The sequence below is a fragment of the Paramisgurnus dabryanus genome, chromosome 5 (assembly GCF_030506205.2).
Source record: "Paramisgurnus dabryanus chromosome 5, PD_genome_1.1, whole genome shotgun sequence".
NCBI classification, from domain to species: domain Eukaryota; kingdom Metazoa; phylum Chordata; class Actinopteri; order Cypriniformes; family Cobitidae; genus Paramisgurnus; species Paramisgurnus dabryanus.
Genome location: NC_133341.1, coordinates 10,767,385 through 10,911,563, shown reverse-complemented (window position 1 = coordinate 10,911,563; position 144,179 = coordinate 10,767,385). Strand labels below are relative to the sequence as shown.

The 144,179-nt window shown below is 38.0% G+C and overlaps 10 protein-coding genes across 23 annotated transcripts in view; 7 read left to right on the top strand and 3 right to left on the bottom strand.

Annotated features, from left to right (window-relative positions):
• Positions 1 to 1,717, top strand: part of pigl (phosphatidylinositol glycan anchor biosynthesis, class L) — a 48,790-nt gene extending 47,073 nt beyond the window's left edge. Inside the window, exon 7 of the mRNA XM_065267092.2 lies at positions 1,308 to 1,717. Coding sequence (XP_065123164.2) covers positions 1,308 to 1,436 — 129 coding nt within the window. The 3' untranslated portion in view covers positions 1,437 to 1,717. The remainder of the gene's footprint in view (positions 1 to 1,307) is intronic.
• A 140-nt stretch (positions 1,718 to 1,857) lies between these two features.
• On the bottom strand, positions 1,858 to 3,556 carry cenpv (centromere protein V). The gene is made up of 5 exons (XM_065267093.2): positions 3,396 to 3,556; positions 3,084 to 3,204; positions 2,802 to 2,871; positions 2,223 to 2,337; positions 1,858 to 2,092 (listed from the first exon to the last, which is right to left on the bottom strand). Exons 2-5 carry the CDS (start codon positions 3,182 to 3,184, stop codon positions 1,956 to 1,958), a joined length of 423 nt encoding a protein of 140 aa, XP_065123165.1. The 5' UTR covers positions 3,185 to 3,204; positions 3,396 to 3,556; the 3' UTR covers positions 1,858 to 1,955.
• A 2,081-nt stretch (positions 3,557 to 5,637) lies between these two features.
• Positions 5,638 to 9,193, top strand: LOC135748795 (polyubiquitin-C). Its single transcript, XM_065267087.2, has 2 exons — positions 5,638 to 5,796; positions 6,708 to 9,193. Exon 2 carries the CDS (start codon positions 6,708 to 6,710, stop codon positions 8,991 to 8,993), a length of 2,286 nt encoding a protein of 761 aa, XP_065123159.2. The 5' UTR covers positions 5,638 to 5,796; the 3' UTR covers positions 8,994 to 9,193.
• A 1,903-nt stretch (positions 9,194 to 11,096) lies between these two features.
• p2rx5 (purinergic receptor P2X, ligand-gated ion channel, 5) lies at positions 11,097 to 21,173 on the top strand. 2 transcript variants are annotated; one of them, XM_065267088.2, is made up of 12 exons: positions 11,097 to 11,296; positions 11,932 to 12,082; positions 12,440 to 12,511; positions 12,665 to 12,740; positions 12,884 to 12,968; positions 13,059 to 13,139; positions 18,405 to 18,546; positions 18,734 to 18,873; positions 19,336 to 19,429; positions 19,516 to 19,581; positions 19,694 to 19,779; positions 19,922 to 21,173. In XM_065267088.2, the coding sequence occupies exons 1-12, from the start codon at positions 11,163 to 11,165 to the stop codon at positions 20,211 to 20,213; spliced, it is 1,419 nt and encodes a 472-aa protein (XP_065123160.2). In that variant the 5' UTR covers positions 11,097 to 11,162; the 3' UTR covers positions 20,214 to 21,173. The 2 variants fall into 2 exon arrangements, with proteins under 2 accessions (XP_065123160.2, XP_073670728.1); XM_073814627.1 differs by lacking the exon at positions 11,097 to 11,296 and adding an exon at positions 11,329 to 11,550.
• A 1,205-nt stretch (positions 21,174 to 22,378) lies between these two features.
• emc6 (ER membrane protein complex subunit 6) lies at positions 22,379 to 24,306 on the bottom strand. Of its 2 annotated transcripts, none has more exons than XM_073814626.1 (2): positions 24,282 to 24,306; positions 22,379 to 23,182 (listed from the first exon to the last, which is right to left on the bottom strand). In XM_073814626.1, the coding sequence occupies exon 2, from the start codon at positions 23,161 to 23,163 to the stop codon at positions 22,831 to 22,833; it is 333 nt and encodes a 110-aa protein (XP_073670727.1). In that variant the 5' UTR covers positions 23,164 to 23,182; positions 24,282 to 24,306; the 3' UTR covers positions 22,379 to 22,830. The 2 variants fall into 2 exon arrangements, with proteins under 2 accessions (XP_073670727.1, XP_065123166.1); XM_065267094.2 differs by lacking the exon at positions 24,282 to 24,306 and adding an exon at positions 23,283 to 23,462.
• On the top strand, positions 23,642 to 29,960 carry shpk (sedoheptulokinase). Its single transcript, XM_065267090.2, has 7 exons — positions 23,642 to 23,991; positions 24,084 to 24,225; positions 24,438 to 24,621; positions 24,760 to 24,912; positions 26,262 to 26,437; positions 29,001 to 29,201; positions 29,386 to 29,960. Exons 1-7 carry the CDS (start codon positions 23,833 to 23,835, stop codon positions 29,778 to 29,780), a joined length of 1,410 nt encoding a protein of 469 aa, XP_065123162.2. The 5' UTR covers positions 23,642 to 23,832; the 3' UTR covers positions 29,781 to 29,960.
• A 4,274-nt stretch (positions 29,961 to 34,234) lies between these two features.
• On the top strand, positions 34,235 to 46,605 carry LOC135748794 (transient receptor potential cation channel subfamily V member 1-like). 2 transcript variants are annotated; one of them, XM_065267086.2, is made up of 16 exons: positions 34,235 to 34,462; positions 36,549 to 36,767; positions 37,018 to 37,172; positions 37,263 to 37,415; positions 37,526 to 37,663; positions 37,831 to 38,129; positions 40,057 to 40,227; positions 41,062 to 41,217; positions 41,733 to 41,825; positions 41,898 to 41,968; positions 42,058 to 42,223; positions 42,429 to 42,495; positions 42,611 to 42,903; positions 43,983 to 44,104; positions 44,927 to 45,033; positions 45,433 to 46,605. In XM_065267086.2, the coding sequence occupies exons 2-16, from the start codon at positions 36,592 to 36,594 to the stop codon at positions 45,555 to 45,557; spliced, it is 2,292 nt and encodes a 763-aa protein (XP_065123158.2). In that variant the 5' UTR covers positions 34,235 to 34,462; positions 36,549 to 36,591; the 3' UTR covers positions 45,558 to 46,605. The 2 variants fall into 2 exon arrangements, with proteins under 2 accessions (XP_065123158.2, XP_073670725.1); XM_073814624.1 differs by lacking the exon at positions 34,235 to 34,462 and adding an exon at positions 36,143 to 36,206.
• Positions 46,606 to 53,490: 6,885 nt separating this feature from the next.
• LOC135748648 (transient receptor potential cation channel subfamily V member 1-like) lies at positions 53,491 to 69,239 on the top strand. 3 transcript variants are annotated; one of them, XM_065266904.2, is made up of 16 exons: positions 53,491 to 53,635; positions 57,465 to 57,678; positions 57,968 to 58,122; positions 58,213 to 58,365; positions 58,445 to 58,582; positions 58,755 to 59,053; positions 62,190 to 62,360; positions 62,499 to 62,654; positions 63,742 to 63,837; positions 63,910 to 63,977; positions 64,074 to 64,239; positions 64,452 to 64,518; positions 64,633 to 64,952; positions 67,143 to 67,264; positions 68,343 to 68,449; positions 68,584 to 69,239. In XM_065266904.2, the coding sequence occupies exons 2-16, from the start codon at positions 57,503 to 57,505 to the stop codon at positions 68,697 to 68,699; spliced, it is 2,310 nt and encodes a 769-aa protein (XP_065122976.2). In that variant the 5' UTR covers positions 53,491 to 53,635; positions 57,465 to 57,502; the 3' UTR covers positions 68,700 to 69,239. The 3 variants fall into 3 exon arrangements, with proteins under 3 accessions (XP_065122976.2, XP_065122977.2, XP_065122975.2); XM_065266905.2 differs by lacking the exon at positions 63,910 to 63,977 and having other exon boundaries at positions 64,084 to 64,239; XM_065266903.2 differs by having other exon boundaries at positions 64,452 to 64,952.
• Positions 69,240 to 70,791: 1,552 nt separating this feature from the next.
• Positions 70,792 to 134,677, bottom strand: fam222ba (family with sequence similarity 222 member Ba). 9 transcript variants are annotated; one of them, XM_065266908.2, is made up of 5 exons: positions 127,477 to 127,632; positions 126,018 to 126,324; positions 111,889 to 111,982; positions 82,256 to 82,428; positions 70,792 to 74,631 (listed from the first exon to the last, which is right to left on the bottom strand). In XM_065266908.2, the coding sequence occupies exons 4-5, from the start codon at positions 82,335 to 82,337 to the stop codon at positions 72,890 to 72,892; spliced, it is 1,824 nt and encodes a 607-aa protein (XP_065122980.2). In that variant the 5' UTR covers positions 82,338 to 82,428; positions 111,889 to 111,982; positions 126,018 to 126,324; positions 127,477 to 127,632; the 3' UTR covers positions 70,792 to 72,889. The 9 variants fall into 9 exon arrangements, with proteins under 9 accessions (XP_065122980.2, XP_065122984.2, XP_065122978.2 ...); XM_065266912.2 differs by lacking the exons at positions 126,018 to 126,324; positions 127,477 to 127,632 and adding an exon at positions 134,538 to 134,617; XM_065266906.2 differs by lacking the exon at positions 111,889 to 111,982.
• eral1 (Era-like 12S mitochondrial rRNA chaperone 1) lies at positions 134,157 to 139,336 on the top strand. The gene is made up of 11 exons (XM_065266916.2): positions 134,157 to 134,400; positions 134,560 to 134,718; positions 134,870 to 134,997; positions 135,086 to 135,163; positions 135,253 to 135,299; positions 135,849 to 135,910; positions 136,003 to 136,115; positions 136,871 to 137,185; positions 137,545 to 137,694; positions 138,106 to 138,186; positions 138,566 to 139,336. The coding sequence occupies exons 1-11, from the start codon at positions 134,295 to 134,297 to the stop codon at positions 138,686 to 138,688; spliced, it is 1,362 nt and encodes a 453-aa protein (XP_065122988.2). The 5' UTR covers positions 134,157 to 134,294; the 3' UTR covers positions 138,689 to 139,336.
• The last annotated feature ends 4,843 nt before the right edge of the window (positions 139,337 to 144,179 follow it).

Sequence of the window (144,179 nt, the reverse complement as noted above, 5' to 3'; positions counted from 1 at the left end):
CATTTCAGCATTTATGGCTATTTTCATGGCGAGAACTGGTTAATCGACACACAAGTTAATCAACATATACACGTTGGGGAATGGACAATTTGACATTTCTAATTCACCTTGACCTAACCCTGAATGTTTTTTGGCCTGTGGGAGGAAGTAAACCCACGCTGACACAAGGGAAACATGCAAACTTGTTAGGCCTTTTAACAATTCTAAGTGTCTCGCGTTGCAAATAAGCTTCTATTCTTTCAGATATACAGTACTGCCCATACCAAAGACTTCAGTTTGGCAGACTATGACTACAGAACATTTCAAACAAAGTGCATTGTTTCTCAGGAACAGCGAAGTCTTATCACACAAATAAAAGGCTGTGCTTTCAGCCAACACAGTACTTTGAACCCTTAATACGCCTTGTAAACATTAACTAATCCTGCTGAAATGCCTGTAAATTACACATTCATTCTGACCAACCAAAGCCTAAACTGGCCCTGCCAGTGTGGCACGTGGACAAAATTGACATGCTGGCAGGTTGACCTCTGTTGTGTAAGGGATAATGTAGAGGCAGTGTGATCAGGACCCGACGCGAAGCGGAGGGTCTTGTATCACACTGAAGGGGCTTATTTCCCGATAACTACCGGCTGACTCTACATTATCCCGCTTATTACACGGCTACTTGTCACATAAGAAAAAAAACTGGACATGAATATGAATTTGAAACATTTTATTGGCATATTTGTTTTAAATTAACATTTTTATCCTTCCGCGAAACTTTGCACAGATGCATAAAATGATCGTAATACCTTATTAAGATCCTCTGCTTCATACTTGTCTGTCTCCATTTTTTTCTCTTTTAGCCAGTCTTTGAGAAGTTTTAATGCCCATTCTGTATTTTTTTGTGTGTTGGCTTCGTAGCTGTCATGCTCTATTTTGTCAAGTTCAGTCTCAGTAAGCTGTCTGTGTCTTGTCGTGGTTGTCCAGTGTTTGTCACAAGATGGCGCCAAACAAACAGTAATCTTTATTGGCGCGGAGCGATCTTACTCGTAAAAGTAGTACCGGCTATGCGTTATTATTTTGGAGCAGTTATTATTCGAAAAGAACGAACCTGCAAATGTCTCAACTGACCAATCAGAATCAAGCATTCCAGAGAGCCGTGTAATAAGGGTTTTTAATCCTTAGTCATATTTATCATAAGGTCAGGTATTTGTATGTTTACAATACAAAAAAGCCAAATATGATCAACTACCCACAGAAGTCACCTAAAAATTCAAGTTCTGGATCTGTGTTACATACTGTCTTTGTTTTTATTCTTTCATTAGAAAGCCATGCTGCGTCATCACTCTCAGCTGCTGTGGTTTCGCCGGCTCTACATACTGTTCTCACGCTACATGTTTATAAACACATTCCAGTCTGTCACTGTGGAAACAAAGAATGTTAACATGTATTAGCCTAAATTATTCTCTCTTTTTTTTGCACTGTTTCTGCTTACGTAGGATTAAACTCAGGCACTGTTATTTTGAAGTTTTAGTAAGTCTTAAACATGGCTAAACCTGTATGCACTTGTGCCTTGGAGTATAAAGGGGTGGGAGAGCAAAGTCTATAAATTGTTTACATTAGTCTTGTTGTTGGATTTATTAATAGAGACATTGTTAAAGCACTGTTCTAAACTGATCACTAAGCACTGTACCAAAACTAAATATGGTTTCAAACCTGACCACATGAATTTGTGACTGAGCCTTTTAATCTCCATGTTTATGCATATACAAACCAGAAAATGTGTAACAAATATTGTGTTCAAAATAAAAAAATATTATATAATGTAATTCAGTTTTACACATCCATGGTAAGAAACACAGATGACCATGAATGTTGTGTGATAGGTTCTCGTGTTTTATTTGATCAGAGTTTTCAGAGAAGTATTCTGAGGATAAATAGTGGGTTCCAAGTGCTCATCGGAGACATTTGAATTATACATCCCTTGTTGGTTTTGACATGCTTTTAATAGTCTGATGCTTCTTCATACTTTCCTCCCAGTTCTCTCCACAGAAATCCTCCACTGTTACACTTCTCACCGTTCCAGGGTCCAAACAATGGGGCGCAACACCTGTATCACAAAACACAGAGAATACACATACAGAGACACATTTGATCAAATAAAGCAAATGTGTTAGACCAACTAGGTAATGCTTCCAAATTTAGCATAAAAGCAAGCTGTCACTTTCCGTTTAACTTACCAAATCCATCAGGGTTAGATCGTGGAGTATAGAAACTTTGGACACCGCATGTTTTGCAGAATGTGTGCTTTGCCATGTGCGTGTTAAATGTGTACGTGGTTAGGTTGTCTGAACCCTGTGACACAAGACACAGTAATTATCTTATCACTGTATGATTTAGGCCTTGATATGAAACGTTCATTCGTATAATCAACATGATCTTATGGCAAGTCGTGTTATAGTCACGAAAAATGTGCTCAACTTATTTGTGTCCATGGCACGAAATTCAGCTTTATTTGTGTCTTTTTCGTGTCACCCAGCACGAATTTCTATAAATAATTGTTGGTGTTCGTGGTATGACTTTCTTTTTCGTGTCATTTTATCATGTATTGTCTCACTTTCCGTGAGATCAGTCTGGTATAATAAATGTAAGAAATAATTGACGACGGGCCATTGAATTATTCGAAAATATATATATATATATACACATACATACACACACACACAAACATGTATATTAGTCCTTTTATTGCTTTATCTTCAACTATAACGGCATTCAGAGCCAAACCAGGCCATGTGTATATGGTAGAAAGCACATACCTGCAGCAAGGTAAAATTGGATTGTGGCACAATGAAATGACGATTCTGTTTCTTTGTACAAATACTGCAACTAAGACACAAGATAAAAACCATCAGTGAAAACACTGAAGAAAGTTCAGAAAACCACACATTCATACTAAGAAATAAAGATGTACTGATTAAAGTTTTTGAAAGACATCCACATGAATAGACGTTTTCACTACAGAAGTGTTAGATCGCTTCAGACATACAGGAAATTGTGAAAGGTGCCAAAAATGCTGATGATGTGTTGATGGTCCTTACTTGCAATTGAACACATGTAAATCTGGGGCACTGTACACCTCAAAGCGCACCGCCCCGCAGTGACAACCCCCGGTGTGTTTCACAAGATCATCACGCTCCATTGGAAATGACTATTTATATCCTAAGAGCACAAAACATATGTCAACATAACCAATATACAGTCTATATGTAACATATGCTTTTAAAGTAGTAAGACTCTAAGTTTCTTCCAGGTGGGCAGTTATATACAGGTGTGTTTGATAAATATTTTCTTTAGATCAAGCTTGATCAACAAAAACTTAAACGTGATTAATGCGATGAAAGTGAGCCTACCTTTCTTCTTTAGTTAAAGTCACCATAAAACACCTTTTATAACATACTGAGCTATGGGCCTATGATTCAAATGTAACTCATTTAAGAAGTTAAGCCACACTTGCTGTGGAACATTCATGACTCTGATAATAATCACAAGCGGTTACAAAACATGCAAGCACTCTTGACTTGCTGGGTCACATGTTTCTGCCAAGTCATCGGGTTCCTCTCGTTCAGCTGTTGCAACAAGACAAGCCCAGACAAAGTCCAAGATCATGGCCGAAAGATAAATGTTCCTCCGAATATATTGAACTTAATATACAGTATATGTGGTTCGCAAAAGCCCAAAAACTTTGATAGATGTTAAACACCATTTTATTTATTTGTAATATAAACAACTTTTAATTGTCCAGTCTTAGTACAAGCTTATTAACAGTCTGTATTGTTTATATTGTATGTTGATGATAGGTTAGGTAACAGGAACATGTTGACAACAACCTCAAGTAATATGCGGTTGTTATGAAACTAGCACACGTTCAAGGTACATAAAAATATGATTCTGAACAAATACTATTGAGCTTGTGATGTGGCAGCTCATGGAATATGCCTTAGGCAATATAAAGACTATTTCCAGCAAACAAACACTAGGAAAAAGCTGTACATACTGTACAACATGTAGGACTGGGAAAAAAGGCTTACATTTATAACATGTGCCATGTGTTTAGGAAAGAAATTAAAACACTGCTGTCCTGTATTCACTTGACTAACCCCTGACACCTGTCTTACTTTGTTCAATATTCAACTCTCTTGTTTTTCACTTTTGGTTCTATAGATGATGAGCATTTTCAGTGGTTGACGTGTCAAATGCTAAGCAGTAGGATTTTAATACATCTAAAATTATCATATTTAAATCTTCTTGATCACCTGGATCACATTTTAAAGCTTCAGTGGATTTTTATTATTGTACTTGATGATACGGTATTGGCTGTCATGATACATGCTTTTGGATTTAAATGACTTGAAATGTAACAAAGACTGACTCAGATCTGTGATCGGGATAATCTTTTAGCAGCTGACAGAACATAACAGTGACCTAATCCTACAATGATAGGCCTACTAATCCACTAAGTGAAGGACTATCCAGACAAACAAATCTCAAAGATGGTTTCATAATTTAGATTTTTTTTCTAGAACAAGCCAGTAAATGTTCAGCTATCTCTAGTAACTATTTAATGGCATTTATCATGGGTGGTTACGCGAAAAACCTTAAGCACAATTTAAAACTGGTTCATCTTGTTTGAAGTTTCGCTGTGTTCATGACAGCTTGTTTATCCCCCATGGCAACACAAGATGATTACATTGACAAATCAAAGATTCCGCTTCAAATGTCCACTACTACAGGATACACAAACATACATATGAACTACATTTCATTTTAGCTCTTGAAACGAATAAATATTTGGACATCAGCACTAAATATCTATTTAGATAAGGCCAGTCTAAAATATAAATACTTTTATATGGGAACAGCTTTATAGACCTAGTACAATTTTTATGTAATAAGGAACTTGTTTTGGAAACACTCAATTTTGATGGGACACACTATGCTACGTCTAAACGTTTCTTATTTTAATTAGGTGAAAATAAATATAAAAATCCCAAATTATGGTTGTGTTGGAGGGCAAGAAAACTTTTTCCTCCAGGATGTTTGTTTTATGATCAATTACAAAACACTTACAAAACTGTACCATGTACTCATTTGTAACAAACAGGAATCAAAACTTTAAAAAACGGCCAGAGGGGAATTATAGAAGGTTAAATCTTTGTTTTCTGTGCCCATCAAAAACAAAACGTAAGAATTATAATCACCCAGAAATACTGACAAAAACACGGAAATTTGGGAAATTGTGGATAATATAATTGGGGATTTGTGGATAAAAAATAGCTAAAGAAAAAAAAGACCAACAATATACTGAAATAGATTTTGAATTATCACATGAAAACTAGTTGATATTATGAAACAGCACCATGCTGCCTCCTGACTGTCCCGCATTCCAAAGATAAACAAACAACTCAACCAGCCAATCACTACCGGAGAGGTGTATCCACAGTTCTCGCATATTCTAGAGACCTCGTCTATTTTAATTTTGTCAAATATTTTATATGTATATTTTACATTACAGATACAAAACAAACTATACCTACATATTGCCAGTGTATGGAATTTGTTTTATGTATTTTGTTAATGTTTTAGCAAATAAGGGTTGTAACTGCGGTTGGATCTTGTCATGTGACGTACCCTCTACGTCACGATCCTGCGTTTGTATAAATTCAACAGCACTCGCCTTTGCCCGCATTATTCCACGAAGAGGAAGACTCGTCTCTATTTGAAGAAACACACAGATAACAATCGTTTATAAAGGTAAGACTATTTGTCTGTTTGATTAAAAATGTTAAGCTTATAGTTTTTATGTATTTGTGAATAATCGGTTTAACGTTTGGGGTTTACCTTGCCGCGCTGGATAAGTAATGTTAACTTTAATCAAAATGCTTGTAAATACGAAATACACAAATATTACGTTATTTAAGTTTCTCTGCTGAAGTATTTGTTTTTTTGTAAAATTCTTAAATCCGTCTACTAACGCGCTAATTTGCCGTGTCATATTTTTTGCTGAATCACAGGACTCGGTGAACATCCGGGTTCTTTGTTAACGTACTGTAGACCGCCATGTTAGAGAAAGGATGTTTTATGTTGCGCAGTAGAATCTACATCTCGTTTTTTCGATTTTGTTTTCAGTTCAGTATGTTAAACGAATTACTTTAGACCACTAAAGATGAAGTATTTGAAACGATCATTTGAAAGTAGTAATTATTTGTAAAGAAATACAAAGTAATAGGAAATATGCTGATTGCTTGTAGTGAATAATTTTTGATATCATACCTCGCTTTTATCATAACTTTTTAAAATATTTTCACAAACTGTGAAAATACAAAGCGATTAATATAAAAATAAACCATTACTTAACCGAATTTATTATTATTTTAATTTCCTTACTGTAAGCAGTCTCTGCTAGTGGTCGCAAACGTAATTGCAACATTAAAATGGCGTTTGAAAACAGTAGTGTTTTTTGTTTTGTTTTTTAACTTCCCACTAGTCTTTCCCTATCGGGAGGTCTGGACATTGTTCATGTTTTCCCAAATTTTTTTTTACAGCATGTTTGGTGTTTTATGCTCATAAAAAGCTGTGACATAATATCGTTAGAAACCCATCATATGTGACAAGATGGGTGTGCATGCAAAGTTGCTAATTTGTTTTTCCTATTTTACTTACAGATGCAGATCTTTGTCAAAACCCTCACGGGCAAGACGATCACTCTTGAGGTTGAGCCAAGCGACACTATTGAGAATGTGAAAGCCAAGATCCAGGACAAAGAAGGCATTCCCCCTGACCAGCAGAGGTTGATCTTTGCTGGCAAGCAACTGGAAGATGGGCGCACCCTGTCAGACTACAATATCCAGAAAGAATCCACCCTTCATCTTGTGCTGCGTCTCAGGGGAGGCATGCAGATTTTCGTCAAGACCCTGACAGGCAAGACCATCACCCTTGAGGTTGAGCCAAGCGACACCATTGAGAACGTAAAAGCCAAGATCCAAGACAAAGAAGGCATTCCCCCTGACCAGCAGAGGTTGATCTTTGCTGGCAAACAACTGGAAGATGGGCGCACCCTGTCAGACTACAACATCCAAAAAGAATCCACCCTTCATCTTGTGCTGCGTCTCAGGGGAGGGATGCAGATCTTTGTCAAAACCCTGACAGGCAAGACCATCACCCTCGAGGTTGAGCCAAGCGACACAATTGAGAACGTAAAAGCCAAGATCCAGGACAAAGAAGGCATTCCCCCTGACCAGCAGAGATTGATCTTTGCTGGCAAACAGCTGGAAGATGGGCGCACCCTGTCCGACTACAACATCCAAAAAGAATCCACCCTTCATCTTGTGCTGCGTCTCAGGGGAGGCATGCAGATCTTCGTCAAAACCCTGACCGGCAAGACCATCACCCTCGAGGTTGAGCCAAGCGACACAATTGAGAACGTAAAAGCCAAGATCCAGGACAAAGAAGGCATTCCCCCTGACCAGCAGAGGTTGATCTTTGCTGGCAAACAGCTGGAAGATGGGCGCACCCTGTCCGACTACAACATCCAAAAAGAATCCACCCTTCATCTTGTGCTGCGTCTCAGGGGAGGCATGCAGATCTTCGTCAAAACCCTGACCGGCAAGACCATCACCCTCGAGGTTGAGCCAAGCGACACAATTGAGAACGTAAAAGCCAAGATCCAGGACAAAGAAGGCATTCCCCCTGACCAGCAGAGGTTGATCTTTGCTGGCAAACAGCTGGAAGATGGGCGCACCCTGTCCGACTACAACATCCAAAAAGAATCCACCCTTCATCTTGTGCTGCGTCTCAGGGGAGGCATGCAGATCTTCGTCAAAACCCTGACCGGCAAGACCATCACCCTCGAGGTTGAGCCAAGCGACACCATTGAGAACGTAAAAGCCAAGATCCAAGACAAAGAAGGCATTCCCCCTGACCAGCAGAGGTTGATCTTTGCTGGCAAACAGCTGGAAGATGGGCGCACCCTGTCCGACTACAACATCCAAAAAGAATCCACCCTTCATCTTGTGCTGCGTCTCAGGGGAGGCATGCAGATCTTCGTCAAAACCCTGACAGGCAAGACCATCACCCTCGAGGTTGAGCCAAGCGACACCATTGAGAATGTAAAGGCAAAGATTCAGGACAAAGAAGGCATTCCTCCTGACCAGCAGAGGTTGATCTTTGCTGGTAAACAGCTGGAAGATGGGCGCACACTGTCTGACTACAACATCCAGAAAGAATCCACATTGCACCTGGTGCTGCGTCTCAGGGGAGGCATGCAGATCTTCGTCAAAACCCTGACAGGCAAGACCATCACCCTCGAGGTTGAGCCAAGCGACACAATTGAGAACGTAAAAGCCAAGATCCAGGACAAAGAAGGCATTCCTCCTGACCAGCAGAGGTTGATCTTTGCTGGCAAACAGCTGGAAGATGGGCGCACACTGTCCGACTACAACATCCAGAAAGAATCCACATTGCACCTGGTGCTGCGTCTCAGGGGAGGCATGCAGATCTTCGTCAAAACCCTGACAGGCAAGACCATCACCCTCGAGGTTGAGCCAAGCGACACAATTGAGAACGTAAAAGCCAAGATCCAGGACAAAGAAGGCATTCCTCCTGACCAGCAGAGGTTGATCTTTGCTGGCAAACAGCTGGAAGATGGGCGCACACTGTCCGACTACAACATCCAGAAAGAATCCACATTGCACCTGGTGCTGCGTCTCAGGGGAGGCATGCAGATCTTCGTCAAAACCCTGACAGGCAAGACCATCACCCTCGAGGTTGAGCCAAGCGACACAATTGAGAACGTTAAAGCCAAGATCCAGGACAAAGAAGGCATTCCCCCTGACCAGCAGAGGTTGATCTTTGCTGGCAAACAGCTGGAAGATGGGCGCACCCTGTCCGACTACAACATCCAAAAAGAATCCACCCTTCATCTTGTGCTGCGCCTAAGAGGAGGTTTCTAATTATAAAATTGAAGTCAACTGTCCATCTGTAGCAAATTATATTTAATGTTTTTTCAGTCTCTGTTTACATGCACTTTCAGCTTCCATTTGTTTGTTTTTACCATAACACTTGCTTTTTTTTATTAAAAGTAAACCACATTACCTTTTTTCTTGCACCATTTATTCTCAAAACAATGGATAAATAAAAGCATTGAAATGTACGATTGCTTGTTTCCTTGTGTTTGTTCATGACTTGATATGAAGTATTCTTTTCACAAATTTAAGTAAATGGGAGTGCAACAATTTCTCAAGGACTTTGTAAATTGCAGAATGGATTACGAAGGCGGTTCATTTGAAAAGATTAAATGGTAAAAAAAAGTTTAAGTCCTATTAAAAATTAGGTATTGGGGTTGCACTTGAGTGATTAAAGACTAACTAGTGAGGATAAAGTTGGATTTGTTTAACACTGGTTCTTAACTACAGTCCCCGGGGCCCCCTCCCAGAATGTTTTGGATGTCTTGTTATATAAAACACCAGACTTCTGCCAGAATGTTTCTAATGCTAACAAGCTGAATCTGGCATTTTATATAGAGACATGTATATAAAACGTTCTGGGAGGGGTGGCCTAAGGACTTGAGTTGACAACCACTGTTTTAACTGCATATTCCTTAAATAATACTGAAATATATTCAACATGATTAATATTTAAAATGTCTTTATAATATGGTTAATATTAAACTCAATTGTCGTGTGTGTGTGTGTGTGTGAGAGAGAGAACCGCTTTTAATACACTTGCACCTGTGAGGTCTGTTAAACAGTTGTTGACCTGTAAATTCAAAGGAGGTGTCACCAAATGTCTTCTACAAAACAAGGTAGCAGTCAGCAAATCTGCACCCAGGATGTCAAATAATTTATCACTTTTAATTTTACTGTTTGTGTATCAGCGCCATAAAGTTTGAACAGGGGGGGTTACATGGTGGCAATGGGCGTTAAAGGGATCGTTCACTTTAAAATGAATATTCTGTAATCATTTACTCATCCTCATGTTGTTTTAAATCTGTATGAATTTCTTTTTTCTGATGAACACACAATAAGATATTTTGAGAAATGATGGTAAACACACAGCAGTAAGTGACCATAGACTTCCATAGTAGGAATAAAAAAATATGATGGAATTTAATGGGTACGGTCAACTGTGTGCTTACCATCATTTATCAAAATATTTTCTTAGTCATTTATCACAATACTTCCAAAATATTTTTTCCTACTATGGAAGTCTATGGTCACTTACTGCTGTGTGTTTACCATCATTTCTCAAAATATCTTATCGTGTTCATCAGAGAAAAAAAATCATACAGGTTTAGAACAAAATGAGGATGATGACAGAATTTTCATTTTAAAGTGAACTATCCCTTTAACGCAACATCCATAATATGTTTCCATTAAATGAAAATAATGTCCAAACATGGTTTTAAATGATATCTTCAATGGAAGTTAAGAACTGTATATAAACAAGGGGTGATATTTTTTTACAGTGGATATGAAGCGTCTTGTTTTGCTCTCGCATCACAGTATGTACAGTTTTCATAATATTGAACTACATAGATGGAGATGTCATCTATCAGTATGTACTCACCTTCGCCGTTCGCTCTGCTCTGTGCCTTGGCCGCGGAATGGACTTGAAAAGGCGCTAAAACGCAGATTTTAAAGACGGGGCGGAGCCTGCCGCTTGACGCCGAGTATACAGAATTTTAATGTGTTTATTTTTGTAAATAAAAAATAACAAAGACTAATAAATAATAGAACTTGAAATAGTTCAATTTAAAACATTCCTAAAATGCTTTCGTCTGGTTCTTAGTCCATAACCCCTTTATCACTTGGCTGCTTTATTGATTTTGATAAAAAAAAAAACTTATTCTGAAAGTGGAAATAAGCTTGCATAAATATAAATAGGCTACTCATTCATGAAACACAAGCAGAAGAAAAGTCTAACGTTAATTGACATATTCCGTTCAGGACAATTACCAAAAGAAATGCATTATTTACTACTTACACTCAGTGTTATACGTTTAAAGAATAAGTCAAATAGTTTTGACCAAATATTCGCAGTTAATAAGGGGGAAGAACCGGGTGCGCTAAAGTCAGAGGAGCGAGACAGCTGCACGGTGGCTGTCATTGACACGCAGGAGCATGGCTCAGACCTGGGGGAGCTTTCTCTTTTCGCTACTCGATTACAAAACAGAGAAATTTATCATCGCCAAAAACAAGAAGGTCGGAGTATTATTCAGACTCCTTCAACTGGGCGTGATTGGATATCTGATCGGGTATGTGCCTTATGTTTGGCTACATTAATACGTTGACTGCACGACTCTTTCAGTTTATAAGATCTTCAGTAGTAGAAATCTTCACAGCATTAAATTGTTTATTGTTTTGACGAATTGCGGTTAATACCGCCATTAGCAAGCAAACCGAGTGTAAGCTGTCATTAAAGTTCTTTCTTGATCGGATGTTATTTATGGCAAGATAACGACTGAATGCACGGTAATGTCCCGCACCTGGTTGTGTGGTCGATCGTTTTGTAAGTTGTGCTTTCTTTAAATACATTAGGATGGTAATTAACAATCAGTATTTATTTTGTAGATGTATTATAAACTGACAGAAGCGTCTTCTTTAGCCCCCTAATAGTTTTAACGTATGTTTGCGGTTGGGAAGATTAATCTGTAGGGTTCTTAAATGACACAGAAACTCTTGACCGTATAAGTTGAATGTAAGATGACCTGAATCAAATATAGCATGGGCCATTTACAAATGTTACACATTAAAACCAACTTAAATCTAAAGTGGGATCATTGTATACCCTTCATAATGGTTTGGCCATATATAGTACTCTCTCTCTCTCTCTCTCTCTCTCTCTCTCTCTCTCTTTCTCTGTGTGTGTCTGTAAACCTCTCCTCTTAAGGTGGGTGTTTATTTGGAAGAAAGGATATCAAGAGACTGAAGAAGCCATACAGAGTTCTGTTTTCACCAAACTTAAGGGTGTAGATCTTACCAACAGCAGCACACACGGTCTTCAGCTATGGGGTGCAGAGGATTATGTCATCCCTTCGCAAGTAAATGCACCACTCTTATGTATTTGCTGCTAACCTTGTGCCCTAGGTGGTTTTGAATGACCATCTCTATTCATGTATTTTCGACCCATATGCAAACTTCAATGCAAACTTCAAATAGATAACATCTAGGGGCTATGCTGGCACAGAAAAGACAATTGTAGAGTCAAGGATTACATGCATTCTCATGCAAATGGTTCTTTTAGGACCTTTTATAAACATTACCTTTTCTTATTTATAAAGGCTAGATACTGAATACAAAAGAATTCAGTAGATCCCACAACATGATCCAAAATATGAAGCTTTAATGTGCTATGGAGATTAATGTAAAAAATATACATAACATGTGTTGTTTTTAAGGGGGACAGGGTCTTCTTTATTGTGACAAATTACCTAGTGACACAAAACCAAAGATTGAGTTTCTGCCCCGAGGTAAGAGACGTTATTTATATTCTGCACAAAAATGTGATAAAAGTGTTTTATGTTATCAAAATTTGTGCTGATATAGTATGTGGAGTAATCTGTACATTATGAAATCACTGAGTTTATTTGCATTAGTTTAGTTCATTTCATTTTTTTTTTCAGAATCCAAAGGTGCCAGATGGTTTATGTAATTATCACAAAGACTGCGTGGAAGGGGAAAGTGTCATAGCAGGCCACGGTAAGCACAAAACCTACATTTATTAAACATAAAGTTGTATTAAGTAGAACAGTTGCTGATTTAGAAAACAGGAGGACAGGGTGACATTGCAGGTTTAACTTTACAAGCCTTAAGAGGATTGCATTTTATTGTTGTTAATTCAGGAGTGAAGACAGGACTCTGCATAAACCACACAAGGACATGTGAGATTCATGCCTGGTGCCCTGTTGAGCAAGGCCTTACACCACAGTAAGAGACGTCTTATAATAAAACGTAAATCAACTGTTAATAGAAAAGCAACATCAGCTTGTATGTGTAATGTGTCAAATGTTGCAACAGGGAGCCCATGTTGGCAAAGGCAGAGAACTTCACAGTCTATGTAAAGAACTTCATCAAGTTTCCAAAATTTGGCTTCTCCAAGTAAGTCAGAAGCACAGGCACCATCTTGTTGTTTGTTTTAAGCACGGGCTACACTGCACGATTTTTGGCTGTCAATTCAGATCAGATGAAAAAACATTAAAGCAGGACGGGAAAAATATTGAATAACGGCACATCAAAAATGGGTATAACGTAGGCCAGTCAACAACACGAAAATACTCAGCATAAAACCATCAACAATGTTGACTGCACATGTAACAGTCCCTTGCTCAACCGAATAGTGCCAAAGCACCATACTGTAGTCAATGATTACAATGAAATTCATTACATATGTAAAAGAAAACACACCATAAGCATACAACGCAACTAATGTGACCCTGGACCACAAAACCAGTCGTAAGTCGCATAGGCATCACTTGATTTTTCAGAACATTTTAACCAAATGCTTTCAAAAAGTGGTGGGGACAAAATCATCCATTTCAAAAAGTGATGGGGACATGTCCCCAGCGTCCCCAGTGTAAATGACACCTATGCTATCCAAGACAGCAATTTCTGTGATCATGGCTCTTAATGGCTTGGTAGCCTACGATAGTTTTCTGACAGTGTCTGAAATTCAGCATGATTAACCAGTGTTGGGGAAAGTTACTTTTAAAAGTAATGCATTACAATATTAAGTTATGAATTGCGTTACTTAGTTATTTTTTATAAAAAGTAATACTTACGTTACTTTTAAGTTACTTTGGCGTTACTTTTTCTTACTTGGCTGAGGCTTGATCTCTTTAAGGTCTTGCCGGTGTTTTTTATGACTGAGAAGTTCTGCATTCTGAAACTGCATATTTCCATCACAAAAATGTTAGGCTCTGGCCTGCCATCTCTGTTTGTGATTCAAACTGTTTCCGCTAATGCGCGCATGCATAAGAGTGCATAATTCTACGTGACTGTAGTGGAAGATTTTTTATTTTTATTTTAAATTATAGTTTATGAACTTATAATTGTTAAATGGAAAACCCTGTTCTTCTGTTCTAGTGAAAGATTTCTGTTCTTTCCATCTGTTCAGTAGTAAAATGTCCAAAGACTAGAACATTATGCAAAGTCCTACCAGATAAGATGAAAATGATGAACAAGTGGAAAAACTCAGTAAACGGTAGAGTTTCACTGAGAACAAAATAATTTCTTCTATTTGACCAGATGTGCTTCAACTGATATGTTTCTTAGTCATTGATAAATTGAAGGTTTATTTTCTAAGTGACGCTGGAACTATGATGAAATCTTTGGATCATGGGTGGAGATGGGATGACTGTGTTTTTCAGTATCTTACTATAAATATGTGCTCAACCTTGTAAACGGGGCTCTTAGGTTTTTAAACTTCTAGCACCACGGGGGTGAGAGCCTATTCTGCAGAATATAAAAATTCAGACAAAGAAAATTCTGTCGACAGTGTGTCTGTGTGATCCTTGACTTTGACTCTTAGTGAGTATTATTTGATGCGGCTAAAATTCCACGACAGTGACTACGTTCAATTTAATTCAGTAAAAAAATATATTTTTTAATCAAATTAATTAAACTGAAAAGGAACTTGCATTACATGTTTACAAAAGTAACTCAAATATTAATGTGTACATTTATAAAGTAATGTGTTACTTTACCCTTTTCGGCTTGACCCCGGTATTGCTGCTTGCAGCTAGATTTTATTATTCTTCCTTTCCCCTTGCAGTCTATGGCAGCCCATAGAACCGTACATAGGAAAGTTATGAAATTTGGCACACAGAGGACAGTCCAAATATTATCCACAGCAAATTTGGAGTCTCTATCTCAAATCTGCTAGCGCCACCAACAGTCAAAAGTTGCATTTACGTTTTTGCTTATAACTTCGGATCCGTATGTCCTAGAAACGAAATTCTTGCTTCCTCTGATTCCTTGGCTCAAGACGATTCGAAAGTAATATTATTACGGTATGCACGTTACTTGTAATGCGTTACCTCCAACACTGTGATTAACGCACAGTGGCCCTCATTTATCAAAAGTGCGTACACCAAATTTCCAGCGTACACCTGGCGTACACCCAAAACCACGGTGACTTTGAGATTTATCAATATGGACATTGGCGTACGGCACGCTCAAATCCTACGCCAGCTCAGGAGGTGGTGTACGCACATTTTGAGTTAGTGCAGAAATGCGCAAACACTTCCTAACACCACAACGCACTGACAAACTAAAATATATGATATATTATGACCCACTGTAGAAAAAAAAAAAAACTAAAACATAGTAATTATAAACGTCAGTGTTTATTTTTATGCAACATGAACTTCAATGTTGTGTGACTTTACCAAAGCATTTGATTTGTATGCATATGTATTCCTTATGTTGCGAGCCGTTTCAGGGCAGAGCACGTGAGCGGATCGGAGCGTTGAGCGGTGCGGTAATACCATCAGAGCGCCTTTTTCCGAAAATTCCGTTCGCTCAGGACCGCTCGTTTAATCCAGAACGCCCTTTGATAATTTGTTCGAGAATCTGTAGAAACGTCTAGCAATAAGTTATGGAATTCAAGCCTTATACATAAATGTAAAGTAAAATTCAAAGTTAAGATTGACAGGAAGAAAACATTGAAAGGGACTGCGGAGAGACTGTAAAAGTTTAGCAATCCTGGAATCTGAAGCGGCACATTGCAAGAAAGCACAAGGATCTGCTACGAAAACATGGTAATAATGCATCAAAACGTAAGCTAGTTACATACCATTCGATGATAAATAAATAGCTACACATTAATAGGAAAGGTAAAATGCTTGTGTTGAATGGAGCCATAAATCCGATCATATGATAGTATGCGGACAAAATCATGGCCACGAATTATCTTTTATGCTACATTATGGACACTTCCTTTTCTTATTTAGTCTAAAGTATGGCCATAAATATAAAATTAGTTCCCAATATTCAACAGTTTGTTCCTTGGAATTAATTATTATAATATTTTGTAATTACTATTACAATTATTATTACTTCAAATTATGAATTAGCCTAGTAAAACATGTGGATGTCGTGGCAACAAATTGTTAATTTGAATTATATCCGGAGCTCCGTATCAAACTGGATCTTAGCTAACAAACAACTGTATGTAAATACAGAAAAACACACTACAAAAGTTACTACATCATTTTAAAATATTATTTTTAAAAAACTTAACCGAACCATTAAGCAGACATATAATTTAGATGTAGGCAACAGTAAATAATAATGATAATAATAATAATAATAATAATAATAATAAATAATTATTCTTCTAAATATCATTTAAGCGTCATTAATAATAAAAATAATAATACAAATATTACAAAATGTCATGCAATTATTAATGTCTTTAATCCCGCTCTTTAAACTCCCAAATAAAATAATTTTGTTTCTTTCCACTTCCCCGGTTTGTCTTCTTTGCCGTCTTCCATGTGTCAATGTCGTAAAATGAGGGCGTGGGGGAGGCGGAGACTTGAATTTATATGGGCATGTTATTCTAATGACGATCGTTTTCAGCCGCGGCATTTATGAAGGGCAGATATTGCGTACACCTGAATATCATCGGTACGCACAGTTTCATAAATCAGGCGGTGAGAGGAGTGTAAGCATAATCTTACGCCAACATATACGCCCGTTTCTACGCAAGAATGATAAATGAGGGCCAGTGTGTTTGCTGCTACGACCTGCTTACCAGTATTTGTTTACCAGTAGCGTATGCTGAAGATGTTATGCTAAAGTGTGTGTCGCATAATTATATTATACATCTGTGTTTAACTTGTTATATTCCTTGAGATGTAGCTTATTTCAACCACACTTAAATGCTGGGTTATTTTTGATCGGGTTGGAATTTAAGCTATGCTGGGTTGTTTTAATCCATTGTGCTACATTATTTAAATCCATTTCTGGGTGAAATATAAACATTTGGGTTAGTTTAACCAAACGTCTGGGTTTGTCCCTTTTTGACCCAGCACTGGGTTTAAAGTAACCCAGCACTTCATAAAGTGTAAGTTTCTCCCAGCTAAATAATTTGCATGTTATTTACTTTGCAAACCACACTCAACTGCATAAAATCTCTTCTCTTACTGAATTCTGCTAAAACAATGCATTGTAGTCTTTTTAGACAATTACTTTTGTACAAGGAAATTTTAGCTAAATTCCTGTCTTGTTTGGCTTTTTCTGGCTAGACAGCAAAACCACTGGTGTTAAATGTACACTGCTGGTGTATATATGTGTGTCACCAGGTCTGGTGGTACTCATATAAACACCAGCAGTATACAGTTAACACTAGTGATTTTGCTGTGTACATTTCATGAGTAAATTAAGTCATTTGAGTTACCCAAAAATAAACCATTTAACAAAATAGTAGGGCATGGTAATGGCAATAGAATAAATAATTTAAAGGTAAAGGTTACACAGGTAAGAATGCACAATTCAGTTATTGTGTTTAAAATACAGCCTGTTCAACGTTTTTAGAATAAGCTAAATAATTGAGATAGAAACATGAACTAAACATTGCAGTATCGTTCCATCATGCAGTCATTACCAATGTACATACAGACAAAAAGTCCTAAAATGAATCTAGATTTATGCTTATGCAATATGCATGTGCTTTACATCATGTAGCTGTGTGAAAGAGCAGACTTTATTGGTCACAGTAATGGGTTATGTTTGGATAGTGATGGCACAGCACAAGCTGCTTTGAATATCTGGCTCTTGCTCATCTCTATTTATACCAACACAGTGTGGGGTGCATATGCTCAGAATGGCTGCCTTTATATCCTTTGCAATGACAACAACAAGCCCTGCACATTTCAAGTTAGGTGACAGGGTGACACTTGTTCCTCTGTTTTTGCACACACTGCACTGACATTTCCAGTTCTGTATAAAATGTTATTCATGCACTTGTGTACATGTACACTTACGCACTTTAAAAAGTCCCAAATAATGTGTACCGTTTAGGTAAAGATATGTATGCATTTAGTACCAATATGCACTGTTCTGAGATATAATATGCACCATAATATGTCAGCATTTAATAGTGAAAAAACAAATGTTTCATATTTAATGCCTAATTAACAAGCATAAAAAAACAATAACCAATTGCATTTGTTTAACTAACATGAACAAAGACTGATATGTTCTTTGATTCTTAGCTAAGGCATTAACTAATATTAATAGATGAGACCTTACTGTAAAGTGTTATACAGACAACTGTGACAACAAGAGCTTACTGCTATTATTAGAAACATTCATGCCGACTGACAATAATTTTTGTTCTGTTGTGTGTCTTAATTAAAGATCAAATGTCCTACTGTCCAGAAATAGCACATATCTGAAGACATGCACATATGATAGAAATGATCACCCCTATTGTCCTATCTTTCGTGTGGGAGACGTGATACAAAGGACTGGCTACAATTTTCAGGATTTAGCAAAAAAGGCAAGTGCTATAAATGGTACGATATATATATATATATATATATATATATATATATATATATATAATGTTGCTATTTTTTGATAAATCTGTTTCAGAGATGGAAACAAATAAAGCATCAAATATAGGTCTAAGCTGCAACAGGATATTCATATTTCATTTTTTCCTTCTCACTTCCTTGCATATACAGGGTGGAGCTATTGGAGTTGGAATTGAGTGGAATTGTAATTTGGATAAAGATGAATCACATTGTATCCCTGAATATAGCTTCACACGGTTGGATGCTTCTGAACATTCAGTCAACTCTTTCACTTCGGGTTATAACTTCAGGTATTGCTCTGATTGATTTAGCTCAACCACAAAGGTTCTCCGTTTTTTCTTTTTATTAAAGTCATGTCAACAAACCTGATACCAAAATAATTCATTTATAGTCTTCCAGCCTGCTAAATGGGTCACTGGCTTGACTCTTTATTGCAGTTAATATACACTATTTAAACAAATGTTGGGTTATATTCAACCGATTGTTTGGTCAAAATGGGACAAACCGAACTGTTGGGTTAAATTAACATGTTTATATTGGACCCAAGCATGGGTTGATATAACCTAGCATTTTTAAAAGCAGAGCTGTTCACAGAGACGGGTATAATTTATTTTTAGTGATGGCTATTGGAAATTTATTTGTGATATTTTAAACAACAGCTTAAACCACCTTTCATTTTTCTTTTAAAATATCTTGCTTCATTTAAAAAAGAATGATTACATTGGTTGATGTATTTTTCTCTCCTTATCAAGATTTGCTCGATATTTCAAAGATGCAGCAGGGGAGACCTATCGGAATCTATATAAAGTGTACGGCATTCGATTTGATATAATGGTGAATGGAAAGGTAAAAAAAATACTAAATCTAAATTGTATTATTGAAGTCATATATAAAGTGAAAATATGTACTTTATCAACCTGTATGTTTTCTAGGCTGGGAAATTCAGCATTATTCCTACAATGATCAATATAGGCTCTGGACTTGCACTAATGGGCGCTGTAAGTATATGAACCAGACACAAATTTAAACTTCCAATATTTTTTGACTTTTGTCTGTTGAGACTGGTCCACAGTGGACTCTTGTATAATATGTGCTCATCTCATTCTATAGGCAGTTTTCGCCTGTGACATGATTCTTCTCTACATGATGAGCAAGAGCTCCTTCTACCGAGAGACAAAATTTGAGGCAATAACCAAGTAAGATTCTCCTCATCGGTTTGTATGATGGAGGTACCATTTTAAAGAGGTTATGAATTAATGTTGCTTCTTATTTGCCTTTTAAACGATTTAACTTTAAAAATCCAGTGAATTATTATTTGCAAACTGTTTATACCTGTAGGAAACAACCTAGAAAGCACAGAGAGAAAAAGCACAGACATCATGTTCATCATCGCCATACTAGACGACACAAGCGGGAAGAAAAAGAGGCAGCAGAGATGCAGCCACTGACATCAGTTATATCTCAGTCCAACAGTAACCCAGAGAAAGAAATTCAGCCCATGGGGTCATCACCAAAAACACACAGTCCTGAGAGAAAGCCACTGGGTTTATTTTCATTGAGGACTCAACCGGGTACAGAAAAACAGGCGATTTCTCCTGTTTCGCCCTTAAAAACGCACCACAACCAGTAGAAGATTTTACTGACACTAAATCCCACTGGATATACTGTGGATGTACAAAAGGTATGACAATGGATCAATGCACCGTGCCAAAGCAGGAAAGTTTCAGTCCTGTTGTTTGAACTTTTTCTAGTTTTTATGGTGGCAATGGAAGTTTTTGTTACAAAAATCCTAAATTATTTATAAGTACACCAGACCTTAATGATTAAAGTAAATCATTAAACTGAATAATTTATTGTATATCTGACTTCGGCATCAAAATTATGTTTGGAAAACAGACATAATTTTCAAGCCATGAATGAATGAATATTGAAACTTGAAAATGCCTGCAACACCTCACTGCTTTTATTTCAAATAAATTTAAAAAGGGAAAGATTAAGAAATGTTATCTTATGATCTCTGATGGTTACATTAAGTTGCAAAAAAGTGTCTCTGTCTGTAAAATTAAGGTTAAAGTTTCAAAATCTAAATTATGAGATTAGGAGCATCAAAAAGGTACAAAAAGATACACAACTGTCCTCATAGGTACCTTTGTTTGTAAACAACACATTGAAATGCTGTAACTTTTGGGATACAATATTAGTATTCCCTAAGAACCTACTGTGTACCTTAAGGAACAATTCTGTTCCAGTTCAATTTTAGGGGTACAAAACGTGGAAACAGTACCTTTAAAGGAACCCAAAAAGGGGCATTGTATTATGTTTAGTATAAGTAAAATGGAACCGTGGGCTACCACCCCAGCGACAGAAAAGGTAGTTTACTTGTTTACTTACAGTATTATTAATTACTATGTGCAATGATTTTATGTAGAGAACAGTAAAGTACAAAAAAAATCACTGAAGCTGGGTTTTCACAGACTGGGTCACAAATACATCCAAATCTTTAACTTGAATATTACTCTTGAAATGTTATAAGTGTTCTATTATATATATATTAAAACACCATACATTAAAATATTTTATTAAGTTCTCACTCTCAGTTCATAATTACACCACTTAAATATTTCATTATTTTGACACAATTGTCTCTATTTTTTTTTAAGAGCATAAAAAAGTTTGGTCCAACGGGTTTTTGCCTGAACTCTTCAAATATGAGCTCAAATTCAAAAGTCACTAAACGCCACTCTTCAAAAATGAGATAATGATATTAACAGAATGCTCTCTGCATGTATTACAGGATCATTAAATATTTAAATTCAAATCAGCTTAATCCCAGCCTCAGGCCATTCAGAAATACCAGTTTGCGGGCAGAATCTATTAAAGAGCACATATTGTCCGATTCACATTTCAAGAAGAGAGGGAAATCTGGATCTACAAAAATGTATGGGATGTGGAAAATAATGTGTTTTTTAACCATAACCACACAAGAAATTTAATCATACCAAATATACAAAATAACGTTGTTTTTAAGCACGTATTTTCCAATTCAGGCCAATCACAACGTACTGCTTAGCTGGCCAATCCGAGGACAATGCGCTTTTCAGAACGAAAAGCAAATTAACGTGTTTCAGGGAGGCAGGGTATAAAGGAGCAACATAATGTATGATATGTGGAAAATGTGTTTTTGAACACAAAAATAATACATTGTATTATACCAAATACACAAAATAATGTTGTTTTTAGCAATGTAGGTGCTCTTTAAGTGTTTGGTAAAAAAATGTATTTACAAGAAAACATGTCAGACATACTTAAGAGGGTTTTGCATCTGAGCTCTTCTTGTTTGTAGACAAATACCTGGCAACTCCTTCAAGAACCCCCCCAGACTGTTAGAAGCTGCTGAAATGTAAAATGTTTAAGAATTTATGTTTTTTTAACATGCATCAGTTTGGATTTTGTGAATGAATTTTTCTAAAACTGGGAAATAGTAAAGCGTGTCTAAACTTTTAGACAGTTAGTATTAAACTGGCCTAGAAGTGTCTGTCAAAATATTTAAACATTTTGTTAAACAATGGACACAGAAAATTTGAATTAAAATGTAAAACATAAATATGTATACAAAATTATACCTGCTCACAGTCTGAAACTGAATTTTTCATTTTTCTATTTTCTATAATTAAACCTGGGAAACGTCAGTAAATTTACTTAAACTTTAGTAAGCTGTTATTTTACACCATGTTTATATTTTCATCGTAATTTTGTCATCATAGTCATAATAGAAGTTCACACAAAAACACCCAATTAAATCAATAAGGTTAAAGATTTATTTTTGATAATATCTAATAAAGATGAATGTGATTTATGTTGGTTTTACATTGTTCTTGGCAAATCCTGGAGTTCACAGAGTGTTTCACATTATGCAAAGCAAACAGATAAGTGTTGTTAAAGGACAATACTACATTCCAAAACCATTCCTGCTCTGAAAATAAGTATTAGAAAATATCAAGTTAAAAGAGTGGAAAAGAATGACAACACACGATATTTAAATAATTGAGAATCAGTGCAATCAATTATTACTGAAAAAATGTTGTAAGATTTAATGGCTTAGCCATGGCAAAGTAACGGACAAGATAAATGGTACAGCAATCAACACTCTTTCTACTCTAATCTCTATTACGAGATTAGCATCTCTACCTTGTTAATTTCTACATCAACATTGAATTGCTGTTATATTTTCTGGTTTAGGAATCTGTTCAGTACACGTGCACCATTCCGTACAAGAAAGTCCAAAAGAGCACGTAGGTAAAGAGGCCCCCCACGAGCCCTCCGGTAAAGAGCAGTCGTCTAGATTTGAAGCACTTGTTCCATCGACGACCAGCTTTAAGAATTAGGAGTAACGATAACAAGAAGGATGCAAGAAAGTAAAATACAAAGCCGTATAGTCCCGTTAAACCGAGTATACCGGCTGTAGCCCCGGACAAAGCGGACACGGATGTTCGGCAGTAGTCGAGCACAGCGGCGTTTCCCCTGACAGACACCTCGCTGATGAACTGCGGTCCCTCGCGTTTAGCTGCAACTGTTGCCATGTTTTGATGTTAAAACAACCTAAAAGTAAACAGAGTGGAGAGAGAAGAAACATAGATGGTAATATTAATCCTGTTTTAAGATCGCACTGTGGGTACCGTTTAAAGCCCCCTTTACTTACCGTCAGGGTCAAGATGATAAATGACAGAATCAAGAAGAGTTTGCCTCCGTGATTTAAGAATGTATAGTCTGCGAAAAACTCCCGATCATCATAAGGTGTTCGTCCAATACTGTGTTTCACCCAGAAATGAATTATTTAGGAAAATATGGCTATTGATGAATGAAACGCAGCGTTTGTCATCCTCTGTCAGCCATTTTCTCGCAAAGCATCTCGGGACTTTTTGTGAAAATCTAATTCTTACTGTATTTCAATTTTTTATTAAATTGTAATTAATTGAATACGACATAATGTTGGTACACGTTAATGTCTGTAATTTTAATATTTCCCCCTTACATCTAAGTTTTATTTTATTCACCTCTAACCCACTCTACGGACTCCGCGAAGGGTCAAAAACTACGCTTCACGAAATAGACAGTTCGGACTCTACTCTGCAGACAGACATGAACTAACTACTAAACAAGGATATTTTACCATGACACATATTTATTATCGATGAAATCAAATTACTTCCGCATAGTTACCATAATACTAGTGATTTAAATAGATCATTATGGCGACATCGCCCAGTTATTCTGCTGGATTTGTTCTCGGCATGGATCTGGGCACGACGTCTGTAAAAGTCGTGCTTCTGGATGCCCAGTCAAAGACAGTGACAGATTGCGCGAGTTTCCCCACAAACTCCGACATCACCTGCACACAAGACACTCATGTAAGTAACAGATAGCAACAACAATAAGCAACCTCATTTATCGGACTAACAATATACAAGCACGACAAGTTTGTTTTTGTTGTTGTTTATAGGCAAAAGAGCAGGATCCTGTACTAATAATCGCCGCTCTGGACCGATGCATGGATGCTTTACCCAAAGACAAGCTGCAAAAAGTATTGCGTATTGGAATATGTGGGCAAATGCATGGCATTTTGCTGTGGAAATCAAACGCAGGTCAACATTTATCCAGAGTAACAATGCACGATTAATTATATTAATATCACACTCACCAACTAGATTGCTTTTACATGTAAACATGTGGCACGTGCTGTGACTTGCTGTGTATTCAAGATCATTCAGCTTGTGTGTTCCTTGGTAATCAATTCTAAGATACACGGACACCATGTTCATGTACCATATATCATTTGTCATTATGTCTTCATTAGGTTGTGAATGGCTGAAGACAGATGCAGTCACTAGATACATTCCTAAAGGCATAAGTCAGCTGATCACCTGGCAGGATGGGCGATGCAGCAAATCCTTTCTTTCTTTTCTGCCTCTACCAGACTCCCACATGAGTGTAGCCACAGGCTTTGGTTGTGCAACCATCTTCTGGTATAAGATCAACAGGTAGGATCACAGTCACAATGTAGTTTGCAGATGGCTTCAACAAATTTCACTTGATGTCCGTTAAGCCCAAAAGTTATTTAAACTGTATCATGTACTGAAGGCTTTGGTAATCATGACCTTTAAACCTTCCTGAATCAGGCCGCAGTTCCTGTCAGGTTTCAATGTGGCAGGAACCATCCAAGACTATGTAGTTTCCATGCTGTGTAACCTTGACAATTGTGTCATGACTGCACAAAATGCCGCCAGCTGGGGCTACTTCAACACAACCACCAACCAATGGAACGAAAATATGTGAGTGAAATAAGAAATTTAATTTGATTTGCTCCTGAAACTGCTCTAAAGTATAAACATTTAAACATATACAAGCGTAAACATATACAACTTATTTGAGCCTATGGACCCTATTCTGGGTCACAATAGAGCATATTTATAAATATGCAGGTGTCAAGACTCCATACTGCCACCTCCTGTCTGTGTGAGTTTATAACTCTCATCTTCTGTTTCACATTATTTTTCAATCTACTGATTGAAGACAGTTTACCATGTTTTCCTTGCTGTAGCATTAGTAGAACAGGTTTTGATTGCAACCTTCTGACGTCATTTATTGTGATTTAAACAAGATGGCATCCTCCGAGTGAAAATCTTTTTTCAAAGTTTATTAAAGGAAAACACCACAGTTTTGCAATATTTTACTATGTTCTTACCTCAACTTAGACAAATGTATAAATACCTATCTTTTTTCAATGCGTGCACTAAACCTTTGTACAGCGCGTTGTGAATGTGTTAGCATTTACCCTAGCCCCATTCATTCCTATGGCTCCAAAAAGGGATGAATTTAGAAGCCATCAAACACTTCCATGTTTTCCCTATTTAAAGACTGTTACATGAGTAGTTTCACAAATAAGTATGGTGGCACAAAATAAAACGACCTTGGGTGCAGTAAAATTGACAAAAGTTTGAGTGGGGGGGGGGGGGGGTAGTCAGGAGTGATGATGTTACTGTGAAGTGTTTGGCGTCTTCTAAATTTATTCCTGTTTGGATCCTAAGGAATGAATGGAGCTAGGCTAAATGCTAACATATTCACGACGTGCTGTACAAAAATTAAGTGCACGCATTGAAAAAAGATAGGCATGTACTAATTCGTCTAAGTTGAGGTAAGAACATAGTACAATATTGAAAAACGGTGGTGTTTCCTTTAAACCTATGACATTTGTACGTTTTTTATTTCATATATAGCCAATCCCAGTGTTAAACTATTACACCATATACGTGTTTATAGCAGGCGTGGGCATGCCTGGTCCTGGAGGGCCACTGTCCTGCAAAGTTTAGCTCCAACCCTAATTAATCACACCTGAAAAATCTGATCAAAGGCTAAAGGATTACTTGGAAATGACATTCAGGTGTGTTTGATTAGGGTTGGAGCTAAACTTTGCAGGACAGTGGCCCTCCAGGACCAGGATTGCCCCGCCCTGGTTTATAGTCTGGGTACCCTTTATGAAATTCATGAACATGAATTTTTCACAAAGTGTGGAAACCCTGACCTTCCAGGAACTAAAAGCTGAAACCACATTTACTCTGTGTAGAATTTGGCTGTATTGTAAAGCTTGAATTTGACTTATTTTTTTATTCATATCCTACAGTCTTCAGACTACTGGTTTTCCTGTGCACCTCTTGCCTGCAGTGGTAAAGTCAGGAGCTGTCGCTGGTCATACTTGTTCTGAATGGTTTGGCATCCCTCCTAAAACACCTGTAGGGGCAGCGCTAGGAGACTTGCAGTGTAGTGTATATTCATGCATGATTGACACAGGAGACGCAGGTACAATGTCTATCAGATGGTTTATTTATATTTTATTCAAATTGCATTTTATGCAGATTCCTGCTTGTGATATTCCGGCTAAAGTCTCAAAAGTGAATTATGAGATTAGCAGCATCAAAGTTCGATTTCACTCATTGATTTTTATTGTTATAAGTCGCTTTAGATGAAAGTGTCTGTTTAATGCCTAAATGTACATTTAGAGACAGAGCGCATTTATTCTAATTTGAAAACCACGCCCACCGGGGGAAAAAAACCTACCGTCTCAATTCCCTTTGTATTGCCTGAGGCTGCCTCCTTGTCATTTCTGGCTTATAACAAACAACAACAGTATAATGCCTATAAGCTGCTGTGTGACAGGGTGTACAGCTAACAAGCCAAAAAACCCAGAAATAAGTTTTCATAAGCTAGCGAGCCATAAAACCCAGCCTTTAAGGAGACAAAAGTGGACCGCCGATCAAGTGGGCGTAGTTCTAATAATAGTAGTACTATGAAAAGTTGCCTGGATCCACTTTTGTGTCTTTAAACGCTTGTTTTTTGGGGTCGACAGCTTATAAAAACATATTCCTGGGTTTTTTGGCTTGTTAGCTGAACACCCTGGGCCCTATCTTGCACCCAGCGCAATTGACTTTGTCAGTGACGCATGTATCATTCGTATTTTGCGCCGGCGCACAGCGGGGTTTTTCCCTCCACAGATGCACGTCAGCAAACTAGGGAATGAACTTGCGCTCCCTGGGCGGTTCAGCGCAAAAAGGAGGCGTGTTGCGGCGCAAACCATCTCTTATGCTATTTTGCAGTTTCAAAAAACAATTGCGCTACTAACCAAAAAAAACTAGTCTAAAGTCAGTGGCGCGTTGCGCGTGGTTCATTATGCTATTTTAAGGGCGCATGCTTGACCATAATGTATAGCGTGCACAACGCGCATACACTTTGCTTATCTAATCTACACAGATGCAACAGTTATTTTTGCAAATCATAAATTGTTACACTTAAAAATATTAATACACGAGATAAGGGGAATCATAGTGGTGAGCATTGTGGTGATAGTTTTTATTTATTCTCATGCAAATAACGATTAAAATATTTTCATAACTTTGTTGTGTGGCTGTATTACGTTTATTTTATGTAAATAATAGTTAAAATGTTTTCATAACAAACCTTAATGTATATGAACTTGATTTGTAAGAGTACTTTGGGGTTGGACCTTGCTTGCGTTTCTTGGGTCCGATTTCAAAGCCCCCAAACCCTTTCAGCGGTGAGGGTGGACGCAGCGATGTCCTCTGCTGGCGTCAAGTCCTGAGGCAGATCCACCTCCCGTTACACGGCGTGCCCGATTTATGCTGGCAAGCGTGGGATTCCCCCGTACAAGGACGTCGGTCTCCTCGGCTGTGAACCGCTCCTGGCGTGCGCCTGGTAAATCCGTCATAATAATACCAACCCGCCACGGAACTTGCGCCCTTGCGTTTAAAGGGAATGTTGGCTAGCGTTCTGATTGGTTTATTTGACGTTACGCCCAAACCACACCTATGAATAATGAACCTACTTCAAACCAACCCCTTATTGATTTGCGCCCGGCGCAAGAGTTATTTCTCACGCCGGGAAAATAGCAACAGCGCCCAAGATCCGCCCACAAACTCACTTGCGCGTTGCGCTTCGCACTTGCGTTTCAGATCGTTAAAATAGAGCCCCCTGTCACACAGCAGCTTTTAGGTGTTATTCTGTTTTTTGTTATAAGCCACAAATGACAAATGGAGAGGGTTGGATTGTTTCCCCCCCAGTGGGCATGGTTTTCAGGTTATGATGCGTTGCGCTCTGTCTCTATGGCCATTCTGTGAAAACACAACCTTAATAACTTTAATATTAACTGGTAATATTAAAGTTATTAAGATTATATTTTCACAGAATGTTCTTTACAACATGTAAGATGATTTCATTATTCATAAATCACAAAAAAATGACTGAAAAAAAATGACTGGGTTTTCACATGCAGGGTCACATATGGTTTTGCTTGTAATATTTTTTGTTTGATCTATTAATGTTTTATTGGTGTATCTGAGGCATATAAGCTCATGCATAAACAACAATCATAGTATACTCATCTGTATGTATTTACCAGTTTGACCTCCAGGTGGAGATGCTTTCACTAATAGCATTTGAAAATCTTTTTGAAATCAATTTGAAGATTTCATTGACCTCTCCCGAGGACATAAGAGATAGCATCTGTCTTATGGACTGTATATAAGAGAGAATTTTGTGCAACATTTCTCACATAAAAACAGGATATGGAATAAAGACGACTGTAGAATTTGAATGGCTTAGGCTTAATTTACTTAAGTGTCAAAATTAAAACTAAAATTGGCTCAAAAATAAAAAAATTCTCAGAGTTTATCTGTTTTTGTGTAACCTGATGTATTTCACAAGAAGAATTCTTGATAATCTTGATGTGTTTTTAAAACGAAAATGACTTGGCATGTGTCAGTGTTGTGTACAGTTTATCACACAATAATTTTCACATTGTGTACATACATGCACAGATGAATAATAAAGCGTCATGCTTAATCAACAGTTCTCAATATGAGCACCTCAGCCCAGCTAACGTTCGCTATGCCTGCTGAGTTCTGCCCACCGAGCTCTCCAGACCCCCTCTCCTCTGTTGCTTATTTCCCGTACTTCAACGGATCTCATCTGGCAGTGGCTGCGTCTCTTAATGGAGGCAATGCCATGGCAACATTTGTCAGAATGTTGGGATCATGGATGAAGGAATTTGGTAAATCAACAATGTTTAAATCATCATTTAATAATTTTTTATCATCTGTTTTTTTAGTCATACTAATATAGAAAACTAAAGTCTTGATATCTTGAAGTATTGTTTCCTTTTGTTATTGCATGTTTTCACAGATCATTGGTTCTTATGTTTATACTTCTCATATATTTACCATTTAATCTCATAGGATTAGAAGTGAGTGAGTCCACAATCTACTCCCAGCTGATCCAGTCTGCCCTGACACAACCTAAAACTGACCTAGTTGTCTCCCCGACACTGTTAGGAGAACGGCATGACCCCACCGCCCTCGCTAGTGTCTGTCAAATCTCACCCAATAACCTCTCACTGGGTCACGTGACTCGGGCAGTGTGCAGGGGCATTATTCAGAACTTGGCCAATATGATGCCCCTTCAAAGTCTACAGGCTGCAGGTGTGAAGAGAATTATTGGTAGTGGCAGTGCTCTATCGTGTAATACTGTTCTGCAACAGGAAGTTGAAGCAGTATTTCCGTTACCTGTAGTCTACGGAAAAGATGTGGACTCAGCTGTTGGGGTTGCCATGGTGTTCAATGATCAAATATAGAAGAGACACCATGCAGCTGGGATGTAAAGATAGTTTCAAAGATATTTGGCCATTTACAAGCTTATTTACTGTTTATTGGTTGGATACAAGGAAAGAAGGCTAAATTCTCCCTTAAGATCAGCTCTGGGTTATCACAGAAAAATGTCAAATATGACATACAGTCTTGTTCAAAATAATAGCAGTACAATGTGACTAACCAGAATAATCAAGGTTTTTAGTATATTTTTTATTGCTACGTGGCAAACAAGTTACCAGTAGGTTCAGTAGATTCTCAGAAAACAAATGAGACCCAGCATTCATGATATGCACGCTCTTAAGGCTGTGCAATTGGGGTATTAGTTGAAAGGGGTGTGTTCAAAAAAATAGCAGTGTCTACCTTTGACTGTACAAACTCAAAACTATTTTGTACAAACATTTTTTTTTCTGGGATTTAGCAATCCTGTGAATCACTAAACTATGAAAATATTTAGTTGTATGACCACAGTTTTTTAAAACTGCTTGACATCTGTGTGGCATGGAGTCAACCAACTTGTGGCACCTCTCAGCTGTTATTCCACTCCATGATTCTTTAACAATTCATTCACATTTCTTGGTTTTGCTTCAGAAACAGCATTTTTGATATCACCCCACAAGTTCTCAATTGGATTAAGATCTGGAGATTGGGCTGGCCACTCCATAACATTAATTTTGTTGGTTTGGAACCAAGACTTTGCCCATTTACTAGTGTGTTTTGGGTCATTGTCTTGTTGAAACAACCATTTCAAGGGCATGTCCTCTTCAGCATAGGGCAACATGACCTCTTCAAGTATTTTAACATATGCAAACTGATCCATGATCCCTGGTATGCGATAAATAGGCCCAACACCATAGTAGGAGAAACATGCCCATATCATGCTCCATGCTTCACTGTCTTCACTGTGGCTTGAATTCAGAGTTTGGGGGTCGTCTCACAAACTGCGTGTGGCCCTTGGACCCAAAAAGAACAATTTTACTCTCATCAGTCCACAAAATGTTCCTCCATTTCTCTTTAGGCCAGTTGATGTGTTCTTTGGCAAATTGTAACCTCTTCTGCACATGCCTTTTTTTTAACAGAGGGACTTTGCGGGGGATTCTTGAAAATAGATTAGCTTCACACAGACGTCTTCTAACTGTCACAGTACTTACAGGTAACTCCAGACTGTCTTTGATCATCCTGGAGGTGATCATTGGCTGAGCCTTTGCCATTCTGGTTATTCTTCTATCCATTTTGATGGTTGTCTTCCGTTTTCTTCCACGTCTCTCTGGTTTTGCTCTCCATTTAATGCATTGGAGATCATTTTAGCTGAACAGCCTATCCTTTTTTGCACCTCTTTATAGGTTTTCCCCTCTCCAATCAACTTTTTAATCAAAGTACGCTGTTCTTCTGAACAATGTCTTGAACGACCCATTTTCCTCAGCTTTCAAATGCATGTTCAACAAGTGTTGGCTTCATCCTATTAAATAGGGGCCACCTGATTCACACCTGTTTCTTCACAAAATTGATGACCTCAGTGATTGAATGCCACACTGCTATTTTTTTGAACACACCCCTTTCAACTAATTCAACTAATTGCCCAATTGCACAGCCTTAAGAGCGTGCATATCATGAATGCTGGGTCTCATTTGTTTTCTGAGAATCTACTGAACCTACTGGTAACTTGTTTGCCACGTAGCAATAAAAAATATACTAAAAACCTTGATTATTCTGGTTAGTCACATTGTACTGCTATTATTTTGAACAAGACTGTATATAATATACCCTATAGTTAATACCACTATAATTTATACTAGCTAACAACTAGCGCTTTACAAATACATTTTAAAGGGATAGTTTGTCATCTTAGTTGCGTCCGCATTCAGGAGAGAGTATGAGCGTAGTGTACGCACTTTTCTGAAAGGGACACTCCACTTTTTTCAAAATATGCTTTTTTTCCACCTCCCCTACAGTTAAACATTTGATTTTTACCGTTTTGGAATCCATTCAGCAGATCAGCGGTACCACTTTTAACATAGCTTAGCATAATCTATTGAATCTGATTAGACCATTAGCATTGCACAAAAAAATAACCAAAGAGTTTTGATATGTTTCCTATATAAAACTTGACTCTTGTGTAGTTATATCATGTACTAAGACCAACAGAAATGTAAAAGTTGCGATTTTCTAGGCGGATTTTATTACGCAGCGCCTGCTATTGAAAGTAACCAAGGGAACTTTTTTCAGGCAGTGCGTAATATCACTACGCCTGCTGCAGCCATGATACAGCAGCAAAGTCCTTGATTATTACGCCAGAATGAGAGTACAGTTCCTAGTCAAATCTGCCTAGAAAATCGCAACTTTTCATTTTCCGTCGGTCTTAGTACACAATGTAACTACAGAAGAGTCAAGTTTTAAATAGGAGAAATGCAGAAAATACAGGTTATTTTTTATTGCGATGCTAATGGTCTAATCAGATCCAATGGATTATGCTAAGCTATGCTAAAAGTGCCACCGCCAGACCCGGAGATCGGCTGAATGGATTAAAAAACGGTAAAAATCAAATGTTTAACTCAAGGGGAGCTGGAAAATGAGCATATTTGTTTTATTAAAGTGGAGTTGTCCCTTTAATGACGTATGACAAATGTGTACACTCTCATCTAAATGAGGACTTGACTAAGATGGCGGCGTTACGGAAGCTAGTCATTTTTTGTTTATGAAGTTTTAAAGCGTAACTAAACCCCTGGTCAGAGCCTGACTCCGCCCACTGGCAATATTTGAAAAATGCAAGAAAAGTGGGCAGTTCCCAACAGAGATAGCGGGGACGAACTTAGCTCGTACCAAGTGTGTGGTGAGATCGTAACAAGGGCGTGGTGAGCTTGAACCTGCTTGCGTCACGAGTCATTTTTTGGACCCAACATCCAATAGGAAAATTCAACTGCAGTAGCCACTGTTCAACCTGAAGAGGGCAGCACTCAGACGTTTTTACACCATATATTGTAGTATTGAAACACTTTATATCCAAATGTCATTATATCATTATGATTAGGGTTTAGTTACTCTTTAAATATGGTTATTTCTACGACAAAACCGCATTGATTACCTTCAGAAGGCCTTTGTTTATCCCCCTGGAGCTGTTTGGATTACTTTTGTGAAGAATGGATGCACATTTTTTGGACTTGAAGAAGGTGGACCACACATCTTTATATTTTATGAACTAAAAGATCTAGGACTGGAGGTCGTCTTGGATCCAAAGAAATGTACCCGACATCTTGTTCAAGATGTTTGTTTTGATTTAAAAAGTCATTTCAGGTTTTTAAAACCTAAAGGAGCCTTTTAATCTTTCTGCCAACTTACTGTTTAATGTTTGGTGGTCTTTCAGTACATCTTTTCAAGGAACCTTTAGTTTTTTTACAGTTACTGGGAAAACTGCTCAATCAATTAGGCTACCTTAAATTTAATGTTTCGTCATTGGACACCATAACCTCAAGCATTTGCTAAATTGATAATTAAGTGGCAAAATTAAAATTTTACCCTATTTCTGGTCATTCAACTATCTCTGTTGCAGTATATAAAGTGATTTGCTGTATTTTATAACTGTATTTTTTTAACAATATTTCAGAATTACATTCCATGACTGAGTGAAATTATAAAAAAATGTTTACAATGTTCAGAGTAATAATGTCACCCTGCATGGGAAAAACAGGCTAAAATCTTATAATCTAATTATAAGATAATGAGCATCAAACCATTGATTTTAACCATTGATTTCACATTGATTAAAATGTATGTTAATAAAGAGGTGCATGGGAAATTCTTAACCATATGCATACCAAAACACAACTGCATGCAATGTTTTGAAAACATTTTGCGTGTTTGTGCACCTAAACCGCATCGCATGTGTGAATGCATACCGCCTCGTTGTGCTTCAATAATTTAGTATCATACAGGAAACCATGCATGCTATGAAAATGGCATTGCTCAATACCACCACAATCTTACTTGTCTAATGCAGCTGAGTGCTGGGTGTGTCAGATATACATCTCAACTAAACAATACAAAACCAAAACAAACTGCTGCTTTAAGCATATATGTAATATATGTATTCCAGCACATAATTAGATGACTTTTGTTTGGGTTAGTTAACATTATGGAAAAGTTTTACTAGATAAAAGGTATTTCTAGAAGACTTTTGCCACATAATTGGGCATTCAGTCTACAGTACACTTTTAAAAATAAAGATGCTTAAAAGGTTGTTCACACAGTGATGCCATAGAAAAAAACATTTTTGGTTCCTCTAAGAACAATTTAGTCAAAGTTTTCTTCATTTAGACAAAAGATGCTTCTTTTATGGCATTGTGAAGCACCTTTATTTTTAAGAGTGCATTGTTTGGTGCACATGTACCATTGAATGATTATAAACATGGAATAAAGAGTTGAAAACATGGCAAAACACATGACACCACACTCAAAAAATCAATACAACCCGCCTTTCTCTAAGGCACTTGATAACTTCAAAACATCTTGCTTTCTCTTCCTCTCTGAGAGAGAGAGAGAGAGCGAGAGACAGAGACAGTTATTACTCTCAACCTCACTGTGTTCATGGTATCAAGCTCCTGAACATTTTAACAAATCTGGAAACTTTGTCTAACAGAAACTACAAAACTTAAATTGATCCTGAAACTGATTGGTAAGTAGATCTTATAATCCTGATGTTTAATTCTGATATTTTAAATGGTTTAAAATAGAAATTTAACATTTTAAAGACTTCAATTTGAAATTTTTTAATGCAGTGAATCATAACAGAATTTTATGTTGGCAGACATACAGACAGCTTTGTTTCTTTACCATTATTTGGACATTGAGGTGGCAAATACTTTCAGTTCTTTATTTTAATATGTGAACTTATGTGAACTAGGAATTATTTCCCAGATCAGTATGATGCTGAGATGCTGGATCAGTACATCTCTTAATGTTGTAAAGCCTTTTAAAGCTGCGTTATAGCCTAATGCAGTGTTTGTAATGTTGTTTTTGCTGTGATGTAATGGCATCTCAATTTACAGAGAGGTAAAGTGGCAATATTTGTAAAAGTGCGAATACCAATGCATTAGCAAACAGCATCTTTCCAGACGGCTAATTCACTGATAGTAGACTTTTCTGATGAGATTAATGTAAAGCATTACTTTGATGGGATTATATTATAGTATGAAACAACATAAAGTGACATCAGTAATTCAGCTGGTTTAAATCTTGCAGCTTGAGCTGCCCCACCTTTCTTAATCTGTTGTGTCTTGGATTTTTTACATATTTGCTTTTACATAAGCATTTATATGATTCTAAAAAAATATTTGATATTTAAAGATAGACATAAGAATATAAAATGGTGTATACGTTGCATTGATACTCTTGTTACATCGATTATGATATAAGACTGAATGTTATTATAACCATAACAACAATTCTATTATAGGCATTTGGTTTTATGTGGCTATAAAGTAAAAATAGGCCTAAACCATTTATAATACTGAAACTAGATTCGCATGCCATTTGATACTTTGACTTCCTGTCACTGACTCACAAGACACAATGTGATGATCCAGAGGAACAGAAGTTAGCAAAATAACATGAAAGCCTGAATGGTGTTAGAATGTTAAAATGGCTTATAAAAGCAAAAAATGTGGTCATATTATCTTTTAAGAAATAGTTTTATGTTAAAGCAAGCTTATAAAATACAGAACCAGCATTGTGAGAGGTACGTAGTAAAATGTCACAAGATACATCACATGGATTGTTTCCTATGCACATTTTTTTCTTACAAAACCAAAGAAAATCAAAACGTTCCTTACGGCTTTCTCTTAAAAGTCACAAATCTTGTGTGGTTTTGAGCCTATACTTCATGATTTTCCAGAAATGATCTAATGCGATCGGTCCTTCCTACATTAGAGAATGTAATTGTATTTGAACCCATTTGCAGAGAGTACCAGTTTTAATCTTACAAGACGTGGTGTGTCCACATACGTGGACATGACATTTTTTTGTTGTTTGCACCATAACACTAAATTCTGTGTAACTGGAAACGTGGACAATAACACTGCTTCATGTTCAAAGAAAAATATTTGGTTATTATATTTATTGATTCATCCTAACCCCAAAATAGCTGGAAGAAATCTGAAAAGCTCGGGTCTTAGGAGGTTAATATGTTCCATGCATGTGGTCTGAAATAGGACAATCAGGATCCATTGGTTGTATAGCATAACAGCATGAAAATATATGCATTATTCAGTTAGCAACAGCCTGTATACACTCAAAAAAATGGTGCTAAATAGCCCTTTTTTTTAATATGATAAACCACCTATGAAGAACCATATGGGGGTCACTATGGTGCCACTATGGAAGATATATGGTTCTATATAGCACAATATGGCTCTACACAGGTACTACATAGGTGCCAAATGACACTTAAAATGGTTCCCCTATGATTACGAGCCAGTGAACCACTTTTAGTGCTATTTAGCGCTGTTTGTTTTTAGATTGAAATTTGTGTCGCCTCACTCAGAGTTGTATGGACTAAACATTATCATTTGTTTGCTAATCCTTCATTATGAATTTGTTTGGTTTTCAAAGGCCTCTGCTTTAAGTTTATCTTGTGAATAAATGCAGGTTTTTATTCTGTTAGATTGGTTTTCTTTGTCTTAAAGGATCATGGCTAATCACTTTTCAATAATCTTTCATCTTGAAGGACCTTATTTGTATAAAACTTGTATTTTTTCATCCAGCTTTTAGCTTTGACTACAGCTGTGAGACTACGAAGACTTCACTATGAGTAAATCAAACGACAGCAGCCCCACATCTTTCACCCTGGAGACGGATGACAGGACGAATGAAGAGAGGTCAAAAAAAGTGAAGAAAAAAGAAAAGATGCCCATGGACACATATTTGCAAGAAGATGTAGTGGACGACACACCGAAAATTAAATTCAACTTAAACTTTGACAAGTGAGTGTAACTCATCGTTAGTAGAGATCATTTATTCAGAATATCCCTTTGAAATTTTGCATCAAGTATTTACAACAATATTTTGGGAGAATGTAGCCAATATGTACCACTGTGAACTTGTTACAGTTATCCCTGCTATCTTTTATTAAAGCACAACTAGATTGTGTGTGACAAACTGATGTGTCAGCATGCTCTCAGCGGATCCTCTGGTAGTTGTTTCTGAACATTAAGGGTTAATTTCTGCACACAGGGGAATTAGAAATGTGAAAGAGGAACCAGGACAAGACACTGAGGCCTTTACGGTCAAGAAGCTGTTTGAGGCCGTTTCCAGTGGTGATGTCTCTAAACTGCAGGGTTTACATGAGTACCTGCACAAAAGCATGAAACATCTCTCAGACTCCCAATGTAAAAATGCCTTATGGGTTTATAATAAAATAAATTAAAAGACAACATAAGAGACTGAAATTTAACTGATCATTTGATCTCTTCTTCTAGATAAGCCCAATGGAAAGACAGCCTTGCACAAAGCTCTTTTAAACTTGAAGGATGGTGAAAATGACACTATTGAATATCTGCTGGACATTGCAGAGAAGATGGGAGATTTGACGAATTTCCTCAATGCTGCATACACAGACAGTTTCTACAAAGGTCAGACCCATAGCTTCATTTCAAATTAGCTCATTATAAGCAGGGTTTTATATAAAAAAATATTGAAAATGTCATGCATGCAATGTTAAAGACTGATCTGCGTGTCACAGGTCAGACAGCTCTACATGTTGCCATTGAAAGGAGGAGTGCAAAGTTTGTACATATGCTGGTTAAGAAAGGTGCAGATGTCCACGCTATGGCCTGTGGGAAATTCTTTCAGCCCAGTGAAGGGATGTGCTTCTATTTTGGTAGGTCTTTTTGTAACCATCATGTTAGTAAATTGTCAACAGGCATTGGATACTTTTGGTTAAAAACATTGAAATGCTGCATTTTGATGCATTAACTCTATAAACTCATTGACAATATTCAATTTTGTTGTATCTCTACCTGTATCTTCTGCATAATTTATGACCAGGTGAGTTGCCGTTGTCACTGGCCGCTTGTACTAATCAGACAGACATTGTGGATTTCCTGATGGAAAACCCATATCAGCCAGTGGATGTCACTAAAAAGGATTCGCATGGAAACATGGTGCTTCACGCTCTAGTAGCCATAGCAGATAACAGCAACGAGAACACAGAGTTTGTCATTGCCATGTATGACCACATCTTAAGGAAAGTCGCTCAACTCCACCCTAAGACAAAGCTGGAGGAAATCGAAAACAATCAGGGACTGACATCGATCAAACTAGCAGCCAAGACCGGAAAATTTGGGGTAAGGATAAATCATTTGCTTGGAAAAGTTGTGCATTCCTGGTAGGATATTTAGTAATTTTTTAACGTTTCAGAATATAATGCTGTATTTCCTACTAAAAAATCAAGCTAAGACCAGCATAAGCTGGTAGCTGGTTTAAGCTGGTCCTTCCAGCCTGGCAAAGCTGGACAAGCTTGTGGGTTAGCTGGTCTTCCAGCCTGACCAGCTAAGTCCAGCTAGACCAGCTTAAAAAGTGACCAAAACACAACTAGCCTGCTTGCTACAGCAGCAATAGCTAAAACCAAGCTAGGAGACCAGCAAAAACCAGCTCACCACCTTATGCTGGTCTTAGCTGGGTTTTTCAGTAGGGTTGAGACAATGATTCATAGGAAGCAGTTATTTATCCATGAACCATTTAAACATACAGCAGTTCTGTTCCTGATTGTGGATGGATGATTATTTCGCACATGACTTCAGATGTTACTTCCCTAGTGATCAGCCAAAAACATCATATCAGACAACAGTTTCCAAATCATAGTCATCCAGCCACAATTCAAAGTCATTATTTGTGTTTATTTCTATGTAGGCTATCTTCTGAATATTAGTTAATGCTGTTGGAATTGATGGATTACTGTATTTTCCAGACTATAAGTCGTCTGGACTATAAAGTCACATCAGTCAAAAATGCATTTTGAAGAGAGAAAAACATATATAAGTCACACTGGAATATACGTCGTGTTTATTTAGAAAATGATTTCACAAAATCCAAGCCGAAAAACAGACATTTCATCTGGAAAAGCAAGTTATTCAATAAAAAATAGCACAGAACAGCAGGCTGAATACGTGTCCATGTTAAAGTAACATAAACAGTTATTTACACAATACACAATAGCATACAAAACATACCTGGGAGGCTGAATAGGCTAAATTAACACGACAAGCCAAATCAAGTTCAAAAAGGTAGATGATTATGAGCATTTAACACGGCTTTTCTTGTGCAGTAAAAGTGTTTTGTGGAGCATTTTGTGCAAATATTTTTATCTTCAGTGGCGCAGAGCTATGCTTGTGCATTTTGGGTGCAGGAGCACCCTGCATGCGGACCACCTTTGTCTGTGAAACCAGCTGAATTTTGTATGTCTCCGATTGAAAATGGAGTAGACAATCATGACTGCCATGTCCTTTTAACGGACCCATTACATTGTGAACAAATACAATATATCCATGGTCAGCTTGTTATGTTATAATATGGCTGCATGCTTCCTGCTCAACAACCTGACACCCTCACATCTCCAATTGAACAGCATATATTGCTTGTATACAGGATTACAGTCATTAAAGTTTGTTATTTGAATGCATCTTAAGGCTTTTCCAGTTGAAACCTATAAGCAATTTCACTCACACACTGTTCCTCTGACATTTGAGCACACATACCCAGAGGCTGTCATTGACCTCATGAGTAGTAAAGTTCTCATTTTCCTCTTTTTTCATATTGTGCTTAAAGGTGCAATGTGGGAAATGTAACATAATCTACATAACTATATTATCAGTGGTGTATAAAGACCTTACATAATGAACTGTATTGTTTTTATTACCTTAGAATGAGCCGTTTTATCTACATACACCACGAGTCCCCTCACATGAAAGTCAGGGTCATGTTTCTATAGCAGCCCTAAACGGACAAACGGCTCTGGATCAGTGCAAGTGACACAGTATACCTGCTGATGTCTGTGATATTATTCTTAAAACAAAAAAATCCTCAGGAACTTTGAAACAAAATAAGACAGAGTTTTTGCTTGCTTATATCGGCATCGCCTATCGGCTAAATGTGTTGACATTATCGCCATATTGCATATCTGCAAAAATACAAATTGTGCATCTCTACTGCCTAATAATGTTACTCAAACATATGTAAACATTCTGATCCTGATCTTTTTCTTTTGTTCACCAGCTGTTTAAGCACATAGTGCAGCGAGAGTTTAAAGATTGCAGGCAGCTCTCTCGAAAGATCACGGAGTGGGCATATGGTCCAGTTTGCTCCTCACTTTATGATCTCGACTCCCTGGACAGCTACGAGAAGAACTCTGTGCTGGAGATTGTTGTTTACGGCAGCGAGATTCCTGTGAGAGGACAAATGACTATAATTAAAAATATTGTATTTAAAAAGTAACTAAAATTATAAAAAAATTCAAAAAATGTAAAGCTGTATTGATCTGGATTAAAGGGACACTTTAAAATAAGTTTATTTTCCAGCTCCCTGGAGTTAAACATTTGAATTTTACTGTTTTGGAATCCATTCTGATCTTCGGGTCTGGCGCTACCACTTTTAGCATAGCTTAGCATAATCCATTGAATCTGATTAGACCATTAGCATCGCGCCTAAAGAGTTGCAATATTTTTCCTATTTAATACTTGACTCTTCTGTACACATCGTGAACTAAGACTCTAAGACTATACTCTCATTTTGGCGTAATAATCAAGGACTTTGTTGCCGTACCATGGCTGTTGAAGGTGTAATAATATTACGCAGTGCCTGAAAATGGTCACTGCGTAATATCATTGAGCCTGCTGCAGCCCTGGTAAGTCCCTGATTATTACGCTGAAATGAGAGTATAGTTCCTAGCCATATTGGCCTAGAAAATAACAACTTTTAATTTTCCGTCGGTCTTAGTACACGATGTAACTACAGAAGAGTTATGTTTTAATAAGGAAAATATAGAAACTATTTGGTTATTTTTGAGCGCATTGCTAATGGTCTAATCAGATTCAATGGATTATGCTAAGCTATGCTAAAAGTGGTACTGCCAGACCCGAAGATCGGCTGAATGGATTCCAAAACGGTAAAAATCAAATGTTTAACTCTAGGGGACCTGGAAAATGAGCATATTTTCAAAAAAAATTGGAGTGTCCCTTTAAGTAGTTTTTTTGATAACTTCATATAATAATCTCATTTCAGAACCGTCTTGAGATGCTTCATATTGAGCCCCTTAATAAACTCCTTGAAGAGAAGTGGGATAGATATGCTCAACGGATTTTCTTGGTCAACTTTATTGTTTATCTTGCCTACCTTCTCACCTTCACAACAGTAGCTTGTTACCGGCAAGAAGGAAAGGTACACAGACTATTCACGCACATTCAAACTGTTATTTTTTACCTACACAAGGACTTTTCATCGATCACTATTTTTTGTACTATAGTATTTATGTGGTCAATCTCTTACCACTTTATAAATCTTTGTTTAGTATGTTAAGATGCCCCACATTGTAGCAAATGTAGCAAAATGTAGCATGTTTCATCCCAACATCTAGCGCACATACACATGTTTGATTCACTATATTAGTGATTGGATTTTCTAGTACATTATCCTACATTTTTCCTACATTATTCTTGAAATTTGTATTATTAACCGAATAAAGTTATGCGATGAACGATTAAAATAAAAACTTAATGCTCGAAATCTCATAATTAGAGACTTTTGATTGAAACTCCCAGACAGGGTCACATTTAACTTAACTTTCACACCGAACTGAACCATAATCTAAATGTAAATGTGTGTGCTTTACATGTTTAATATCATTTCTCATATGCCATCAATGACATTATCTTTCTTTTTGTGACTCATTAAAGCCTCCATTTAAATACGACAAGGAAACTCATCACCTGTTTTTGATAGGACACATGATAAGTGCCATCGGAGCCCTTTACTTCTTTTTTAGAGGGGTATGTTTTCCATTCACATGCAAAATGAAAACTAGATCTTTTACAGAAACTAAAAATTGCTTTTCTTTTAAGTTATTAGATTTGATCAGGAAGCGTCAGAGATTTCAGTGCTTGGTGATAGACGGATACGCTGATCAACTTTTGTGAGTCCTTTTATTTAAACAAGTTTAATCTTAAGAGCTTGTTTTATGTCTAGTTACACCAACTAAATTGGCTTTGTGTTGTCCTGTAGTTTTCTGCAGGCTCTGCTCTTTATAGTGTGTGCTGTACTGTATTTTTGTGGTCAAGGGGAATATCTGGCCTTTCTGGTTTTGAGTCTTGCTTTGAGCTGGATAAATCTACTCTACTTCTCCAGAGGATCCAAATTTATGGGAATCTACAGTGTCATGATACAAAAGGTGAGGACAATGTCTCTATTCATAATTATTCAATCTGGCATTTAAAGTAGATTAATTAGTACATATTAGTATGTATGTTTGGAGGTGCTATGTAACACTTTTAGTGCCTCCAGGTAGTATAGATTAGTCAGTACAGTTCAGGTGGGACCCAGAGCATTGCTTACAATTTTTTTAAAAATCTTTTAAACCCTTTGAACATTACCAGATGATTCTGGGAGAAATTCGGAGATTCGTTGTTGTGTATATGGTCTTTCTCATTGGATTCACTACAGGTATATCGCACTCATTTGCACCTTTTAATAATGTACTTTATTATTATTATACTATATTTAACATGTATAACATGCAAAATTTTCTTGTGAAAATTAACCATTTCTAACTCGACAGCTGTGGTAACTCTTCTTCGTGGTAAACCAAATAAACCTGTTAATGCTACTGGAGACTGCCTGACACCGGAATTTGATAATGTCTACCGCACCATTCTGGAGTTGTTCAAGTTTGCCATTGGCATGGGAGATCTGGAGTTCACAGATCAGTATGAATACCAGACAGTCTTCTATGTGCTGCTGATCTTGTATATAGTGTTGACCTACATACTGCTGCTAAACATGCTGATCGCACTGATGAATAAAAGCGTGGAGGATACACACAAAGAGAGCACCAGTATCTGGAAACTACAGGTAAATAAATCCAATTCCTTAACATTAAGGCATGACAAAAAATAAACAATAATGTTTACATTATTTACCAATCTTGGTTCATGTTAGTTTTCTGCATATAATAATTTTTTTCCTATAAACTAACACTAGTTAAAGGGATAGTTCACCCAAAAATGAAAAATCTGTCATCATTCACTCACCCCCATTGTTGTTAAAAACCTGTATAAATTTCTTTGTTCTGATGAACACAAAGGAAGATTTTTTGAGAAATGTTTGTAATCAAACCATTCGTGGACCTCATTCACTTTCATAGTATTCTTTTTTCCTACTATGGAAATGAATGGGGTCCACTATCATTTGATTACAAACATTTCTCAAAATATCTTCCTTTGTGTTCATCAGAACAAAGACATTAATACCGGTTTGTAACAAGATGGGGGTGAGTAAATGATAACAGATTTTTCATTTTTGGGTGAACTATCCCTTTAATGTATTATGAAAAAAATGACATCACTGTTTCTGAAATTGTGTACTGTGTCTATCTACTAAATAAAATGAAGTAGGGGAGAGCGGGGTCGAAAGTAACGTAGGATGAAAATAACAAAGCAGATTTCTCAGATTGGAATGACTTTTCAGAGCTTTTCAGTATTAAAGTAAATTGGGATTTTCCCAATTTGTAAGGATTTTCTGTTGGGATTAAAGTAACACTTGTTTCTTTTGTCCCGCTGCTAATGTGGTGCATTATGTTGAGAATGTATATTATGCTAATTTAATGTTCATAATACTGTTTAAATTTATTTTTTATTCTCAACAATTGAAGTTTGTACTGTCTGGTTGCTTTTGAAACATTTGTTGAAACTGAAATCTAAAATGAAAATGTAATTTAATCATTTTTTTACAAAGATAAAGGATAACATATGTTTACAGTTACATTTTTAAATAATTAATCATCATTTGATCTGAGGGCTAGATTATGGTTTGGAATATTGCTTTGCTAAGACACTACAACATGAACCTGTAAATAAATGTAAAAAATTTTCATTTGTTTGTCCGTGATACCTAGTGCATTTTGGCATGATTTGATATTTTGTGTGTCACAGCGTGCTATGAGCACCTTGGACATGGAGTGTTTTTTTCCTCGCTATCTTAAAGAAAGGCTGCGCTCAGGGGAAGAAAAAGACCTGGGTGATGGACTGGAATCTGATCGACGATGGTGCTTCAGGTGACCCAGCAACTTTGATTCAATTTCTATTTGTCTTTTGTTTAAAGATAGATCAATAGTGGCTTCTGACTGTAAATGTACGTGGGGCAGATTTTGGGGCATATCGTAGACTATATGACTAAACCATAATTAACTGCTGATGGTATAAGATTTACATTTAATAACTAAAAAGCATGCAGAACACTGAACAGAGGTCTAGTGTCCTTTCGTAATTTAGCTTAACGGGGGCGCTTTAATGCCAAATTTGGTTATAGCGTTTTAGTAAAGGGCTTGAAAAATGAGTGTCTTGCGTGTATTTTGTGAACGTGAGCGTCTCTTTTATCATAAACGGTTTTGACGCATGTGCAGCAGGCACTTATTTTGACAAAACACGTGATGCACATGGTTCACATGATGCAACAAACACATATTTTGAAAACGCAAGCAACACACATGACACTCCGTACACATACTTTGAATTTGCACACCTCGGATGAGCAGTCACGAGCCGCCACTGTTGCTCTGTTGTTTTAACCGGTTGCTAGACATTGCTAGGGTCTACAAGCTGGTTGATAGGCGCTAAGGTTTTTTAGCTAGCAATAATGTTTTAGGTAACAATAGTGATGCTTTGCCTTTGCAAGAACCACTTAAAAGATAGTACAAGATAAAGATACACATTATATTATTAGCAGTAAACACACACAAGCCACAAACACACTCCTGCGGCATTTGGTAGGCTACATAATATGCTCTTAGGCTGTATTGATCTGTGTTTACAATCTAGAAGGCAGATGAAAGCTAAAACCATTGCAGTACTTGCAGCGTGTATTCTTTGTTTTTCAGTGTGGAGGAAGTTAACTGGAACCAATGGAACAGAAACCTGTCTATAATCAATGAGGATCCTGGGAGCTTATGCACGAGTGGACCTTCCCCATCTAACCCCAAAAGAGGTGCAAATACTGAACTTGTATATTAGTCATTCAAATAGGCTTAATGCCCAGCTGCACTACTTCCTGAACTTCAGCCAGCTCCTTGTTTCCTGTCTGCCATTATTGGACAAACTGATTAATCCAGATGTGTCTGATTATTGTTGTTGTGACTACTGAGGTCAGGCACACCTGGATTAATCAGTTTGTTTGTGACCACTGAGGTCAGGCACACCTGGATTAATCAGTTTGTCCAATAATGGCAGACAGGAAACAAGGAGCTGGCTGAAGTTCAGGAAGTAGTGCAGCTGGGCACAAAGCCTATTATTTAGTAAAACACCTTACTGAAATCTACTATCTTACAGTTTGATTTTGCATTTAATTTTAATTCATAACATATATGATGATATATTTTCCTCACAGATATTAGCAGGCTTGGACTCCTCCCAGCTTTCAGTAAACGGTGGACACAAAGAATACAAAGAACACAACCCAGTGATGCACAAGAGCTCAGTCCTCTAGCTGAAGTCTCTACTAGCGCCATCTGATGGTCTCACAACATCATCACTGTGTGAAATCTGTAGTATGCCAGGTTTAAGACTCGTTTCGGGAACAAGCTGTTAAAAAGTATTTAATCTAATGAATGTGCAATCAAATTGTACTAATTTAATAGTGGGCGAAACAGGGTAAATGTTTTTCGTGTTATTAAATGTTCATTTCGGTGGTACAGGAATGAAAAGCTTTGATTGGTTAAAAATGGACTTTAGTTCTAAAATAATATGGAACATCTTTTTTTACTTAAATCCTTTCTCTCACTTCCCCGCATTTTCCTCACCTATGTAAGTCGCTTTGGATAAAAACGTCTGCGAAATGCCTTAATGTTAATGTATAATCTGCACAAAGCATAAATGCTTATAGGGTCCCTTTTATTTTTTTGATGAACATCAGGATATTTTACTGTTTTATGAAGATCTTTATAAAAGTGCAGTAGCCCTTATAACTTGATATGCTTACTTTAAAGTTCCAATGAAATCAAAATGGACAATTCTTTAAAGTGGAAATTAAGCAGTTTTAGTAAATGGACTTCTACTCTATTAAAAAATATATAACAAATACTAAGTGCCTATTTTGACATGCTATAATAAATTATTTATATGGTATTTTGAGCTAAAATTTCACATACGCACTCTGGGGACACCAGAGACCTATTTTACATCTTGTAAACATGGGCTTGAAATGTCTCCTTTAAATTTAAATATTGTAAATATTGTTAAACAATTTGTGATACAATAAGGCAGAATATTATTTGTGATAGTGTTTCCAAAACCAAATTCTCCAAGGCACCCATTTTGGTCTTTATAAGTAAAATGATCAACACATATTACTAGTTTGTAAGGGTTTTGTGTCATTTATGTGCACTACCATAAATTTGCAAACCATATTCTGGTAAAAATGAATGATGTAAACATTCTTTGATGTAAACATTCACTAATGTGTTGTAAATCTATAACACTGCATACTATTACATAAGCTCCCAGTCTATAACAGAATGTCATTTCATGAGTATATTTCAATAAAATGCACACATGTTTGCAATTTAATGTTTTAACATTTTGATTTAGCCCTTATGCACTGTTTGTAAGCACTGGTGTGAAATAAGTTTGCATATTTAGCCCTCTTGTGGTACCGCTTGGTGTTAAATGTCCATTTGAATTTAACATGCATAATTTCATTATTTCTCTGGTCAGCTCACACAGAGACTGTTATATCTGTCCTGTTGCATTCTTACTGCCACTACATATGAAGAGTTTTGTTGCAAAACGCAATAAATCCATTTAGTCCATTTAGGTAAAAATTAGTTTTTTTATTCCAAGAAAGTGACAAGATGAAAACCACAATTTTCTGTTACAAACTTTCATATAGCATCTTTAGGTTATAATTACATTAAAAATTCAAATCCATAATTAGATTTTTAAAGCTATATTATAAAAACTGATTTTTTTCTCTCGCAAAAAGCAAATAAATCCATGACACGTTTTTTTCCAAGATGCTATAAATCTATTGAATCAATATATAAATGTGCATTTATCTTTGCCATGTTATATTCATTTAGTTGACTAGCTGATTAAACATTAATGGAATTAATCAAAACACTTTGTCATATTAAGAACACTGTCATTGCTGCTATCATCCTTGGGACGTCGTCGCTGAACTTTTTTCACAGCGATCAGCTGTAAAATGTTTTGGTCCTGCTTGATTTTCATTGACTTCGGGTAAAATAATGGAAAGTTTTTTCATAAGATCCCTGGGGTCAATGTGTTAGCATGGAAGAAGCTTGATGCTGTTGGGAGAACAAGCAACAGCCGGCATTTTGCCTCTCACGTAAATAATTAGATTTTGATGGCTTACATTTCTTCCCCGCCACAGAAAACCACCACAGGTTTATTAATGCCATCAAAATTACTATTTTGTTTCCCCAATAATTGTTTACAGTGCGTGGAATGGTGCGCTTTGATTTGTTGCGCAGAGTTATTGCATTCTGAAGAGAAGGAGGACTGACGTTTGATGTGGTTTGGAAAAAATGGCATAACACGGCTGAAGAATTGACTTTTTAATACCTGATACAATACTGATTCTGACTGTAACCATTTTTTTTTAAGTGTCCACACCAGGGCTTTTATATTGACCATTAAAGTTCAGTGTTTATTCAGGGATTATACTGGGATTTATTAAAAAAACAACAACAACATGAACTACTTTTTTAAGCTATGGAGGCCACAATAGAGCATTATGGGTCGATTATGTGTGATGGTTGATTAGAAATATTACTACAGTTTACTAAAGAAAATACTACTATAGCTTTTCATGTGAGAATGATTTACGCTCTACTCCCACCTTCATACCTCTAAGATCGTCTTTATTTTGATCACCTTTCATTTGTATGTTTTCTGTTACACTCCAGTCTCATACTGAAAGAGCTGAACACAGAATACGTTGATGTTCTTGTAATTATAAAACTATGCAGACATCAAGACCACATACTGCCAGCTACTGTCTATGTGCATTTATAACTCTCATCATCTATTTCACATCGTTTTAGAATCTACTGATTGAAGACTGAAGGCTGTAGCATTAGTAGAACAGATTTTGATTGCAACCTTTTGATGTCATGTATTGTGATGTAAACAACATGGCAGTGTAGTGTATACTTCTGCATTGCTGACACAGGAAAAGCATGTACAGTGTCTATCAGACGGTTTATTCATAAGTTAGTCAGATTGCCGTTATGTTTTTGAAGAAAAAAAATTGCTCTGCATAACAATGATATCTGTGATATCCCAGCTAAAGTCTGCTAAAAAAGATTAGGTGCATTAAAGATTAATTTCACTCATTGATAGCACATTGATTTCAATCTTTGAAGGTTATTTTTAAAGAATGTATTTACATTGTGTAGGATGATTTCATCAATCACAAAAGGTGACTTTAGCTGGGTTTTCACATGCAGAGTCACATTGTTTTGCTTGCAATATTTTTTTGTTTAGATTAGTCTATCTAAGCTCATTCATCTAGCTCATCCATAAACAACAATCTATTCACAGGTATATTTATCTGTATGTATTTACCAATTTGACCTCCAGGTGGAGAATAGCATATGAAAATGTATACAAGAGATTTTTTTTCAACAGCTCTTGCATAAAGCAAGACTTATAGAATAAAGACGACTGGAGAATTTTAATTTCTTAGGTTTAATTTGCTTGCTCATTTACTAGTTACAGCCATGTGCAACTTAAAAATATGTAAAAAAAGTTTCAGAGTTTATCTGTTTTTGTGTACTTTGATGTATTTCACAAAAAGAATTCTTGGTAATCTTGATTATTTGTTTTTAAAACTGAAAATGACTTGACATAAAACTATGTGTAGTAGCCTGGCAAGTGTCAGTGTTGTGTACAGTTTTTCACATGATAATTGTCACATGATGTACATACATGCACAGATTAATAATAAAGGCTCATGTTTAAAGGTGCAATTTGTAAGATATTTGCAGTAAAATGTCCAAAAACCACTAGGCCAGTGTTATATATTTTGTCCAGCTGATTACTATCAATATCTGTAATGTTTTCAACTACTTGTAAATCGTGAGAAAATTTCCATTCAAAACATTGTTATGGGGCAGTGCAGTCTCATGTCAATGACGTTAATATCCATGTGACCCTTTGTCACCGCCTTTACTGACGTAAACCACATGACAACACTGGTCGAGTTCGAAAAAATAAAATGGCAGCCAAGGAACCGACTGGAGCACAAATTTAGTGTAAATAAACGTATATTTTCACTTTTTACACATTTTAATTGCATTTCTAGCGAGAAATTAGTATTGTAGTTTTCAAATATGTGATTAGTTATCACAAAGGCGCTCTCTGTTCATATTTCAAACACGCTGCCTTTGAAGTGCGTAGGAAAGCCTTTCTCGGAGCTGCGTTCATGCCTCCGAAGTTATGGCCTCATGAGGCAACAAGTCACTGCCTTGAGTTTTCGGACGCAGCGAGCCAGTGTTGTGGACAAATGCAGCACTATGCGATAGCGCCTGTCGGGCTACGCGCTTGCTTATGAACTTATGGATAACTCTTTACCGTTTGCCGCTGGTTGTGTCAGCTCCTGTTAGCATACGGGCCAACCAAACGACCCAAGAAGAGTTTGGAACAAAACGAGAGAGGATCAATTTGTTGTTGCATTATCTGGATGGAGAGAGCTTCACGACAACATTTAACTAGACCGATATTCTGATCCTGCTTGTGTTTTACGCGATGGGTGAGTTGTTTTGATTCGTAACACTTCAAAAAACGTATGCTATTATATTGATCACAACATTAGTGTGTAGATTGTAATCAGCGCGTCTTCCCGCGGACGATATGCACATCAAAGGTATTGTACAGCAATATAAATGGTCATTTTAAGACACTTCACAATAAGATTTGTACTGTCAATACATTATGTGAAAAATCATTGTAGATTGTAAGTTGAAAACTTAATTCTGTGCTGTGTTAACAATTGAATTTGGACTAATACCGTAATATCTATGACTGAAAATTTCGTTTACATCACATATAAACTTACATAATGAAATAAACGATGTCATCAAACGCAACATTTATAAGACTTGATTACCTTATCCATATGTGATTTCTCGTTCTCATCTGATTGATGGCCATCAGTGGTTGAGTTAAAGACTACAAATCCCATAATTACACGCTGCTTCAGAGCGTCAGTAAACAACATCATTGTTATTGTTTGATCTGGCGCCATCTAGCGGTGAAAATAATACAAACTGCATTTTTAACAGTGCTGAAAAACCAGCTGACATTCCCCATGCTTGCTGAGTTCTGCCCACCAAGCTCTCCAGACCCCCTCTCTTCATATGACATATGTGAAGTTACAATGTATGATTTTTTTAAAACTATTTATTTGTATGATACAGCTGCAAATAAGTATTTGAACACCTAAGAAACCCAGTGTTAATATTTGGTACAGTAGCCTTTGTTTACAATTACAGAGGTCAAACATTTCCTGTAGTTTTTCACCAGGTTTGCACACACTGCAGGAGGGATTTTGGCCCACTCCTCCACACAGATCTTCTTTAGATCAGTCAGGTTTCTGGCCTGTCGCTGAGAAACATCGAGTTTGAGCTCCCTCCAAAGATTCTTTATTGGGTTTAGGTCTGGAGACTGGCTAGGCCACGACAGAACCTTGATATGCTTCATACAGAGCCACTCCTTGGTTATCCTGGCTGTGTGCTTCGGGTCATTGTCATGTTGGAAGTCCCAGCCTCGACCCATCTTCAATGCTTTAACTGAGGTAGTTCCCCAAAATCTCGCAATACATGGCCCCGGTCATCCTCTCCTTGATACAATGCAGTCGCCCTGTCCCATGTGCAGAAAAACACCACCAAAGCATTATGCTACCACCCCCATGCTTCACAGTAGGAATGGTGTTCTTGGGATGGTACTCATCATTCTTTTTTTCTTCAAACACGTTTAGTGGAATTATGTTCAAAAAGTTCTATTTTGGTCTCATCTGACCACATGAATTTTTCCCCTGACTCCTCTAGATCATCCAAATGGTCATTGGTAAACTTAAGACGGGCCTGGACATGTGCTAGTTTAAGCAGGGGAACCTCCCGTGGCATGCATGATTTCAAACCATGACGTTTTACTGTATTACCAACAGTAACCTTGGAAACGGTGGTCCCAGCTCTTTTCAGGTCATTGACCAGCTCCTCGCGTGTAGTTCTGGGCTGATTCCTCACCTTTCTTAGGATCATTGAGACCCCTCGAGGTGAGATCTTGCATGGAGCCCCAGGCTTCTTCCATTAGATTGTTCCAACAGTGGACCTTTTTCACCAGGCTGCTTGGCCATTTCCCCGTAGCCCTTTCCAGTAGTGATGTTAGGTTCTCGAACGAATCGTTCTTTTGAGCCGGTTCTCAGGAAGTAACCGGTCGAGCCGGTTCACAAATCGAACTGAATCGAACTTTAGTTTTGGGCATAGGTTCCGGGTTGATGACGCAGGACGCACAGCCGAAATAGCACGTCGAACTAAAAAAGAAACAAACGAAGATTGTCGATGATTGCCGAGGCGAGGATTGCCGATGATTCTGACAGATGAGTTGCTGACACTGCGTGTGAATCACAGAGGATTTGAACGAGCCATTCTTGTTTTATTAGTTTCTTGATATGCTTGTTTTATTAAAAAGCTTTAGTTTTAGTACGATTTATTGTGCATGCAAATCATCTTGTAGTTGTTTAAGGAAGACCAATGAGTTTAAAAGAAAAGTTTATTTATTCTTTATACTTACACATCCGCAATTGTGCACCAGTGTCTTTTTCTTATTCAAGTTGTAGGCTAGTCAAAACTGGTAATATGGCATTTACAATCCGCGATTGAAACTGTGAACACAAACATTACTAACTTGTGAATGAAAGGCAATAAATCAGCTATGCCTTCACAAAAACAACTTTTTATTTGAATGTTTTAATGTGTTGACACAAACGACTTTATTTGAATGTTTCATTGATACAAGTCATTAGAAAATAAATGCGTAGCAATGTCATTTCTTGATGACATCAGCAACCGTTGAATCGGCTTTTTGAACCGGTTCAATGAGCCGAACTGTCCGAAAAGAGCCGGTTCGCGGAAATGAATCGGACTTTGCATCACTACTTTCCAGCCTTGTGGAGGTGTACAATTTTGTCTCTAGTGTCTTTGGACAGCTCTTTGGTCTTGGCCAGGTTAGTAGTTGGATTCTTACTGATTGTATGGGGTGGACAGGTGTCTTTATGCAGCTAACGACCTCAAACAGGTGCATCTAATTTAGGATAATAAATGGAGTGGAGGTGGACATTTTAAAGGCAGACTAACAGATCTTTGAGGGTCAGAATTCTAGCTGATAGACAGGTGTTCAAATACTTATTTGCAGCTGTATCATACAAATAAATATAGTTAAATAAATTGTGATTTCTGGATTTTTTTTGATTATGTCTCTCACAGTGGACATGCACCTACGATGACAATTTCAGACCCCTCCATGATTGGGTGTTCAAATACTTATTTTCCTCACTGTATGCCAAAACACAACTGCATGCAATGCTTTTAGAACAATTCCCCTTGTTTCACAGACAAGGATTAATGCTAGTCCAAGACTAAAAGACATGTTTTTGGTATATCATATATTTTAAAATATGCCATTGATTTGTCTCAAGATACATATCATTTTATTAAGGGTAGTCCTGGTTTCACACAGACAAGCTAAGCCTTGTCTGTGTGAACCCAGGCAAGTGTGTTTGTGTGCCTAAACCGCATTGCATGTGTGAATGTCATACCACCTCGCTGTGCTTCAATAATTTAGTATCATACAGGAAACCGTACAAGCTAAGAAAATGCCATTGCTCAATACCACCACAATCTTACTTGTCTATAGTTGAGTGCTGGGCGTGTCAGATATACATCTCAACTAAACAATACAAAACAAAAACATACTGCTGCTTTAATTATATATGTATTCCAGCACATAATTAGATAACTATTTTTGGGATATTTAACATTATAGAAATAGTATTACTAGCTAGAAGGTATTTCTAGAAGACTTTTGCCACCTAATTGGGCATTCAGTCTACAGTACACTCTTAAAAATAAAGATGCTTAAAAGGTTCTTCACAATAATGCCATAGAATTATTAGATATATATTTTTTGGATCCTCTAAGAACAATTTAGTCAAAAGTTCTTCATTTAGACATACAGTAAAAGCTTCTTCTATGGCATCGTGAAGCAAATTTATTTTTAATAGTGTATTGTTTGGTGCACATGTACCATTGAATGATTATAAACATGGAATAAAGAGTTGAAAACATGGCAAAACACATGACACCACACTCAAAAAATCAATACAACCCGCCTTTCTCTAGGGCACTTGATAACTTCAAAACATCTTGCCTCTCTTCCTCTCTGAAAGAGAGAGAGCGAGAGACAGAGACAGTTATTACTCACAACCTCACTGTGTTCATGGTATCAAGCTCCTGAACGTATTTAACAAATCTGGAAACTTCGTCTAACAGAAACTACAAAACTGATTGGTAAGTAGATCTTATAATCTTGATATTTTAAGAATTTTAAAATATAAATGTAAAATTTTAAAAACTTGTTGTTAATGCAGTAAATCATAAATGAATTTTATGTTGGCAGACATACAGACAGCTTTGTTTCTATACCATTATTTGGACATTGAGGTGGCAAATACTTTCAGTTCTTTATTTTAATATGCGTACTTTGAGAACTAGAAAATATTTCCCAGATCAGTATGATGCTGACATGCTGGATCAGTACATCTCTTAATGTTGTAAAGCCTTTTAAAGCTGCTTTATAGCCTAATGCAGTGTTTGTAATGTTGTTTTTGCTGTGATGTAATGGCATCTCAATTTACAGAGAGGTAAAGTGGCAATATTTGTAAAAGTGCAAATACCAATGCATTAGCAAACAGCATCTTTTCTAGACGGCAATTCACTGATAGTAGACTTTTCTGATGAGATTAATGTAAAGCATTACTTTGATGGGATTATATTATAGTATGAAACAACATAAAGTGACATCAGTTATTCAGCTGGTTTAAATCTTGCAGCTTGAGCTGCCCCACCTTTCTTAATCTGTTGTGTCTTTTGCATTTTTTACATATTTGCTTTTACATAAGCATTTATATGATTCTAAAAATATTTGATATTTAAAGATAGACATAAGAATATAAAATGGCGTATACGTTGCATTAATACTCTTGTTACATCGATTATGATATAAGACTGAATGTTATTATAACCATAACAACAATTCTATTTATTATGGACATTTGTATGAGTCTTAGTTTTATGTGGCCGTAAACTAAAAATAGGCCTAAACCATTTATAGTGCTGAAACTAGATTTGCATGCCATTGATACTTTGACTTCCTGTCACTGATTCACAAGACACAATGTGATGATCCAAAGGAACAGAAGTTAGCGAAATAACATCAAAGCACAAAGCCTGAATGGTGTTAGAATGATAAAATGGCTTATAAAAGCAAAAAATGTGGTCATATTATCTTTTAAGAAATAGTTTTATGTTAAAGGAAGTTTATAAAATACAGAACCAGCATTGTGAGAGGTACGTGGTAAAATGTCTCAAGATACATCACATGGATTGTTTTCTATGCACATTTTTTTTACAAAACAAAAGAACATCAAAACGTTCATTACGGCTTTCTCTTTAAAGTCACAAATCTTGTGTGGTTTTGAGCTTATACTTCATGATTTTCCAGAAATGATCTAATGCGAGCGGACCTTCCTACATTAGCGAATGTAATTGTATTTGAACCCATTTACAGAAAGTCCAAGTTATAATATTTTAAAATATCCATCACACTATAATCCCTGCCTCCATGCAGTTCCATTCATGTGGTCTGGATGAGTTTCTTGATACAGGAAAATCAGGATCCACTGGCTGTACAAAATCCTTTAGCATGTTCTCCTAGTTTGTTGAATTTCCTATGTTTCAATCAGTTCATTAATTTATTTGTCTAGTTAATTAGCCCCCCCCTCTGTTTCCTTGGTTACCCATTAGTCTCACCTGTGCCTCGTTTAGCTCACCTGTGTCTAGTTTAGCTCTTTGTCTGTTTTTCAGTACCCTGTCTGTTCTTTTTTGGTGTAATGTTATATTCTCCTGTTTCTTTCCTGAGTTTTTAACAATTAAAAATACATAAAATCTTATTCATCGGTTGGCTGTTGTATTACACACCCAGTGTTACAAAAGGAATGGACCAATTAAAGAATAGATTTACCAGCAGTTCGCCTGCTCTGACTTGAACAAGGGGAACGGGAGTCTGCACCTTTTTTGTTACTGGCCTCAACGAGGCTAAGGCATGCCTGCCTGATGGTGGTCCTCAGGAGGACTTTGCGAAGTTTGTAGAGTGGGTGCTGATGAACTGCGGTTCCCCCTTCACCATCTGTGAAGCAGAGGGGGATTGTTTGATGACCCCTGGGCCCGTTTTGGACAGAGAATACGAGCCAGTGCCCACTGCGGGCCATGAAATAGAGCCAGAGCGTAGAGTCCCTCATGGAGCAACTGTTTACTGTTGGTTTATCCACCCAAAAGCCAGTTAAGGACGGCTGGGTCTATCATAGACATTTTTTGCCAATCCTCCTCACCCATATCCCTAGCCTGGTAATACCATCCTCTGCTATTTTGCTTCGCTTCATAGACAGAGTCTGGCTGGGCATAATTGACAATCGTTTTCCTTCTTGTGGAAGGGGCTTGTCTGAAGTTTAAAATCATTGGTCTAAACGTAAGCCAATCACATAACGTTTGTTATGCGCCGGCTCAGCCGGATCGAATTTCTGCTGTAAAACACATGTATGATGTGAAAACAAACCCATCGAACGAAATACCGGAGTTAACATGGCTATGAACGACTTTTGCAGATTATGTAAAGTAAATCGGGCCAGAGCTAGTTCAACACTATCCTCAAAATGTCTTTCCCCTCACGTCTAAGTGGAGGAACGCCCCTCTCTCCTCTCAAACTCTTCCACCAGACAGCCATAACCATATCTAAATTAAATCTTCCTACCTTATTTTCTGGTTAATCAGGAACGTCACCAAAGAATGTTTGCCCATGCGTCCTCCATCATTAACTGTGAACAATGAAATTCCCATCCATGATTTCTCAATCGTTGTGCACGTCAAGCAGTGCTGCACACAGTTTCTCGCTAACGATCGGTAATAGTTGATAAATTAAACTTTTCCCAAAACCTGTCGGGAGTAGGGCAACAACATAATCTCCATTCAAAATGTTTAATAAACACTTTTCTTGTTCGGGCTTAAGTTGGCAAGTGCTGGTTCTCCACAACAGAGCAAATAGCTTTCTGTGCCTCCATGTCCACTACAAACTACAACCGTACATTCGACGCTTAGCGTCTACGTCACGGCTCTCAGCCCGCCCTCTGTTCGTTGATTGGGCTGTCGGTCTTGAAGCCGGGGGAAAACGGTTTGTATTGGAGGTTTCTCAGACTGAGTACAGAAGCGTAATGAAATTTAGCGGAAGTACAAAGTCTGACATAGTCAGGCTACCATATCCCCACCCCTGGACTCATTCCTCAGCTACCTGTAATGGGTATGTGGTATGACCCAGTCCCATCCTGTTTCCTGCCCACCCCTTTCCTCCTGGATTCTCCTGTGCCCAGGCTGGTTCTGCCCAACTATAATTTACTTGTATTTCCATCTCCCTTGCTCCGTCTGCTCCTTCACCTTTGTTGGTGTCTTGCAGCTCCTCGGCTACGCCCCATTGGCGATAGTTTTCTTGCACCTTGACTCTGCCTCGGGTTCCTTTGACATCAGTTTGGCCCTTTAGGGTAGATCACCTTGCTACACCTGGCTCCTCTGTGCCCATAACTTCACTCTGCCTGTCAGCCTATCAGCACCACCCTGGCTCTGCGTTCCCTCGGCTCCACCGTGGTCTGTCGTCACTCTACAGACTTCCGTCCCTCTGGCCGTGCCTTGGCACTGCATCCCTCATGCTCCACTGGGCTCCTCATTCCCTTCTGCTTCACCTTGATCATCATTCTTCTGCTGACACCCCAGTGTGCCGATCGTCTGTCTCCACCTCAGTCTCTCTTCCTGTAAAGTCACCTTGTGATTCCAGGTCTTTGCTGTCGACCAGTCGACCTGGTCACTCATCCCGTCAGCTCCGCCTCCATGGGCTCCGCTTTTGTAACTCGGCACCCAGGCTCCTCTCAGCCCATCCTTCTTTGTTCCGCCTTTAATCTGAATTTCTTTTTCTCTTTTTGCTCCCCTCCTACCACTTCAAAAGTCTTGACTAACCCTAATCTTTAATCTTAAACCTTTACCTCATTTGTTTGAAACTGTTATTAATTTCATGCAGCTGTTTGCTTTGAGATGTGATACTACAAAGACTTCACTATGAGTAAATCAAAAGACAGCAACCCCACATCTTTCACCATGGAGACGGATGACAGGAAGGATGAAGAGAGGTCAAAAAAAGTGAAGAAAAAGGATAAGATGCCCATGGACACATATTTCCGGGAAGATGCAATGGACGACACACCGAGAATTAAATTTAACTTACACTTTGACAAGTGAGTGTAACTCTTCATTAGTAGAGATAATTTATTCAGAATATCCCTTTGAAATTTTGCATCAAGTATTTACGACTGTAAGATTATATTTTGGGAGAATGTAGATGGTTCCATTGCATGTGAATATAGCCAATATAACAACTGTGAGCTTGTTACAGTTATCCCTGCTCTCCTCTATTAAAGAACTAAAGCAAACTAGATTGTGTGTGACAAACCGATGTGTCAGCATGCTCTCAGCAGATCCTGTGGTAATTGTTTCTGAACATTAAGGGTTCATTTCTGCACACAGGGGAATTAGACATGTGAAAGAGGAACCACGAAAAATAACTGAGGCCTTTACTGTCAAGAAGCTGTTTGAGGCCGTTTCCAGTGGCAATGTCTCTAAACTGCAGGGTTTACATGAGTACCTGCACAAAAGCATGAAACATCTCTCAGACTCCCAATGTAAAAATGCCTTATGGGTTTATAATAAAATAAATTAAAAGACAACATAAGAGACTGACATTTAACTGATCATTTGATCTCTTCTTCTAGATAAGCCCAATGGAAAGACAGCCTTGCACAAAGCTCTTTTAAACTTGAAGGATGGTGAAAATGACACTATTGAATATCTGCTCCACATTGCAGAGAAGATGGGAGATTTGAGGAATTTCATCAATGCTGCATACACAGACAGTTTCTACAAAGGTCAGACATATTAGAAAATAAAATATGTTGATCATATTGAAAATATTATGCATGTTAAAGACTGATCTTCGTGTCACAGGTCAGACAGCTCTACATGTTGCCATCGAAAGGAGGAGTGCAAAGTTTGTACAGATGCTGGTTAAGAAAGGTGCAGATGTCCACGCTATGGCCTGTGGGAAATTCTTTCAGCCCAATGAAGGGATGTGCTTCTATTTTGGTAGGTGCTTTTGTAACCATCATGTTAGGAAATTGTCTGATTTGGATACTTGATTATAAAACATTATACGGTTGAAATGCTGCATTTTGATGCATTAACTCTCTAAACTCACTGACAATATTCAGTTTTGTTGTATCTCTACCTGTATCTTCTCTGCATCTTTTCTGCACAGGTGAGTTGCCGTTGTCACTGGCTGCTTGTACTAATCAGACAGACATTGTGGATTTCCTGATGGAAAACCCATATCAGCCAGTGGATGTCACTAAAAAGGATTCGCATGGAAACATGGTGCTTCACGCTCTAGTAGCCATAGCAGATAACAGCAATGAGAACACAGAGTTTGTCATTGCCATGTATGACCACATCTTAAGGAAAGTCGCTCAACTCCACCCTAAAACAAAGCTGGAGGAAATCGAAAACAATCAGAGACTCACACCGATCAAACTAGCAGCCAAGACTGGAAAATTTAGGGTAAGGACTTGTTGATGTATAATAATAATAATAAATAAATTGTTTGCTTGCTTGAATAGTTCTGCATTAATGGTTCGCTATATGGTGATTTTTGAATGTTTCAGAATATGTTTTGCAAAATACAAAGATATACTGTATTTGACTAGAACAGTGTTTCCCAATCCTGGTCCTCGAGCACTCCCTCCCAGAAAGGATGTCTTATCTAACACACCTGATTTAACTCAGGACCAGGATTGGGAAACACTGGACTAGAACAATTGAAGCAGTGATTTATTCATGCACCCTTTAAAATACAGCCAGTTCTGTGTTCTGTTTATAGATGTTCCTGATTGCGGATGAATAATTATTTCTCACATGATTTCAGATGTTATTTCCCTAGTGATCAGCCAAAAACATTATCACAGCAGTTCCCAATTCATGGTCATCCAGTCACAAGTCATTGTCATAATTTGTGTTTTGTCATAATTTGTATGTATCTTCTGATTTTTAGTTAAAGGTGCCATAGAATGTCAAACTGTATTTACCTAGGCATAGATGAATAATAAGAGTTCTGTAGATGGAAATGACATATTGTGAGACATACCTTGCAAAAGACCACTGACAAACAGGCCAATGTCAAAGACATAGGCAGTCCAGGATGGGACCTTGAGCAGGCGACCCAGACCTCAGCAAGCATGAAGAGCCATGAAGGAGTGGAAGAAGGAAGGAGGCATAGTGGAGGAGACGGGGTACTGATGACTGATGAAAACAGAGCCGGTGTGAGAGGAGCCCAGGATGGAGACAGGCACAGCCGAAGGAGTAGAGCCCGAAGCAGTGGATGGTCGATGACTGACCAAGGCGGAGCCGGGGGGATGAGGGAGCCTGGTGGAGCTGGTGATATGATGGGCCACGGTGGAGTTGAGAAAACTAGAAGCCAAGGTGGAGCCGCTGGGTCGAAGGGCCGAGGTGGAGTCAGGGTTTCGACGGCTAGAGGCGGAGACAAGAAGTCCTCCAACCCCGAGGTAGTTGGAAGCTGGAAATCCTGAAGCACCTCCGACCCAACGGCTATAGCGTGCTGAGGATGAGCCTGGTGACAGCGGCCCTGGGTTCATGTTGTGGCTAGCGTAGGCAGAGGAGAAGGGAGACTGGGTGGGGCTATCGGAGACAAGAGTGAGCTGGACGGGACCAGCGGAGACAAGGGTGAGCTCTATGGGACCAGCGGAAATGAAGGTGAGATGTATGGGACTAGCGGAGATGAAGGTAAGCTGTATGGGATCAGCGGAGATGAAGATGAGCTGAACAAGACCATCGGAGATGAAGGTGAGCTGAACAAGACCAGCGGAGATGAAGGTGAGCTGAACAAGACCAGCGGAGATGAAGGTGAGCTGAACAAGACCAGCGGAGATGAAGGTGAGCTGGACAGGACCAGCGGAGATGAAGGTGAGCTGGACAGGACCAGCGGAGATGAAGGTGAGCTGGACAGGACCAGCAGAGAAGACAACAGAAAGCATTCAGCAAAGTCTATTAAGTAAATAATCCCTGAATCCAGTGTTAGCTCACCCTCAGTGATATCCTCAACGGTGAAAGCCGATCTACAAGAGACCAGCACTCAGTCCACAAACACAGCGAAGCTCCCTCAAGGTCCCTTCTCGGACAAGTTGTCCAGGAAATGAGTGAGGTTGCAAAAGGCAAGGCACATGAGTCTTACGGCAGGGAGGTCCATGAATGGGAAAGTAAACTTAACACTAAACTGAACACAGAATATAAAAACACTCACACTAGACGCCACAGACTGTTTTGGTCGGTTCTTCTGTTACCGTATGCTGTATGGAGAGAAGAGAAGAACAAATAGAAACATTAAACATTTAATTTAATAACAGAGTTCAGGTAAATAAAACAAGAACTGACAATGAATGAAGACAATGGTGAGTATATATAGTGTCCGGGTAATGGTGAACAGGTAAAGACTGTAATCAAAGATGGTGGATGATGGGGTGCAAAGGATTATGGGTGATGTAGTCCGAGGAGTGAGGGCAGATGACAGAGGAGATTTAACAGATGTCACCCCAAAATTAAAGTAATCGCAATGCTATAAACAAAGTTGTGACTGCTGACGTTATGAGTTAACTTGCAATATGCTAATGCTAGGTAGCGTTTAGGCTCAAGTTCTACTATTGATGTTACAGTTACGTTTTGCAGGTCCATAATAAAAAAACACAAACTTACCACTCAGAAACCTCCACTTCCAATCTCCGAAAAACAACTTATTCCTCAAAATCTGTATCTTCGTCTGAAACAGGCTCAAACATATGATCTGTTTGCACACGCACGCATGCGCGTGCGCGCGCACGCACGCACGCACGCACGCACACACACACACACACACACACACAGAGCTACTGAAATGAGCCACTCTGAGAAACAGCCAATCAGAGCAGAGCTCAACTCTAATTCTAGGGACAAATCCTAGGGTTGTATATGGACATGTAAAACCATTTCTGGATCATTTTTGCACTTAAAGGGGACAAAGAATGAAAAACCATTTTTACCTTGTTGAATAATGTTAGTCTACCCGCATTCACGAACATACAAAAAGTGCTAGACATTCTAAACATCTCAGTCTCATAGAATTTCCTTTTTTAGAAATGTCAGCCAGAAAACGGCCCAATCTGAAAAACTGATGCTTATGACATCACAGGCATCTCACTGCCTCTCCACTTTAAAATAATTGTCTACATTTTTTGAGTGGCAGCAAAGTCAGCCAATCAGTAATGAGATTGCAAGTTAAGCCAGTAGGGGGAGCCAAATAGGTGCAAAACCACTTGTTTAAAATCCCCCACCCTAATAGAGCTATCTGAGAGAGGTTTTTAGGAAGCTTCTAAGGCATTACAGACCCAAACAAAAAATTTTTTGTCTACATGTCACATCACAGAACAAGGATAAATACCCCGTTCAATCATTCTATGTCACCTTTAATAAAGCCACATACCTTCTATGTAGAGATCAGAGAACAATTTAACATACTGTATCAATGCATTCTTTGGCACATTTAATGCTGTATGAATTGATGGATTATACAAAGCATCTTTATTCAAAGTAGTGTATGGCTGCCATTCAAACATATATAAACATATCTTGATCTTTTTTTGTTCACCAGTTGTTTAAGCACATAGTGCAGCGAGAGTTTAAAGATTGCAGACAGCTGTCTCGGAAGATCACGGAGTGGGCATATGGTCCAGTTTGCTCCTCAATTTATGATCTCGACTCCCTGGACAGCTACGAGAAGAACTCTGTGCTGGAGATTGTTGTTTATGGCAGCGAGATTCCTGTGAGAAGACAAATGATTATAATTGAAAATATTGTATTTGAAAGTAACTAAAATTATAAAATGCATAATTGGATTTTTCCAAAAATGCTGAATCTGGATTAAGTAGTATTTATAAGAACTTTCTTCATCTAATTTCAGAACCGCCTTGAGATGCTTCATATTGAGCCTCTTAATAAACTACTTGAAGAGAAGTGGGATAGATATGCTCAACGGATTTTCTTGTTCAACTTTATTGTATATCTTGCCTACCTTCTCAGTTTTACAGCAGTAGCTTATTACCGGCAAGAAGGAAAGGTACACAGACTATTCATGCACACTCACACTTTGTTATTTTTATCTCCACAGGGATTTTCCATTCATCACTATTGTTCCTTTTCGATACGATTCACTTCGAATTGCATAAGTAGCTAATGCTATGGGGAAAACTCCTGTTTACTTCGCAATTAAAGCCTATTGGTTAACTTCTGGGAAAATCACAGACCAATGGTGTTTGAGCCCGCCAACATGGGCAGGCCCCATGCCCTATACAAGTCTGGGTAGAATGTCACACAGTAAAGTTTTTTCTCTCATCTCGCTGCTCCGAGATTTCCCCTGCTGCTATCCAGAAAGAGCTGAATATTCCTCTATAAAAGCGTAAGCACTTTGTTATAATGTCGCTAAGGTTTTGTGGCTTGTGCCTTTCTGCCCCTCAAAGATCTCCACTCGGAGTGCATCACCTGCCTGGGTCCTGCCCATGCCAAGACGACGCTCACGGATTCCGTCAGGGCTCCCTGCAAGCATGTTCCTCTCGCTGTGTTGCATGCCCGAATCGCCACCTTCCGCGGCAACACCCCCTGCCTATCCCCCTCATGCCAAGACTGGTGTGCTGTGTATGTGTTAAACGTTACGCAGCGAGTGTTTTTGCTTGCGCACTTCAGGCGAAAAACGGTACTGTGTGACGTTTTACCTGGACTTATGGCATGGGCCTCGGCAGTGTTGGCGGGCTCAAATGCCATTGGTCTGTGATTTTTCACAGACATTAACCAATAGGCTTCAATCACGAAGTAAACAGGAGTTTTCCCCATAGCATCAGGTACTGACGCAACGCTCATTCTCATTAACCAACATTCTGTGAAAAAATTCCCTTAATATCTTTAATTCTGATTAAGTCCATGTTCAAGATCAATGTGAAATCAATGATTAAAATCTAACTTTAATGCTCCAAATCTCAAAATTACAGACCTTAGACTGGATTTGCGAGACAAGGTCACATTTTACCAAACTTTCACACCACCACAATATGATTCACACGTCTGTGATAAGCGAAATGTAAAAATGTGTGCTTTAAATGTTTAATGTAATGTCTCATCCACATATGTGCCATTTTCTTTCCCACTCATAGAAGCCTCCATTTCGTTACAACAAGGAAAGTGAGCACCTGTACTTTACAGGACACATGATTAGTGCCATTGGAGCCCTTTACTTCTTTTTTAGAGGGGTATGTTTTCCATTCACATGCAAAATAAAAACTAGAACTTTCACAGAAACTGAATTTTTTTTTTCTTTTAAGTTATTAGATTTGATCAGGAAGCATCAGAGATTTCAGTGCCTGGGAGATGGATACTCTGATCAACTTTTGTGAGTCCCTTTACACTTCTTTATTTAAACTTTAATCTGAAGAGCTTGTTTTTTGTCTAGATACACCAACTATTTTTGCCTTCTGTTGTCCTGTAGTTTTTTGCAGGCTCTGCTCTTTATAGTGTGTGCTGTACTGTATTTTTGTGGTCAAGGGGAATATCTGGGCTTTCTGGTTTTGAGTCTTGCTTTGAGCTGGCTAAATCTACTCTACTTCTCCAGAGGATCCCAATTTATGGGAATCTACAGTGTCATGATACAAAAGGTGAGGATAATGTCTCTCTTCATAATCATTCCATCTGGATGAATTAGGGTATTAGTATGTTTGTGTAACATTATAACTATTACAACATTAAGGTGCTATGTAACACTTTTAGTACCCCTAGGTTGTGTAGATTAGCCATATAGTACAAGTAGAACCCAAAGCATTGCATAATTTTTTTTATAAAAGCTTTTAAACCCTTTGATTGTTCCCAGATGATTATTGGAGAAATTAGGAGATTCATTGTTGTGTATATGGTCTTTCTCATTGGATTCTCGGCAGGTATTGTCCTCATTTGCACCTTTCAATACTGTTCTTCTGTTGAATTAACTGAAAATGTATCATATTTAACTTTAACAACATCCAAAATGCATTTTTTTGTTTCTTACTCAACAGCCGTGGTAACACTTCTTTATGGTCACCCAAGACCTGTAACACAGACACGTTCCTTTTTCAAGCATTATAATACTACTGGAAACTGTGTAAAACCAAAATATGAGAATATCTCCCGCACCACTCTGGAGTTGTTCAAGTTTGCTATTGGCATGGGAGATCTGGAGTTCACAGATCAGTATGAAAACCAGGCAGTGTTCTATCTGCTGCTAATCTTGTATATAGTGTTGACCTACATACTACTATTAAATATGCTGATCGCACTGATGAATAAAAGCGTGGAGGATACACACAAAGAGAGCACCAGTATCTGGAAACTTCAGGTAAAACAAATTCAATTCCTTAATATTAATCATGACAATATCATGACAGGTGTCAAAAAAGGAGGGCGGGGAAGAAGTCCTTGGTCCAGGGGGTTTAGGCGAAGGCTGTGGGTGAGGAGTAGAGATGCGCGGATGGGCTATTATTTCATCCGCAACCGCATCACAAAACTCATCATCCGTCCGTCATCCATCCGCACCAACGTTTTTGACTAATTTTCAAAACCGCACCCGCCCGCCATCCGCTGATTGGATGATGCAAGGCGCTGCTGATGACAGCCGCGAGACTAGAAAGCTCTCAGAAAATCAGCAGTGAACTCCATCTCCGATCGGCGCAAATAAATATAAAAATAAATAAATAGCCTTAATTAATCGGACAAATTACATAGCCTGCACTGGTGTCATCCTGATTTACCATTTTGTAAAACTTATTCCAGACAACCCTTTTCTGACCTTCTATTTTCTTTGTTTTTAATTATAAAGGGTGCTTAGAATGAAGCCTCAAAATGCGTCCTTGTTGTTAAAGACGAAAACAGACGCTAAAGGGGTACCCTGCTCTTAATATAGTGACGCCGAGAGGTCTTGACCAAGCGTCAATATGTGACTAGTTGGGAGTGAGAATGTGTTTCCATAGACCGACTAGCCATATTACTGCCTGATGAAAATGTGACTATTTCAAAGTGTGCTCGATTTTTTTGTATGTAGGTATAGTCAGATAACAATATTTAACAATGTATACATATATTTTTAATTTGATTGGTTCAACCACCCGCCCAAACTTAATTAAAATATTATTTTTCGTCACGTCATCCGCCCGATCCGTGGTTTATCCGCGGAGTCCGCAGCAGTAACCGCCAACCGTGCATCTCTAGTGAGGAGTCTGGACTGGTATGACTGGGGACTTAGGAGGCTTGGTAGGGGGCAAACAAGGAGGAACAGTTCCAGTGGGGGCGGCCATCTGGGGCCAAGGCGTGACGGGGAGCAGGCTGAGGTACAGTGATGGGAAAATGGAAGGGGGCAAGGCAAGGTTCCAAGGCACAGGAGGAGCAAGAAAGGGGGAGGGTTTAATCCAGGGGGAACACAAGTGAGCCAGGACCTGAAGAGAGTCCAGGGCTCCCCGAGGCAGGGATTAGAGTTCAGGGAGGACATTGACATTGAGGCAAGGGACCTGGCTGAGGAACAGGGTGATGACAGTATAGGGGAGGGTAAAGAAGACTAAGTTGTTGAGACGGGAAGCTGCAGCTGACTGTGACTTGGGCAGTCTTTGGCGTGGACTGTTTCTTGGGAGCAGTCTTTGGCCTAGATTGCTCCCGGAACAAACTCAGACGTTGGCTGTGAAAAGAAGACTGTGGCTGAGGGATGGAAGCTCCCTTCTTCTAACTTCTTGGTCGAGCCACAGAGCTCATGATCGGTTGAGGCAATACAGCGGTGGCTGTATCCAGGGAATCCTCCGATGAGGACATTGGGGCTTGAGGTTTGACCTTGGCTAAGGTCTTGGGCTCAGGCTGGTTCATGATGTACCACACCATATCTACAAAGCCCAAGCCTGAGCACCTTCACCTCGTTGAGGCAGCCGCTTAAGATGACTTTAAGCTCTGCCTCATTAAACCCTGCTTGATACGCTGCAGTCTTGGGAATTACCTTTCACAAGTAAAACTGAACAGTTGTTTCTGGTTGTGTTAGGTCATTGTAACATTATTTTGAGAGCTGGCAATTGGATGCAGCCTATTAATAGCTAGCAATATCGCTATTTAGCCATGAATGTTGATACTTAATGAGAATCACCAGTGTTTACATGTTTTTTTATTCTTATAAAATTGTATGAGTTAGGCTATATTAAATTGTCTGTCTTACTGTAGTTCGCTAGTTAGGGTTTCCTAAAGTGAAACATATCTTGGATCAACATTCTTGTTGGTCCGAAAATTCAGTCAACCATTTCAGAATTTGGTTTAGAACAAATGGATAAGGATCATTCATCATTTGCTCCTCATCTGAGGGGTAGATTATGGTTTGGGTTTAGGTATATACTATGTTTTTGACAGGAATCTTATAATCTATAGCATTAACCTATAAATCAATGTAAAAAATATTGTTTATTTATTTATTCGTGATACGTAGTGCATTTTATCATGATTTAAAATTTTACCTAATCAGTTTAGCATTTTATATGACTCTTGTTCTTGTGTGTTGCAGCGTGCAATGAGCATCTTGGACATGGAGTGGTTTTTTCCTTGTTGTCTTAAAGAAAGGCTGCGCTCAGGGGAAGAAAAAGACCTGGGCGATGGACTGGAATCTGATCGACGATGGTGCTTCAGGTGACCCAGCAACTTCCAAATAGATAGTGAACAACAAGATCTGAATATTAGCTATGAATTTTGGATTCAATTTCCATTTGTCTTTGGTTACAAAAGGATGATACACTAGAACTAGATTTCTAAAGAAAATGTGTTTGGTGCCGGCTGTGGAAAAACTCAGGCAACAATATTATAGAATGTAGCTAACAATAGGCTTAGATGATGCTAGCATGATTAAACATGAGGTTAGCATGTTTTAGCATGTTACTACCATGTTGCCAAGGTGTTTTATCTGGTTGTTGGAGTCTACAGTCTGGTTGCCAGGTGTTGATAAAGTGTTTTAGCCAGTTTCTAGGGTGTTTCATCTGCTTGCTAGGCATTGTTTAGGTACGTGACAATCTCTGCTGTCGCGGCTGTCAGTTTGGTTCCTCTCGACGAAACTTTGCATTACCTCAGGTGACGTGCGGAGTAAAAACATTTTTTATATTGTAATATACATTTAGTTTAATTGCTAAACTACAAGTGAACGAAATTTTAATGAATTTGAAACGCACGCGGGTTGTTTTATCACCCACAAAATGGAAAACAATGGGACAAGATGATTTTTGAGTTTCAAATGGCCAGTATTTTGTTATTCTTGAACCCACAGACAAAACTAGTTTTAGCATTTAACCATGCTTAAAATTTTTGTCACATACATTGTTAAGATCTACAAGCTGGCTGCTATGTTGCTCTAGTGTTTTAACCGGTTGCTAGAGTGTTTTAGACATTGATAAGGTGTTGCTTTTGGTTGCTAGCTGATGTTGGTTGCTAGCCGCTAAGGTGTTTTAGCTAACAATAATGTTTTTAAAAAAACATGGTTAATTTTCGTAAGGGTAGTGATGCTTTGCCTTTGCAAGCACAACTTAAAAGATAATACAAGACAAAGATACCAAGATATTATATTATCAGCAATAATGCTCAGCCACAGAACCACTCCTGCGGCCTTTGTAGGCTACATAATATGCTCTTAGCCTGTATTGATCTGTGTTTACAATCTAGAAGGCAGATGAAAGCTAAAACCATTGCAGTATTGCAGCGTGTATTCTTTGTTTTTCAGTGTGGAGGAAGTTAACTGGAACCAATGGAACAGAAACCTGTCTATAATCAATGAGGATCCTGGGAGCTTATGCACGAGTGGACCTTCCCCATCTAAACCGAAAAGAGGTGCAAAACACTGAACTTGTATTGTAGTCTAGTCATTAAATTATTAAGTAAAACACCTTACTGAAATCTACTATCTTACAGTTTGATTTTGCATTTAATTTCAATTCCTATATGATGATATATTTTCCTCACAGATATCAGCCGGCTTGGACTCCTCCCAGTTTTCAGTAAGCGGTGGACACAAAGACGAACACCACGCAGTGACGCGCACGAGCTCAGTCATCTAGCTGAAGTCTCTAGCGCCCTCTGATGGTCTCATAAGAAACACCGTCACTAAACAGTGTGAAATCTATGTGCCTGGTTTGAGGCTCATTTTAAGAGCAAGCTGTTAAAAGTATTTAATCTACTGTAAGTATATGTGCAATCAAATAAGATTAAGTTAATAGTGGGTAAAACACAGGGTCCAAAAAACATGCACAATATGTTTTTAATTGAATATTTTAACATTCTGATTTGGCCTACCTATATGGAGGGCTGGAAATGGCTGAAATTCACTGGGGAGGCTTTAGTTTTGGTGATGAAGTCATTTCTTAGAATACTTTTTTTATGTGTCCTCCTATGTTTTTAAGTCACACAAACTTAAACAATTTAACAATAAATTTGTCATCAGTTTTGAGAAAAATTTGTAGTGTGAAATTTTGGTTAATTTATATTAATAAATATGGATATGAAAATTCTGATGTGTTAAGTGACAAGCTTGATGATGGCATTATAAAATAATAGTTGCAATAAAAAAACTCATTATGTAGAGTAATCTTTAAAGGAATATTCAATTTTCTTAAAAGAAAAATCCAGATAATTTACTCATCACCATGTCATCCAAAATGTTGATGTCTTTCTTTGTTCAGTCAAAAAGAATTGATGTTTTTTGAGGAAAACATTGCAGGATTTTTCTCATTTTAATGGACTTTAATAGAGCCCAACATTTAATACTTAACTCAACACTTAACAGTTTTTTTCAACGGAGTTTCAAAGCACTCTAAACGATCCCAAACGAGGCATAAGGGTCTTATCTAGCAAAACGATTGTCATTTTGACAATAAAAACAACAAATATACACTTTTAAAGCACAACTTCTCGTTTAAATCCGGTCGTGATGCTCCAACGTGACCCCACGCATTACGTCATGACGTCAAGAGGTCACAGAGGACGAACGCGAAACTCCGCCCCAGTGTTTACAAGTGTTGAGAACGAGGACCGTTCCTACGTTTTTGTATGTCAACTGATACTTATTAATGTCTTTGTGTCAGTTTATTGTTTACAATGGTCCGCAAATGTGCGGTTTATATATGTAACACGTGACCTCCCTACGTCACTACGCATTTACGTTTGGTCGCCCTGGACCGGATTTAAACGAGAGGTTGTGCTTTAAAAGTGTAAATTTGTTATTTTTATTGTCAAAAATGACAACCGTTTTGCAAGATAAGCCCCTTATGCCTCGTTTGGGATCGTTTAGAGTCCTTTGAAACTCCGTTGAAAAAAACTGTTAAGTGTTGAGTTAAGTATTAAATGTTGGGCTCTATTAAAGTCCATTAAAATGAGAAAAATCCTGCAATGTTTTCCTCAAAAAACATAATTTCTTCTCGACTGAACAAAGAAAGACATCAACATTTTGGATGACATGGAGGTGCGTAAATTATCTGGATTTTTCTTTTAAGAAAATGGAATATTCCTTTAAATGCTATTAAATATAATTTCTTTTAAATTTCCACAATTTCAAAAATTCTAACCAGAACGAAATTCACTCTCTGTACCCCATCCGCCCTATCTCCAGCCCTGCCTTTCACTACAGCCCACTGTTTGGTAAGCTTTGATGTGAAATAAGTTTGTATATGTCGACCTCTTGTGGTACCGCTTGGTGTTTCTCATGAATGTTAAAAGCGTCAAAGAGGATGTTACAGATAATATTTAGCATCACTGTTTTCTGGTCAGCTCACACAAAGACTGTTATATATCTGTCCAGTTGCATTCTTACTGCCACTACATTGTAAAGTGTCCACGCCAGGGCTTTTATACTGGCCATTAAAGTTCATTATTTCAGTGATCTGTCATTCGTGTTTTGTTGCTTCAAATGGTCTGGAATTTCCTGTTACCAACAGTCAGATCTTCATACAGTATATGATGATCAAGCATGAGCTTGAAAAGGCAGTGATTCTGCATATAAATCTACAAGTAGGCCACTTTAAGGCTGGTATTATAGACAGAGGAATGTTTATGTTCATAGACATTTAACGTATTGTAAAAAAAAAAAATAGAAAAGCTGTTTAAGGCAATCAGTGAGAGTCAGTTTTGAAAGCATAAATTAGAACTTTATTTTATTATTACAATATTACAAAAAAAAAAGAGTAGCACAACTCTCACACTCGTCAGATTCTCGCCACACATTCAATCGACAGCCACAGAGTGACAGATATGAGAAAGACTTCTAAAAAGCTTCCTCCATTTCACAGCAATTGCTAAATGAAAAAGATTTAAATAATGAGAAAAAATCTAGTTCAGAATTATAAATAGCACAAATTGCAAAACTGAAGCTTTGAAACTTGGAATAAAAAGATTTTGTTACAGCCCAGTACTACACACAGCTATAAAACATAATGACGATAAAATATTCTTTATTTCTTTGTTTACATTATAAAGTAATTCTAAAGAATTGCTTCTCTATTCAACAAAAGCTTGAGTTAATAAAAATAAACAAAGGAAAAATGCTGTTCCTTTATAGTCTATTTTTCAAAATCAGAATCATTATATCTTTATTATAATCATGCTTGTTGTCAAAGGAAAGTCCAAGGACCAAATACTTAAGGCTTCATGAGGGCTGTTAAGGAGAGGCATACAGACAGCGAGTCAAGACAAACTGACTCACCAGCATATACACACACACACACACACACACACACACACACACACACACACACACACACACACACACACACACACACACACACACACACACACACACACACATACACACACACACACACCATCCACCAACCAACACATACAACTGCACTCACATGCACACCAAGTCTGTGAACCCATATCCATATGCAGCCGCATTCATACACAATTATTACACTTCTTTAAAGTTACAGCAGTACAGTAGATTAGCCAGTGTACAATAAAATAAGCAATTTATCTGCTGTTTTACCTTTATGACTTTTCCTTAAAAAAAAAGTCCTCCTCAATTTAACCCCAAATGATCTTGCAAGTGATCAATTTGGTCAATTCAAGCACACTTCACAAAATAATCAGTATCAACTCCTACTTTGTTATTATAATGGATGAATAAAAAAATTCAGGGTCATAAACCCTTGATTTGGTTCATAGTTAGTTTATTAGTAACAAGCCTACAGACACTTTCTTCAGTAGTGCGTTTAGTCCTGCTAACCCACGTATAGCTATACCCCACATGACATGACACCAAATCATCTATATAATTCAAGTAATAGTTTCTCATATGTTAAGAGGGGAGTATAATGATGCGGTAAAAATGGCACAGCTTTAACATTAGTAACTTTTTTCCTCTACCCTTTACATAGAAAAACTCCTCAATTCTCAATTTGTGAGAACACAAAATGACACCTGATCTTTTCGCAGCACGAGAGATAAGCATGATATATACAGTACATATATATATTTTTTTTGGCTCTCCTGTCTTTGAAGTTTCCTGACAGTCACAATGCCAGATGTCCAAGATGTTTTAACCCTCCATTGATTGACAAGAACAAGCCTACAGCAGCGCACAGGTTTGAGATTAATAATAAATCGGTTTCACACATAAATCCATTTACATTTTAGATAATGTTAAAAGTCTCCTCGTGTACGGGAACACATGATAAGAGCTATCACCTAAGAAAAATCTGTAAGGACTGATTGACACATTCCCACATAGTTCAGCTACTGAAAAAGATAAAGGACAAAGAAAGTATTGTGCTTAAAAAAAGAGAGATGTGCTCTGGGTGTGTCAGTAAATGTTAATGTTTTAGAGCAGGTTTAAAACAAAGACAGCTAAATGAATACAGAATAGACAGAAAGCCTGGTGAGATGCTTTGTGGGACACGTTCTTTCATAAAACGAAAATAAAATTGAAAGCAATAACAAAATATGTTCATAAAACTCAGAAGCACCCCAGATCCAGGTACTAGGATATATCGAGAAATGAAACTAAACAAATCCCTTCAGTGCATCAAACGCTCTCTAAAAGAAAAAAAAAAGAATTGATCACTTGCAAGATTAATAAACACTGCTTGTCGTTCTTTTATGTTTGTTTGTTGAATTAATCATCCTTGAGTTTTTCCTTTCATCCTTAATAAAAGGCTCATTTCATTTGTTCATTTGTAATTTCATTGTTAAGACTAAGAGAAGACGTAGAGGACACAAGGGTTTGTTGGCTGACTTCACTGAGGAGAGAAACTGTGTCTGAGGCTTGTGGCCTGAAGCTTATCTGTACCCTGGGTGCTGGCCTTGCGACTCAGAGGGGGGGACCACTACCCGACCCATAGGGGGTGGCCTGTGCATCTTCCCCATCAGGATGAGATTCTGATCTCGGAAGCAGGGCGTCTGGAAATCCCCTCCCATGCAATCAGCGGTTTGCATCAGATTCGTCTGCCCTATTAAGGCACCCCCTACTAATCGGTAATGGGCCGGTCCTCCTGTGGGGGCGCAGTCCATCCCTGGGGTGGGGTTGGTATTGCCCGTGCCAGTGCCTGCAGGGCCATGGAAGGGCACTGGGAGGTCCTGCGAGTTGGAACTGTCGCTGTTGGGCGTGGGAAGAATGCTACCCCACACCGGTGCCTGATGGTGATGGTGGTAGTACTGGCCATTGGTGTAGTGCGTCACCGCTCCTGGGGCCATTGCGCTGTTACTATTATTGTTGGCAAGTGGGGAAGAGGGGCTAGAGGGCTTCATGGCATAAGGCTGCCCCATGGTCATCTCTGGGGGATAGTTAATGCCCTTACAGGGGAGGCCAGTGTCATGAGTATGAGGGGGTTTGCAGGGGTGTCCATTCCCCTCGGAGATGTGCTGAAGGTGAGCTAGCTGATGTTGACTCCATGACCTCATCTGCGGGTGCTGGGGATTTCGCTGTGGCTGATGTTGTGGATGCTGTAGATGTTGTTGTTGATGATGCTGCTGTTGCTTCATATCACTGTGATACATACAGTTAATGGAGGCCATGTTATGAGTTGGCATTGCGCTCACCGGTGCAGGTGCTTTATCTGGAGGTCCGATGGCACAGGATGAGTGCATGTGGCCGGTGTGAGGTGCACTGGGGTTTCCCCCGTGCACTGGTACTCGCGAACTAGCATTGATGAGTAGATTTCGACTAATGGGACTGGGGTTCGCAATCTGCCCTTCGCACATTGACGTAGCACCAGCGCCCTGAGCTCTAGCCTGGCAGAACTGGCTTATCTGGTGCACTATGCTGTTTAAATCGGCCTGATGACCGTGGTGGAGGCCCCCGGCCATGGATAATGGAATGGTTGAGGTAGAAACAGTCACATTAGGAGGGGCATCTGCAACTGGTGGCTTCCTGGTGCCTACCTGGAGGCTTGGAGGTGGGTTTTGTAGGTGCTGCTGAGGAAGCAGAATGGCTGACGGAGGGTGGGGGCCAGAGTGGCCTAAAGAAACGGCATGGGAAATAGTCTGGGGCCTCGGAAGACCCTGGGGTTGTTGTGACATGGAGGAAGCGGGTGGGTGTCTGAGTCCTTGGTGTGGAGGTCCAGACTGTTGTTGTTGTTGCAAAGTCTGAAGATTCTGAGGGTGTGGAGGAAGCCCCTGCAGATTCTGGGATGCTCGGGGAGGACCCTGCGACGGGTGGTGCAAATTTAAAGTGCTGGCCGAGGTCACTGCATAAGGGGCCCCCGTGGCATTCATAATCACCTCGGGGTGCAGACGTGCACGTGTGCCGTCAAAGTCCTTGATGATGCCCTTGACCATGGGCACTTTGACGATAGCAAGGAGGCCGGCCTTGGCAGTGGCCTGAGCGGAGGGGTAGGGACTGTATCGGGGACCAGCGGTATCCAATCCGTTGACGGTACGCCGAACGTGGTTTCGCTGAGGGACCTTGACGCTGTTGGGGAAGATCTTGATGGTGAGTGGATTGTTGGCAACCTTTTTAGCATAAGCATCCAATTCTGCAGGGGTTGGATATTGAGCAGATCTCATCCTTTGTGTAGTGTCCCCTATAGGGAAAAATTGACAAAAGGGTAGAAGATAAACATATTATGCCTGAGAAAAGGTGCCTGTGAGTATGTATGACCTGCCCAGTATACGAAGCAGAGCATAGACAACAGAGATTAATGTTACTTGAGCTCCATCTGAGCATCCACTTTAGCATATTTGAAAATGTTTTAATGTAGCATTATTTGGACATGCTTGACTAAATTTGTCTCTCATTATTATGACTATTTCTTCACAAAATCTATGTATTTCTTTACCAAAAAAGTATTATGATTCAAAAACATTTAAAATCTATATCTGAATTACTTGAAAGAATATTTATTAACACTATCTACATTTGTATGTGTTTTACATTTATTAGTTCTTTTATCTGATGTGTTTGTCTGTGTTAAGGTAGATGTCAAACAGATGCAGGTGCATCTTCACTTCCTCATCATCACCAGATGGTACATACTTCCTGTATGCCAGGGTGTGATTAGAGCGTGACACACACACACACATGCACGCACGCACGCACACACACACACACACACACACACACGAACGAACGACACTGCCAATGACTAGTAAAACGCCTCTGTTATATTTAACAACACCTTTGTGATTCCTCACTGTGTGAGTGTGTTTAATTCTCTTACACACTTATCTGGCTCTGTGTGTGAATTGAAACATGTTTTGCGATGCTCTCATCTCTGCTGTTTAGAGGCCCCTAAGGGATTATCTGCAACAGCACATACAATTTAAAAACATAAAAAGTGCTAAGTGCTAAGTATATGGGCCTTTCTTTCTTACTATCATTCTTATCTATCATACATTTTTTCTTATATCTATCATCCATCCCTTCATTTTTCTATTTATCCGTCCATCTATTTCTACATCTTTCTATTTGTCCATTCATCAACTTAATCAATCATTCTTTATTTATTTTCCTTTCTTTCTATTTGTCTTATTCTTTCTTTATTTCTTTCTGTTACTCTTTCTGTCTTTCTATCAGCCTTTTAATCTTTCTTTCTTTTTTGTCTTTAAATCAGTCTTTTACTCTTTCTTTCTATTAGTCTTCTATTCTTTCCTTCTATCCCTCTATCATTCTTTCTTTCTTTGTCTTCCTATCAGTCTTTTATTCTTTCTTTGTCTTTCTTTCTATCGGTCTTTTAGTCTTTCTTTCTATCAGTCTTTTATTATTTCTTTCTTTTTCTTTTCACTTTCTTTCTTTTATTCTTTCAGTCTTTCTGTCTTTCTATTAGTATTTTATTCTTACTGTCTATCACGCTTTTATTCTTTCTTCCTGTCTTTCTTTCTACCAGTCTTCTATTCTTCATTTGTCTTCCTTTATATCAGTCTTCTATTCTTTCTTTCTATCAGTCCTTTATTCTTTCTTTGTCTTTTATTCTTTCATTCTTTCTCTCTTTCTATTAGTATTTTATTCTTACTTTATCACTCTTTTATTCTTTCTTTCTTTCTTTCTTTGTCTTTCTTTCTATCAGTCTTTTATTTTTCCTTTCTCTTCCTTCATATCAGTCCTCTATTCCTTCTTTCTATCAGTCTTTTATTCTTTCGCTATTTCTGTCTTTCTTTTAGTATTTTATCCTTACTTTCTATCACTCTTTTATTCTTTTTTCTTTGGATTTCTTTCTATCAGGCTTTTATTCTTTCTTGGCCTTTCTTTCTATCAGCCTTTTATTCTTTCTTTCTTTTTCTCCTACTTTCTTTGTCTTTCTTTATCAGTCTTTCATTCATTTTTTCTTTGTCTCTTTCTGTTTCACTCTTTCTGTTTTTCCATTAGTATTTATTCTTACTTTCTATCAGTCTTTTAATCTTTCACTCTTTCTGTCTTTCTATTAGTATTTCATTCTTACTTTCTAGCAGTCTTTTATTCTTTCTTTCTATCAGTCTTCTATTCTTCATTTGTCTTCCTTTATATCAATCTTCTATTCTTTCATTCTTTCTGTCTTTCTATTAGTATTTTATTCTTACTTTCTATCACTCTTTTATTCTTTCTTTCTTTGTCGTTCTTTCTATCAGTCTTTTATTTTTCCTTTGTCTTCCTTTATATCAGTCCTCTATTCTTTCTTTCTATCAGTCTTTTATTCTTTCACTATTTCTGTCTTTCTATTAGTATTTTATTCTTAATTTCTATCACTCATTTATTCTTTTTTTAGAAAATTCTTTATTTTTCTTTCTTTCTATCAGTCTTTTCTGCTTCCTTTGTCTTCCTTTATATCAGTTTTCTATTCTTTCTTTTTATCAATCCTTTATTCTTTCTTTGTCTTTCTATCAGTCTTTCTTTTTATTAGTCTTTTATTCTTTCTTTCTTTCAGTCTATCATTCTTTCTATCTCTTTTTATTTCTTTAAATCAGTCTGCTATTCTTTCTTTCTATCACTCTTTCTTCATTTCTATCTTTCTGTTATTCTTTTTCTTTTATCTACCTATCCACCCACCCGTCCGTCCTTCATTCTATCCATCTTTCTGTCACTTTACTTCTTTCGTTCTTAAAATAGGCAGGGACACACACCCACACCATCAAACTAATGCTTTATCAAACTAATGCTTTTAATGGTAAACATACCAACTGAAAAATAATCTCCTTCACAAATGTGCCATCTTTTATGTTTGATAGTGTACAGGTCTCTTTTCAACATAAGCTCACTTTCAGGAAAAGCAGTGGTGTGTCAGAGAATAACATCACCACCTGACACGACACCTCTGATGTGACGGATGAGAAGAAAGGTGAGGGGGTGAGAGACAGACAGAAAAACAAAGAGAGGAAAAGACAGAAAGACATTGAGGATAATAAGTGCCCTCTGTGAGGCTGCTGTCTGGCTGCTAAAAGGGGGTCTTTGTATGAAACAAGCTTTCATCACTCGAAGCGAGAAAAGCATGAGGGAGACTTCTGATGTACCCACCTGCACTTCTCTCACACTGATATGACACACACACACACACACACACACACACACAAACTCACACAGTATTAGCATGCGTTCCTGGCCCCTTCTTCCCCAGCGAGAGGATGGACAGCCTGTGCACTGTGACTGAGCTCTTTTATCCGGCCTGAGCTGATTCCATCACAGCTCACACTGCCCCGACAAGCACTGAACAGATACCCAACACTCCATAACACATAGCACAACTAAAGAGCTATTCACACCAACGGTGAAATATAGCAACAAAGCCACTTTGTCAAGTGTTTCTATAGCTGGAAGCGCATACTGCTAGCAACACGAAAGTTGTGGATTCAAATCCTAATTTGACAAAAAGCGACAGCCAAATGCATGAACGTAGATGTTTATTTAGCAATTTAGTATTCTGAGCCATAGTGACCACTGATGGTGCAGAGTTTAACTCGCAACTGAGCACCAACATAAGGTGACAGTGTCACATAAGCCACCTCCAAAATGAAGGCAACATAGTCAAACATCTAACATTTCAACAGTGTTTGAGCATCTTGACCAACCCAACACTGCAGAACTGGCACAGCCAATAGCGCAAGGACTCTTATGCTTGCATAGAGTGATTGTAAATTATAAATGCAATTTCATTTGGTGTCAATAATGACATAAAAACAACACCACCTCATTAGAAATAATTGCACCTTGATGCGAATGAATTTTACACAGTACCAAGACATGTAGCACAATCATCAACTCCATCCTCCAACACCCCGCACAGCATTCATCTGCCATGCTGTTCACTCATCTCTGCTATCGTGCTCTGCCCTCTATGTGGGCTGTTGACTAAACAAAATGGCCCCTGACATTTCTTTGCTAAACAGCTTTCCTGCCAATCTCAGGGCAAGTCAGCTGCCTTCACCGGACGCCCACATTTGCTCACCGCTTAAAGAGAGACAGGAACTCAGAGGAGGATGAAGGAGGAGGAAGAAGATCCGTGCTGGGTCCAATAAATGAACCACAACAGGTGTAGATCTATGGGTGAGGATAATGAGACTAATTTTGCTAATAACTCACAAGGGAATCTTTGCCTGTTTCCACTGCCCCCTCCCTCAATCCCTCAGTCTTTGTGTCTGTCAGCGACATATTCCCCTGTGGAGTGACATCCAGGGAAGGCCAACTTGTGATAATGAGGAGACAATCTCGCTAGGATTAGACAACAACACACAGGTCTGAAGTCAATGCTGTCATGCAATACATTGTGGGGACAGGGGAGGGTGCATGCAACTCCCAAGTGGTTTTCTCAATAAAATGTGGCTTTAAAAAATCTGATTCATTAAAGTAATTCAGATAAATTGTATAAATAAATTATATTTAATACTACATTTTCAACTCTGTTAAATAAACTGGATGTGTTTTATAATTAAATATATGTTTTGTATTTGTATTTAAAGATTCACAGAGCCGTAGTACATGCACAAGCTGTGCATGAAACAGAATCGGGGCCTTTGCGATTCAGAATCCATTTCAGACTAGGGGGTGCAACGGATCACAAAACTCACGGTTCGGATCACATTACGGATTTTGAGGCACAGATCGGATCATTTTCCGGATCAGCAAAAAAAAGTATGGGAAAATTCTAATAACAAGTCAAGAAATTACAAACATTTATAAAAAAGAACAAGGTTGCACGTTAAGTAAGGTCTAAAATCATTAGGCACTGAAATCAAATGAATAATAGCACTTTTTTGTATTAATTAAATGTAACTATTATTTTTTTAAAGCTTCAGAAGTGATTTTCTCTTTGTCTTGGGTTGTTTGATTAACATTAATGACACAGACTTAAGTGTCAATTGAGCTTACTGTCTCTTTAAGACCAAATATGCACAGACTGCTTATCTCTCCGTTTGTCCACTACTGAGTCCCCTTAAACGAGTGCACACACACAGACAGAGGGCGGATTACAGATGGCGCAGCATAACAGTCGTCCCACATAAAAAGGTTACGTTGTTTTTCATTGCTCTATTAGCCAAATGTATTTGAATACACTACAGTATGAGAGAGAGTAGCGCAACTCTCTGAAGTTTAAACATCAAGAGTTCTGATCTTTGAAGGATGATTACGTCTGACTCGAGCTGGACCGGACGCATTCAACCACATGTGCGTTTGTGCTTAAAGTAAACTGATCAGTTTGGCGCCGTTTTGCAGTTAAACTGTTTAAAATCACTTGAATGTTAACATTTGCAAACCTTTAAAACACTTAGAAATGATAAACTTTTCCTATTTAAATTTGCGTATTAATCCGCGAATCACATGCGAGCCGAACTGTGGGTCGTGATGATCAACTACGATCCGTTACACCACTATTTCAGACAGGTCTTTTTAATGGGGAAGTGATGCATCGATGCACAGCCCTAGTAACATTGCCATAACATTTACGGAAAGCATTCTGTGGGAACAAATGGCAGAAACAATGCCGTAAGAGGCATGCCGTAGTGAGGACGCGCGTGTCATTGCAACAAAAAGTTATTGTTCAGCTCTTTGACACGGGGGAATTTAGTGAAGATTAACATGGTTTCTCGAGAGATCAATTGTGGATAATAAGCAAAATTATGACTGCTAACACAATACACGTCATGTCAGGCCTTTCCGGGATCAGTGTGGTATGGTGTGTGAAGGCACGCACTGATTCCAGAAAATGATTGGCAGTGTAGGGGACATCTGTAGGTCTTCATGGTGAAACCTAACCTAACCCAGTTCTGACTGATTTATCATTAAAATTGTGTTTTTCAGTAACCTCTCCTTTCTCCATCTCCCTCATCAGCAGTGATTTGAAAATCACAGTAATCAGCCAAACCCCAGAATACATATTAGAGACACACAGGGCTGTTACATAGCTATTGCCAGCCTTTTCTGTCCAAGTACACCATACACATCTCCTAACTGCCTTTTAACCCCTCTACACACTTTCCAAATCGAAGAGACTCACTCATCCTCTCTGATCTGAGTCTTATATAGGGCTATTCCTTCAGGAGACCATTTTATCTCTCTTTCTGTGTTCTTCTGTCTCTACAGGAAGTGGACGGCACTAGCAATTACAAGGGCAAATGTTTGATTCCCAGGGAACATACATACTGGTCAAAGTATAAGTTTGGGTAAAGCATCTGCCAAATTCATGAATGCCAAATGTAAATGCAATTTTTGTCCAAAAATCATCACATCCTTTCTTCTACTCCTTCCATCTCACAATCATTTCAGTTTCTCTCAGGGACAAAGCATACTCTTATTAAGACAGAGCCTGTCTCTTTTTGTCCCGATCTACTTTCATGCCTGGTGTTTCTGCATTCCAAGGTAAATTCTGGCTCTTCCTGATCTCCTGTCGGCTTTCTTCATCTCCTGAGGGAATCTGTGCTCTTGGCAGATGTGCTCCAGCAACATATGGACCACAGCAGGGAACAGATGAGATTGAAGGGGCAGTTAATGACATGCCACGGGAGGTTTAAACCAGCACTTGGATCATCACATTTGCTAATGCAGTGTGCTTTAAACATCTGAGGCAGGGCCTCCTCTCAGAAACTTCCAGACTGGGGATTTGGTAAATGAACAAGAATATCACATAATATTTCGTTTGAGATACTTCCATATCACAGTCTGTGTGTCTAGTATGACACTACGGGATTTTGAGCAGATCTGTGTGATCTATTTAGGTTTGGAGTCATTCAGGAGTTGTATTGGGGTTACTACTTGATGTCCAAAATCAAATCTGAATCTTGAAGCAAAACCATTTGAGATCCAGTCCATTAACTGACATTACTAAGTCTGGACCTGTAGTTAGGGTCCATGCTTCCTTCTAATTTACAATGAAGTATAAATCTCTCTATGCTCTTAGTGAAAGAGGCACGAGAAGTCTCAACCTCACAGATATGCCACCGGTTTCGCACTCCTACCTGTTCTTCTCCTGTAGCTTCTGTAGTTAGTAATATGACTCCATCTCTTTCTATAACAGTTAGAAATACGACTCTCGTCGATCTGTGATTTCTCTCCTGCAGCTAAAGATGTGTCTCCAGTCTCTCAGTAATTGCTGCCTGATGAGGGTCTTCCTGAGGCGATATGAGACTCATCACTCTCCAGGCTATCGGCACTCCCCCGGCCACGCGTCTCCATGGCATAATTTGTCATCCTGATGGAGAGTTAATCTGACAGGATGTCTGCCCACAGATGGAAAAGGCGAGATTTCTGTCTGTATGTATCCCTTTTCTTGCACTGACTCAGTTTCTCTGTTTGCCTGAGTCTCATTTTCTCCTTGCCTCTGTATGCCACTTATCTGCCTCAATCTGTGTGTGTGTGTGAGAGCTGAGGTTCAGCAGGTGTCCACCCCTTGTAAACCACCCTAATAAAAATCCTGGGATTTGACAGTCTGTCACTGGAAATATGCTTTTGCTCACAAATGATTGCTGTGTCTTTTTTGTATTCCAAAAGTTTATCTCTCTCTCTCTCTCTCTCTCTCTTGATCTGTCCTGTTTAGTCAGTCAATCACCAGTCATTCATCTCCTTCTACTGTTTTTATCATGTCATTTATTAAATGACCTTAAATGTCACGGATGACAATGCATTGCGGTATTAAAACCATACACACACACAGCGCATTGCTCATATGGATGGAAAGAAAGAATAGAAAAACTATCAGCATTTTCATTTCTAGATGTATTACTTAATTTTTATGTATTTGTACTTACATTTCTGAAGTCCAGTGTTCATCTGCGAGTGGGGATGGAGCTGAAGGGAGAGATCACCTGGCCCTGGCAGACAGGCCAGCATCTCACTCACACACACACACACGCTCACACACACTCTCACACACACACTCACACACTCCTAGAGCAACATGGGCCACACACTCCTCCTTACACTACAGGGAAACAAGAAAAAAGAGAGAGAGGAAGAAATTAGACCTTACCTTAGTCCTCAAAACTAAATTCAGTCCTTACATGCTGTACTCATCATCAGGTGTTACATTACAGAACATTTTCACATTTACTTGTGGCGTCTCACTGGTCCAAAATTGGGCTTTATCTTATTCTGCTTCATTATTGAAGTTTAAACAGCACTCTAGAAAACTTTATTCTTGCATCAAAATTGTATTGTATTTAACATAATTTTGTGCATTTGAAAATTAGGGATGGTTCTGTTTTAATGTACCCAAGTGTAGCTAAAATAAAAAAGTTTAATATACAGGTTTGTGGCTCTATATTTATTTTTATTAATTACCCACTTGTTAACTTATGTTCTCTGTTCTCTGACTATTCCTAGTCCATTTTCTAAAAAAAAATCCAGATAATTTACTCACCACCATGTCATCCAAAATGTTGATGTCTTTCTTTGTTCAGTCGAGAAGAAATTATTTACATTGCAGGATTTTTCTCATTTTAATGGACTTTAATAGAGCCCAACACTTAATACTTAACTCAACACTTAACAGTTTTTTAGACAGAGTTTCAAAGGACTCTAAACGATCTCAAACGAGGCAAAAGGGTCTTATCTAGTGAAACGATTGTCATTTTTGACAAGAAAAATAAAAAATATGCACTTTTAAACCACAACTTCTTGTCTTCCTCCGGTCCTGTGATACGCCAGCACGACCTAACGTAAATGCGTAGTGACGTAGGGAGGTCACGTGTTACATATATGAAACGCACATTTGCGGACCATTGTAAACAATAAACTGACTAGAGCCCGACCGATATATCGGCAGGCCGATATTATCGCCCGATATTAGGCATTTTCCAAAATATCGGTATCGGCATTCATAATGGCCGATAAATGAATATAAAAAAAAAAAAAAACGGATGAAACAGCCTTCAACCATGTCATGAGTGTTGCCGTTGTATAGTTTGTCCACCAGAGGGCACTCTACAACCTCCCTGTTGGCAACACTCGTGTATAACGTGTCACAAATCCTGCAACCTGCTGATCCAGTCATAGTCGGGCAGACCACCATGTCTTGATGTCATGACGTATTGCTTGAGGTCACGCTGGCGTATCACAGGACCGGACCTAGACAAGAAGTTGTGGTTTAAAAGTGCCTATTTTAATTTTTCTGGTCAAAAATGACAATCATTTTGCTAGATAAGACCCTAATGCCTCGTTTGGGATCGTTTAGAGTCCTTTGAAACTCCGTTGAAAAAAAACTGTTAAGTGTTGAGTTAAGTATTAAATGTTGGGCTCTATTAAAGTCCATTAAAATGAAAAAATCCTGCAATGTTTTCCTCAAAAATCATAATTTCTCCTCGACTGAACAAAAAAAGACATCAACATTTTGAATGACATGGTGGTGAGTAAATTATCTGGATTTTTCTTTTAAGAAAATGGACCAATTCTTTAAATCTATATTCATTGAGTTGAATCGAGTATAAAAATCGAATTGAGAATCGGAATCGAACAGGGAATCAAAACATTCGGGCAACTTATCAAAACTAAATCAATGTTTTGTGTCCAGTAATTTGTTGTGGCCGTGCAATATGCAGTAGCCATGTAATACACAAGATAATGTATAAACAGGCTGTCGTTATCAATAAATAACCACCCTGTCTGGGTTAATGCTGTGAAAACAACCAGCTGGCTGTACATTATCATTTACTTAAACATCAGTTCTGAATGTCTGTTGTGATGTCACACAGCATTTCCAAAATACTGCATTGTGCCTGCCTGGATAATCTCATGTTTTTACAAACCTGTATAAATAGTTTTTTCTTCTGATGAACATAAAGGAAGATGTTTTGAGAAATGTTTGTAACCAAACCGTTCATGCACCCCATTTACTTCCATAGTTTTCTTTTTTCCTACTATGGAAGTGAATGGGGTCCATGAACGGCTTGGTTACAAACATTTCTCAAAATATCTTCCTTCGTGTTTAATCAGAACAAATAAATGTATACAGGTTTGTAACAACATAAGAGTGAGAAAATTATGACAAATTTTGCATTTTTGGGTGAACTATCCCTTTAACAGAATGTTAAACACATTTAATCAAAATACATAAATGTACACACAGAATCATTTGGCTTATCAAATGTGCATCTTAAAACTTTATACATTTGCAGAGATGTACAAGAGTGGATTCAACTATTCTAAATATTATTAATATATAAAACTAATGCAGAATTATACATTTTAAAATCAACCAGTACTATAAATTTGGCTAGATTATTCAAAAACAAACAATACAAAAGCTTTGAAGCAGCTTGGCTTGTGTGCTATGGAGTGAAAAGAGCTTAGCTCACCATAATACTTTACAAACTCACGTGAGATAAATCTCTCCTGCTAACCTTGTAAACTGTCAGTTTTACCAATCTTGATACTTTCAAAACAAATCAATTAATATGCTGCTTGTACCTCAACCAAATCTGACACTTTTTGTCAAAGCGGTGCTATATATTAAAAGCTCACTGTAAGAAAAGCTGAAAAGCTAAATGACTCCATCACATTTTGGATTTTTCCAACATAATAGGAGCAACACGCTAATTACCATCTGTCACTTTGACGCACACTTTTTCAACGAATTCATTAAAACTTAGCAAGTCATTCTCTCAAATGTGTTCAATTTCACACATATATATGAGAAAAAAAAACAATTTCCATGGCAAACACAGTTTAATCGTCAGTTAAAAAAAGAGACCAAGCAATAAGCTCATGGCTGCAGGGTTTGGATAAAAATTAATGGATCAAGTAGAGAGTGGGATAACAGGATATCCGAAAATCCTCCTGTAACCTAGCTCATAATATACGGCTCACCCCTCACATACTGTACTCTTTCTTTAATTTAACAACAAACATACCAGAGTGTCCCAACCGTGCCCCAGGCATTTCTACTCCCTCTACCTCCACATACCCAGCCTGTTCTCTCATATGGGTGCTGTGATCTGAGGTGACCTTTGCTAAATTCCAAACTTTTACATTTTAATATTCTAGTTTAGCCAGGGGGAAATCAGATTAGAGGCAATAATCTCTAAAACCTAAACCATCAGTCATTAATGACAGTAAACAACATTTAACCACAACTGCCAGTGATGCAAGATCACAGAAACTTTAACAGAAATTTACAGATTCAATTCATGTACTCTTGCCGTCGTTTATAAAGTTACCAGCGCTGTTTTTCTGGTGTTTGGCGAATGTTCGTTTTGAACCCTGCGTGTGTGTGTGTTTGCTTTCGCACGTGTCAAGCGTGTATGTGTGCAAATCCATAAATACAGAACATGAGGAACAGGCTTTAATGGCAGAGAGTGACGACCCGGGTCAGAGACAAACAGCGCAAGCAGCAACAGCGGTGGATAATGGCTGGTCATTTGTGGTGAACAACAACAGATTTTGCACGCCTTTAACACGGCATGTATTACACCCTCTAACTGCACACTGACATGAGACGAAACCACTGTATTAAAACATGCATAAGCAGACAAACAGTTCAGACAAGAGGCAATTATCCACCAAACAACCTTGGCAGGGCAGTATATGACCACCCAGCCAACGCTGGAGAGAGAGAGAGAGAGAGAGAGAGTAGTGTAGTGAAAGGTCATGACGGCAGCTCATTAAAAACCTGCCAGTGCACTAACAAAGCAGCAGGGCCTGATACAAACATTCTCTCTCTTTATCAGATATACCCGAGGAAAGGGCAGGGGACGTGGAGACCTAGTTGAGCATTTTCAACCCCCAACTCTCCATCTTCACTCTCCCACTGTAGTAATGAAAGTTATTTACCTGTTTTCTCATCCAAATGCTTTGATTTCTGCTCTCTCCTGAAGCAGTGCTTGTTTTACTGTGTGCGTGCTGAGAGACCTAACTTAGTTTTTATGTTTGTATATGTGTTGGGTTTCAAGCTGCATAGCATACTACCAATGATTTAAAGTAGGATTGCCGCGGTGACAGAATTTTCCCATCGGTTAATCAGCGCGTCACAAACCCGGTGATCCCGGTATCACCGGGTGGGAGGGGCTTATAAATGCGCATGCAGACGTGCACATTTTTCTTTCACTTTTGAATTACGTAACTGTTTAAATGCAGTGCTTGTGTACGCTGCGTTAAATCGCGTATGAATTTATGTGCAATGCGAGTGTAACAGCTGGTTTAATTAAGTGCTTGAGTCAATGTGCGCAGGTAACGCTCACAGAACTGCCAGTCCCAAGCAGAGCAACCGGCTACTTCTCCATAAAGCGCTCCTTGAATGATGGGTTTATTATTTTTCTTGATGAAAAACACAACAACAAAACTATCTCGCTTATATTAAACACTATATATGTATATTATAACAAAAACAAGCCTAATTTAAAGTGCACCTATTTAATTGCTTAAACAACGTTATTTTGTGTATTTAGAATAATACAATGTGTTCGCATGGTTTATGGTTAAAAAACACATTACTTCCACATACCGCACGTTTTTGTAGCTCCAGGTATACTGCTTTCCTTAAACGCTCTTATTTTTTTACAAAACTCATTGATTTGAGAAGCCCTCTGTCCCTGATTGGCCAGCTAATCTGTACATTGTGATTGGCCTGAATACCTCTGATGTCAACCGGAAATGTGACGCTTCTTACCATGTTTGAAAGATTCGCTCACAATGCATTGCTGACAGGAGTTAACTTAAACGCGTTGTGTGTGTTTGATTATCGCTCTGAATAGGATTTCTATCAGTTCTTCACAAAAGCGCAATTATCTTAGCTTTTTGCTCAAAATTTGGTATGAAGGTAGGATAAAACTTTTTTTTTAAGCAGAGAGTCTCTTCTTTCATTTGATATATTGTAGGGCTGTAACGATAAATCGCATGTCCCATTAAAAGGCCTGTCTAAAAGCGATTCTGCGAATCTGTGTTTCATGCGCAGCTTGTGCGTGTACTATGTCAGTAAGAAGTCCTTATCAAATCTAAAATCATTATGAGTCTGAGTCGTTTATAACGTGCATTTAAAAAAGCACCACTCGTTAAATAAAATCATTCAAAATATTCTTTATTATCATGAAAATACCTGAAACAATCTGAAGAACAGCGATATAAATATCCTTCTAGACATTTCCTGGAATAGGGTTTGTAATGCTACTTATTCTGTGGCACAATTGGAGTTTCTGACTGCACGAGAGTGCCCTCTGGCTTTTGGATGTGACAGCATTTCACCGTAATTCGTTCAAATTCATTCATTGAGAAAACACGCATTTGCACGATAAATCGTTACAGCCCTAATATATTGTAATTGTATGTTAACCTCTTATGGAATGGCTGAAATTCCACAAGGGGGCGCATTTGTTCCTCAGACGTTGCACAATAAACATGACATCCGAATATATTCATTATAAATCATGAATGAAAAGTGAGATTCGAACGAATGTCTGTTAGTGAACTTATTGTATACACTATTTATATCGTAATTCGGTCAGAAACTTCAAGATTGTGAGATGAACAAATCGTTTTGGATTAAAAGGCTTAGATATTCCATTTCCTTGGACTTTTGGGGATTTATGAACAATTTGTTTTGGACAATTTCACCGAAGCGGATAAAGGAAAGATTTTGAAGGTAAGTAAATATCCTAAATCGGCGCCGCCCGGTTCAGGTAACTAACAACTAGATTACAGTTTTATGACTGCTAAAAATCATATTATGCTTTCTGTGTGCGCTTAATGGAATCCCGAAAGTCTAAGCTTTACAACGATGTGCCGCATGACCGTATATTTTGAAGATTTAATGCTTCAAAGTTACAATGACGTAATGCAGCCTCACGTGCAAGGGAGGTGGTGTGCCGTGTACGGCACAGTATTCCTTACCAGGTTAATATATTTAACAAAGAACATTTTCTGGAAGGCATTAAACTTTTTAGCAACTTTTTAAAAAATGCTGGCGTGGAAAGAGTTAATGAGATGGCAAAATTGTATGAATTTGTAATATCTTATTTGTACATTTTAGTACAATCAGCTTTGCCCCAAAATCAATCGTATGACTTTGTATGATTCTCTTTGTATGAATCATAGTTAAATAAGATAATTGAGATAGTTACAGTACTGAACACCAATTTTCCCATAATCATGTCACAGTATTTTACTGGATACATTTTTACAGGACATTTTACAGTAAGATACTGTATAAAAATCAGTTATAGTGTATAAATTGGCCACCTTGTAAAATATTTCCCAGTTTCAATGAGATAAGGCTAAAACTGTGCAAAACTATGTTACCACGGAAAAGTAATCAAACTGGCCTGAAATGATACATTATATTCATGTTTTTTATAGCATGCCACCGTTTTCAACTATCAATGAACTTGATAGAAATCGACATATTGTAGCTCTGCAATTCTCAACTATTACACACATCAAACTATTACAACCCAAAAGCTCATATTGCAGCTACAAAGAAAGAGAGGAAGAGAGAAAGTGAGTTTGGATTCTAAACTGCTGGGGATGTTTGGGTCAAACCACATCTGATAAAAGGCTCTTTTCTCCTCTGCGTTTTAATCTTTCTTTGTGTGCATGGGAGAAGAGAGGGAGGGAGTATGTGAGAGAAGAAAGGACAGAGGGAGGAAAGTAGAGTGGAAGTGAGCTATTTAGAAAATGACTACGGTAAGCTGTAATCAGGCGCTTGGTGGGTCTGTTCTCTGGAGCTCAGACAATCTGCCTGCACTGGCCTTGACGCTCAGGAAAAACACAGGCAAATTACACTAAAATATACACATGCAATAGAAGAAAGACAGGTGTCTATGTGTAGACTTTGCCAGCAACATAAAGGCTATTGAGTAAAATTACTTTTTAGGAGATGAGTGGAGAGATTGTGATTATCGTTTATGAGGGACTATAGAGGAGGACATTGGGTAAGTGGGTAGTGGGAGGGGGGTAATGATTTTTTCCCTAAACGAGAAAAGCCTTACCCCTGAATACAAGAGTGGAGCTGGAAAGAGAAAGGGACGTGGGTTGTAAATAAACGTTCACATCGGTGCACTTGTCCATTTACAGCACCAATTCATAGCTGGAAGCCTGAATAGATTTTGCTGTAGTTGCTTGTTGAGGACGCGCACGCATGTTGCTGTCAGCGCGCTGGTGATGACTTAAGCACATCCTGAAGTGTTAAGCTTTCGCATGCTTTTTATTCTTTGCTTTAGCTACAGAGACCTCATCATCCTGTCACAGTTTTGTTATTCGGGGACACGGTGTCATCTTTTAGAGCGTGTGAGTTTTTATGTGAAAAGCAGTGTGAAATATTAGCTTATATTAGGTTATCACTGTGAGAAAATGAAGTGACAGAAATGCTAATAGGCTGTTAGTGTGTTACTGTTTGTGTGGAGGGAAGGACGAAGCCAACGCAAAAGTCTTAACAGGACAAAATCTGACCACACGATGATGAGAATTTTGTCAGAAATATAGGACGAATGAAAAGTGATTGTGAAGTGACCGAACAAAAAAGGAGAAAACTAATTTAATGAAACTGTTAAAGAAAGGAGATGTGGACCTGTATACTGCACGCGAAACGCGTGAAGGCACTATTATTGAAGAAAAAAAAAAGGAAAGTGGGAGAACTAATAAGGCACTGACATATCTTTAATAAAAGAGAACAGAAATAAAATAAGGTGGAAGTAGTTAAATTGACACTTTGTAGTTTTTCAACCTTCATAATATATTTTCAAGACCCTGGTGATGGTAAATCGACTTAAAATAGGTTGAATGACATGTCCACCTTAGACTGACGGTGGTCTGTATCCAGGGCCAGATTAACACTTTGTTATACCCTGGGCAACAATATTCAAGGGCCCCATCATCATGACTCCAGGATCACCATAATATGCTCATATTCAGAATATATTACTGTAATATACAGTAAATATACTCAATACTTCAAATTCTAACTGTCATCGGGTGTATTTTGATTTACAAATATTTATTTTATGCACTATTATGTCCCCTATCAAAGACATTCACTTACATATGATGCTATGAAAACAAAACACAGCAGCATCAATATAATCTCCGAAGTGTACTCACAAACACATAAACTGAATGTGTTATCAACATGTCAGTTTATTATAAGAAAAAAAAAGACTTTAACAGCCAACAGGTTTACAGCTGGGGAAACTGGACTGATTTTTAGACTGGTTTAGTGTTAATCAACATCTAACTCAAGGCCAAAAGTTACTCAACTGTTAATTTAAATTAAATAAACTGTTTACAAGTATTATTACAAGACCATCATGTAGCCTAACATTAGACACCCAAACCAAAGTGAAGGAAATGATAATTTGCAAGACTGAACTGAACTGAACATCAACGCAGACATGAATTTCCTCACAGAAGTTTAAGATCATATACATCTTGAAGTTAGATTTATAAATGAACACAGAGAAGGGAAGTTTAGCACAAGCAAACATGCTGAAGAGGAACTGAAGGCAGCTAAAAACCATCAGGGCATAAACACTGGCTTATTTTATTGCATTTTGGATCCTTACCTCCAGATAAAGTATTAAACTGGACTGATGATTTAAATGTTGTTTACTCACATGCGCGTTGTTAACTCTCCGGATTTTATGTTACAGCACTCATCCACTCGTTCAATTCTCCACATGGACTGTTTTTGTTTACAGTGTCGCGTGAGCAGCTACACTGCAGGTTCGACTTCATTTGGCGCTAAGCAGACCTCTTGGTGATGTCAAAGTACCGCGAGAGCAATTCAAAGCAGATTTCTCCTTGTGATAACTGGAATCGCTCTCGCTGTACTTTGCTGTCACTCGCCAGTGGGCTCTTGTTGCGCCACAGCAGTCTGCTCCCCAGTCACTTTCGCGCCGCTAAAGTAATTTGATTTAATACGCCGATAGGATAGCGCAGATACACCACTGTTTATACTTTACATTTTCTGCGTTTCTGATGTCCTTTTCCTTTTTTAATTTCGGCTTTGCGCTACTTAGCTTCTCCATGTCTCTTTTTTTTCTGTTGTAGCATCGCCTTGCGTCACGTACGCTCTGCGAACCTTTGACCCACCTCATGCGGACTGACCAATGAGGAGAGGGTCTTAACTTGAGGCCCTCTCTTCATTGGTCAGTCCACATGAGACTGTCAATCAACCGCTCTCAACTCACGTTCAAAGTCATAGCCAGCGCAGCGTTTCTCTGAAGAGCGCAAAACCCGTGTTGACAGTTTTAATATGAAGCGGCCAGCGGGAGATTACCAGATACAGTATTTTGCTCGTGCCCTTGCTGCCCTGGACCCTCTAGAGGTCTTGGGCCCCTGGGCAATTGCCCAGTTGCCCTTATGGTTAATCCGGCCCTGTCTGTATCGCTTTTACTCGTTCTTTTAAACTTGGGGTTTCGGGTAGTAACCCGAGCACAAAACAAAAAACTACAACAATCTGCTTTACGGCATACGTCACTTTCTCCACTCAAATTCGGACGTGAGAGCGCAACTATCTATTTTCCTGATGTTTTTGTTATGGCCAAAGCAGCAACTAAGAAAAAGAAACCTAAGGTTTTGTCAGAGTAGACCTGAAAGAGAAAACGGGAGACTGACAGAATAAAAAGAAGGACGAGGATCAATTATATTGGGCCAGCGTTCGCTTGCTGGCGTGAACTAAAGAAGGAGGAGTGGTTTCTTACCGATGGCCCTCATGCTTTTGTACTAGTAATGTTATAATGCTTGCGAACACTCTCTTTTTTACGTGAATTTTACTGAAAGCTACTTGGAGAGTTTAGAGAGAGACTTATATCACGTGACATTGTGGCAGCATCATGGACCTACGACACGGGCAATCTGGGTTCGATTCCCTTTTAAGGCAATTTTTTTTTATATATAAACTTTAACCCAGCGACCACCATTACAACTGGCTTGTAAACGTGAACTACACGTTTTTTTTTGGCGTTTGATAAAAAAATAAAACCCTTGAAATTATATTACATGACACATGACATGCTGGAAGGCAACTTTGTGACCTAAAGAGTTGTGTTCTTTTCCTTTGCGACAGTGCTGCGGCGCTTGTGGCCTCTAGGGGTGCTAGACGTGAAAAATACATGTCTAGCACCCAAAAAGTTCCATGGTGTGCCTTTAAACATACATTTTAAAGGGGACATTTCACAATACTTTTTTAAGATGTCAAATAAATCTTTGGTGTCCCCAGAGTACATACGTGAAGTTTTAGCTCAAAATATCCTATAGATAATTAATTATAGCATGTTAAAATTTACACTTTGTAGGTGTGAGCAAAAATGTGCCATTTTTGAAAGCAAATGAGTTGATCTCTGCACTAAATGGCAGTGCCGTGGTTGGATAGTGCAGATTAAAGAGGTGGTATTATCCACGTTTGACATCACGGGGGAGACAAATTGCAGTGACCTATTTTTTCACATGCTTGTAGAGAACGATTTACAAAAACTAAGTTACTGGGCAGATCTTTATAACATTTTCTAGGTTGATAAAAGCACTGGGGACCCAATAATAGCACTTTAACATGGAAAAAGTCTGATTTTCATGATATGTCCCCTTTAAAACAAATTGTCTGTGAAATGAAACGAGATATATTATCATCAGAGGTTTTACTGCTGATTGCACTTCATACTTCAATTATAAATCAAAGACAATGGTATTTATGCTCTCTTAGCTTAAATCACCTCAAAATTGTATTTTCAGCGCTATGTTAATTGTAAAGTGGGACTTTCTATTTCACAGCCTTTGGGTGTTGCGATGCTTCTATCAAACAACAGATTTAGTTGCTTTTGTAAATCTAACACATGAACCAGAAACACCAGATTTTGTGCTATAGTTCCTTTCATTCATTTACTCACAAGTGGTCCAACTCTTCCTGAACCGGCATCCCACAAGAGGTTTAAAGTGAATGACATCTGATCGCTGTAATTCGCTGTGTGTGTAACAGACAGATTGTGTGAGAGCCTCTGACATTTCTACCTATGATGGTTCAGGCGCAGAACATAAGGTGCGAGTACAGAAAGAAGCGAGTGATTTGTGGGTGTGCGAGAGTGCGAACAAACGTGTGGAAAAATCAGCCCAGTGAATATGAGTAAGCGTGAGAGTGTTTATATGCATGAAAGAGACGACGTGATTGAGAGAGCTCGTAACTTTGCCTCAGGGAAAGTTAAACAATTACACTGTATGCGTATCGAAATTATCTGTATAAATCCTGAATAATTATTTTGTACAAACCGCTAGGATATACTGGTGGATTTGTGTGTTTGTTTACCACTTATTGTGAGGTGACGTGTGAACAATAAACCACGGCTCACTGTGTCCAAATGAAAAGGTGTTGAAGCTCTCTGTAATTTTTATTTTTATCTGGACCTGTCTCAGCAAGACAGGAACTGTGAATTTGAAGGCCAACAGATGTGACAAAACTGAGCTGTGAGCTAAGAAAAAACTGTCAGACACAGTTACACAAACTCTGTGTGCTTAAAACCCTCTGATGTCTACTAGGTGTGGGAACTGGGAATCTTCAAAAACTGGTTAAAGAAAATAAAAAATGTGTTACCAGAGATGTGTCTCTTCGTTTCTTGTGCAATTAAATTGCTAGAAGATTTTAAAAGGATTAAGAAATGTTGAAAATAATTAATTTTATAAAATATTTATTTCTACTCGGATGAAATTAAAATCTACCAACAACATAAATACACTTAAAATAATGGTTCCTAAAAGGTTCTTTGCAAGGCTGTATGTTTTATAGTGGAAAAAGGTTCTAGAGATTATAGCCTCTTTCAGAACGCCTTAGTTCTGGTACTAATTCCCTGGAACAAGTACAGGTGATGCTTTTCGGAGATCTAAACATTCCTCACTACTGTTTTCCTGGTTGCGTTCTGACCACCAGTCGGGACTCTGAAGTGACGTAACATTCAAACTGATGGTCAATCTGAAATCAGCGAAAAATGGCAGCAGCATTCACGCAATACAGAAAACATCCAGAGAGATCTGACCCAAACAATAAACTTGTGTCCCAATAATACATACTTGTACATACTTGCATACTAGGGGTGTCAACAATAATCGATTCGGCAATGCATCGCAATGAGCGCATGCACGATTCAGCATTGATGCAGCAAAGTGCCATAATCGATTATGTCACTGTTTATTTTCTGGAGATGACCGTGATAGACGGGTAAATAAAAACGCATCCTTTTCCATGGAAAGTGGACATATGGGCACATTTCAGATTCTATGAAGTTAATGGGAAACAAGACTTACGCTGTGTGTAAAATTCTCATCTCAGGCAGGGCTCGCAAAATCGCTGGCCCGACGTCTCGGGGCTATTGTGAATTCCTGTCGGGCTACCAAAATGTATCTCCACCCAGCCCGTCGGGCTATCTTGGGGAGGAAATAATATTTTAATGTTTTTGCTTCGTCTCAGATTTAGTTAGTTAATTATATTGTATGTATTTCTGCGTCCTCTTGTCTGTCATTATCCTCACGTAACAAGTGAAACTGTCAGGAAATGAAGTGCGCACGACCCTCTGCACACGCTTCTCCCGGCTAGGCTCTTCATGAGCACCTGCTTGCGCGAACTCAAGTCATTTAATAAAATAACGTCATTTCATTTTTACCTCATAGACTAACATTGTTTTAGCGTTTATTTTTTCTTTCTTCAGTTAGTAACTTAAATATGTGAGAAGGAAAATATGTTTGAGTGATTTCCGATCGATTTGATACGTCTAGGCTATTGAGAGTATATATGATGTTACATGCTTCTATAATGTGTTTAAAGTCAGTGGTTGTTTATATATTTGATAAAATACCATGTTATCTAAATACAATGTGTGATATGTTGAGGTATTTTTTATAAAAAAATAACCCGTGTTATAATACATTCATATAATATTTCAGTAATATAACAATTAAATCATTCTAACGTTAGGGGAACGTTAAAATAACCTAAAAAATAACATCAGGGTAATGTTTATTTTCTTAAAGAAAACATTCCTGGCTAACCAAAAACCTTGGGAACCAAATTGTTAGCTGGGGCAGGAATATTTGGCTTACATGGAAATCCAGGATTTATCAATATTCTACATTAAACTGTGTATTTTTTTATTCGGGCTACTTATATTCATTTCAGGCTACCAAAAATTAAAGAGTGTCTGCCCGAAGGGCTACCAGGGATTTTAAAATTTTGTGAGCCCTGCTCAGGTATATAATTGTCATTGTCTTAAAGCTGCTCAGCTTCCATTTTTGTTGAGAATAATTGCACTCTACTTTACTACTTGACTTATAAAAAATGTGCCTTGTTGTGTACAGTAGAATTCTGATGCATCGCAATGCATCGTAGAATTGAATTGAATCGTTACCTGGTGAATCGTAATTTAATTGAATTGTGAGGGCAGTGCCAATGCACACCCCTATTGCATACTGCCACCACATAGTCATAATGGCTCTTTTCCATTGTGTAGTACCCCACGGTTTAGTTTAGTTTGGGTCGGGTCAGCTCACCTCATTTTTGGCATGGTTAGCTATCACTTGCAGTAGGAGGGATTATAGGCGTGTCATTATATTTGCGCTGCCTACTGCTGTGAAATCATACAAGTGAGAGCGTTGTTGTACATTCCCATACATACATTCATTAATTTCTCAGTCCGCCACAAAATTAAAATTGGCCACCACAAATACATGTTTGCTCATTGCGTTTATCACTAACGTGCTTGTCGCGAATGTTTGCCACAAACTACAACTTTGGAAAAAAATGGTATGGTGTCCATGATTCTCAACATGTGGATGTTTTTCATCGCTAAAAGGGAGTTTGGGAACTTATAGCAGAGCACAGATGACAACATGTTTGCTCGAGCGCAAGCTAACACTAAGGTAAAGCTAATCTTTTACATTATAGCGATGACGCTGGTAGTGACGATTTTCTTAGACCAATCAGTGATCTACTGTGTTTTCGTGTCACGTTTGGTATCAGCTCGGGTTGCTTGGAACCCCAACCGAGGTGGTACGAAAAAAGTATCAGGTACTACTTACTGCACCCAATGGAAAAGCTCCCAAAAGTAAACTGACACGACCCAAACTAAACCAAACCCTGGGGTAATATGCAATGGAAAAGCGCCATAAGTGGTCACAACCAGGGGTTAAATTGGGTTGGAATGGACCAGAACAGCGTTTCTACACCTATGTCGGAGGAGGGGTAAAAGAATACTTGTATAATAAAAATGAAACGTGATTGACCCCATGATAATAATCGTTTTAATAATAATAATCACTTAAATACGCATAATTCAGAAATTAATAGCTATTTATATAGAAAGTTTATAATTTGCATGTGTTTCTAAACCTTGCAAATGTTAATATTCAAGCAATTTAAAACAATTTGAGTGCAAGAAGATGCTTCAGTGAGCTATTTTCTGTGCGCACAGACACACACACACACACTAAAATTTCACACAGTTAAAAGTGCATGCACTGAGAGGTGCGTTTCAAAAAGCGCGCAAACACTGAATCTCTCTGTGCTTGGCAGGAGTCAGGATACACTGTAAAAAAAATTCCGTAAAAGAAATTACAATGTTATTGCAGCTGGGTTACCGACCGTAGATTTACATTTATGTTATTTACTGACAAGAGTTTGTTCAAAGTTAAATACATTTTAAATATTAAGAAGTCTTTATCTTTACAGAATAAAACTATACAATAACAGCCTCATGCAAAGCATTCTGGGAACCAAAAAATTATCATCAACCTTTTTCTGTTTTTTGCTTCAGATTTTATTTCCCAGAATGTTTTGCTTGATGCTGTTTTTTTAGTTTTACTCTGTAAAGACAAAGACTTGGAAATATTTAATGTTCATTTAACTTTGAACAAACTCTTGCCAGTAAATAACATGAATTTAAATCCACGATAATTTACCGGCAACCCAGCTGTTATTTCTACAGATTTTTTTTACAGTGATATACACACAAAAGTATCCCAAAATACCACAGTTTTGGCAAGTATTCCCATAATAACAGCCGGTAATTATGTCTTAAGTGAACGTAAACAGTTCAGAAAGAAATCAGATGTTTGTCAGTATATGGATCTATGCTTATCCGGTCTTAAAGTGACAGTACACTCATTAATATGCTTATGTTTATGTCATTATGCTTATCAAACAACAGAAAACAGGAAAAAATCTATTCTGTAGCTATAAAAAAATTATTCGTATATGATTTGTAGAATAAAGACAGTGTAATTATTTATTTTATTTTATTGTATTATACAAGGCTCTACTGTTAGACCTGTTAGACCACTTTATTTGTAACTCTGTTCTTTTCTATTTACAATTCCTTTAATTTCTTTTCTTATAATCCGAAAATGATTTGATCTACGATGACTCAAAAACGATTATGTAATCTGTTAACCACTACTATATTGTAAAATAAATCAATTTGAGAATGAGTGATAACTTTTTTATACAAACTTTTTTATGATAAATATAATAATCTTATTACGAGACACAGTGTGGTGTTGTCGGAGCCTTGGTTTTCCGCCCGTGTTTTATTTCAAGTGTCCCCTTACCTGTCAAATTAGTTGAACCCCTGGTCACGACAGAAAGACGATACACACAGATACTGGATTAGAGGCTCAAATGTGCACAAGGCCTCAGTGCAAAATAACAACAGTGGTTATAGACTAACTTGTCAGCTTTTTGTAAAATGTGAATAATAATAATGTACGTGGGCTAATTTTACACAATCTGGACTTTAGATCAGATTGTCTTTACCATAATGTGCCGTGTGCATACTTTGTTAGAAAACATGACTGATGATTATATCCCAAGTAAACAGTGATGGATTGATCTCAATATTTCTTCATCCAAAAATTGGATGTTATTGAACACCTGGCATCAACGAGCAGCACGAGGCTGTCTGGATTTATGATTGGCGCGTTTCATAATAACGTTATAAACACGTTTTGTAATCCAGTATGTGATTACTCATTAATACTGTTGAGCAAAACCATCACGAAAGAGTGCTCAGTTATCGGATATATTGCTATGACCGTAGCGGTGTTGTTGCTGTTGTGTGTTAAACGCACACGTTACGCAATTTAAGAGGCTGATAAAAAGTGGATGTATGTCTGTGTATGTTATGTTTATGTACTGTAACATGTTTGTAAAGTATTATCCGTTACGACGCTTTTTAAAAATGACACTGCTAGTGTTCAGCATGGCAGATTTTTGGCCAATAGACATACACATTTCACGATTACTTTGCGTTGTGCTGGTTAGACCCTACTCCGAAAAAGGAGCTCATTTAGACATTCCCAAGTTTGTTCACAATTTTTGCATGCCAAACATGACAAAAAGCAGGTACTTCCGGCAAATAGTTCCAGGACTACAATATAGTTTGCGCTGTCTGAAAGCCCCTTATGAAATGAAAAAAAAAATGGTGCTTTGACTGAAAGGTTCATGGGGAACCGAAAATGGTTGTTCTATGGCATTGCCAATAACATTTTTAAGCACCTTTATGTCCAAACCTCCTGCAATGAAATAGGGCGTCTCGTGAATTCCTATCAAGATCTACGTAATGATCGAATGCTCAAACTTAACTTACAAGGAAGATAGAGAGCAGAGAAAGATTGTGTGTGCTTATCTGCCACTCGCTGATTATTGGAGTTTTCTTCACACTGTAAATCACAGATTTTACCCTGCAGGTACACGGGAGACTACATGAATCTCTCTGCACAAATATATCAAGCATGCAGGAGTTTCTGTAAGCGTCCAATACACCGGTACACATTCAACCATGCAGTGGAATTTCTCATTGAAAACTCGGCATGAAAAACAAATCAAATGAGAAATGTTTCAACAACCATAAAATATAAGAGAGGGAGGAGTAACAGGATACAGTTATCAAAACATCTCACAATCACCAACACAAAACCCTGCATGACCAAATACAGAAAAGGCTTAGATCATTTTTCACAACCTTGCTATGATGACAAGCCCAGCTGATGTAAGATCGCTGGGGAGTGTGACAGAATCCTCATACACATTCTTCATACAGCAAATGTGTGTGTGCAGCAATGGTTCCTGCATGCTACTGAACCTACAACACGGCACATGATATACTGTACCCAACCACAGCCTGAATCGAATGTGATGAGATATTAAAGACAGTGTGCTGTGAAATGCCAGGACCAACATACGTAATGTGGTTTTCTTTGCTGACAACATGTAGCCCAATTTAAAAATGAATTGCTCTGATTCACTCATAAGGGCCTTTTAATTAATTCTGTTAATAAATTACAAAAACGTCCAAATTCACAAGCTATTTATCTAAATCATATGCTTACTTTGATGCATCCCTGATGATTTTTAATATAAAAACATTTAATTTAAACTATGATTCTTTAAAACTAAAATATCAAACAGAGAATGAGAGAAGCATTTTGTTTTCCGAATTACTATATAAAAAAGAAAACTATAGGAAACACTGCTGTATAATACAATTGTGAAAAGCTCACAAAACAGGGTGAAGAAATGAAGACAGAGTGAGACAATTTCATTTATGTACAGATTCATCCATTTACGGCTCATCTTTTTGCCCAGGACGTCTGCTGCTTATCTGAAATTGGACACCCTGGTGATAAATTGCGGTGAAAGGAAAAAGGAAGAAAAAAAGAAAGAAAGAGAGATGATTTTTGACAGGATATGTGGAAATGTCTGCCTGGGGTGAGAGGGAAAGGCACTTTCTCTTTTTATCTCTAGGACATAAGAACAGTGCTTTAAAACTAGACATGGGAAAGATTTTTATTTTGCTTTGCTAAACCTAAAGCAAAAACAAAAATTGAGTAGCCTGATCGCGCTTTATCATGGTTAAGGCTCCTTACAGTGATCGATGGCCAGCATCATCCACCCAATCCCCCATCCATCATAAAACACCAGATGCTGATCTTAGATCATGTGGGCAGCCCAATTCCTACAGCACCTCTAAACTGCACCATCCACTGAAATGCTCTCTTTGCAGCTCTATAGCCGAGCCTGTTATTGAGGGTCTCATAGCTATGTGATTCTGGGAGGAAGATGATCCAAGTGGAAACAGCTCAGAGCCAAAGCAAAGGTTCATGAGCGGACTCTGAAGACATTTGACACACAAGCATCAGTCAGGGATGCAAAAAACACAAGGACTTTGAGGTCTTGGATCCTGAGGCTAACAGGGATATGAAAAGAAAAACAAACTTAAGTACACACAAACAAAATAATTTGATCTTAAACCCCCATAAAATTGCTTGACGAGAACTGTTTTTCATTTTTGTGTTGAAGTATTTCCTTTAGAGAGAAGGGAGATATCTTGGAGGCATGCTGGAGTGCTCCTCTATTTGAAAAATTAACAATGGCCTTGACATATTCAACATAGTCTACACAGTGTAGTAGGATGAGTCAACAATATTTTTGGTTAGTTTTCACCACAAGAAAACTATATTTTAATGTGCATTCTTTTACATTTAGGAGCACCCAACCATTTTAGATGAAAAAAGTCAAATAACAGTCACTTCAAGTTACTACAAGCTATACGGATTACTTTATTAATGCCACAATTACACATCATGGCAATATGCAAACTCAACATTGTACAGCCCAATGGTAGAGCATTCTTAGCAAAGGTCATGGATTCACGAGAGGACATATACTCATACTTTGTAATGCATTGTAATTTGCTTTGGATAACAGTGTCTGCCAAATGCATGAATGTAGAAATGCCCATTCGAGGTCCGAACTGGGAACCTTCTTACTGTGAAGCAACAGGGTCAACCACCAAGTCACTGTGCCACCCCTAAAGCTATATTTAACCTAAAACACTAATACATTTGGGGGTGGTTTTCCGGACAAGGATTAGCTTAAGCCAGGACTAGACCTTAGTTTAATTAGGAAATTAACCTAGTTTGAACAAACATGCTTTACTAAAAACATTACTTGTGTGCATTTTGTCAGTGCAAGTTCAGGGTTTCAGTTCAGCAGCACATTTCAGTTCAGACGGCCCGCCTAAGCTTGGAAACCCTACCGCCTTAACTAAGTCGTCCAAAAAAAAAGGCCATCAAGTGCAACTCGGAGAATTCAAACTGCGAGCAAAGACGCACGCCACGAGGCCGAAATGAGAAAGACGTGGTCCGGGCTACCACTGTCTGGAGGATAACTAGCCAGTTGATAAAACATCTCGGAGAATAGCGCGGACGTGCTTCACACCGCGAGCGTGCACGCGCGCCACACGGCCGAAATGAGATAAAGCTTGGAAACCCTACCGCCTTAACTAGGTCGTCCAAAAAAATAAATAAAACATTTCGCTGCACAAATGGCCGTCAAGTGCAACTCGGAGAATTCACACCGCGAGCGAAGACGCGCGCCACAAGGCCGAAATGAGAAAGACGTGATCCGGGCCATCACTGTCTGGAGGATAACTAGCCAGTTGATAAAACATCTCAGAGAATAGCGCGGACATCCTTCACACGGAGCGTGCACGCGCGCCACACAGCCGAAATGAGATAAAGACGTGGTCCGCATTGTCTGGAGGATACTCTGTCGATAAAACACGTGTCTGTGAGAATTGTAAGTTGACTTATGTTTTGGGGTTATTTAAGCCTGTTATTGTATTAGTTTATAGTTCTTGCAAATTTGAAGTAAGTTAGCTGGTGATTTTGTTGTTTGAGCAACCTGCTAGCTAGGTTTCACATGCCTGTTGATTAGATATAATTGTTGAGTGCTCTTGCTCACTTTATTTATGTGCATTATTTAGATGCTACAGTAGTTACACTCCTTTAAGATAATGTAATTAATAGTTGGAAATAATCAGTTTTTACAATTTTTGCGCTATCTATCATCGTTCGCCTGCTGTCTACAACATCTGCCTTAGTTTGTGTTTATTAATCCTTTGGTTTCCCTTCATCACGCAGCTATTCCCATTAGAGGTATCTGTTAAAAACATTTAATTCATTAATATTCTAGTATGTGTTCATTTTCTGTCATTGTTTCTTCAAAATTAAGTTTTATTTGAGTGTTTTAAATAAAAATATTTTAATTTTTATCATGACGCATACGCCCCTTTGATTGCCATGCCCTCCGCCCCGCCCACTCACCCAACCCTACCACCTTAACTAACTAATTTTCCGCAGGAAACCCTGAAGTTGATATGTCAGTGCAAGTTGTTTTCAGTATGGACCACTCTTACATTTATTTTAGTCTAGGACTAGTCTAATCCCTGTCCTGGAAACCGCTCCTTGCTTTTATATATATCTGACAAATTATAGCAGTAACATTAAAGCAGACGCTCACATTACAAGCTAATAAACAAATTCACACATCATCACCCATCCATACTCCAGGGAACAGACGGAGAAATTAAAAGATGCAACCTTCATGGAGAAGGGTGTATAAAGAAACTCCATCTCTGTCGGTTTTCACTCATACACACATTTCTCTGAAAGGCTCCACGGACCACAATCATCTGCTGTTGTCCGGTGGACTGTGCTCTAAAGGGTAGATGGTCAAACAGACAGATAACTTGGGTTTCTGACTGCAAACATTTCACAAGGGCATGTGACCATGGGAACAGACACATCAAACACGAGCGAATCGGCACAACTGAGCTGAACTTTCCAGATTCCGGGAAATAGATAAAGTCTTGTTATGGAACGGTTCACTGAGAATCTGCTTTAGCTCTGGATTCTGATTAAACTGTCAAATGTAGTTTTAAAGCATAAGTGCACAAACACACACGCACACACACAGCTGCTGTCAGGAGATGGTGACATACTGGATGCATTCAGTTCAGGATTCCCATAATTGTGGCTAGAAGGGATAGTAGCTGTATCCCCTCTAGTCAGAAGCGGTTTCCAACATCTTCCGAACAACTAATTTCCATGACATGGCACTTTTATTTTAAGCAAATTAACTTTTATGACGTCATTCATTTCTATATGATTTTTTTGGCCAGGAAATCACCATTGTAAAATTCCCTGAGACTCACAGGCTTGACTTGACTTGTTAATCCATAAGATTAATCCATGTGTTCTTTAGGCTTTGTGTTTGACATTAATAGAAGCGCTCATATACGCCCTTCATCAGCACACACATTTCGTTCCAGTCTCAATGACCTGCACAGCAATTTTGCATTCAAATATCTGTGTGAGCAGAGAGAACTGATGGACCCTGCAGCAAAGTTTGTCTCTCTCCCTCTCTCTCTCTCAATAAGCCCTCTTACATCAATCACTGCAGATACCCTGCCATTGACACAAAGGCCATGGAAAGACTGAGGCCACTGCAAATTCCTAAAGTAACAGAGTATGAAGCACATCTCTGACAGCGCCGATATGCTTTTTACAAGCCAATGAAAAGTTGCTGTGGACCTCCAGAAGTGACCCAGGCATATGAGTGGTGTCAGGGAGGTGAACATTTTCTAATCTTTACCAGAGAACAGCTTGTGCAAGCTTTAGCGCTGACTCACATGAAACTGGGCACTGATGCATAAGCAGTAATGTTGCTAACAATGTGCGAGCGAGTGAGAATGAAGCCGCTCCAACTGACTCTATCAGCACCCTGCTGCTCATTGCAGAGCCAAAAAGCTGCCCTTTACTTCATTTGATGAGTGGTACATACCCATACTTTGGTACCACGATGATGCAGTACTTAATCTACAGTATCACTACCACATGCCTACACAATATACATATAGCAGTTGTATTGGAAATTCTTGTTTTGACATTTACTGATCTCAGCACTGTTACTTGATAAATGTTTTTTACAGGTTTAACCCGATTATGCAGAAGGAAATGTGCTCCCAGGGCTCATGAATCATGTGAGCTCTGAATCTTACGCTTCACACAGGGAAGTCTTTGATAAATATGGCTTCAGTGATTGTGAAGTGTTCTGCTCTGCAATGCTTCATAATCATCTCCTCTCGACTTCATCACCAGATCCTGCCCTCAAAACCACTGATCATCCTCGTGTGTCTCATGAAATATTGCATGATGCTGCAACATGCTATCAGGGCTCTGTGCATACTCATAAGCACCTGGACATTACAAAAACATACGAGGACCAATGTGAAGTGTACACAGGGCGAATTCTCTTCTGTGTCATTTTTCCCTCATAGGCAAATGAACAGTACTTAATATGTTTCATGTCAGCATTACCACTTCATTAACACTTGCTCATAGAATAAATTCTATTTAAGTCTAAGATGACTGCCATATAATCAAAAGCAACATAAGGAGAAAAATTACCCAGCAAACCAGATCACCAACAGTTGTGGAGTGGAGAGATCAGTTTGGCCACTTGGCCAGCCAATGAAAAACTTAAAAAAAAACCAATGAATAATTGTTTTTGCATTTCCATTTGCCACTTTTCCTTCGTGAGTTCTCTCACAGGGTTATGACCCATGTCAATGGGATACTGTGACCTGGAAGTGTAACATTCCTGTAGCTCAATAACCATAAGCCCACCCAGCAACCAACCATGACTCTTGGTATGTGACGGGAGGTGATACAGTGAGCCAGGCATGCAGAAAACAGCAGCATATCTGATTTAGAAACAGCACCGGTAGTGGGCAGGTTCCTCCCCCAGTCAGATTGATTTCATAAGAGAGAGGGAGATCTGCAGTCAGTTCTCCCTCTGATCAAACAGTAACTGGGTTTGATGTACTCAGTAGAAGTGCTGATCCTAGATGACTATGATTCTCTGAGAGCAGGCTACGGGTTCATCAAGAGGGTTTTTTTGCGGAGAAAAATCAGATCAAGAGGGTTTTTTGCGGAGGCAGGGGCCACTGCCTTGAGTGGGTACGTTATTGTGGAGAATAGTGGTTATGGAAGCATGTGGGTTGATGAATCATCCGACAAAAGTGATTTTGAGATACTCATGCATGTGTGAGTGCACTGTTTCTGAAAAAATGCAGCTGCTTGATTTTCTGTGGAGCTGATTAAATAATTGTAATTTAATAGTCTTGGTTTACTTTTATTTGTCACACAGTATTGGATTCCAAAAAGTGAGGCAAATATAAATGGTATCTCCATCATGAATCACGTTGTCACTCAGCGCGCCACACTAGCGACATGAAAATGGCAGCATGGGCTTTAGCGTGGATTAGCTTCTGGGTGGCGATGCCTGTTGATGGTGGCAAAGTTCACCGGGGTTAGTTCTGCATCCTCTAACAGCCAAGCATAATCTCTACCATTTTTGTGCAAAGGTCTTGCCTAACATTTAAAAACAAACTCATCACAGGACTCTTTCTCTGGTTACACAAGTGCATAAATAAGTGGATGTGCCTGCTGACATCAACACAACCATGATGCTGTAATGGATCACAAGGATCATAATGTTGCTGCCAACCACCTGCCCTCTAAAGACACATCATCAAACCTGGGCATGCCAAATGGTTTCTGAAAGAAAGGTGCAGGCCATTCCTCATATAAAGCATAGGATTATTAGTGACAGTAATTTATTAAGCCACATCCCTTACATCAGTTCCATCTGTCAGATGCTATTCCAGATAAATCAAGCAAGAACATTGAATACTGTGTGTTGGCTCACATTCAGAACTAACATTAGGCTTTTGCACAACATTTTTAATTGTCACCATCAGGGCTCAACATAAAGGACTTACCGGGGCAAGCGTGAGAGACGTTCGGGCCGGTAAAAAGTATTGTCACTTGCCCAATCAGGCCAGTGCATCACCCTCAGTCACTAAAATATATTTTCAGCAATATATACTATTTAACATCTTGAAAGCAGACATTTACTTGGGTAAAACACGACGAAAGAAACAATGCAATATTTTGCTGTCAGTTTACAGGTAAAGCAGAAAAGTTGGGGTCCTTTTTACGTTGGAACATGTCTGTTGTACATGTATAGAATTATATTTGACTTTTGAATTATTATTTTTAAATATTTGACAAACACTAAAAAAAATGTATTGGGACCAGAGAAAATTTTGGCAGGGAAAGTGAAAACCTGAACCATTGGCACGACCGGGCCAGTATAACATTTTAAAAATTCTCCCAATCCAAGAAAGAATCTCTTGCAGTATTTTCCTGTATTTGCACCAGCTATATGTCCTTCTGTTTTAACAAGATGTTCAGTCCTGTTGACAGAAAACAGTATCACAGCATGATGCTTCCACCTCTGAGGTTCACTAGAAGTGTTCAGCGATGTGGGCAGTATGAAGCTGGCATCACATATATCGCTGGGTCATTATAATGTATATCAGCACATTTCAAACATGCTTCCATATGGCAGTGGCTTCTTTTTTGCCACCCGATACAATCTAGCGGTTTGATGCATCTTCTTTCTGAATGAACGAAGGAATCAACTCTGCCCACTGCTTCATCCAAAAACGTGGATGATGTTTTGCCTTGTAGTCATTTATTCATTTGCTTTGCTTTATCTCTTGCATCACCAAGATGCTCTTTAGATTCAAATGGTTCCTTTGAAAGCTTATTATGCAGGAAATGTAGTTTATTTAATGATTCACAATTAAGATGCTAATTAAGGCAAATTAAGGGGCTGTTTACACGACACTGTTTTCAAGTAAAAACTAAAAGCTTTTTATCCTAAGTATGCAATTTTTGTAAACTGGTTTTAAAGTGCAAGTTTTTGATAATTACACAGTTAGTGTCTCATTTAAAACTACAAAAATGCGGAATTGGTGACATTTTGCACATATGTATTCTTGACCTCGATCGCCACTGGTCTGGCATGCATAATACAGTTAACGCAAAGGAAAAACTTTCATTTAAAGTAAATTGTATATAAATGTACCCTAAAGCAAATATATCAGTAGCTGGGTTTCAACACCTTGATTTAATGCGCAATTTGAAGTATACCATAAGAAAATGCATTCCAAACAAAGGGCCGTTTCTCAATATGGGTTCTTGTCCGTAATTGCGTTCTTGTGGACTTGTAAAACATCATCAGTCGCGGCTAGGGTGGCCATTCGTGCCAGTTCCGCCAGACACCTCCCGATCATGTTTCCGCGTGCGTTCTCCGGAAGTCGCGTTGCTTGACCGCATACCTCTTTGATGTTCTTACATTTCAGTTAAAATACATAAGAAAATTAAGATTTCTGAAATGTAACTGTTGCTTTTCTGAAATTGAACCTGAAATATTAAACCTTGATGACGTATGTGGTCGACCAACACGACTTCCGGAGAACGCAGCCAAAAACATGTTTGGGACGTGTCCGGCGGAACTGGCACGAATGGCCATCCTAGTCGCGTCCCAAGTACTGTTACAAATCAAAGTTCGCATCAAGCCAAGTTCACATAACATCCCCGGATGTGTTCTTGATCTGCCCATTTTTTTTAATCGAGGATGCATCAGGAAGTGACTTGACAGCCAAGTTTACCAGAATGCATTTCGCGTCAACGGCAATGAGGCTTAAAACCTGCACAATATTTAAAACATTTTTCTTTCTGTGTCATAAAATGTAGTTTTAAGAGCTGTTTAGTGGAGAATATAGATGAATTAACTTGAAATATGTGGTCAGTTAGTAAAGATAGCGCCTTAATTAACAAAAAGGTTTTTACGCTCGCTTGAGGTGGTTTTTGACTTTCGCGAAAAAGAGTAAACTTGAATGATGGCTGTTGGAAACGCATTTGCCAAATAAATTCTGACGTAGTGATTGGTTACCAATATCACCATTATTTGCTCGAACAACTAGATGGATCTAATTCACATTTGTTGGTTTTTCATTTATGCGAATTTTGAAAAGAGTCGCTTCACGTTTGGATGGAAACCCAGCTACTGACAGAAATGTTGATTTTCATCCACATGAACTTCTATTTTGTGGAACACTAGGAAATAGCTGTTTTCAAAAGAATATTTTTCATACCATAACACCACTTTAACCAAAACTAGGTTTCACCTTTCAGAACTGAAACTATCAAAGATAACTACATTTCAATCTGTGAAGCTAAGATAAATGATTAAGTGGTCTGACAAATTCGCCGATCGAATGACTGACTGGATCTGAAAGATTGGCAGCTGCTGTCATCAGTAATCAAAGGTCACTTCAATTTTATTTCTCTAGAGAAAAGCAACCGACACAGAGTGTCAGCAACACCTTGAGTGTGAAGTGCATGCATATGCCCCAGTATACGTGCGTGTGACATTGCAATGCTGCCTCACTCTCTCCGTCTCTCATCAGCCTTCAGGGCACAGAGTGGGAAATTGAGGCACGTTCCCAAGGGTGTAGAGAAGCTTGCCAGAAAGATTAACCAGCCTTCCTTTTATAGCCTTTGACAAGAGGTTAAATCACACGTTACAGTTCTGCACACTAACCTCTCCCTAAATAATTAGATCATGAATATTACAGTGGATGGCTCTGGCAGGCCACAGCTGATCAGTCCTGGCTGGAGCGGCTGAGGGTTCAGCTTGGCTAAGCAGCTCTCTCACGGCACGTCGACCTCATATACAGAAATTGCAGGCTGAATTCAACTAAACAGAATGTCCAATAAAACCTTTGTACATTAAATGTACAAATAGAAACAGTGGAAAATCAAATGAGCTGGATGTTCTACAACTTTCCAGCCAACCAGTCCACACAAAGGCTACCAAGTCCATAAAACGGGAATGAATTATATATTATATATATATATAAATGTATATATAGCACAATTACAGTGTTTTTGTACCCCAATGTGCAGTCTGTGACCACAAAACTAAAATCAGTTTACATTCCTATACAATGCACAAAGGCAAAACAGAAAAAGTTTACGTTAAAAAATAAACTGGATACATTTCTTCTCAAGTACCCACCAAGAGGCTAAAGTAGTGAGATGTTACCATTACATTGCAAACTGGCTACATAGTTATTTTGTGTATTTGGTATAATACAAGGTGCTCACTTGGTTTATGGTTAAAATCACATTATTTGTCCACATACCGTAAAATTTTGTAGCTCCAGATATACTGCTTTCCTCAAATGCTCTGATTTTGTATAAAGCTTATCGATTTGAAAAGCGCTGTGTGCCTGATTGGTCAGCTAATCTGTATGCTGTGATTGGCCTAAGTAAATACCTGACCTCAGCTGGAAATGTGACGCTCCTTACCGTGTTTGAAAGATTCACTCACAATGCAATGCTGACAGGAGTTAATTTACAGGCTGTGAGTTCAAGCAGGAGGAATTACAGTATGATAATGACCATTGTGTCCACATCAACAGTAGCCTGGTTCAACCATACTCTCGTACATTCATTTAATTTGTACAGAGAGTCTGGCCACGCTCCATTGCAAAGCGTTACTTCCGTTAAGGAGGGTCCTCTCTTGAAGTTTAAAACTATTGGATCTGAGTCACTCAGGATCTGCCATACGCAGTCACTAACGTGTGGTTGTGACGTATATCATGCGCCGAAACCGCCCGGAAACAACAAGTACGAATAATCAGACCAACAAAACTTAGCAAACCTGGTTCTTACTCCGGCTTTAACTTCTGTATATTCGGCAGCTTTGCAACAACAAACCGAATAGCTTTCCTGACGTCTTTCTCCGCTGCCATTACTGAACTACAACTCAAACTGACACATGACCTCAACGTCATCATTTTTAAAGAAACTCTACAGAGCAGACCCAGACGTACTGCTAAAGCGAAATGAAAATTAAGCGGAAGCACGTAGGAGGGCGGAGCCAGGCTACATCAACAGGCCCAGGACATAAACTGCTGTCTACAATCTGTGTGTTTGTTGTAGTTCAAGAAAAGAGATTTATGTTGGAAAGTTTTCTTTGGGGGTTTGTACCTTTTGCATATTGTTAACATGTACACACTTAACACACCAAATGAAATGTAAAATCGTGAATCGGACCATAGGTGCTCTAAAAGAGCTAATTTTGAAATTTCTATAAAGTATTTGGAAACACAAAGCAAAGTCAACTAATAGGAGTTCTTGTTCTCTGTTGTCACTTAACTGAGCTTGATTTGTGGACAGAGGCTGGGCGTGTTCATTGATATGGGTGGAAGAATTTTTGTAGGGTCAAAAAGATAACACCTCCTCACTTCACAGAAACACCTGCTCTCAGATGGCTTCAAGCAGGGGCCCCTATTAATTACAGGAAGCCGCCACGGAGGGACAGTCAGCATGCAACGAGACCCTGAGACTTCAAATACAAGGAAGACAAATGGCCTAACCGTGAGTGAATGCAGACACACACATTTTCTCACACACTTAGTTCCCTCTTATCCTCTTCAATCAAGCTCTGTAACTCGCCTGTGTAGGTCCTACTCGCTGACAGCCAGGCAATGCTGCACTTCAGAATCTAGGTCACATGGTGGTCTTTGTGCGCTTCGAGCTGACTTTAAATACTAAAGTCTACTTCAAATAAGCTTTCATAGGCACAACACGCTGTAAACACAAACACGACAAGTGCACACACAAAAGGACTTCTTGTAATGGACGGCTACTTCGAGTACTCCGGCGTTCCGGTCTGTGCTACAAAAGAGGGAAACGGCTGAAGGTATATCTGTCATTGATCGCTCAGAGACGCCCGACAAAAGCTTTCTGCCTGCCCCCTGAAGCTACTCAGACACTCATTCACCATCCACTACACTTCTCAGGCAAGATCTTTGTGTGCGTGCATGCTCGCCTGTGTAGCTTTTGTATCCCTTTCATAAGCATTAATAGCACGCCAGAGTTATAAGCCCAATGGATCGACTTGTTTCTTTGGAAGATTTGGTAGGATGGGTGCAGCCTGGATGGCAGCTTCATCTTTTGACAGGATATTAAGCCACCCTCACATGTCTGTCAGCACACCTCTGTGCACCTGTTTCTTTGAAAACAACCCTCTCTTTCTATTTCTCAAACACCGGAGCTAACCGTCCACAGCAACAGCCCTGTGTGTCTAATCTTACGTGATGCTGATAACCGCATTGAGCTTCTCCGATAAATCAATGACAAGCACGAAAGTAACACCGGGTCTCACATCATGCGGCCTCCAGAAAACGAACGATTCATTGGTGTGGCATGTTGACTTCTACCTCAAAATAAATACCGCTTTTAGAAAACAGCTTGCGAAACGCTAGGAGACCTTTTCAAACACTGACATTATTACATAAACATTGTATATAATATACCTTATATATCATATTGGAATGCAGACTTTCAAATTTACTTCTGGTAATGTTTACTTTGTAACCCATAAAGGTCCAGCTGTGCATCCAACATTGATTATGGAGCAAAACCTCTTTACAAACAGTTAAAAACAGTGAAACTGTTGGTCCCTCTTATTCTGCCCTTCCCTCTGGCCACAGGTGTTGTTTCAGAGTAGATCCCTGTTACACTGAGCCAAATATCGCCACTGACCCTGAACGAACTGTCACCATCATTTGACTTAGCCAAAGGCAGTAAGTCCTGCGGAATACCAGCCTCACTCTTCACGCGGCTGTCCACTTTAACGCTCTTCAACTCTGACCTGTCATTATGGGGCAATGTGATCCCTGCAGCTGAGCTCACCCAACGTGGAGACACATTCCTGGATTAAGTAGCCAAGAAAGTGAGACTTTGTGCTGTGGACAAGGAAGTAAACAGATACGTTAGTCAGCCTGCACCAGTTAATAAACCCTAAATCTGGGCAAACAGTCTCTGTGCAAACGGTCGTCATAACGGTTGTGGTTTTGACAGGAATGTAAATAGGTGGATAGAGCTGAACTACATGGTAAAGTCTGCATGAATTCATCTTTTTAGGTTTTAGTATGAATCTATACACTAGTGTGCTCCAAAAAATGTTGAAAATACAAACATTTTATGTAGGGGTGCATGGATATATTGACCGATGATGCTTGGTATGTTTTAAGGCTGAACGATACATTGAATTTTCATCGTCATCGCCATATGAACTCACACGATGAAGACATCGCAACAGACACCCTTGACGCGATGAATGAAGGAAAAACGGTAAGCGCATGTAATAACCGTTTGACCTATTACGTTTAGTCCTGAAGACATGCCCTGCATACCAAACCGCATACTTTCATACTATCTAGTAGACGAAAAGCATTTTCTTTTGCTTTTCAAAAACATTTTAACTTTTCAGAATGACAAACGCAGGGTGCAGATCATGTGACAATAACCTACGTGTCTAGCGTTTTCCACGCGTTTTTAGGCGCAACATGTGAATGGCCCCTAAAACATGAAAAAATACTAAATATTTATCGCAATTCACGTCGTCATCGCAACATTAAACAATGTCACCGCACATCGCAACTTTTCCTCACATCGTCCAGCCCTAGTATGTTTCTCAATGAATTACGGTGAAATGTCGCTACATCCAAAAGCCAAGGGGCGCTCTCATGTAGAAACTCAATATGGACCGCAGAAGAAGAACCATTACACATGCAGCTATGTTACGCAGCTCCAGGAATATTTTTATGCTTTTTCAAATGCATGTTATAAAGACTCAAACTAAGTGATTTCAGATCGAAAAGGACTTACTGATCAAAAGCCTTAGAAAATGAAATAGCTGTGGATAATATCGGCTGTGCGATTCAGAATAGTTATCGGCCATGTATTATTAGTGTATATCGGCGGATCCCTAATTTTATGACATCATTCTGCACTTCAGCTTCTTACTAGATTCCAGGTAAACTAAATTCTATTGGCTATTTTAAAAGGGGGAGGAGACACTCATTCCTTTTTTATTGGAAATTAACAACCTATGCATTGAACAAGGCTGTGGGTGTCTTTAAAACTTAAGTGTGCCATTTCTGCACATTTGTGCACCACTATCTTTTACCAAAAATGGACAAATTAAAGGCTCTCTAAGCGAATCTGCGAGACGTTAGTTATTGTTGACGTTTGAAACTGTTTTCAAACAGACGGAGCGTAGCTAACTCCTCCCCCTCCCCCTCCCTTCCGTGCTTTCATGAACGCACCCAACCCCCACCCCCAAATCCTTTTTGTCGTTTATTGGCTGGAATACTTTGTTTTGTTTTGTGATGCTAGGTTTGGCCACTTGTTGATATTGCCATTTGTGAAGCCTGGGCTGTCTACAGAGATCGCGTTTTTTTACAGTTTGATCAGCGGACAGGCAGCAAGCAGATAGTGAGGAGATGTTTCCGGTATGTAACAAAAAATGTTTTATGGTCTAAAACGCTTCAATTCGCTTAAAGCGCCTTTAAACTAATTATTTTCAAATTGTGTTTGACAGAACATTCCCAATTTCCATTGGTTAAAGAAATAGACCCTAACTCACACTATTGGTCGAGCTATGGTTGCTAAGTAGAGTTGGCCGGAACATAAATCAGCCTACAAGTAATCTATACAGTTGTTAAATGAAATGTTTTAAATTGGGATAAAAGATAATTACTCTTAAGCTTCAAAGGACGCCCGCGTAAGCTTAATTCTAGATAAAGAGAGTTCATTAAAAAATGACTTTGAAGTTGCAGACCTGCACGAATGCGGATAAGATCGCTGAAATGCTTCCTTGTGTAAAATTTCAGGAATTGCAGTAGAGATTACCAGATCAATAAACTCTAGCCTGTGGTCAATGTAATAACTTTCAAATTATTACTTTGCCAGAGTCAAATAAAATAACATAATGCTTGGTAGTCATACACAGAATAACACTCTGCTCATAACCGAACAAACCAAGAAGTGCAGGCAATATCTGCTTGCACTGAGCCCCCACCATGTTTTCAATCTCAAAAACACACGTGAGAGATATGAAACCATCTCAAATGTCCAAAGGTGCTGAGGCTAATCTACCGTGGCAGAAGCCACTCTTAGAATGAACACGCAATGCACGTTGGCTTCTGGTTTGAACACAAATGTCCATTCAGAATTCATTCAAGCTTCTTTAATGCAGACTCTGTGAAGATCAACGCTTACCCTTCACCCCAACTCCTGCTTTTAAATACAAGCCCTTTTCACAAAATAAAAAATAAACATTCTGGTCAAACCTACTCCTTCCGTTTCTCTCTACCACAGGAATAAGGTCATCGAGCCATTTCGCCCTGGGCAGAGATAGCATTTAACATTCAGCATTGAGTATTCAATGGCCACAACAATGGGGCTTAACAAGAGCACTGATTTAGTGGCCACATACTGTATAGGGCCCCTATTGTCCTCTGGATCCCTTACACTGAAATAACACACACACAAACTGAAATTCACACACATGCTAAACAAACACACACTTGCATAATGGCCGGTGCACTATGAAAGGGTTTTTACAGGATGTCCAGGTCAATACTCTTTTGACTTTTACCTTCACCTATTGAAGACACACAAATCACAACTATAGTAAAGTCTTTAGTCAGAAGTACCTAATTGCAGCTTTATATGTAAGGAATAATTGACGGCGGGCTGTTGAATTGATCGAAAATAATCGACACCAAAGGTGGTAATGCGGCACGAAGCGAAACAGAGTGTGCACTATTTTCAAATAATATTATGGATAGGGATGTAACGGTATTATAAATTTCGTGGTATTGCGGTATAAAAAACTGTTCGGTACAACCGTGGTCACGTGATTCGGTAAAATATTAGGTCTTCCGGGCAACACGTGTAGTTTTTTTCCGGCCAAGTGCAGCGAGTGGAGGGACGCGGGAACTACAATTCCCATAATCCCACACGTGCCACTCTGACGCCTCTCTACAAGTGGAGCGACAATGGCGGAAGCAAAAGAAACGGGGATTTTTAATCTGATGTGTGGAATAAGTTCGCGTTCGCTGTGACAAGAAACGAGAAAGGACAAAATGTGATGGACATACAAAAAACGAGTGTGAGCAAATCTGTGAATGAGGAGAGTGTGTGCCGTTTCTCAATTAGAAAGCAGCCTCCTTAGATCGCATATGCAGGCTGCATCCGTCATTACATGCCTGGTGTATTTAAGTTAACTGAGTATTACATTCGCAAGTCATGTTAGTGTGTTACAACAATATACGATTAAATAAGAATAATTGTCAACTTGAAAAATATTAATATTCTGAAATAAGACGGTCTTCATGACGTATGCAGCCTGCAAATGCGACCAATGGAGGCTGCAGACTTCCGATTGGGAAACGCGCCCCTGCATTGAGTGAGCTGACCTCAGCTCTAAGTCCAGCTACAATCAGGCTACAATAAGTAAGCTGCTATTTTCATTTTTACTGGGTTGTTTTTGTTTTCAGGAATTGACCCGCTTAAAACCCATAATCTTTTCTTGATTCTACAATCACAACTGTTGCTTTCATAGGAGTATCAAGCATTAGCATTAATAATAATAATAAAAACTAAGTCAATTGAGGGAGTGACTCAATTCTTAAAACCTGACTGATTGGGAGTTGTTTAAAGTTGACAAACTAAACTGAAACTTTATTTTTTATTTTATTACATGGTCTAATTATTTTTGTCCTTTTTATGAAAATTGTAAACACTACACTAAACTAAACTTTGTACATTGTAATGTTCAGTCTTGTTTAATGTACACTTATGGCAGTTTTTCCAAGTCTTCATATGGTTTTTCCTTCTTGTAAATGTTTCAATAATTACCGTACCGTGGCATCCTACCGAAATACTACCGTACCGTGAATTTTTGATACCGTTAAATCCCTAATTACGGACCAACGTCAATGATTCCACTTACCACTTCTCTGGTGGTTATTTTTAACACATTTGACAGGTGTGTGTTTACTAAAAAATTATTAACACCCTTACAATGTTTATCAACCAATCAGAATGAAGCATTCAACAGTCCCTTGGTATAAGTATATGCAAGTGTCATTAGCAAATAGCAATACATTTGAAATAAATTACACAGAGAAACGAAGCAATGTGACAATACTAAAACACATACTCAAGCTAATACCAACAATGTTCTTACACTTTCACATGGCTGTTTAAGCACTGCCAGTCCTTTTGCCTAAACTTCATAACATATAGCATATGTTAAACAAAATATAAAAAAAATACAAATATTGACCACCTGGGCTTTTCCTTTTGGTACTGTAGCTTCTTTTCAGTCTTAAACAAGTTCTTCAGCAAGCATTTTTTTCACAAGTAGTCAATTGAGGTAACGGTAGTCCTAAATCTCAGTAATGCTAAGTCCTATTGAAGGGGACATAAACATGGAAAATGTCAGATTTTCATGATAAGTGCTATAATTTGGTCCCCTGTGCTGCTATCAACCTAGAAAATGTGCTAAAGATCAGCCCAGTAACTTAGTTTTGGTAAAGCATTTTCTGCAAGTATGTGAAAAAATAGCTCATTGAAATCTGGCTCCCCTTGTGATGTCAGAAGGGGATAATACCGCCCCTTAATTTGCACTATCCAACCACGGCAATGCCATTTAGTGCGGAGATCAGCTCATTTGCATTTTAAGGACACACCAAAAAAAAAACGGCACATTTTTGCTCACACTTACAAAGTTGCAATTTTAACATGCTATAATAAATAATCTGTGCGGGATTAATTTTGAGCTAAAACTTCACATACATACTCTGAGGACGCCAAAGATTTATTTTACATCTTTAACAAGTCTTGTGAAATGTCCCCTTTAAAGGCAAGGCCAAAAAGACATGACATTAAAAGAAGCGGGTTTATTATTTCTATTCGTAAATGCTAAACATGAAAGAGATGGGAAATAAGACTAAACAAACTAAGAAACTGGCTTCTATCCCATATACATTTAGGGTTTGAAAGATTTATTTATTTAAATAGCTTTAATAACTTCTCTGAACAGATGTTTGGCATGACAGGGGTGACAGCCTCAGGTTTGACCTGGAGATATTTAACTGTATCAGGCAATGGGGAAACAGCCTCTGATAAAAAGCCAACCAATGACAAGGGCCGACAATTAAGTGTGTGCCTGTGGCAAAGAACATTCATCAGAGCTTTTATGAGTTGGGGGAGCAGATGCTGGCATGACAAAATTTAACAAACATGCCAAGCATTCACAACCATAACACGCCCATTTCCCACCTTCCTTTCGTTCTCTCTCTTTAGGTGTTTGCTGACTCAACCTGCACCAACCTTTTGTGTTATGTAATACTGGTCTCTGATCCAGAAGCAATTATTTTGGCTTCATTTTACATCATATCGTTTAAGGTTTTAATGACACTGGGTAATCTTTATACATTACATAAATTTATCATAAAAAACCATACAGAACACAATAAACTGACTTGGCAGAACAACACGCACACAAACAGGACATGTGACTGCATTGTGCTCAATGTGAAGAACATAGTCAAAGGTGGCCTTCATGACAGATGTCCCTTGAAATCCCCCGGAAAACAAGGTTCTATGATTTCCATGATGTAGATAATGTGGACACAATTATACATTTACAAATTACAACAATGATTCATCTCCATTTAAAGACCATTAACCAAAACGAGTGTGTGACTAAAACTTTGCAATATTAACATTACTAATAATACATGCATATATCTTTCCTAGATTTTGCACTACATTATTTAATGATTATTGGCCTACAGTATGTTATTTAATAATGCACAACAAGCTTGTCAAAAAAAATGCAAAACTATGAAAACCTTGCTGCAACATGCTAAAGAAAAAAGCTACATCAGCTTTTTGCACAGCAATGCAAGCAAGGTGAAATGCTCTCGATTTAAAGGCGGAGTGCACAATGTTTGAAAGTCATTTGAATTGACATTTGAAATCACCTAAACAAACACGCCCCTACCCAAATAGAATCTGGACCTTCTTTTGATAGACCGCCCCACACATACGCAACCCAGCCAACGATGTCGGTTAGTAGACACGCGCCTTACAGCGGATTGGCTACAAGTGTCTTTTGGTAGTCGGCCCGACTCCCTTTTCCAAAGTGTTTTTCAGAAATTGTGCACTCCGCCTTTAATAATATTTATTAAATAATAAATATTTTCCGTTTAAAGTTTTATAGCATTAAAATCATCCAAGCATTGCCACTGAGTCAATGAGTGAGTAGCTATAAACATAAAACAAGAGACACAATAGGGATGTTCATTGCAGTAAATGTTCCTAACCGACAACCGCAGCTTGTTAACTAAACTAAACATTAACCGTTAACTAGTGCTGCACAATTAATAGCATCGCAAACGCAATCGCGATGTCAGCGTGTGCGATTATATGACAGCAAAATGTTGCAATTATATTAAATAAATAAATGTGTGGACTTGTTAACACAAACTTTCTGATAACACTTTGATGATTTTCCTTGCTGTTTAAAAAAAGAAAGAAAAACAAACAAAAAAGGCAGTGCACGTGTGGCATGCACGTGTGTGGCGTGCGTCGTCACTTGTGTGTGCGCAGCACGGAAATAACAGAGCGAAGATGGATGCAGAGGAGATTGACAGTGATCTGGTAGCTAACAACTCTACGTCTGTTGTATGGCGGTATTTTGGATTTAGGATTACTGACACCGAGTAGAGAGAGGTATTGTGCAAGATTTGCTAAATTAAAGTTGCTACATCACGTGGCAATACGAAAACATTTCTAGTTTTACAAATACACATTTTAGCATTTTCCTTAAAACCCATCAAGTTGACTCATGATACCATTTATTATAACCGCAACAGCACATCGCAATATTAGCATCAATAACCGCAATGGGAAAAATTACCCAAATCGTGCAGCCCTACCGTTAACTGATAAGATTTTAATATAAAAATTTCAGTTTTCAGAGTAAAATACAGTTGACCATTGTCTGTGACCCAGTAAAAACGATACAAACATTTTATTTAATTTGAGCGTGCAAACAATAACAACAGAACCAGGATTCATACAGTATCAAAATTTTCACGCAACATTACATTATCAAGGGCACACGATCAGTCCAGAGAATTAATATCCAAAGAGGGGGGATTGTCTGTAGACACGTGTCAACACGCACCGTGAGATGATAAATATTTTTTTCTTTTAACTGATAATATTAATCTGTCATAAAATTCTTACCTTTGGTTAGCAGTTAAACGGTCAATACGAAGTTGAACATCCTACACACAACACATGTCAAATCCTTATTCAGCTGTTGTTAAAGCAGCACATATTTCACTAGGGCTGTCACAATGATTAAATAATCGTCTCATTGCAATTGTTTGACCTCATCGAGATGATTTCAAATCACCGCAATGATTGCACAACTCTCTAAAAACAGAAGGGGGAGCTTTTGAAAGATGTAGGTACTTGTTTGTCCAGCAGAGCGCGCCCTATTGGTTGCTAATGGTGACCCAGGTCACTCACTGTAGTGACACCAGCCAATCCCCCACCCCCTTCACTTCAGTTCAGGTGGTGGCAGTCACGCGGTTTCTTCACAACATTTTACACCTGGTATTAAGACGCGCTTTGGTCGATTGGATTATAAGTGGACGAGAGAGACACATTCCTGTTTACATTTGGTGTTTTTAATCCGTCTCTTTTGTCCACTTGCGAGTTGTTTAAAACGCAAGCGGAAGAAATGATGCGAGGCGGAGAAAGGACACGCTTAAACTGACGCGCAGTCTGTGGGAGTACAGCTGCTTGTGTTGTTACTGAACATGCTCATTTCAAAGCATTTGATTAAATAAGCTCGCGCAACTTTACACCCTCGCTAAATAAAAGAGGCGGAGAGCAGACGCTTTAGTTTTATAAAAGTTTAAAGTCCCGGCAGAACACTGTGGGTTCGTGTTATAAAAACGTTGAGCAGTACATTAAACATTAGCCTACATCAGTATGTTTTCAGTAAGTCAAGCATTGTCGTCTTAACGGTAAGTTTCTAATTAATTTGTGAAGTACATAACTTACTGTAAAGCTAATAAACAACGACTTTATAAGTTTCCATTTTATAAAATAAGCCCAATATAACATTATTCTCGTCAAAACTGACAATGAGTTAAGTTATATGTATTTTGTTTTGTTTGTGTTTTAAAGTTATTTATAATAAGTCAAGTTTACTGTTTTGTGCACTTATATTAGAATCATTTTGGATAATGAAGTTTATTGTTAACTTGTAAAACACACCTGCCTATATTACATATCTTTGTCACGTTATTTTAGGTGTTTGATCACCACATTTGTGAGTGATCATTGCAAAAAAAGTATTTATATATATAGTATATTCTGTTAATGTATATAGTGTATTATATGTACAGTAGTCTGCTGTAGTATAATATACTGTAGTATATGTGTACTCTACTATAATATGCACATAAAGAATACTGGCCGATATATCGTTATCGGTCTTTTTTTACTCCCTAATATCTGTACCGGCCCCAAAAAATGCATATCGGTCGGGCTCTAAAAGAAATGCTACGAAACTTTGATAAGCAGTATGAACTATAATCATTAAATAATTACTTTTAAATATGTGTTATTCGTTAAGAATAATTGACGACGGGCCATTATAAGAAAATAATGCACACCCAAGGTGTAATGCGGCACAATGCAAAGCGGAGTAATGTGTGCATTATTTTCAAATAATTCAATGGACCGGAGTCAATTGTTCCTCTTATACCATGCTTACCACAAACATGGCTCTGGTGCCTATTTTTAAGACATTTGACAAGTTAGGTGTGCGGTTATCAGAAATTAATGCATACCAACAGAACATTTCTCAGCCAATCAGAATACAGCATTCAACATACCTGTGGTATAAGTATCAAATTTACTGCTAGGTAAATCTCGCAAAAGATGTAATTTAAATAATCACAACAATGTATGAAAATTATTTCATGAACAAACAAAATGTATGAGAATTAAATGTCAAAGCAATAAAATAGACAATTAATCGTTATAACCGGCAAAGCCCAAAAACAGGCGATTAATTGTCATAATCGTCACAATTTATTAGGCAATTAACCGTCAGCCAAATGTCATAATCGTGACAGCCCTAATTTCAACCAAATGCATGCGTCACAGCAGAAGAAATCACTATAAAGACTCAAAATAGAGGTGGACATCACACATGGTCTGTTTAACTGTGCTATTACATAAACCCATGTGTTACACACAGGATTAATTGTGGTTAGAGAGTCGGTCTTGTAACCATGAAGGTGATGGGTTTGATTCCCAATGACGGCAGGAAACAACTGTTGGTGCTCTAGAGCAAGGCACCTTACCCCAAAGGCCCAATTACCCCAAAGGCCAATTGCTCAAAGGGCAGGGTGTGCTTGTGACGTCTTCACAGCTTGCAGTCTGTATGTTCACTACTCATTACTTCTAATGTATGTGCACTAAGATGAATTAGTTAAATGTAGGATTTAGCCTTCATGTCACATCTTTTCAATTTATATCATAGGTAAATCCTCCACTCTACATGGAATTTTAAAACTAACCATACACTTTTATGATTTCAAAAGTGACTTTATCGCCACCTCATCAACTGCAGGGGAAAATCACATTTTCCTATCTTTACAATCAAAGCTCAGTGTCACATGACCACAAAGGTCCCATCACACAGCAGGCTCCCCGTCACCAGAGCAGGAGATGAGAGTGCTGCCATGCTAATGGCATCTTTTCAGATTACTCTGGACAGATATGCAATTTGCCAAGCGAACCCTCATTATGCAGCAGGGCAGAGACAGAAGGGAGGGTCAGATATCCAGAGGTCTTATCTACAGCCATAAACAGATAAGAGCAGATGACTGCTGCCCTTAACATCACTGTCCCACAGACAGATGGGATAAACACATTCCTGTTTTACAGCATTAAATACACACACAAAAACATGGTCCTAAAACGCAGGTCTAATACCTACATTAAGGTAGGTGACACTGTGCTAAACATTGCTCAGGTATTCTTTCATTTCACAGGTACTGAAGAAACAGTTTTCACATTTAAAGGTGACAAACTGAACACAAGTTGTATCTTCTGCTTTTAATGTACACAACGTGTCTAAATATCTGAGCAATTAAAATACATGCCTAATTTCAGGAAAATAACATAAAAAAGTGATAAGGAAATTAATACGTTATGTGGTTTTATACTTTTGGCTACTTCGTGTTTTTAAATGAGTACTTTAAATGTGCATTGTGTAACTTCTAGTGGATCAGAAATGCAATATAATCTACATAACTATATTATCAGTGGTGCATAAAGACATTATATAATGAACTGTATTGTTTTTATTACCTTAAAATGAGCCGTTTTTATCTACATATACACCGCAAGTCTCCTTACATGGAAGCTGCCGTCATGTTTCTATGGTAGCCCTAAATAGACAAACTACAGAGCGCGTTTCGTCCCTACGTTGTCTTAGACGACGACATGTTTGTGCTGTAGCGGCTACCATATGCGTTTTGAAATTGAGGGATGAGATGTTGGTTACATTCGCAATTTCATAACTTGATGCCGCTAACATTTACACACACACCATCTTTAAATGTTATTTTAGGGACATTGGTTATGACATATATTCTATACGATTGAAAAGGACAAGGACAATATGATCACTCATTTTAATATTAGTCTGCTCATATCAAGCCTTTTATTAAAGGGATAGTTCACCCAAAAATGAAAATTCTGTCATCATTTACTCACTCTCATGTTGTTACAAACCTGCATAAATTTCTTCGTTTTGATGAACACAAATGAAGATATTTTGAGAAATGTTTGTAACTAAACCCTTCATGGACTTCATTCACCTCCATAGTAGGAAAAACTAATACTATGGAAGTAAATTGGGTCAACAAACGGTTTGGTTACAAAAAAATTTCAAAATATCTTCCTTTGTGTTCATCAGAACAAAGAAATTTATAGAGGTTTGTTACAGCATGAGGGTGAGAAAATGACAGAATTTAAATTTTTGGGTGAACTATCCCTTTAAGTGCATAAATTAGTAGTACAATGCTGATATTGATCACAAAAAATACCAGTTGATTTAGATTTTTTTTCTAACAGAAAAAATAACCGCATTTCAAACAAATCTTCTTTTATCTTACATGACTAGTTGATTGTAGCCGGAGCAACACATGGAGCGCCCAAAACAACTTTTACAACAACACATATCCTGCCATTCCAGAGCACACAGCCAGGCAGATACAAAAAGCCAGAGTAAAGACAAAATCTGTATCCAAACAAAACTGAAAACCACCATACGTACCCATCGCTGTGGCCCCATAAGCCAACCCAAGGGTGTCTAGTAAACACATTTGGCTCAGTTGGCTTCACTGACATAAGGTTTCCCACTGACATCTAACAAGCTTATCTGACTGTCACTCTCAGCTGATCCCTTTGGGCCCTCTTAAGTCGTGGACCCCCACAAAAAAGGATTTTATGAGTCAGGCCACAGTTGCTTTCTTTAAGCTGCTATGAGTGAGAAGGAAGGAGAGATTTGGTCTGTTTAAAGCAAAAGAAAGGGAAAGACGGCAGTGAGTGTTTATGATCTTTCTGTAACTAAAGATGTTGAGAATTGGATAAAAAGTGTGTGTGTGTGGCCTGATTTAACAGCTGGGTGTTCAACTCTCACTCTCTCAATAGGTGGGAAGAGACACAGAACCTGTGTACATGCATTTTACTCCAGCTGGCATGAAGTGGGAAACAGCTGTGCAAATGTGCAGGCACACCACAAATACACGCAGGTTGGAAATGTGAGCTATGAGGCACAATCAGACTTTACCGCAAGCTGAATAAAATACGTTTTTTAGTCTAACTGGAATGACAGGGTTATATTAAGAGTATAATTTTATTATTTGGCTTTTAACTTAAACTATTTTAGTATAAAGTTACAATCAAGGCTTTTAAATAAGCACAAAAATAGCATTTGTCTATTTGTGAAGAGATGCAAGCTTATTTACCAAAGATTGGTATTAAAAATTAATGCATGAAAATCATGCATAACAACCAAAAAGTTGCACATATTAACTGCATTATAACTATGTGTTGAAATCTACACAAGTGCACACAATCTAGTTCAAATAATCACACAGCCCAAACTTTCTTCTCATCTCCTTTTTCATTTTTGACACTCGAGTTCCTCTCTATCACAGACACTGTAACTCACAAGCTGTGATTGCTCGTCCTTCGGCTGAGAAATCTGTCCACTTGGACCTTACTCAACTGATCTCCAAAAATCACAAGATTGTCTGTTCGTGTCTCTCCTAACAATTACTATCAGTATTTACAACATGTCTCTGAGCTCAACAGTCAAATGGCATGACCCAACAGCCAGAATATAAAACTACAAAAAACACATAGTTTAAATTTTGCTCACGTTTATATTTTCTGACATATTTACAGCTTAAAAGCATATGACCAGTGACAATAACATAAAAGCAGCTAAGCATGGAAACAAATTCCCCTGTTGGAATGAATTTATGGCTTTCATAAAGAACAGGTTGCCATGTTTGGTATTTGCCCTACCATCACTGCTCCCTCCTTTATGCTTGATGGTCAACCTACACACAACAAATGAATATTTGCTAAGCGTTTTGGCCGCTTAGAGTGGTTTTCTGAAAAACAACAAACGCACAAAAATTACACTTGCTCCCTCTTCATTTAACCCATGTAGGTTAATTAAACATAAACCACTTAAAATGAGAATGCTGCCATATGCGCACCATGCACAAACAGAGGAATGTGTTAATTATCAAATGCATTAGCAGGTTGCCATGCGTTACAAAAACTAAGCACCTGGAGATATTTTAACACTGTGACCACACTGTTATTCAATTAACACAATGGATATTGACATGGCAGCATTGCAGTTTAATGACAACAGATGAAAAAGGGCTATGAGTGGATCAGCCTTCAGGCAAACAAACAGGGACCACAGCAAATGTAAACAGGTTACTCTCACAAAATGTCATTAAGCAAGCTCTGGTGATTCGGCGCCTGAAGAAACGACAGATATATGAGAGAAAATGTCTTTTCTTCAATGAGCAGGCATGCATATTTAAAACCACAGCCCCCGCGATCCATTCAAAAAGGCAAATCACATAACAGCTTCTCATAGAAAAAGGGAAACGTTACACCCAGATGCCAAAATGATCCTTCACCACGCTCGATAATTGTACTGAGAATAGGAGACCGTGTTTCTCTGGAAATAGGAGTCTGAAATTTAATTATCCAGCCTTTGGAAAATGTAGGGCAGACAGAAGACAGCGCAATGATATAAAACTGCACTCTGTGGATAACTAATGTCAAGCTCTGGTTTTAACTGAGTGAGCGCAAGATACCGGAGACGTAAATCAAATAAACACACTCACAGTTTTAGGTAATTGAGCTTTTAAGAATGGTAGTGTACAAACGTGACAAAACTGCGCTTTTAAAACCACATAAACCTCTGGAAACCAAAAGCAAATGATACTGTAACAGATGATATCTATAATCGCAACGTCAGTCATCTAAATCATGTACAATGATGCTTCAGGTTACGTTTAAAAGTAATCGCTTTAATTTATTCAATCCCTGTCTATTAAAGCTAAACTTTTGCAAAGGATGACAAGCTCTGATATGGAAGACAGGAACGATTTTGAAACCAAATAACGTGGTTACCAGTTTACACAGATGGGAAAATGTCAGTGCTGCCAAAAGTCGGCTAACTGAATGAAATCCTCTGATGAAAGCATGCGGTCGGGGATCACAACATATGGTCAGGAATAAAACACGGCAGGTCTCCCTGCCATACATAACCTTTAGTCTTACCCCGAGATCCAGTTATTTACATTCGTTGAAATCGCACACATTTAGAACCAATCCACGGGACAGATATGCATGTTTAAAATCCCCTGGACCGCGAATGAAATTTAACACGGACAGCCGCGGAGCTACATACACTAGATCCGTTGGCGTCGGGGTTCAAGCAGTAGCGTCTATCGCACTGCTTTCTCCACGAACTGACCCCGCCCACTCTTTTACATCAACACGGAAGCCTCCCAAAGAAATCTCTCCGATTGGCTGTCGGTCAGACAAGGAAGCGTCGAGCAGAGTGTTTGACCAATCACACGGGTTTCTGAAAGAAAAAGGGCGGGGTTTAGAGTTGGAAGTCATGCGGGCGGATGCGATGCATGACGTCAACCCTTTGTTACCTTGCCGACCCCTTTCATCCGAAACTGCATTCATCTGCGACTATGCGACGTATAGCGTATTTATTCACAAACATAGGCACTGGAGCAAAAGTCAAATTTCAGTAAACTGGTTTTGGCGATATTAAGTTTGACGAAAGGTGAAATATATAATGAAGCAGGTGCAATCTGTCTTTATCAATGAATCACTTTCAACATATACTAAATGAGAGGGGAAAAAACTACATCTGCATGGGTGGCCTGTCACTTGAAACTATGTGATTTATTTTAACAATTAAACACTTTGACTCCATCTGTCTAGACTACAGATAGATTTATGACAGAGCAACTGTACATTGCTATCCAAATGGCTAATAAAACGTCGTCGCAAAGTCTTACATATATGTGGATCGCAGTCAATTCTTCACAAACCAATAAACCCTCTAATGATATGCGACTTTATAACTTTCCACCCACCAACCAATCTGCTGTCAAAACCCCCAGCTTCAAACACCGCACTGCTTTTCACCAGAGAAATCCCCGGTGACATTTCGAGACAACGCCTTTGATATTCAGCAAAGGTCACGGCCATGAATTTATATCATTTCTTTTCGAGAGGATCAAATGCGAATTCTGCATCGCACGTGCCTAGCAGTTTTTTTGCTGAAGTTCCCACAGGCCCTGCACCGCCTACCCCTAAAACGCATACTCAAAGAAACGCATTAAGAAAACATTTAGGTAAAATAGAAATACAGCTTTCTTAAAAGTAATTAAACACAGCTATCGAAAGCTGCCAATGCATGCATGATAATTCAACATACAAGACCTCAAACAACCATTAGAGAAATTATTGTACAATTTACATAAACAAGTTTGTTTACCACATGCTTATCGGTATATTAACATGTTATATAAGCAATAATGTCAATCTTGTGTATTGGCCTACAGCATGAAGCCAGCTTTTTAATTTAGACTCTTTATTATACTAAATGAAATAGAGAGCTGACTCCTTTGTTGCTTTCTAAAGCTTAGTGGAATGAATAAATAGTAAGCAATCGAACACAAAATCAGTACAGTGATATCAAACAAGATATACTTACTCTTCGTGGACCATGGCAATACACATTGCTCAAAACATCGTAATAGACCAGTATTTTTTTTTGGATACTGTGTTTTGATTTTTTTCTCGTGATGTTGCTCTGCGTTGCCGAATCAGTGTCGCTGTCTGCGGCAGCAACTTCCGGCGCATGCGCTAAAGTGTTCGCGTCACAGACGATGGCTGCAGTCCAATCGTTTTTTATTTACATGCACAAACTGTAACCAAATATAAAAATATAAAGGGAGAAGGTTCGATATATTTTAAAGATACACACAAAGTATGGCAGCTTGAGAGACGAGGTAAATTTTGTGAACATATATAACCTACAACAGCTATTCTTTTTGTTTTCTCTACTAATCAACTCTCACCCAGTAACAAAAAAACTACGTTTCTAATTTCCATTTGAGCTTTAGGTGGAACAAATAAATCCTACTCTTTTATAAAAGAATGTTTTTTTTTAATGCATTACATACAATTTTAATCTCTCCTGATAACAGGAAAAAAATCTCAGAATAAAAGTATCACTACATTTAGCATATGCCATGATAATGCAGAAGCACGCAGATACAGGGAAAAAAAAGCAGGACATGAATGGCTAGCAGTCAAAACAGTTTTAGTTACAGAATATTTGCAATCTCCTTTTTTAGGTTGCTAAGACTGAAACAAAATCTTATATTCTTATGTAGGGCACAATAAACTACGACAATAAACATAACTATCTTTGAGAGATTGCATTTATATACTTTACAGCACTACAATATGGTATACATTCTAAACTTGTTATTTGAACCTTTTAGTTTGGTTGACTTTTTTTATAAAAAAATTATATTAAGAATGGTTTTTAATATTTAATATGATTTATTTATGTCCTATTAAGCATAATCACAATCAAGCACTGATGCCCCATTTGGAAATAAATATGAGCAGAAATAGCCATATTGTGTTTCTTATTTTTAGTTCAAGAAAAATGTTTCGAAAGGCATCATTTAATTTCAGGGACAGAGATTTTTGATTCAATTGACTAACTTGAAAAATATAAATGGAAGAGCGCAGAAAAAACGAAATAAACTTCAAAGTTTGCGAGAGCTCTGAAAATAAACGCACAAAACCGCCATTTTGCAGGAAGTCTTCTTCTTTGGGGTTTTACGGCAGCTGGTATCCAATTTGTTGCATTACTGCCACCTTCTGTTCTGACTTTGCAGTTTCTTTTAAGAAATCAAATTCTTACAGTCTAATTCTTATTCCTTCTCTGCAAATGGACAATCTAAAATGCTTTTAACCTTTTTCTCAATTTTATTCTCTATTATGCAATAATATAGGACATATAGGATGAGTCATCATTTTATGCCTTTCCTAAATACATTTCCCACAAGATATAAGGATATGCTCAACTGTCTCATATTTCTGACACTGTGTACACCTTCCTCTTGGGTCATCTCTGGTGATATGAAGAATCATTTGGTACCATGTAGGTTGCTACATTTTTAATCTGCTTAAAAGTACTTGTTCTTTTCTGTCCCTTCCCTTATCTCTTGTAACACCCACTCGGTTTTGTATTAAATAAAAGTGCCTTCCTTTTGTTTCACTGTGCCACTGTTGCTGCAGCTTTTTTCATTATTTCATTTTACACTATGTTCTTATGGATAACTTAATATTAATTTCAAAAATTTTCCTTGTTGGCTTCCTTTTTTGCTTGTTTGTCTAGGGATACCTGAATGAGTCAGAACCCACATGAATGCTGGCCCTGATGATTTCTAGCTGTGCCTGTTTAAATACTTATACTTAATACTTGTTTTTTCAATGTGAATCAATACATTGTTTTTAATATCTGCATATGTGTAAGAACACACAATGCCAGCATAAACTCTAAAATTGCAGGCATTATAGGAAATATTTAAGGGTTATACTACCCACTATGAACTTGATTCACACTAATCTCTTTTCCAAACAGCTCATAAGTCTTTCCTAACCTTTTCTCTTTAAAAATGCTGTTCTCTTCACAATACATTTTACATTTTAATGTTTATGAAATCCAGAAAATCACATACTGTCAATTGTCATACAGCAATGAATCAAAGGAATTTGAATAGTTTGAAACCATCATATCAGTTCTTACTTCCATGCAACCAGCCACCTTTTCCACAGCACAAACCAACAGCTATATGTAGCTTTGTAGTTGGTGTGGATATCCCTGTATAACACACAGTATTAGGGCATACATTTTATTGTCTGTGGACAAAGCAAGGTTCATATAGACACTTTTTACAGTCTGGTGTGAAAAAACTTGACTGGCCTGCACAAAGCCCAAACCTGAACCCAATTTAACTAAAACAACTTCACACCAGGCCCACTTCCCACTGCCCTGCAGAGACTTTAGTGATTCATTCATATCTGAAAAGGATCAAATCCCCACAGCTATCCAACACTTGCGGTGCAATACAGCCCGCCATCAATTATTCCTTACATATATTCCATTTCATATGCCAGTGAAACACTGAGAGATGTGTCTGTGTAAATTCATACTACTCAATACCTTCATGAGACCTAGTGTGTGCGTATCATGAATAATTTGAACCAAAACTATAATTCTTATCAATTACTAAGAAGTTATCACTGATGATCTACTCTAAGTATTGCAACTATATTTCTCAATGTTTTTTTCACTGTTAACAATTTCTCTGTTGCAGAAGACTGATGGCTGCACCTCAATAACATTAAAGCTTGTGACTCCATCCCACACAAACCCTGTCAAAATATTTCTCCCATTATTTCTATTCTCACATGCCTCCACACACGAAACTTTCCGTTGCCCGTATATTTTTGTACATCCTAGCTTTCAATTGTACTTGACATGCTCCATACGCTGCACTATGGAAACCTCTACAGTTACAACAGCGGAGCCTATCAGTCACTTGACATTTATAATGCTCCAGTGCACACCACATTTTGCACATCTCATTTTCCATCTGCACACTGCTGCTCCGTGTCCCGTGTGATGACACTCAAAACACATTAGCATGGGGAAAGAAATTCACAACATAGCTTTCAATCAGTGGGTTTCAACAAAAACCTAATCCTACAGTCTATTAACATTCACTTTGGCATGTCATTTGTGGAGAGGTCTGCAATTTTCTAAGTAATATGGTTCATCATTTTCTGTATGTGAAACAATAAAAAAATCTAGTAGATAGGGTCTAAAGCCTTTCGGAGGTTTAATTACACAGAATTTACGAGAAATAAATATATTTTTTAAATGTCATTAAACTGGGGCCCCCCGGCTCCATCTTATAAATGCCACGACACCCAGTTTGAGAAACACTGAATTATACAATGTACTGCTGTTGGTTAGTAGCCTTATTTTTATGAGGTTTAATTAAACAGAATTTATGATAAATTAATGTTTTTTATAAAATATAGTTAAACTGCCCCCCCCCCTTATATTTGTACTGTATAGGCCTACATGCAAAAATCTCCACTTTTAAGGGTCTAGTCACTCTTTGCTGTCTTTCCTGAATAAAAGTAAAATGCTCAGAAAGTTTGATAAGTATCCTAAATATATTCAGTAAACAATATTTAACAATATTTTAGTAACCAGTAACTTACTGTAGATTTTACATTAATGTTATTTATTGGCAACAGTTTGTTCAAAGTAAAATGAACACGAAGGGGGAGGTGCCGTTTAGTGGATTTTGCATATGACCTCTTTATGAAATTTTTTTAAACTCTGACTGTATCTACTGTAAAACATTCTTCATAGACAAAATATACAAAACCTTCCAATGCTTTGGAAACACTATGCCAATACATTGCTGCTGCTACTACTATGCTATGCCAATAAATCTTAATTGAATTGAAATGTAAACTGACGTTATGTCACCCATCTCTATGCACCTCAGTAACTCAGTGACTGCATTGTGTGATTCATAGCTGATAAAACTGTGTGGTGATGAAAGTAATGCATATAATCTCTGCCATTGAGAAACAAGAAAATGGTGGGTGAAATCAGGACATTTTAAAAGCCTTGAAATCATATCAGGGTCACAAGCCATTATATGCAACAGAATAAAAAAAACGAAGCTTGTCATAGGCCGAGCTTTCAATGTGTGCCTTCGGATCTTTCTCCTAGAATTATTAAAGTTTAGATGGCTGGTCCTAGATCAGTACAAAAACTCATTTCACAGAGCTGGAGCCTGAGGCAGCTGAGGGGAAGTGCTCAGCAGTGGGCTTCATCACACAATAATACAACGTTAATGATGCAGAATGGCTTCTTTCTTTGGCCCTGAAAGACGTCAAGGCTGGATGTTTAGAAACGGTGGTCCTAATTACACTTTTTACACCCAACTCTGACATGATTGACGATTTCCAAAGAGATGCATTATTGATTTACTTCACAGACAAGTTGTATTGATTGCATAATCTTGATAGAATATGAACCCCTTCCCTCAATCTCGCTCCAATCAAAGAACAAACTTAAAATCAGGGCCGGAAAATATGACCTCTGGGTGCTTTTAAAATTATCCTCCCAAAAGGATTTTGATGAGGATGTGACATAGGATGCCCCAGCTGTGTGGCTTTGTGTGGTGTGCTGCAATCATGTGTAATGGCTTAGCAAGTTGAAGCTGCGTCTCTGCCTGAGTAACATCCACCCAGCATGCCTCAGCCAGCTCCTGTCACGCGCCTGTCTTACACTTAACATCATCTCAGCTTTGTTATTCCTCCTTGCCTGCAGAAAGGTCGAAATGCTGTGCTGTAACCGCGGGACGTTTTTAAATGTGTGTGTATCCGTCTCTCACTGCAAAAGACAAGCGGAGGCCTTTTGAAATATTTGACATGACAGCCGTTATTCAGCACCCACAGCTCCTAAACAATAGGGACAGAGCAGCATAAACAACCCCCTGGAATGAGGTTGTCAGTTTATGCTGAAATGGGACCAGCTTTCTTTATTCGGACTAATAAATCTTAACTATTATTTAAAACATATTGCTGAGCACAGATCAGCTAAACTGTGCAGTTTGAACTACACCACAAGATTGGTTATTTTAGTCAGCTTCTGTAAACCCTGTAAAATGTTTCATTTAATCTGATTTGTACCGAAAACCTGCAAATTCTGCTATGTGAAATATTTATTTTTAAGCACTAAAATGGAAAGGAGTCCTTGTGCTGCAGAAGCTCCCTTTCTAAATAAAACCACAAAGTTAAAGGATCAATAATTATGCCATAAATCTGAAGGGCCACTGTTATATGCAGATTAAACAGCATTTTCTAAAATTTAGTGCTAAATTTATTTAGTTTCCAGAAAGTAGACGACCATAAAATCCCACAGACACTGCACAGAAATGTCAAACTCATGCACAAAAAGAGAAATTCATGAGAACAAAAAGGCAAATAATTTGTAACACCCTAAGCGGCTCCTGTTAAGTGATGATAGGCCTACCTGAAACGCTTCTGTTATTTCAAAACAACTTTAATTCAGTACACCTGTTCCATATTGTGTAATTACATATTATATTACTCTACATTGAAAAAATGATTCTGACCCTAATTAAATTTAACATAAGTAAAATTTGCTAATTTAATCCGTTTACAATATCGCTTTGGTTTTAAAAAAAAAATATTAAGTGGTTTCTAGGCTTTTTTATGCATAATTAAGATAAGAAAAGAGGGGTACTTATAAATGTTAAGCATCCTGTTATAGTATTTGAAAGAGATTTTGTGTTGTTGTTGTTGGGTTTTTAAATGGTTGCCATTAATGTTGTTTTGATCAGAAAGTATTACACTGTAAGTGTAAATGCCTTGATTTGAAAGCATTTACATTGGAAATGTTTGTTGCATAATCAGCTTCTGTTTCAGTTGAGTGTTAGTTAGGGTTAGCTTGCTAATGTGTGCTGTTGCTGTACTATAATAGCTCTATATTTCTAATTTTAAGTAGACCTAACATGATTGAATAATAACAAAACAAAATAATGGTTGCATTGGTGAATTTAACTCATGTTTACTCAGATTAACTCAATTTAATTGTGCTAAGGACAATTGAATAAGTTCGACTAAATACATATTTCTAAATTTAGATAATATAATTGCGTTCTAAAAATTGTAATTTAATTGTAATTGTAATTTAGTGAATAATTATTTTCAGTGTATTTTTTACTTTAATGGCCGTTATTTATTAACAAAGGCTATATAAGTTGAATACAGAAGCATAGGCAGAGTTAAAAAATGTGTCTGAGCTATGAATGAAAAATAAAATACTTCACATTATTGTTTTACTAGTCTTGTACAGGATTTAGATTAAGGAGATATAAACTTATTTGATTTTAATTAGTAAAACATCTTATGCGAAACCATGCATTTAAAATCGTGTTTTTCCTTGAAGGTCGTCTAAATTACTCATCTTTTCATCATAAACTAGACTAAAACACAGCAATAAAAGTAGGAATGATGTGTACATCTTCATAAGACGCTGCGCGGACCAGTCAGCATATAACATTAAACTACCGCGAGACCGCGAGACCGATTCTAGGGCAGACTGCTTCGTATGATTTCGAATCGCTCTCGCGATACTGGAATGTCATACATCGATCCGTTTGCGCAGAGCCACATAAAATCAAACACACATACAGAGTTTAGGTCAGAGTTGCGCCTGAGCAGTAGATGGCAGTAATGTGTAAATAATAGGTCGATTACTTCGACTAAAGCAACATGTCTGCGCCCTTAACACATGTGTAAACAATAATGGAGGGTGGAATAACCTTCTGTTAGGAATAGTGCAGGTGAAACGTCTATATATTTATATCTTATGTTCCGAAACAGATTTCAGCAATGACTTTACGGCTTTGCGAGACCTTTATACGGAGGTCTCTGCGATTTTCGAGTGTCCGTTCACTGACAGTATCCTCGGAACACACGCCTCTGCGTCTGCGCACAGGTAACGTTACGTTAACCAAAGTTATAAACAATAAACAGATGTTTAACGTGTAGGGTAGACTAGTTGTTTTATGTCACATTCATTATTACCAGAAATAAAACCTAAATCATAGAAAAAATCTCAATCTTTTTTGTTACCTTTCTTGTTTTCGGTTCACAGGTTGCGACGTTTTTCGTGCACACTCCTTGAGGAAATGTCTTGTTCGCTGTGCTCCCGCCCGATTGATGTCTTCAGGTGCTTTTCTGGACAGATTACAAAAGTCGAGAACTGTTGTGTCCGGCGAGGGTCACTATCATCACCCCGTCCCATCAGACTGTGGTCAGTATCAGCCCGGCCCCCGTCAATGCATTCAGGCTGCTGTTTTAGCGATAAGATGTCAAAACTGAATTCGTTTAATCTCATCTCTACAGACATTTACGATATTATAGGATGGTCGTTACAAAACGTAACTTTGTTTTTCTACCCTCAGGTCATCAGTTTTCTTTATTGCTGAAGGACCCTGATCAACCCGACAACCCCAAGTGTCTTAAAGTGGCAATAGTTGGCGCCCCAAATGCTGGCAAATCCACACTGACCAATCAGTTGCTGGGCAGAAAGGTGTGCTTTGCAATACAACAAATCCCAAATTGTGTATAATGGGTAACTCCCAATAACCAGTATAAATGCGGCATCCTATTTGTTTCAGTTGTTTGCGGTGTCGGAGAAAGTGCACACAACAAGATCACGTGCTGTTGGGGTTGTGACAGAAAATGACACACAAATTGTAAATCTCTCAAATGCTTAATATCCAAATTGTCAGTTTTTGGGAGTGTCACATGTTTTGAATGCCATTTTCTGGTCTGCTTTTACCAGATTATGTTGGATACACCCGGTCTTACCACACCACTGAAGGCTAAAAGGTGGGTTTACATTTAAAATAAAAAAGCCTATATGATTGTAGCCTTTAGACTGTCAAAGCTAAAGCCAGGGATATTATAGATACTTTCCCATCTTAATCTGTAGTGCTTATTATAAATTATTTGAATGTGAATGTTTATGATAAATGTGCCTCATTCACACTTGCCATAATGTTGGCACATAATTTTGCATAATACTCCTACATAATGCTTTTTGCATAATGCATCCTACATTGCGGCTTTTTCTCAAACATTTTTTATGACTTGAGTTTGTGTCAGGTGTTTTTTTTATCTCAACTAGTGGTACCTATTTAAAAACATTTTCTTGTTTTATTTGGTGATGCTGATAGTACAGAAATTATACATCTAACCATCAAATCTTATTCTGTTGTCCTTATAGTTACTTTTTCCTTTTTCTGCTTTTGTACTTTTTAATGTCCAAAAATAGTTATACATATACACTTTATAATAACAATGTTATGTAGTGACAATATTATTAATAGCATGTACTCAGAAAATAAATGTGAATATTTTGACATATTTGTTCACCAGACACCAGCTGGAGGAGTCACTTGTGGTGGATCCTTTCGAGTCCCTGAAGGAGGCTGATTTAGGTCTTTCTTATTTTATTTCTTACCCTTTAAAAAAAATGCATGTCAACATCCATCGTGTGTTGGATCTCTGGTTTTCTCCTTTATATTTGCAGTTTTGGTATTAGTTGATGTGTCTGATAAATGGACCCGAAACAAGCTGGACTATGAGGTACTGAAGTGTATGGCCTTGAATCCAGATGTGCCTGCCATCCTTGTCCTCAATAAGGTATTATTAGCCATGTCGTTGTCTATTCATCTGTCGCACTTCAATTGTAGGATTAGTTTGCCCAGGGCACAACAACCTCTCATCTTTGATTATTGTTATTCTCATCTGGAATTTGGGCCTGTTTAGCTGTTAAACTTAAAGGGACACTCCACTTTTTATGATAATATGCTTATTTTCCAGCTCCCCTAGAGTTAAACATTTGATTTTTACCGTTTTGGAATCCATTCAGCTGATCTCTGGTAGTTACATCATGTACTAAGGCAGATGGAAAATTAAAAGTTGCAGGTGCGTAATATCATTGCGCCTGCTGCACCTATGTTAGAGCAGCAAAGTCATTGATTATTACGCCAGAATGAGAGATATAACCATATCTGCCTAGAAAATCGCAACTTTTAATTTTTCCGTCGGCCTTAGTACACGATGTAACTACAGAAGAGTCAAGTTTTAAATAGGAAAAATATCGCAACTCTTTGGCTATTTTTGAGCGCGATGCTAATGGTCTAATCAGATTTAATGGATTATGCTAAGCTATGCTACAAGTGGTACAGATAGACCCGAGATCAGCGAATGGATTCCAAAACGATAAAAATGAAATGTTTAACTCTAGGGGAGCTGGACAATGAGCAGATTTTCAAAAAAAGTGGAGTGTCCCTTTAAAGTCAGTTCCAAATTTGCTGAATAATTTATAGCTAATTCACTTAGAGGCAATTTAAAGAATTTATGAAATTAAGAAACCATGCACTCTTCCTGCACAGGTTGACCTATTAAAGAACAAAATAATGTTGCTAGACATCACGGCACAGCTAACTGATGGGGTCGTGAATGGAAAGAAGATCCGGGTTCGTGGTGCAGTGAAGTCAAATCAGAGATTAGCAGGCATAGTCCAGAGCGGGGATGCAGACGCATCGAATTCTGAGAGCATGGAGAAAGAGACGTCTCAGGGGGATCCCATCAAAAAAATATTGAGCAAAGAAGAGCTGAAGGCTCTAAAGAACTGCAGCGGGTGGCCACATTTTAAAGATGTGTTCATGCTGAGTGCGGTTGACGGAGAAGATGTGGAAACCTTAAGGGTAAGAGGCCACATTTCAGAATTTATTCCTTCTTTAACAAAGGATTGTGTTATTATTGTTTTTGTACTTTTGAACAGCAAGAATGCTTCCAGCTCAATCTAACAATGCTGTTTTACACGTTAAAGCAGATTTAAATGTTTTACAAATGTTTTATTTTGAGTTCTGCTTGTGTATGATCACCAGGAAAAATAAATGCTGAACTCTGTATTACAAATAGAGCAAACAATTAGAAAGTTAAAATGTAAGGTTTTTATAATGTATGGATTTAAGATAATTTTATTTTGACATTATAATCTTAAGCATTGTGCTGCCCGTTCTCAATAATATATTTACACCGTTTTTAAACATATGTGTCATAGAGTTACCTGTTTCAAAGTGCAAAGCCTGGTCAGTGGCAGTACCATAGTGAAGTATTGACAGATCAAGCTCCTGAGGATGTCTGTCTCAACACTGTCAGAGAGAAACTTTTGCAACATCTCCCCAAGGAGGTGCCATATACTGTGACCCAGGTTGGTAATGTTTGGGGATTGTGCCAATTTACACTCATGCAGTTTTCATAACACACACATGCTCGTTCATATATTTAACAGATTTCCTGTTTAACATCTGTTCATCAACTTGCTTGTCATCTGGGGTTGTTTTGCTCCTTAATACATTTAGAAGCCCTTCATGCTGGGAACAGAAATATTCAGCTGTCAATTTTAATCCAGAGAAATTTTAATAGGATCTTACTTCCACCCAGTGTGATTGAGCTGTATTGTAGTTATTTGTGAAAAATAAATTTGCCTAAAAAATGTGAACAATACAAAAGCTCATTCATTCATACTTTAAAATTTGATCATTGCTCAAAAAAATTAATGGATCTTTGTGATTTAGGGAATGTTATTTATCTTTACATGTTTATTTTGTTGTTTTTGCAGCACATTGAAATGTGGAAGGAGTCTGAGGATGGGGTGCTCAACATATCTGTCAAACTGTATGTGAAGAAAGAAAGTCATATGGTGAGCTCGGGGATTTCTTTTTTTACAAATAGGATTGTATATACTTCCAGTTAGAAAAATTGGACTCCCACGTTGTTGTTTTGAAGTTATTTATACAGTTTTAGAATATACAGTTTATAGAATTTATCATTTTTAAACAAAAATAAAATATAGATTGCCTGCTGGGGTATTACTAGATTCAAATAATCAATAATATTTAATCTAAGGAAAAAATCTATAACATGAGTTTAATGTTTTTACTTTTTTGTGACAATAATATATTATAAGGCTGCTGACAAATGGGAAATTATTGGGACTTTTTAGGAGCGTTGCATTGACAGATGCCTTCACAAGCTGACGAAACTGTCTTTTAAATCTTTTTTTGTTTTGTTTTTTGCAGAAAATGGTTATTGGTCCTGGAGGCCAGCTGATAACCAGAATAGCCCAGGAAGCTGGAAATGACCTAATGAACATTTTCATGCGTGAAGTGCGCTTAAAAATATCTGCAAAGTTGAAGAAGTGAAGTTCAGAATTCAGATTATGAGAGTAAGATGCAGACACCTTATAATGGTTATTAAGGAGTGGATTTTAACAGTTTGATCTCCAAATTTGTCAAAATTATTTGTTTTTTGCAGTTAAAAGTAGTATGAAACCTTGCTCTTGCCAGTTAAATACATTAGCATTTGTTTTGTGTTTGTAATAAATGTTTATATTTACATATGCTATCATGATATATATGCATCACCTTTTTCTTTAATTAAAACGAAGGACAGCTCACAATGACTTCATACTCTTGTTGCTGTTAAATGTCTTTGTTATATCAAAACACTGACCTGAAATCACTCACTGTTGCTTAGTTGAACCATTTTTTTTTTAAACGTGTATAGCTATTATAATCTTTGCATGAATAGTAAATGTTGCAAGAGAGAGCAAGGAAAGTTCACATAGAGTTTTATTAAAGGATGTTGGAGTTTTGTTGTGGAGAAAGTATGGCACTTTAAAGTATGGCATACTGTATGCAAAATTGTATGTGGAGCTGGTAGAATCAGCTTACTCATTGAGCAGTTATACACTATGTGAATTTCATTTGCCTGTTTTATTGATTACTGTTTTTGTAATTGTGACATTTCCTCGTAAGATATTTAATTAAATAAAAATGTAAATAACATAAGCAATACCTTTTCCCTTCTTCCATTTTTCATAAAATGTGGAAAAGCAGTTAAAACTTCATCTGCCTATACACACTGTACACTATACACTAAATACACTAAAAAAAGAGAAAAAATTACTTAAATTGGTAACACTTAAAAAGATTTAAGCTTTTTTCACTTAAATGTTTTCACACAAAAAATTCAATTATTATGTGTGACCAGTTTATATAGCTTATAGAGCTATATACTGCTGCTAAAATGGATTTCAAAGTGACGATGATGCATTTATTATTTCCCTGACACATCTCTTTGACTAACTGTTCACTTCCTCTCACTATTGTGAAGTTCTTTGAAAGTATAAAGCCAATTGTGATTTCAAAAAGTGGATTCTGGAGGATAATTATGTAAAAAACAAACCAAAGCAGAATGTTTAATTTCAAATACAGTAATATTTATTGATACACAAAATACAGTGTCAGTCATAAGAATATTACACATTTACATTTTTGTATCCATTTTTTTACTCTGATCTTTCTTTGAAGTCATCCTGTCCTCTTGACACTCGCTTTGTCCTCTTTTTCACAGATGACTTTTGAAAAAGGCAAAAGAACCCTTACCATTACTAAACTCAGTAATGGTAACGGTTTTATCGCCGCTCTCTGTTTGTGGATGCATGAGTTGTTGGAACTGTTGGAGGAGTATTGACCCCCTTGATAGTACATCATCTATACTGTAGTGTCTCAATAATGAACTTACAGTATACGATGATATCCTGTCTGGAGGGCAAGAATCATGTACAAATTTCAGTTTAGAAATCCGCTGAATTTACACAATATACAATTTCCAATGTCTGATCTATGTAAAATTTGAGAACTTTATCATCAAAAACATTTAAAATCATATTAAACTTCCTGTGTTTTAGAAATTTTGTCTATGTTAAAGCAGTACAGTAGATGTGTTAACGTAATTCTATGTATAAACAATTGTTAAAACTATCCGTGCGTGTTTCCAAAACGTTCCCTGGAAGAAGTCTTTTCCAAATAGTCAGATTTTCACACCTGTGCAAGATCCGTCACACCGGAGTATTCATCTGAAAGGAAGAGCAGCTGCCATCCTGTACTTCGTAGTCACAGTGCAAACACTCACCTTTAGATCTGCATCCTCTGTACTCCTGATGGAGGTGTTTTAAAAGCAATTTAATTGCTTGCATTTGTTACCTTTACCCCTGTTCATTCACTTTTGTTTTCACAAGTCTGTTGTCTCCATGCTGTTAAGAAGGTTATAAATGGTGCCGCCTCGGTCTGAGTTTTAATGCTTGCTGCTAATTTGCATATGATGATGACACGAAGGCCGCTCCATCCTTATCATGTTTCTGCTCTGTAGTATTTTGACCAATCGGATTGGTTTCCAATATCAGGCCCTGAACAGTTACTCAGCACCAGGACTTTCTCTCACGCAAGTGTGTGTGCGCACACCCAAACTAATCTCACCCTTAGAATAAACTTGAAATTGTACCAGGAAAGTTTGCAAAATATATGCATGTCTCATAAATGCATTTAATATGCAGAATAGGATTTTTAATAAAAAACAAATACTACATAAAGTAAAATCTTAACACATTACACAATATAATTTGAGAGTGTACATTGTTTTAAAGTGTGAATAGGAAAGGGTCCACCAAACCCTTGAAAAATGTTTGTTTGGATTAGGAGTCATGTGCATTTCATCATTTAGTTTTTAACCCAGTACACCTTCATCTCTTAGATAAATTGCAATACATTTTCAGTACATAGATCAGTTGAGTCATGAGATCTGTATTCATAGTGACCAATTCTTGACCGAGTCTGTTTACTTTCAATATCGTGAAGTCACCTCTGTGTGTTCATTTCTATACCCATGTGCGATCTGTAACAAATAAAGCTGATTCTACATCTGGAGTTGTCCTCAGCATCTGGATGTTAAAAGTCAATTGGCTACTATGGGAAAGGCCCCCCGTGGTTACTGTGGAGACAGACTCCCGGTTAGGGTGGGGCTTGGGGGTGTTTGTGACTATCTGTGCCATGTTAACAGATAAAAACAAGGTAGTGGCCTATCTGAGTTGCACCAGCAGTCTGACACTTTATCTATCACTTAAATAAATGGACATTTCTCGGAACTTGTAATTATTTCTCAGAAAAGAGATTGCTGGCCATGATGCTGGAAACTGCCTCTCACAGCCCTTATAAGACAGGTCTTTACCTGATCTAACTGATGTGGGACGTTTTAAACTAAATGGTTTCCTAACATTTGCAGATTACGTTTTTGGAGAGTACCAAGCCTGATATTCAAGCCTATAGGAAAGGACTTAAAAATTCCTTACAATGAATGGAAAACGCTAGTTCATGACACATACTAGATATTATGATAAAAGACTAATTCACTTTTCGGGGAAGGTTAGAACAGAAAGATTAATGTGATCTTGGTCATTCATAACTTATCGTAGCCTGTTTTATACTCCAAGTTTCATTTGTTACGTATATAACCATGAACACTCTACACAGTATGATAAACACGATAAAAGTAAGACTAAAGCTTATACACCAGATAATTATTTCTTAATTATTGCCTGTTGTATGTACATGAATACATGTGAATGTGAATATTTAATGGTACAGAATGGTAGATATAGCAGCAATATCCAGATGTGTTCATTTAGTTGTATTATAATACAGAGTGCCTCTTACGAAATTGCAATAATTGCACTCAAAGGCCTTTATTAACCCCCTGGAGCTGTGTGAATCACTTCTGTGAAGGATAGATGGACGTTTTTGGGCTTCATCAAATCAAAAGCATCATTAACTACCATTATAAAGCTGGGAACAGCCAGGACATTTATAACTTTGATTATGTTCGTCTGAAAAAAATCAAATACATTGAGGATGGTTTGAGGGTGAGTAAATAATGGGGTAATTTTCATTATTGGGTGAACTTTCCTTTTAAGTGTGAGTTGACTTACATAAGTGTCATAATACAGCATATGGTTCTGGCACCCATTTTGTCAGGTTATAGCATTTATGTTGCCCAGATAAGCAGTGCTGTTTTCTGAAGAAACATTGTTTACATTGTGCTTTGAACTGAGAGGAAATTTTATTAAAGTCGCCATGAAACGGAAGTAGCGATTGTCTTATATTCCCCTTGGTGACGTATATCCGAGTGAAACGGCTTCGGAAATGATAAAAGGTAGGGCTGGACTTGAATTCGTCCATCGAGAACTGATTGGATTGTTTGAAGTTGGGTCATGCAGTCTTTTTCCAGACCCCGCCCACCTGCCATACCATATGACCGAAGGTAAAGAGAGACTGTTTTGGGGGAAAGAGATTTGCATTTTTGATTTAAGATTATGAGTGCACATACATTTAAAAAAAAACAATGAAGCCAATAAATCATTTGTAAAAAAATAGAACCCAGTCTCACAGAGCTGCGTATAAATAGCACGAAGTGTGAAAATCGTGCAATACATATGCCAAATTCCAACTTTGGTTTAGGGTTAGAACAATTTTTTTAATTTTTAAAAATGACATCCTAACCCAAACCCCAATTCTAACCCCAACTCCAAGCGACTATGGCTTAAATATAGCCAAAAACATGGAGAAACCTATATATTAAATAACCTCCTTAAGCATATCTGAAATCTAACCCTAAACCCAAGCGAAAATGGTAAAAAAAAGATAAAAATTGAGAAACCATTAAATAAAACGAAAAAAAAAGATGCGCCGTTGAATTGGAAGGACTGGCGTATCATATGCACGATTTTCACACTTTGTGCTATTTATATGTATCTACATGAGACATGGGTTGAAAGATTATACTACTCTATTCCAAAACAAATGACAGTTTTTCATTTCAATTTCATTGCAACTTTAAAATGCACCGCAACCTTTATATCATAACATTTCTCCTGCTCGTCGCCAGGTGTGCTGTTGTTTTGTTTACCTGTATGATTATTGTGTGGCAATGTTGATTGCAGTGCTGATTGGTTTTGTGTTTTTTGTGTTTAGTTTTGTTTTTATATTTGGTTGTAAAACATCTTGCCAAAGGACTGCAGTTGAAAATTAGCCGGCTGGCTAACACTGGCAGATAATACAGTAATGTTAATTAATGTGTGTTGTCCTTATAAATAAATAAAGTAAACAAAACTATTTTGTGATATACATTGGTTGATATAAAGCAACATAAAAAACTGGAGAGAACTTAAAGGCAGTAAAACAGCACTATTCAGCATGTTCCATTCATACATTTTACAAAATGCACATAATTTAAATAATTTAAAAAGTTTATATCTACAGTTTGGGACTGTGTAGATAAATTTCTATTTGGAGACGAATGCAACGTCTTTCCTCATGTAAATTAGATTTCATTCAATAAACATATGTTTACACCAGATAACTTTTTTATAATTAATGACTGTTGTTACAGAAAATTTTTATGTTTTAACCTGGAACTGATTACCAAAAACATTATTAACATTATTAAGCACACAAGCTTAATGTTGTACTGCAGGTTGGCAGTGTTTAAAGATCTTCAATGTTGAAAATCTTTTTATTGTTTTAGACTTTTGTTAACAATTTAAACTTTCACAAAATATCATTATCCACCAATAATTATTATAATTATTAGTGCTATTTTCCCAGTAAGCAATACCATTAATTCACCATTTATAGTAACTATAGACCTACTCCTGCTATAAGTATCCCACCTCTTCTCAAAATAATGTTGAATTTGGTTATAGACCATTTTGCAAAGTAAACAACACTGGTCCAGAAACACTTCCTGTTTTAGTTTGTAACTGTTTCTATATTTCACATCTTAAACATGTTTGTTTAA

Bases quoted from the DNA above. Each gene is read 5' to 3' on its own strand.
- cenpv (XM_065267093.2), bottom strand. From the start codon at position 3,184: ATGGAGCGTGATGATCTTGTGAAACACACCGGGGGTTGTCACTGCGGG. The intron at 2,872-3,083 runs GTAAGGACCATC...CTTGTGTCTTAG, and splicing joins TTACATGTGTTCAATTGCAA to TTGCAGTATTTGTACAAAGA. The intron at 2,093-2,222 runs GTAAGTTAAACG...TTTGTGATACAG, and splicing joins ATCTAACCCTGATGGATTTG to GTGTTGCGCCCCATTGTTTG.
- LOC135748795 (XM_065267087.2), top strand. From the start codon at position 6,708: ATGCAGATCTTTGTCAAAACCCTCACGGGCAAGACGATCACTCTTGAG.
- p2rx5 (XM_065267088.2), top strand. From the start codon at position 11,163: ATGGCTCAGACCTGGGGGAGCTTTCTCTTTTCGCTACTCGATTACAAA. The intron at 12,083-12,439 runs GTAAATGCACCA...GTTGTTTTTAAG, and splicing joins ATTATGTCATCCCTTCGCAA to GGGGACAGGGTCTTCTTTAT. The intron at 18,874-19,335 runs GTATTGCTCTGA...CTCCTTATCAAG, and splicing joins ACTTCGGGTTATAACTTCAG to ATTTGCTCGATATTTCAAAG.
- emc6 (XM_073814626.1), bottom strand. From the start codon at position 23,163: ATGGCAACAGTTGCAGCTAAACGCGAGGGACCGCAGTTCATCAGCGAG.
- shpk (XM_065267090.2), top strand. From the start codon at position 23,833: ATGGCGACATCGCCCAGTTATTCTGCTGGATTTGTTCTCGGCATGGAT. The intron at 23,992-24,083 runs GTAAGTAACAGA...TGTTGTTTATAG, and splicing joins CCTGCACACAAGACACTCAT to GCAAAAGAGCAGGATCCTGT. The intron at 24,913-26,261 runs GTGAGTGAAATA...CATATCCTACAG, and splicing joins AACCAATGGAACGAAAATAT to TCTTCAGACTACTGGTTTTC.
- LOC135748794 (XM_065267086.2), top strand. From the start codon at position 36,592: ATGAGTAAATCAAACGACAGCAGCCCCACATCTTTCACCCTGGAGACG. The intron at 37,664-37,830 runs GTAGGTCTTTTT...ATTTATGACCAG, and splicing joins AGGGATGTGCTTCTATTTTG to GTGAGTTGCCGTTGTCACTG. The intron at 41,218-41,732 runs GTACACAGACTA...GACTCATTAAAG, and splicing joins GTTACCGGCAAGAAGGAAAG to CCTCCATTTAAATACGACAA.
- LOC135748648 (XM_065266903.2), top strand. From the start codon at position 57,503: ATGAGTAAATCAAAAGACAGCAACCCCACATCTTTCACCATGGAGACG. The intron at 64,240-64,451 runs GTGAGGATAATG...GATTGTTCCCAG, and splicing joins ACAGTGTCATGATACAAAAG to ATGATTATTGGAGAAATTAG. The intron at 67,265-68,342 runs GTGACCCAGCAA...TTTGTTTTTCAG, and splicing joins GATCGACGATGGTGCTTCAG to TGTGGAGGAAGTTAACTGGA.
- fam222ba (XM_065266910.2), bottom strand. From the start codon at position 82,337: ATGCTGGCCTGTCTGCCAGGGCCAGGTGATCTCTCCCTTCAGCTCCAT. The intron at 74,632-82,255 runs GTAAGTACAAAT...TTTTCCCTATAG, and splicing joins GAACACTGGACTTCAGAAAT to GGGACACTACACAAAGGATG.
- eral1 (XM_065266916.2), top strand. From the start codon at position 134,295: ATGACTTTACGGCTTTGCGAGACCTTTATACGGAGGTCTCTGCGATTT. The intron at 135,164-135,252 runs GTAAATCTCTCA...TGCTTTTACCAG, and splicing joins CAGAAAATGACACACAAATT to ATTATGTTGGATACACCCGG. The intron at 135,300-135,848 runs GTGGGTTTACAT...TTTGTTCACCAG, and splicing joins ACACCACTGAAGGCTAAAAG to ACACCAGCTGGAGGAGTCAC.